A 126609-nucleotide genomic window follows, 5' to 3' on the forward strand; every position below is an offset into this window, starting at 1 on the left:
AAAAACAGACTGGTAGGTTCTTATAGCTAAAAATACTCTATTCCATTCCCTTTCAGGGATAACATTTTAGAAACTGATTGTCTGTTTTAATATGAATCCTCCTTGATTAGCAAGTTGTAAAAAATGTTAGATAAATTTGTTGCTTACAAATATTATGGTAGCCTTTAAAAACTTAGGAAGAGGTGGGCGTAGTTGATCCTTGCTATCAATCAATATCAACTGAGAGGAAGTGAAATTTTCCTATCATCTCTTTATTTGATCGCTACCATCAGAATCTTATTTTCTGACTAGTTTAAATGCTTTACAATTTCTTCTTGGGTTAAAAACCCAAGAGTTTCCCATAAAGAAGTAAATGCTACATTAACAGCTATACAAAGACGTGATGGGCTCAAGATGAAAAGGGGGATTTTGTCCTGGATTCTGGCCTCTGAGTCCAGTGTGATTTGCTTTTCACAGTGACCAGTGGGAAGGCACAGTGCCAGGGACAGGTAGATGGGGACAGCTGTCACCCATCATGTAAGCACCATAGAGAACAGTTGGATAGATTTCTTTCAGACTATGTCCATCTGAAGGAAATCAAATTTCTGCTACATTGACTTTTCTATATTTGAACCCTCAGCCTTTTCTTCTTTCAGAGGCAGAGCAGAGCGGGTCCCCTTCAGAAATTATGAGGAGCCTGGAAACCTAATGTTCTTCCAATGTACTCATTTAGAAAGAAATGCCAAAAATAGAGTTCTAGGCCAAGCACAGTGGCTCACACTTATAACTCTGGGAGTCCTAGGTGGGAGGATCACTTGAGCCCAGGAGTTTGAGACCAGCCTGGGCAACATAGTGAGACTCTGTCTCTAAAAGAAAATAGAAAATTTAGCTGGGTGTGGTGGCACATGCCTGTATTCCAGCTACATGGGAGGCTGAGGCAGGAGGATAGAGTCTGGTAGGTGGAGGCTGCAGTGAGTTATAAGTGTGCCACTGCACTCCACCCTGGGTGACAGATCAAGACCCTGTCTCAAAAAAAAAAAAAAAGTTCTAACTTTAAGGTTTCTTAAAGGGAAGGAAGCCATTAGTTCCTGATGTTCTGCTATCAGATCACAAAATAATGCAATGTGCTAAAACTGTGAACACAGATCATAGCAGATGAAAAATTAATGGACTGAGATAGAACACATTTCTTTTGCCTATAGTTTGGGAATGCTTTTCTTTTGTTGAGAGTAGGGGGATGGAGCAGGGTGGTGAAACAGTACTCAAACTAACGTTTGTTTTGCCGTTTTAGAAAGGATTTCCTAGAGGTTTAAGAGGAATCAGCAAGCCAACCCATTAGGCCGAACTTGACCAAACTTCACAGTGCTGAGAGGGAATTCCTGCGAGGGAATTTGTTTCATTCCTTGCTTAAAATATAGTACAAGTTTACGTATTTATCTTTTGTCATTACTTCCCCATTCTCCTCTACTCTCTCCCCCATAAAATCTTAAAATCCAGTGCAGTATAATTTGCATAAAGTTCAACAATGTTTCACAGTACTCCACAAGGTTCTTCAGTATGAAAACCCTAAGGGGGCTACTCTCTTTGGAGTCTCAAAGGCTACTGCTTTTCTATTCCACCAGTAACAGGGAGCCTTCAGCAAATTTTCTAAGGCATAAGAGGCATTTTCTCTGACACTGCAGCACTTACATGCTAAGCAAACACCCAGGCCTTAGTGCTACTTTAATGAAATTTCAGACTGATGCTAATTCAGCCCTCTGCACTAACCAACTTTCTCCTTGACCTACTTTTTCTCTTTGCACATATTACCTACTGAAGTTCAAATTACCAATTACTTGTAGGCAATATATAAGTGAAACTTTCCGTGGTATCCAGAATACTCTCAGAAGAGAGACTACTACATTTGAACTTGCTCTTAAATACAAATTTTCTTCATGAGTTAGAAGTCTCTTGGTAGCTAGTTAGTTTGAACAGTGGTTCTCACTTTTTTAGGGTAATAAAACAATTCTCCCCTCTCTATTACCATGTGTGAGGTTGCCATGGGCAAGTAACAAACCCATTGAAACACCTTTACTACCCTGGATGAGAAGAATGAATCTGGAACCTCATTTGGGAAGTACTTGGTTAGGTCTTTGACATTCCAGAACAAAGATCCTAAAATGACTCATTTCATATTTCATATATTATTCAGAAATACTTAAGCCTTAGCTAGTTCATTTCATTCACAAAAAAACAAGCCAAGAAAAGTGAAGTGAACTGACACTGAAATCCCACTTAGAAGACAGGCTAAGAGACAAATAATCAAACATATTACCATCACCCCAAGCAGGATCCTTCCTTTTCCCCGTTAACAATGCTACCTGTTTATTTTACAAATAGAAATTGCTGTAAGCAGTTTGGGATCTTTTAATAAATTCAAGTTCTCCATTTCAGCTAGTTGAGAAATCTCCACTGAAATTACATATGGAAAGGAACAAGAATTCTAGAGAAGGATCTTTGAAAATTTGTTTTGCTTACTTATGTGTACTTTGTATTTGGTATAGAGAGGAAACTGGACGGATGACAGTATCTCCCTCCAGAATTACTCTGAGGACAAATGGATGATCCATTTTACTACCTAAGCCTTGGCCCACTGTACACTTTGAATTGAGAGCCTTGCATGGAATATCAATAAAGATATTTTCAGGTCAAAGAGAACTGCATTGATGTTATCCTGCTAAAGACCATTAGGGATTTCATACGGAGCGATTCTCAACCTTGGCTGCATATTAGAATCATCTAAAGCCCAGGTAGCACAACAGACCAATAAAATGTAAATGTCTAGAGGGGGTCCTATACAATTCTAATGTGCAACCAATATGAAGAACTGGGTCAACTAGTCCTGTAATAGAAAGCATAAGGCCGTTGTTCATCCAAGCCAGACAGAGAAAAGGTAAGACTTCATGGCTTCTGTCCAGATTTATGGGTTTAGCATGCTGCAATCAAACTACCTAGGCATTTTTTCACTTTCTTTCTAAATAAATAACTGGCAGCAACACCAATAGTAAAGTATTGATTTAGGAAAGAAGACTGCACCTTAAGTATGTGTTATAGCAAAACATCAGGGGACAGGCCTAGGACAAAACTCTGGGCACAAACAAAAGATAAGTCAGAAGAAAAAATTTTCCTAAGCAGGAATTAATTCCTGGGTCTAGGATATTCGCATGGCTTTATAGGCAGAGAACTATGCTACAGTTAGGAAAAAAAAAAAATAGTCATGGTAAAAAGATTCATGTAATTTTACCACTTTATCTCCCTACAAGATTCTTACTGCATTTGGGCAGAAATTACTGCATCAGTTGTCATTTGTGAGTAATGCTGGTCTTATTATCTGGAATTTCACATTCTCTGTATCTCCACTTGCCCTATCCAAAGTCACCAGGAAACTAAATACTTATCAGCTAGTACCTAAAATATGGGAGCCAACCTCTAAAAATCTGAAAATGGATCACTCTCTCATTTCAGTTCTAACCAGAGAATCCCTGTTTAGACATTTAGACAATATAATCCGTGTATTAAGGTGAAAAGCATTTCCACAAGGTAGAAAGCATTCTAGGATATCAAAGGACCAACAGTTCCTCCTTAGCTGTAAGAAATATTAGAAAGGTGGGCAAGTTGACTTGGCTCAGTGCACTAGTGCCGCAAACAGAAAGTAAATTGAGTGCTACAACTGGATTTAAAGATTAGGTGGTCTGCCTAGTGGCATATTACTACTGAAACAATTTCTGACACCTACAACATTCAGGTGATTCTTGTTTTTAATATTGACATTAAAAACAAGAATCTCTCTCTTTGGAGAGACTAAAAGCAAAAGAGGTCATCTGAAAATCCATCATGGGCCAGGAGTGGTGACTGGCGCCTGTAATCCCAGCACTTTGGGAGGCTGAGGTGGTAGGATTCCTTGAGCCCAGACTTTCTTTTTTTTTGAGACGGAGTCTTGCTCTTGTTGCTCAGGCTGGAGTGCAATGGTGCGATCTTGGCTCACTTACAACCTCCACCTTCTGAGTTCAAGCGATTCTCCTGCCTCAGTTTCCCTAGTAGCTGGGATTACAGGTGCCGCCACCATACCCAGCTAATTTTTTGTATTTTTAGTAGAGACAGGGTTTCACAATGGTGGCCAGGTTGGTCTCAAACTCCTGACATCAGGTGATCCGTCTGCCTCGGCCTCCCAAAGTGCTGGGATTACAGGTATGAGCCATTGCACCCAGCCAAGCCCAGATGTTTAAGACAAGACTGGGTAACACAGGGAGACTCCATCTCTACAAAAAAAAAAAAAAAAAAAAAAAAAGAAAAAAAAAAAGTTGGGGATTCAAACAAATGTTACATATCATTTTTTTTTTTTTTTTTTTTTTGAGACGGAGTCTTGCTCTGTCACCCAGGCTGGAGTGCAGTGGCCAGATCTCAGCTCACTGCAAGCTCCGCCTCCCAGGTTTACGCCGTTCTCCTGCCTCAGCCTCCCGAGTAGCTGGGACTACAGGCGCCCGCCACCTCGCCCGGCTAGTTTTTTTGTATTTTTTTTTAGTAGAGACGGGGTTTCACCGTGTTAGCCGGGATCGTCTCTCGATCTCCTGGCCTCGTGATCCGCCCGTCTCGGCCTCCCAAAGTGCTGGGATTACAGGCTTGAGCCACCGCGCCCGGCCATGTTACATATCATTAAAAGGAATTAGGTGTTTTAGTCTTTAAAAACAGACTTGACCTCCACTGGCTACTCCTGCCAAACAGAAGCCAGTGGATAAAAGCACTAAACTAGAAGTTTGTGGGAGAGAGAAAAAAAAAAAAGCACTAAACCCAAGTGTTCTGACATTGTTTGATTTGGGCAACAAAATCAAATATTATCTGAACATGATAAGAATTTCAGATACTGCAGCCTCTATATTTTGGGTCTGGCTTTCCTTTGCTTGCTACAGAAAGCTATACTCTTTCTTCAGCCAAGTGCTCAGAGGTAGAGGAGCTGAAGTGAGTATAGAGAAGAAGGGGGTAGACAGTGGCTAAGGAATCCAGCTTCCTGCCCAAGGGACTACACAGCAATCTTGAATATGCTGTCTCTAGTAGGAGGTAGGATATTCTACACTGACTTTTATGCCTTCATGAAATACCTTTTTCTCACATACACACATAAACTTACAGACACATAGCTGGCAACTCACAGCAATATTGCGATTCACAGCAACAGTATACCTATCCCAACAGCTACTTTTAACCTAAGTTTTATATTAATCCCCAACCCTACTCAGGTAGATGGCAAGTGAAATTTATTTTTTTGAGGTCCCTCCTTTTGCCAGGTTTTAAAACATACATTTCACTTTTACACCTACATCTTTTTTCTCTAAAGAAAAGCTACACTAAGTGGGTGCATTGTATTATAACATCTTTATAAATAGAAAGTGCAAGAAATAATTTTCTTAGCCAAAATACAAAGTAACAAAAAGCTCTCATAGCCTACTATGCCAAGAATTTGATTTTTAGAATTAATGATACAGCTAACAAAATGCTTCTGTGCTACCAAGGTCACAGTGGATGACTAAATATATTTATAAACATATATTTATGAAAAAATAGCCAAACTTCCCATAAGTTATTTGCATGAACTATCTTTAGTATACCCACTCTGGGTTCAATGCACATGCATATACAATTGAATTATATTAGTGTTATTTTTTTGGTGCCAGTTTTCCAAAAAGAAAACAGACTTAAAAAAAAAGATTCAAGTTACATGATTTAAAATTATTTTTGTAAAAATATTAGAAATGCCATATACATTCTAAATACTTCTGCTATCTGATAGCCATTCTAGAGGTGGACTTCAGTCACACTTTAGTGACCCCTTTTTTAGCATCTTGGCTTCCAGAGGAAACACATTTTAAGCTTTGTTCCCTGCACTGCAATTCTGTTTTTTCAGTGGTTCTTAAAGAACCACTATAGCTAGGATTCTATTACTTTATAGGAAACTCAGTGGATCATCTTCAAATAAGTCATAAACATCCGCTTCAAGATGTGACTAAAAGCAGAAATCTAAACCTTAAGGAATTTCTACTCACTCAGGTTGTTGTATTAGCTTGAAATGGTTTAGATTTGTGATGCTGAAAATAAAGAATAAATATTTGGTCAATCTACAAGGTTCCCTTTTTTCTAGCTTTGTTCTCTCTTGCAATTTAAGACCACATTTAAGAATTATTTAAATGAATAGTAAGAATTATTTTTCATGCAAACACCAAATGATTTCAAACTTAGATTCACAGAGAATCTACAGGAGGGCCCAAAGGGCTATAATAAAGAATGAGAGACATTTCCATAGATGATCATAAGATTTTTCATTCTCTGGGACAATATTTTCAAAGGCTTTCTCTGTCATAAAAGGCAGACTACACCAGAGTGGATTATACCAGAGTGGAAATGTGAATCCAAAAGAAAGTTTTAAGGCCTTTAAATTTTTATTCATTAAAATTTGCCCCTTAACATGTTAAGAATGAACTAGAAAAAAATAAATTAATTTGCCCTAATCTTTATATGATAAAATCTAATTAACATTTATGCCTAAAAGCCTCAAACATTCCATCTCTGGTTATTCAACTACAAATGCCAAGGTCTTCTTTTTCCCTTCCCAGGATTTTGTAGGTACCCTAAATTAAGTCTTCAGCATTGAGTACCCCTTTATTTCCTGTATTTGCAATTGCTGAGGCCTGACCTAGGAACAGAGATCTCTTTACTGTGATAACTGCAGATGATCAGTAGGAAGCCCATACAGCCAATGCTCCCAGAATTCACTGTACATGGATTGGATAATCTCAAACCTTTCTTAAGAAGTGTATTGATTTGGGGTTCATCAATATGGACAGTGAAATTCATTCTCTGTCCATATTTCTTCTCAGAGCAGAACAGTTTAGTAAGTCAGCACGAGTTTAAATCAGGCATCCTAAATCTGACACATCTAACCAAATATCAAAAGACTTCAATGATCTGTTAAACGAGAGAGGCTGGTAACAACTGCCAATTTTAAAAGATTAACAACATATAAAATTGGGCAATGCATTTTCCTGTGTGAAAGGTAACAAGAATGAAAGGAACTGATTTATCTTCTAGCACAAAATCATACTGGAGGAAGTATGACAGAGGTAGAGATGGGATTAAGTAGGTAAAACTTTTCACTATCTCAAGAATATGATCCATGTAGCCACCAAATAGAAACTCCTGTTGAAAGAGATTCAGTAGCCATGTAATGTTCCCATACCGCAAGAGTATTTACCTATTTGTACACTTAAAATACAACTGACATCTCTAATAAATCAAATTATTTAATAGTAAGCTTTTGGGGCCAGGCACATTGGCTCATGCCTGTAATCCCAGCACTTTGGGAGGTCGAGGAAGGTGGATCTCTTGAGTCCAGGAGTTCAAGACCAGCCCAGGCAACATGGTGAGATCCTGTCTCTAAAAGTATACAAAAATTAGCCAGGTATAGTGGCACACGTCTGGAGTCCCTGCTACTGGAGTCCCTCCTGAGGTGGGAGGATTACTTGAGTCCAGGAGGTTGAGGCTGCAGTGAGCTGTGATTGCACCACTGCACTCCAGCCTGGGTGACAGAGTGAAACTCTGTCCTTAAAAAAAAAAAAAAAAAAAAATTAGCTTTTTACTCCCTCTAGAGTATTTCTGGGTCCGCATGTAGTTATAGTGGCTTCAGAGCAACAACAGGCAAATGTTCGCAACTTGGAACACAGTACAAAATGAAAATTTTGCTGTAAGATAAATGAAACTTGAGAGGGCAGGGAATGAAATATGCTCCAGGTATTTGTCTCATTCTCCTTCTAGCTCCTTTAGTGACCCATGGTAGACATAATAAATGGTTTCTACAGCACAAACAACTGACGAATAAACACCAAACAGTCAAGACAAAAAATAAAATAAATAAAAAATAAAATAAAATAAAAAAACATTAACACATTAAAAATAGCCCCAAGTCCTGGACATGCCTTCCATAAAGTTGCAGGGTATTTCTTCTCTCCTTAGATTTGGGCTGACCATTGAGTTCTTTTTTCCCCCCTCATTCTTGCTGTCATCTTACCATTAAGTTCTTTGACCAAGAGTACAGTGGTGACTATATGATAGTTCTAGGCCTGGCCGTTAAGTTGACTAGCATCTTCTGCCCAGCCTTTCAGAGGCCTTAGTTATCCTTGTAATAAGTCTGACTACCTTGATGAAGAGAACACATGGAGAGTCCTTGGACTTCATGGAGAGAAAGAGGAGCCCTGCTGAGCCCATCCTTTTAGTCCCCCCACCAAAGTGTCAGGTATGTAAGTAAGGTCATCTTGGACACTCCTTCCAGACTTGTCTAACCACCTGCTGAATACCATTAGGTGACCTGAGTCATTGCACAGGGAGCAGAATTGCCCAGACAAGCCCTTCCTGAATTTTCTGATTCACAAAATCATGAGATACAGGAAATAGTTGATTTTAAGTAATTAAAATTACTTAATTTTAATTAAGTTTGTTACACAGCAATAGGTAACTGGAACTCTATCTTCAATTTTTGCCTTGATAGTACCTCACTCACTATTAGACCTAACCACACGGGTGACTCCTCTGAATCAGTGGGCAACATCCACTGAAAATATTCACTATTCAACTCTGCTCAGAGATGAACTGCATCAGCTTTTGAAGAACCTTCTAATCACTTTCTCTTCAATTATACATTCACTAAAAGCAGTACTGCTCCTGGCTACTGTATATTCCAGTCAACCTCAACTCTTAATAAGCAAATGGAGTCAATATGATATCATGCAGATAGTCTGGGCTTTGGAATCAGATTGGTAAATACTGGCTCTGTAATTTACCAGTTATGTAACCTGGGTTTCATCAGTTTCCTCATCTATAAAATGTGACATAATTACACCTACTAGAGGCAACTCTAGTGTCAGACTGCCTGAGTCATCTGTGTCTGTTTCTTCCCCTCTAAAATGAGGATAATATGTTATCCACCCTCATGGGATTGTCATAAGGATTAGATGAGTTAATCAATGTGAAGCACATAGAACTGTGCCTGGTACATAGTAAGCATTCAAAAAAAAGTTATTTTTAACATTACTCTTATTACCTCATAGTATTATTATATTAACTGCAGTTATGACAATAAAGCACTTAATACAGCTAATTCTGTCCCCTTTTTGATCTTTTATCTCTACAGTAAAAAGTGGAGGCTTTTCAAAAGCAATACATCCCAGACGCCAACCAAGTGGGCTTAGGACTCTCAAGTATAGGAAGACACATTATATCTAAACTACGTCTAAAGCCAGTTTTATTATACAAATTCCAAGCATGTTGTCTGGTATCAAAAAGTACTTAATATTTACTTAATGAAACAGATTCTCCTATACATTACCTATCACTGCAGACAGGTGATTTCATAGAAGAGGAAACATGTTCCCATGAAATACTTTAACTCCTGGCATTATGGATTAACTGAAATCCTAAGATTTGCAGTATATTAAATCATGGTGTAGTCCATATGAGATGCTGAACATAAATCTCTCTTAACTGAGGCTGGGTGCAGTGGTTCATGCCTGTTAAGTCCAGTACTTTGGGAGGCCGAGGCGGGAGGATCAATTGAGGCCAGGAGTTCAAGACCAGCCTGGCCAACATGGTGAAATCCCATCTCTACTAAAAATACAAAAATTAGCTGGGCATGGTGGCACACACCTGTAATCCCCGCTACTCAGGAGGCTGAGGCACGAGAATTGCTTGAACCAAGGAGGTGGAGACTGCAGTGAGCCAAGATTGAGCCACTGCACTCCAGCCTGGATGACAGACCAAGACTCTGTCTCAAACAAAACAAAACAACCCCTTTCTTAACTGGATGGTGTATTCTAGCATCCTCAACAGGACCTACTGAGTAGACATGAAAGAAGCAGGCAATAGACAAAGTCTTTTTCATTAACTGCTTTGCTTTTGTAACTTACTTTGCTGTTTGAAGCTTCCAGTATTTGAGCTAATGGGCTTCTTCTATGTTAAGATGCGAGCTACTGATACATTGATAATGGGAAAAATGTCAGGTAGGAAATTTATTTATATACGTACCCTCTATAAAGATAATGTGGGTTTCAAGTAATATTTGCCTTCTCAAGTCACTGCTGTGTGTCACAATTGAGGAGAAAGATAGTCTGCCTACACAACTAAACTGAATAATCTGTACCACTATCTTTCAGGTTTTGATAATACTATCGTTATCAGTAATTACATACTTTGGAATGTAACATATTCAGATGTTTCAAAGTATTCATAATATCTAACTCTGGCTTATCCTGAACAAAAAAGCCTGCTTGCTTAGAAACTAAAAAGACTGGCCCTGGGAAAAGCACCATGTAAGAGGAAGAAGACTAAAGACAGGGAAAGAGACTAGAAAATAAGAAAAAAGATAAGACTGAGACTTATCAAGGATGTCATAATGCTTGGAAAACTTCATTGCTTTCAATAGATTCATATTTAAATTGACATCTATTATTAAGACCTCAAATAGAGTGGGATGCAGATGATTCATTAGGCTAACAAAATCCAATTCTTTCATAAATCCTACATTCCAGCTTAATCAGAATCCTAGGTTAATCAGAAAAGTAATACTCCAAAATCTCAAAAACCTACTGTTACTATAGGTATAACTGCTCTAAGCCAGGGCAGATCTAACCTAGGCAAATATTCCGAATTTTATAGATGAGGAGTATCTATTACTCAGGGGGTATATCATATAAAACTTACTAATATCCAATTAGAAAGAGGCAACTTTAAAATACCTAGTGAAGAGAGTCCTTATTATAGAAAGCTAGTTACTCACCTGAACTTTGTCTATGTTGACAGAGCTCACAACAAAGAATCAAACTCCCTATACTGTTATCAGCACAGCCTAGACGACTTTGTCAAGACAGATCTAATTCAAAAGTCCCTATATCACTTCCAAATGGGAAGCAATTATTCTCTCCTCTTGCAAGGATTTGTTTTTTTGTCTTAGAGATGAGGTCTATGTTGCCAGGCTGGTCCTTCAACTCCTGGCCTCAAGTGGGACTCTCAGTCTCCCGAGTAGCTGGGATTATAGGTGCCTGCTGTCACACTCGGCTTCCTGCAACGATTTCTGTTTATTAAACCCCTAACATTTCCCATTTTCCCCACATTGAATATAAGTAGGCTATTTGAACACTAAGAGTGAACATTCACAAAGCAAACAAGTTCCAATACATATTTGGAAGAATTATACACAATAACAGAAATGGGAAGATATGTCTAAAAAGAATTTGAAATCCTCAGATGTTTCATTATGTTTCAAAACATCCAGGAAAAAAGGGAGAAAAACTTGGCTTTTTACTGCTCTACATGGAACAGAGTGAGTTTAAAGAAGTTAAAATTAAGAGGGAAAAGGTAGGGGTTCTAATCTAGAAAAACAGTACTTTGGATATGAATCAAAATACTTCTTCATAATGAAATTAGTTTTTAATCCACTTGGGAAAAAATTTATTCTTGTCACCATTATGCAAACCAGTTCAAGTTAACTCAGAGGAATGGCAACACTTACTTATAACTAAACTTTAAAATACCTGCACCATTAAGGCAAGGACAAACCACAAGGCCAATTCTAAATGATTTTAAAGCAATGGGAATCATGAAGGAGCACAAAAAGAGTTATGAGAAGAGGATGTAGAAAATGTTGGCAAACTCTTTCAAGAAACATGCGTATGTGCCAACATGAATTTAAAACTTCAACTAAACTATTGTAAAGGCAAAATGTGAGGAGTAACAACTTTAGGAGGTAATTCTTTCTTGGAGTTGGCAAATTTTTTCTAACAGATACCAGACAGTAAATATTTTCAAGCTTTGCAGCCACGTGATCTTTGTCACAAGTACTCAATTTTGCCAGTATAGTAGAAAGAAGCCATAAACAATACTTAAGTAAGTGCAGCCCTATTCCATTATAATTTTCTTTACACAAGCAAGTAGCCTCAGCATTTGGCCTGCAAACTATTGTTTGCTGAACCCTGATCTAATTCAGTAAGTCCTAGGGGTATATTTTGCTGAGGACATCTTCTCAAACCTAGGGATTTGCCTGACAATTGCTTGTTCCTTTTCTAAATCTGCTTAGCAACCAAAGTATTTCAATAAACTCTTTCACATATAGCCTAAATAAAGAGCTCAATTTCCAAAGACTAAGTTCAACTAAGACTCATTTGTTACTCCTTGAACTAATAAGTACACAGATAAGGGGAAGAACATTTTAGGAAGAGAAAAAAAATGCCTGTTGTACCTGAAAAAAGAAAAACTTCCAGGATTCCAACTTCTTCCTGATTAAATGCCTTTCCACTATGATGAACAAGACTTTTGTCTTTGTTCAATTTCCTTTCCATTATCCACTGCTTTCATTTACATTAATTAGATCGTCTAGTCAAACAAAATATAGTTTTCACCAGTTAAAAGAAACACAATTAATGTCAAGTAACAGCTAAAACTCTGGAAAAGTTACTTCTTGACCAAAGATTATTCAGCTATTAAGAATGACATTTACAGCCAGGTGTGGTCACGCGCCGTCCCAGCTCCTTGGGAGGCTGAGGAAAGAGGACCGCTTGAGCCCAGTAGTTTGAGACCAGGCTGGGCAACATAGTGAGACCCTGTCTTTAAGAAAAAAAAAGAAGTTCCCTATTTCACTCTGCCACCAGACCAATTCCAACCAATGCCAGATGTCAACTATGAAGCTAGGGGGGAAAAGTTTTTTTCTATCTTCAAACCATCTTTGGAAAACCGTTTCACTGACGTAGAGGGAACTGGAAACATTTAAAAAATGACAAAAAATAAAATTTTCCTTAACTGCTCTCTTCTTTCCCAATTTTTATCCTTTATGAACTAATTTACCTTTATGTATCTGAGGTTAGATTTAACCCTTTAGTATAATAAAAATGGCATGGGGTAGTTTGCAACTTGAATAAAATAAAATTCAACTTGGTTCAGAGGTAAATACGGTTCTGAGTAAAGAGAGAACAAGTCATTAGAAAGAGCCTTTCTGCCTAAGTACAGCGTTAACTGTTCATGCCAATGCTATATTTTATACTGGTATTAGAGTTCAGAGAGAATAAAGGAACATCTTAGAATGAAAATAGATTAATATACTTCCGTCTCTCTTCTTTGCTGAGAATACTGGATAGCTCCTTTGCTACTAAGTGCCACTCAATAAATGAAAACAGTCCCAGTGTTTGCAATCTCATGGCATTAAAGTACTTCATGATGATTTAGCTCTCATTGCTAATGCAGTTCCCTTCACAAGGTAACATGTGCAAGTTAAGATTTGGTAATGAATTTCCAGCATCAGCCAAAGTCCATTTAGTACATCCTTAAGAGGTATCCTCTGTGCACACACCAATAGGCGTTCATTAATGTAGATAGAACATCAGTAACTCCTATGACCAACACATCAGTGTTGTTAGCTAAGAACTAGGACAATGTCACAGTGTACCTGGGTAAGAATCTTGGACAGTTTTTTAGAATAATGATATCTCTTCTAACTAAAAGGCTGAAATTGTTTTCAGAAGTTTTAATTTGTTTAAAAGCTAGCCTGCCTTAAATTTTCATGAATTTCATGGCTCTGGCTAGGCCAATTGAGAGAACCAGCAAACATGATTGTGCTAAAGTGGTCCTAGATGACCAGGAAGCACCCTATTCACAGTATCAATATAGGAAAAAGCTATTTAAAGTCAAAGAAAAGAAAAGGGAGGGGAAACCCACCAAACATTCATAGCATTTCCACATGAATGAGATAGTCCCTACCTCATTTGTTTGTTGCTAACCCTGGATGGAGAACTGACAAATGCTGTAAAGTTTCTCTTTATAGAAATTACTGCACTTCACCTTTAAAATTTGGTAATAGTTTAAAAAGCTCCATTTTCTCACATACAATCTAAAAAACTAACAAAGCAACAAAGAATTTTCCAGGCCACGTTCACTGGCTTATGCCTGTAATCCTAGCACTTTGGGAGGTCAAGGTGGGAGGATTACTTGAGGCCATGAGTTCAAGACCAGCCTAGGCAAATTTTGTAGAGACACTGTCTCCACAAAAAAAATTTAAAAATTAGCTAGACATGGTGGTGCATGCCTATAGTCCTAGCTACCTGGAGGCTGAGGCAGGTGAATCGCTTGAGCCCAGGAGTTCAGGATTACAGTGAGCTATGATTGCACCACTGCACTCTGGTTTGGGTGACAAGTGCGAGACACCATCTCTAAAAAATACAAAAAAGAAGAAAAAGAAACAACTTTCTAGCATACTATTTTCAAAAGTAGGATGGACTTAACGTTTTTTGGTAGGCTTAAAAGCTCCATCCAAAGCAGCATAATCTGTACTTCTCACCTCACAGTAATGGCAAAATCTGTCCACTGAAAACCTTATTACCAGTTGTTTCCCTAAGGATTTTAGTGTAATTCAACTTTACCTTTTCTATGCCACAGACCATAGCCAGTCCCTAAAGACGGCTTTAGAAGACAGTTTTTTTCCCTATCATGCTGTTGCCCAACTAAAAAGGAGGATGCACCAGTCTATGTCTTCTAAAGACAAAATAGTTTCAATGCTGCCTTTAAGGGTAGGCTCTTATTAAATGGTAGCAACATTATCTTCCCATAAAAGATGCATTTCTATGCTTTTTCAGAAGAGAAAATAACCTTTCTCTTGTGAGAGGGTGCAACTTTATGCACATGTACAATTTTCAGATTGCTTAGGATCTACCCTTTGCATTCTAATTTCTTATCTCAAAGAAATTTCATTCTTTTCTACCCACCTTTTCACATACCACAAAGCAATCTCAGGAAAGGAGCACATGACTAACATTCTCACAAATGGTTCACCAGTACAGGTACAACCTGCCCCTCTCCCAAATCTCTTTTACAATCATCTATGCCTCTGCACTGAAACAATTTCTTAAACCATTACATACTTAAATACTTAAAAGAACCCCAACAACTAGTGCTCCATCAAGAGAAGCTAGGGATTTTTCAACTTGCACTGTAAGTTATAAGTATCTATTTGCCCACAACCCTTAATATTCCTCCTTCTCTCACTGCATGAAAAGACAGGGTATCTAAATCTCTACATGTTTGGTAAGTTCTTTCTCTCAGTGCTGGATCAAGAATCTTAGAAATACCCAGAACTACTAAAAGGGTCCCTTGAAGTTTTAAAAATCTTAGGAATGACTAAGTAACCAAACCTGATCAAAACTGATCCTTTGATCATTTATTGCAACATGATTCTGCATGATGTTTTCTGATAAGTGCCCTGTAGTATATTATTAAAAAGCAAAGCTCTTGGAGTCACCAGCTAGTTGCTGATGGTTGGTTTATGAATTACCAGGTTTGCAGACCCGAGACATAGGTTTAAGTGAGGTTCTTCTATATGCCTGAAAATATAAACTATTACATATGTATAAGGAAATGAAATTGTGGTTGCAGTAAGAACCATAGTGTTGAATTTCTTCAACCACAATACTGCAGAAAAAACATGTTTAAAACTTCATATAAAAGTTATCAAATATGACCTGTGGATTTAAAAATACAATCCAGGCTCATTTCACTGGAAAGTGACATTTCTGATGTACAATATTGCTGAATGTGGAAACAGGAGCCAAAGAGACTGGATGAAACTTTGGTAGTCAGCCTAACACATTAATTCACCTGAACGAGAGCCATTACCCAAGGATGTGTAGCACTATGGTTTACAAATACCAGTCAGGAAGTTGCAGTACGGCTCTGTGCTGTTTGATATTTGCAAAACATAAAAACACTTCCCTCCCTGCTCTTCTCTTCCTCAGCACAACACTCAAGCCCCCAAATGTAGCAGTACCTATTGCATACACTTTGCTGCTCATTTTACTTCCAGTTGCCAAGTGCTTCAGGTGATGCTGTCTACTAGAATACTGCTTCAAGATGGCTGATTATATGAAATAATCAGGCAAAGTATTAGATGCCTAGCCAGGGGAAAGATAAAGTCTAACCTTTCAAAATAAGAACCACCAGTATTCATTTGTTTTTTCTTGAAACACAAAAATGCATGTTATGGCAGGGAAGGAAGAGGAGAAATTTCTCCTTTTCATCACCATCATGACTACCTCCTTCTGTCTTGTGGCTGGCTGCTTCGGATGGTCAAGGCTCCTGCTGCATTTTTTAGATCTGGGCAATTATAGCCACCAAGATGATATAGACCAAAGTACAGTGTTCAAACATGACTGGTGGACAAATGACCACGTATCATCATTTTGTTAAAAAACCTTTTTTCTTATAAAGTTAACAAACCAAGGCTGTTGATCCCTGAATTAGAAAGTTGATTTGCTTGATTATTTTCCAAAGTGTGAGGCGGGCAATAAGAAGGGAAGAGCCTTTAGTGCTTTTGTGTATGTTGCTGATCCTCCAGTTTGGCAACATCTTGGGAGCGTCTTCTGGCCTAGTGATGTGGCATTTTGTGAATCTAAATATCAGCCCATGGCTCTGATGCTGGCTGCTTATGGCTCAAAGGGGAAGAGGGTCAGCCCCCTCCCCCGGATGTTTCAATCTGGCCCAGTGGTGGACACAGAGCCCTGGGCAGCTTCCCCAGGAGCAAGTGTCTCTTCCTGTGAAGGTGACTCTTCCTCGGCTTGTCCTCGAGATGTGACAGTTGTTTCCGGGGAGATGCTGTGAGGCCCCTCCAGAGGTATACAGCCAGGGTGGTTTTTGCGAAAGTGCTGATTCAAGATGGCCTGGAAGGGGAAACTTTTGCCACAAACATGACAGTGAAAGGGCTTGTTGCCTGTGTGCTTGCGGATATGATACTCCAGCTGATCTTTCCGGGTATACTTCTTGCCACACATGCGGCAGACGAAAGGTGTGATCCCCATGTGTAGGCGCATGTGGCGGTCCAGGCTTCCCTTCTGGTTGAAAGATTTGGCGCAATAGATGCAGGTGAGACGAGGGTTGTACCGGAACCACCGCTCAGATACTTCCTGCTCTCGGAGATACTCCACATAGCCACTTACTCCCATCATTGCTGATTCTTCTACCTGTACCAGGTAAGGAAAATAACCAAGAAAGAACAAATATTATTAAGCATACATATTAAAAGCAATCAAATCTATTTTTACTTGTTACTAAGATATATGTATATTTTCAGTGGAGAACTAAACAGAAAATTATTACCAAAAAGTAAAGATATTACCATAATAATTTTTTAAAAATTGAGAATACTCTATTCCATTACTATAAAAGAACAACACAGTAAAGTTAATGTCTGGCTAACAAACTGGATGCTTATTAAACCCCTGCTGAATGTACTACTTTATAGTAATCTGAGGAGAAACTGAGCCCACTTACACCACACCCTGGATCCTAATCTTACAATTATATTCCAGACAATCAAGTACTTAGGCAGTGCTGGTCTAAAAGAACTATGTTTTTGTTTTGTTTTGAGACAAGGTCTCTCACTCAGGCTGGAGTGCAGTGGTGTGATCACGGCTCACTATAGCCTAGACCTCCCCAGGCTGAGATGATACTCCCATCTCAGTCTCCTGAGTAGCTGGGACCACAGGCACGCACCACCACTCCGAGATAATTTTTGTACTTTTTGCAGAGATGGGGCTTTGCCATGTTGCCCAGGTTGGTTCTGAATTCCTGGACTCAAGCAATCTACCCACCTCAGTCTCCCAAAGTGCCGAGATTACAGGTGTAAGCCATGACGCCCAGCCAGAACTATCTAGGATGATGAAAATGCTCTATAACCTACCCCATTCATTACAGTAGCCACTAGCCACCTGTGGCTATTGAGTATTTGTAATATGGCTAATACAACTGAGTAACTTTTACAATTTTAAGTGCTTTCAATTAATTACAATTTACATTTAAATAGCCACATGTGACAAGTGGCTAACGGCTACCATTTACTATATCAGATAGTACAGAATATATAATGGCAACATATTATAAATTATGACGTTCTCATTAATACCACATTTTAATCTAGCAGTAGGTAGCTTTATAAAAATGTATACAATTTGTAAGTGACAGTATTCCTTTTTATGTAAAATATTTCAGTATCATATGAACATATTATTTTCACTCTGAAGACTACTGAAAGTTTAACTGACTTTAGAGTAAACTGTTTGAGGGCATGGGTGTCTTTTATCTGAAAACTGGGAGGCAGTATGAACATATTCCTTTCAATAAATTACTTAAAAATCTTGGATTTAAGGCCAGGTGTGGTGGCTCATGCCTATAATCCCAGCACTTTGGGAGGCTGAGGTGGGAGAATAACCTGAGCCTAGGAGTTTGAGACCAGCCTGGGCAATATAGCAAGACCCCATCTGTACAAAAAATAAAAATAAAAAAATTAGCTGGGTGTGATGGTGCGCACCTGTAGTCCCAGATCCTTGGGAAGGCTGAGGTGTGAGCATCACTTGAGCCTGGGAAGTCATGGCTGCAGTGAGCTGTAATCATGCCACTGCATTCCAGGCTGGGTGACAAAGCGAGACCCCATCTCAAAAAAACCAACAAAAAAATCTTTGGCTTTAGAAATGCTTTTTGTTCAAAATTCTATATTTTAAAAAATCAATTGGAAATTGTTTTTTTACCCTGACTTAATAATGACTGACTTCTGAAGTCATTATATTAGGGGGATAAAAACCTTTTTAAATATGTAGGAGGGAATTACACGTTTAACAAAAGATCAAGTCCCGGAGAGAAGAAAATGTCAAAGTTGACTCTGGAGTAACTGGAGCAAGATTCATCTAGTTAGCAATTAATTTTGTTGCCTGTGCTTTTCCCCCTAAGATAGACACTATAGAAGATCTTTTGCTCTTTTAATTTCTAAAGATGTTTTGTCCCCTCCTATGCTGACGGTGCTATTCAGCATTTCCAATACAGGCAGTTCTCAACAGGTTTGGGAGGCAGTATGTAAAGTCAAGTGCTGAATACTAAGACTGAGGTTTTAAGACTATTTTATTTGTTTTATATCAATATTTCTTTCTGCTTCATTTCCCTGGATAATAAAAACTGAATTCAAATAAAGAATGAGGAATCTTCCCACTAAAGGTCTTGGGTGACCAAGGACAAAACATCTAAGGCTGTCTTCTCATCCATAAGGTACAAAGGTTATCATATGATTTGCCAGCTTTAGAGGATTCTCATGAGAAATGAACATGATAACAGTATCCTTTTTTTTTTTTTTTGAGACGGAGTCTCGCTCTGCCGCCCAGGCTGGAGTGCAGTGGCCGGATCTCAGCTCACTGCAAGCTCCGCCTCCTGGGTTTACGCCATTCTCCTGCCTCAGCCTCCCAGCCTCCCGAGTAGCTGGGACTACAGGCACCCGCCACGTTGCCCGGCTAGTTTTTTGTATTTTTTAGTAGAGACGGGGTTTCACCGTGTTAGCCAGGATGGTCTCGATCTCCTGACCTCGTGATCCGCCTGTCTCGGCCTCCCAAAGTGCTGGGATTACAGGCTTGAGCCACCGCGCCCGGCCAAACAGTACTCTTTTTTCTAAACACAATGGTAACTTTTAGGACCTTCAATGGTCCTAAAATATTATGCAATGAATGCATAATATTACATAGCAATTAAGGATGCTGGAACCTGTGTTCAAATGTGAGTTCCATTTATTGTGTGACTTGGAGCAAGTTAGTTAACACTTCTATTCCTCAGTTTCCTCACCTGTAAAGTGAATATAGTAACAGAATTTCCCTCACTAGTTGCTCTGAGCATTGAATGAGTTAATACACTAAAGTGCTGAATAAATGTTAGCTATTATTAAACATTACAAACTCATATTATTTATAACCTTGAGGGTAAAAATACCCTAAGAAATCCCCCCAACTCTGAAAGGATTGCCTATTTAATAAGTGGGGCTGAGAAAACTGGCTAGCCATATGTAGAAAGCTGAAACTGGATCCCTTCCTTACACCTTATACAAAAATTAATTCAAGATGGATTAAAGACTTAAATATTAGACCTAATACCATAAAAATCCTAGAAGAAAACCTAGGTAATACCATTCAGGACATAGGCATGGGCAAGGACTTCATGACCAAAACACCAAAAGCAATGGCAACAAAAGCCAAAATAGACAAATGGGATCTAATTAAACTAAAGAGCTTCTGCACAGCAAAAGAAACTACCATCAGAGTAAACAGGCAACCTATAGAATGGGAAAAATTTTTACAATTTACCCATCTGACAAAGGGCTAATATCCAGAACCTACAAAGAACTTAAACAAATTTACAAGAAAAAATCAAACAACCCCATCAAAAAGTGGATGAAGGATATGAACAGACACTTCTCAAAAGAAGACATTTATGCAGCCAAAAGACACATGAAAAAAATGCTCATCATCACTGGTCATCAGAGAAATGCAAATCAAAACCACAATGAGATACCATCTCACACTAGTTAGAATGGCAATTATTAAAAAGTCAGGAACAACAGGTGCTGGAGAGGATGTGGAGAAATAGGAACACTTTTACACTGTTGGTGGGACTGCAAACTAGTTCAACCATTGTGGAAAACAGTGTGGCGATTCCTCAAGGATCTATAACTAGAAATACCATTTGACCCAGCCATTCCATTATTGGGTATATATCCAAAGGATTATAAATCATGCTGCTATAAAAACACATGCACACGTATGTTTACTGCAGCACTATTCATAATAGCAAAGACTTGGAACCAACCCAAATGTCCATCAATGATAGACTGGATTAAGAAAATGTGGCGGCCGGGCGCGGTGGCTCAAGCCTGTAATCCCAGCACTTTGGGAGGCCGAGACGGGCGGATCACAAGGTCAGGAGATCGAGACCAGCCTGGCTAATACGGTGAAACCCCGTCTCTACTAAAAAAATACAAAAAAACTAGCCGGGTGAGGTGGCGGGCGCCTGTAGTCCCAGCTACTCGGGAGGCTGAGGCAGGAGAATGGCGTAGACCCGGGAGGCGGAGCTTGCAGTGAGCTGAGATGTGGCCACTGCACTCCAGCCTGGGCGACAGAGCGACACTCCGTCTCAAAAAAAAAAAAAAAAAAAAAAAAAAAAAAAAAAAAAAAAAAAAAAAAAAAAGAAAATGTGGCACACATACACCATGGAATACTATGCAGCCATAAAAAATGATGAGTTCACGTCTGTTGTAGAGACATAGATGAAGCTGAAAACCATCATTCTGACCAAACTATCACAAAGACAGAAAACCAAACACCGCGTGTTCTCACTCATAGGTGGGAATTGAACAATGAGAACACTTGGACACAGGGTGGGGAACATCACACACCGGGGCCTGTCGTGGGGTGGGAGGATGGGGGAGGGATAGCATTAGGAGATATACCTAATGTAAATGACGAGTTAACGGGTGCAGCACACCAACATGGCACATGTATACATATGCAACAAACCTGTACGTTGTACATATGTACCCTAGAACTTAAAGTATAATTAAAAAAAAAAAAGAAAAAAAAGAAAAAATATCTCCCCAACTCTAAGGAAGGTAATGTTGTATCAGTATTGTCCACATGCAGAAAGTAAATGCATTTTAGTAATCAGTGATAAACTGTAAGCACAAACATCACATATTATGACCAGCCTCATCCAAAAAATTATTACAGTGAAGTTCCAATAGAAGAATGAACACCACAAAATGTAGATTGGGTCCTTGTTAATGGCAGCAATATACTTTTTGTAGTTTTATTGTTTTAAACTTTAAAAAGAAGCAAAGGCAAAAGTCGCTTCCTCCTGGTTCTCTCTGTTGCCAAGAGGTGGATTATTTCATTCCTCTCACTTGGCAATTACCTATTCGATTGTAAACTCTGCTGTAAGCACAGGGACATTCTGCACTGCCGAATATCTAGGAATTTGATCAGTGCCTGGCTCAATAGCTATTTCTTAATGAATTATTCCATACAATTTATATGAAACCTCCATATACACGGAAGGTTTCCAAATTTTCTAAAACAAACATCAGTCTAGATTGCTTACATGGACTTCAAAGCCTTCTACCATTCTAATTTTCAGTTACTAACCACATACCCAAAGTTAACTGAAGGGCCTTAAAAAGTCATCTGATGTGGTGTATTAGTATTTTTGAAGGATCTCCAAAATTAAGGATTTTACAAGTAACTAAATAACTCCCTATTTAGTAGGTGCCTATTTATTGGGCAACTACTAAGTAAACTTAGTTACTTAGGATTACTTAGAGATAGCCGGGCACGGTGGCTCAAGCCTGTAATCCCAGCACTTTGGGAGGCCGAGACGGGCGGATCACGAGGTCAGGAGATCGAGACCATCCTGGCTAACATGGTGAAACCCCGTCTCCACTAAAAAATACAAAACACTAGCCGGGCGAGGTGGCGGGCGCCTGTAGTCCCAGCTACTGGGGAGGCTGAGGCAGGAGAATGGTGTAAACCCGGGAGGCAGAGCTTGCAGTGAGCTGAGATCCAGCCACTGCACTCCAGCCTGGGCGACACAGCGAGACTCCGTCTCAAAAAAAAAAAAAAAAAAAAAAAAGAATTACTTAGAGATAAAACTCCTATTAATTAGGCACCTAAGAAGATAATGTCAGAGATACAAAGAAGGTAAGAAAACATGGTCTCTCAAATGCAATAAAACGCACTTGGGTTGTGTGTGTCTGATCCCGTGTTCTTGTTTCCCCTAAATGCTTTCCCCTACACCCCGTTAGTCATTGTATTTGTCTGGGCTTTGGAGGACGTCACTGAGTTGGTCATTGCTAAGTGGCCTAGTTTGTGTAAATATAATGTGCTGGTCTTTCTTCATGTTCTTTTTTGAGACAGTCTCGCTTTGTCGCCCAGGCTGGAGTACAGTGGCATGATCTCGGCTCACTGCAACCTCTGCCTCCCAGGTTCAAGTGATTCTCCTGCTGCAGCCTCCCGAGTAGCTGAGATTACAGGTGCCCACCACCATGCCCGGCTAATGTTTTACTTTTAGTAGAGATGGGGTTTCACCATGTTTGCCAGGTTGGTCTCGAACTCCTGACCTCAGGTGATCCACTGACCTGGGCCTCCCAAAGTGCTGGGATTACAAGTGTGAGCCACCTCACCCAGCCGATAGTTGGAAATTATTTCTCCATGTTCTTTTGGGGTCTACAAACTTCTTCTTGTATTGAGAGAAAAACTGGCAAAGCATCTTTGACAGAAGCTTCTGTACCTGGTAAAAAATCTGAAACATTAGATTGGGGAGCTCTCTTCTTAAAAGTGGGGATCTTGAACCATCCTTTCTCTTGTGTTCTCCTTTCCCTATTACCTATTGGGCCAGATCTTCTGTCCTAAAAACTTGTCCCCTACCCTTCTCCCTCTATTCCATTGACCCCCAAAAGAAAACCTACACACCCATGCATATACATATTTAATTTTTAGGGCATCTCCACAACTCTGAAATGATTTATGCAAAAATCCTGAAGAAGCTAGGAACTTTCCATCCCTTGTTTGCAATCTCCTGAGTCAAGACCACTTTTCTTGATGTGATTCATGCTAAACCTTTAAGACACTGTGGATTTTGGATGCATTAAACCTACTTAATCTTTAATCCTAAAGTACAGAGAAGCAATGGGGGGCTTTTCATGTAGAAAGTGGGGTCAGGAAGCCAAGAAAGAGAAAAAGTGCTGAATTTTTTTTTTGAGATGAAGTTTTGCTCTTCCTGCCCAGGCTGGAGGGCAATGGCATGATCTTGGCTCACAGAAACCTCCGCCTCCCAGGTTCAAGCGATTCTCCTGTCTCAGCTCCCAAGTATCTGGGATTACAGGCACCTGCCACCATGCCTGGCTAATGTTTTTGTACTTTTACTAGGGAAGGGGTTTCACCATGTTGGCCAGGCTGGTCTTGAACTCCTGATGTCAAGCAATCAGCCCGTCTCAGCCTCCCAAAGTGTTGGGATTACAGTTGTGAGCCACTGCACCTGGCCTAAATGGTGAATTTATATCCAAGTAACTCAAGAACTTTTATACAGGCACAAGAAATTTATGTCAAAGTGGCCACAAGATTGCTTAATAGGAGATGAACAAATGTAACTTCATGTTTACCACTAGAAACTAAAGCTTTATGTGAAATCTTGAATTTATGAGAGGGAGGGAAGGTAGGAAAGTCTGTACCTGTCTGTTCTTTTCCTGGTCCCTTCCCCTCATTCCTGCACTGCAGGAGACAGAGCCTCTTTGGGCATTGGTGACCCCATCACTGGGGTGTGTTTATTTGATGGTTGATTTTGCTGTACTGGGTACTTCCTTGCCCATTTTCTAATCATTCTGTAACACATGCTGACTCTTTCCCCTTCCCTTCTCCTTTCCCTGGGAAAATACAATGAATAAACACTTATTGGTACTAAAACTGTCAAAAGACAAAAACAAAAAGAGGAAAGAAAATGTGGTCTCTGCTCTCAAGGAGATTTCAGTTTAATAGGAAACACAAAACTAATGCAAATAAAAAAGGAACAATATATATGAATCTAGAGAATCAGGAAAAATTGTACTGTACCATGCTATAATAGTATCATAAAAAGGAAAAATCAAAGAGGACTGGAGCAGTTAGGACAGATAAAACTAGGAGTTGGGCCTTGGCCGAACCCAGACACCTGAAAACAATGAGGCATTCAGAATTTAGATGCAGAGAGGGAAATAAGTTTAATGTGGTTCTGACACAGGGAGAGTCTGGTTGTTTGAGACAGTGAATGCTGATGAGCAGTGGGAAAAGTTGGGTTAAAAAGACTGTAAGTCACTTGGAAAATTAGACCAAGTATATTAACCTTCATGTCACAGAAAAAGTTACAGAATGTTTTTAAGTAAAGGAGTAACTTTATTAGTGTGTTCCAGTTTAATCAACCCCATAATCAGGAAGTTCTTCAAGTCTATCAATATTCATTCTTACTGTAAGTCCTTGCCCTGTTTTAGTTCCCTGTAGTAGCGGAAAAAAACGGGTGAGTAGACTTACCATATTAAACTTTCATATCCATTAAGGCATATATATTACCCTTAATATCATCTCCACCTAATCTTACTTATCTCCTATTTCATTATAGCCGGTCTGTACCTTTTGCTTCAAGAAGGTAAATATTCTTACAGAATTCTAATTCTTACCCCTATTCTATCTATAAATGGAATAAATTATCCCTTCCTAACTTATTTAAAAACTGCATTTAAAATATCCTTGAGGCTGGACGTGGTGGCTCACATCTGTGAGGACTGCACCTTGGTCTTCTAAGTGCTGGGATTACAGGTGTGAGTCACCATTGGAACTCAGGAATTTGAGATCAGCCTGAGCAATACAGTGAAACCCTGTGTCTATAAAAAACAAAAAAATTAACTGGGTGTGGTGGCACATGCCTGTGGTCCCCACTACTCAGGAGCTGAGGTGAGAGGACTGTTTGAGCCAGGGAGGGCAAGGCTGCAGTGAGCCATGATCGTACCACTGCACTCCATCCTGGGGGACAAAGCAAGATCCCGTCTCCAAAAAAAAAAAAAGAAAGAAAATCTTGGCCGGGCGCGGTGGCTCACGCCTGTAATCCCAGCACTTTGGGAGGCCGAGGCAGGCGGATCACAAGGTCAGGAGATCGAGATCACGGTGAAACCCCGTCTCTACTAAAAATACAAAAAATTAGCCGGGCGCGGTTGTGGGCGCCTGTAGTCCCAGCTACTCGGGAGGCTGAGGCAGGAGAATGGCGTGAACCCGGGAGGCGGAGCTTGCAGTGAGCCGAGATCGCGCCACTGCACTCCAGCCTGGGCTGGGTGACAGAGCGAGACTCCGTCTCAAAAAAAAAAAAAAAAAAAAAAAAAAAAAGAAAGAAAATCTTGATAACACTTTCCTTAAGTGGACACTGATTCCATTGCCTTTTAAGCAATCCTAGTCCCACAACACTGTCACTGAAGTTTATACTGTATAGTCTTACATTTTTTTGTGTGTATTTGTTAGTCTGTCTTATGCCCCCATTGAGTTGTAATGTCTGTCTCATTACTGAATTTACAGTTATGTACCACATAACATCATTCTGGTCAATGATGGACCACATATGTAACTGTGCTTCCATAAGACTATAATGCAATATTTTTACACTATCGTTTCTATGTTTAGATACACAAATATTTTACTATGACTTTATAACTGCCTACAGAATTCAGTACAGTAACATGCTATACAGGTTTGTAGCCTAAGAGGCACAGGATATATCATATAACCTAGGTGTGTAGTAGGTTATACCATCTAGATTTGTGTAAGTAAACTCTATGTTTGCACAATGACAAAATGGTCTAGCATTTCTCAGAACATACTGTCAATTAGTGACACATGTCTGTATCTGCATAACAGCCTCCTCTGCATTGTTATCATATCATATTTGAGAGACGAGGAGAAAAAGGGCCCTAATAATATGAGTGAAATTACTTTTCCTCCAAGCTCCTAATATTTTATCTAACATCTTATCAAAACTAAAAAACACAGTTTGTAACAATGTCTTACTGCTATTACTACACCATGCACACAATAAATATTCAGTGGTTTAGGCTGGGCGTGGTGGCTCATGACTGTAATCTCAGCACTTTGGGAGGCCGAGGCAGTTGGATTACCTGAGGTCAGGAGTTCGAGACCAACCTGACCAATATGGTGAAACCCCGTCTCTACTAAAAATACAAAAATTAGCTGGGTGTGGTGGCATGCGCCTGTAGTCCCAGCTGCTTGGGAAACGGACACAAGAGAATTGCTTGAACCAGGGAGGTGGAGGTTGCAGTAAGCCAAGATTATGCCACTGCACTCCAGCCTGGGGGACACAGCGAGACTCTGTCTAAAAAAAAAAAAAAAAAAATCAGTGGTTTAGTTGAAAATTAGACCAGATACTATCAGTGTAATGCAGAGGCTAAAAACATGAGCTATGTAGTCTTAATTCAACAGTGTTTATTTTTTAAAGACAAAAATGTTCACAATTTATTGTCTTCTACTTTGTGAGTTCACGAGCTTTAAAAAAAATCATTCAATCAGACCTGTGAGAAAAAAACAAAAATATCAACCAACTACTCATACTAGCTGCTAAGGAGAGTTGTAAAGAAAATATTCATCATTCTTATCCTTTCTAGAATGTGCTAGTCTAACAAAATATTCAGGAAGAAAATAAATGACAAGATACAGTACATGAAATAGCAAACACAAATAAAAATGTGTAAGCAAGTGGGCACAGTGGCTCACGCCTGTAATCCCAGCAAACTGGGAGGCTGAGGCGGGCAGATTGCTTGAGTCCACGAGTTTGAGACCAGCCTGGACAAACTGGTGAAATGCCATTTCCACTAAAAATACAAAAAAAAAAATTAGCGGGGCATGGTAGTGTGCACCTGTAGTTCCAGCTACTCAGAAGGCTGAGGTGGAGAATCACCTGAACCTAGGAGGTTGAGGCTCAAGTGAGCTAAGATTGTACCAGTGCAATGCAGCCTGGCCAACCAGAGTGAGACCCTGTCTCAAAATAGAAAAAAAAAAAAAAAAAGCATAAGCAATAAGCAATTTGTTTACAAATATATAATGCAGGCTGGGCGCGATGGCTCACATCTGTAATCCCAGCACTTTGGGAGGCCGAGGCGGGCAGATGGCAAGGTCAGGCATTCAAAACCAGCCTGGCCCACATGGTGAAACCCTGTCTCTACTAAAAATACAAAAATTAGCTAGGTGTGGTGGCGGGCGCCTGTAATCCCAGCTACTCAGGAGGCTGAGGCAGGAGAATCGTTTGAACCCAGGAGGCAGAGGTTGCAGTGAGCCGAGATCGCACCACTGCACTCCAGCCTGGGTGACAGAGTGAGACTCTGTCTCAAAAAAAAAAAAAGAATATATATACACACACATAAATAAAATGCTATAAATTAGTAACTTGGCAAATGTGTGTGTGTATACTACACATAGTATATGTAGTGTGTGTATACTATAGTATACATAGTGTGTGTATACTACATATACATAGTACACATGCGCGTGCACACACACACACACACGTATAAAATCAGACTTTCCATTCCAGGTCCTAAATTACCTGCAAATTACCTGCATGTAGTTTTCTGGGGTTATTTTTTATTATTATCAGTTGTACAGTGTGGTTATTATAATCAGGAAAGGGTTCCACAATCTTATTTTTTTATACTTCCCAAACTCTGCTGACACCAAAAGTGTATTTTCCTGCACGCCCATAAGCAAGAAAAAAAAAAATAATCAAATACAGTATTCCACTTTGCATTTTTTACATAACAAGTCAGGCTGTCTACTAATAACAAAAGTTCTATTTCTTTCTTTGTTATCCTTATGCTATAAATTTGTATTTCTTGCTTTATTGCACTGATTAGGACTACAAATAAAAAGCTGGGTAGAAGTAGTGGTAGCAGACATTCTGTCTCATTCCCAATCACACAAGGGAAGCTTTCAATAACTTACTATTAAAATATTTTCTCTAGATTTTTTAGACAGATACTTTCAATCAGATTAGGAAAGTTCCCTTGTATTTCTTTTTTTTTTTTTGCCACGGAGTTTTGCTCTTGCTGCCTAGGCTGGAGTGCAGTGGCGCGATCTTGGGTCACAGCAACCTCCGCCTCCTGGGTTCAAGCTATTCTCCTGCCTCAGCCTCCGGAGTAGCTGGGATTACAGGCATGCGCCACCACGCTCGGCTAATTTTCTATTTTTAGTAGAGATGGAGTTTCTCCATGTTGGTCAGGCTGGTCTTGAACTCCAGACCTCAGGTGATCCGCCTGCCTTGGCCTCCCAAAGTGCTGGGATTACAGGCATGAGCCACCGTGCCTGGCCAGTTCCCTTGTATTTCTTGTTTGCTAGGAGTTTTAGCCAATTGCTCTTTTCTGAATTGCTCTTTTCTGTATCTATCAAAATTGCCATATGTAATTTATCACTTTTTCCTTATTAATGAAACAGATTACAATGATTAATTTTAAAATGTTAAACCAGCTATCACTGTTAATTTGTTAATGTTCTTTTCAAGATATTTGCATCTACGCTTGGGAGAAATACCAGTCTGCAATTTTCCTTTCTGGTGATGTCTCTGTATAATTTTAATATTAAACTTCTGCTACCCTCAGGGAAAAAAAAATACAGTATTTCTTTAACAGGGCCACTGTTACCTCTCCTACATCTTTCCTTTTTCATTATTTTCTATTCATACACAGTAGCAATTCCTTCAACACCACAGCAATTCTAAATCCACAACTCCATACCTGGGAGCTGGGTTGCTTAGGCTCATCCATTCTCCCAGGAGACTCACTTCTGGCTCTGTGTCTCTCTGTCAAGGGAACAACACTGCCGGAGGGGCTAAATCTGTTGGAAGAGGAACATAAAGGGGACTAATAGAAAAGCAGCATCAAAGAACCTGAAAAATGGTGATGTCGCCCCTCTTTATTCTATGGCTAAAGAAGGGGGAACAAACCATGCAACAAATAACTGAGAAATACTTTCATGGAGTTAATACATAATCTGATTTGAAATAATAGGTTAGCCCTAGTAAATTTAATGAACACAAAATGACATAACAGACCATATGAGCTGGTGAAGCTAAAGCTAAATATAAGCTTTCTTCCTTAAATAAATACTGGGAGACCATAAAGGAATAAATTAAAACAGGGCCTATAATTTTGTTTCTTCTATGTAATTGCCAGGTTTTTGGCTGTTTCTTCTCCAAGGTCCCATAATAACCTGTATTTTAGACTACTGATACAGATCATGGAGATTAAAAAATCTTTGCATTTAAAGTTGATATTACTTTTTTTTTTTTTGGAGACAGAGTCTCGCTCTGTTGCCCAGGCTGGAGTACAGTGGTGCAATCTCAGCTAACTGCAACCTCCACCTCCTGGGTTCAAGCGATTCACCTGCCTCAGCTGCCCAAATAGCTGAGATTACAGGCGCGTGGCCACCACGCTCAGCTAATTTTTGTATTTTTAGTAGAGATGGAGTTTCACCATGTTGGCCAGGATGGTCTCGAACTCCTGGCCTCAAGTAATCCACTCGCCTCAGCCTCCCAAAGTGCTGGGATCACAGGTGTGAGCCACCACACCTGGTTCTGATATTACTTCTGATAGTTTTGTTTTTTTAATTTTTTTTATTTCCGTAAGTTATCAGGGAACAGGTGGTATCTCGTTACATAAGTGAGTTCTTCCGTGATTTGTGAGATTTTGGTGCACCCATCACCCAAGAACTTCTGATACAGTTCTAACATAGGAGGACAAGTTCTATGCTCAAGATTATTTTAATAAGGACACAGGAAGACAATACTCAAATCAAGATCACCTGAGGCCAGGCACAGTGGCAGGAGAATCACCTGAACCCTGGAGGTGGAGGCTGCAGTGAGCCGAGATCACACTACTGCACTCCAACCTGGGCAACAGAGTGAGACTTCGTCTCAAAAATAACATAACATAACATAACATAACATAACATAACATAAAAAGACCACCTGAAATGGATACAGTATACACTAACTGAATCTCTGTGATATATTTGTTTCTCAAGACCAAACCAAAATAACAGTTCTTTAGTTTTCTCTGCTCATACAATTTAAATTTATTTTTAAGAGAGAAAAAGAACAAATATTACCAATCTAAATTAGTAATATTTCTTTCTTTCAATTGAGACTTTCTCTTAGTTGACTGAAACTCATGGTATTTCTACCAAAAAGAAATGTTCTAATAAATACAACATATTAAAAGAGAAAAGTGAGGTGAAAAAAGGGAGATTGTCAGGCCTGTGGTAGCAGCAGTCATCCATGAAAGACAACAGGGAAGATACCATCACATAACAAAGGAAAAAAAGAGATGAGAAACATCAGTAATGCTTTTCTTCAGAATTACTATTTTACTAATTTGAAAAGAACAATTACTGCTGGTACCATACTTCCTCTAATTTGGTAGTTGGGGGCAAAGAAAAGGAAGCAGTGCCACAAAGGAAAGTGAGGCTTCCGGAGGCCACCTACCTGTGTGATAACACACCAAGGAAGGGCAATGCTGCCAGGTTCCCAGCTGATGATCGGCTCCCTGCCTGGAATCCCGAGGAAGCCCTGGCAATTACTGATTCTATCCTAGTGTGGCTGCAGATGCTATTATGATTCATGGAAGTGTCTAACTTTACCACAGTTCTCACAACACTGTGAATACTTCAGGAATGCAGCTTCCTGCTTTAAAAAAACAAGAATGCAAGTCTTTTGGCACACCTCCAGTTTCCCCAACATCAACTTATTTTGACCAAGAAAATCAGGTAAGGAAAATGCTCTCTGTACTACACAGGACCTATTTTAGTGATGTCTACACAATAGCCATTACATGGGAAAACAAAATCAAACCAAACCTACCTGTCAACTTCACTGCTTGTTGGCCGAGCCACCTTGGCTCCTGAAGATCCTAAAGTGTAATTTTCCTGTCCTACAGAACCATGGCCTGTGGTATCAATTATCATGGCTGTTACTTCCTCTGCACTACTCCCATCTTCTCCAGAAGGCTGATTCTCAGGCCCAAGCCACTCCTCCAGATTTTCAGTTTTGATGTGTACTGCTCCAAGAACTCTAACTTCATCATCACTCCGACCCCCACGGTCTGCCACTCCTGTCTCCACATACCACTGTCCTGCTCGGTTGATCCGAAGAATGGGCTCCCGGCTCTCTACATCAGAACTTGGTTCAATGATCTGAGGGCTGGTGGACTCCTCAGGAGGACTTAGCTCTCTGATATCCAGCACAGCACTAACCTGACCTCGCCGGTTTCCCTTTGGGGTATTATGTCGTGGGCTAAGGGAGCGGTTGAGATTTGGTGTAACCCTGTGAGACTCTGGAGGTCTCTCTTGATGCTTTGTCCTTGTTTGACTTAATTCTGCTTCAACCTCAGATACATTAATTTTGAAATGAATGCCCTCCAGGATCTGTGTACATTTGTCTATAATATGCTGCATCTGCAGAAAACTGGCAGCTGTTAGGTAGCTGATGATATCTGCCAGTTGCAGGCATATCCGCCCTGTGTAACAGAAAGAAAGGAGCTGTTCAAAAACAGTAGGGTTCTTGATGACTGAAATGGAGACTGTACTCATCTCATTCAAGGACATGTGATCCCGGAAATAGGGGGAGCTGGCAGCCAGCACCACTTTGTGAGCCCGAAAAGCTTGTCCTTGCACATTGACCACAATATCACAGAGACGGCCCTGCATGCGCAACTGGTTTAGATGGCTCAAGACAGAGTTGCTGAAGTCAGGAATCTCCAATTGTATGTTCCCACCTTTCTCCATGATCGTGCCTGAGGGTACATTCAACCCTGCTGGAAAAAACCATATTCTCATTAATAATTACAATTTTACTTCCGGGACGTTTTCAATTTCAAAAGTATTTAAACATAGTTATCTGATAAAATTTCAAAATTTTCAGGTAAAAGAAATACCTTCCTTATGTTTAGATGTGGAAACAGAACTACCAACAGGTTTTTAGTTTAAGTTTCACAGGATTATACAGTTAAAACTAAAAAGTGATCTGCAGACTCCTAAAAATTCATGTTATGACCATGCTTTCCTTACTAATAAGGTATATAACATCAAAATAAAGTTCAACACAAGGTAGTGGGAAGGACTAAGTGTTAACTATAAGGTACTTGCAGACTGAACATAAAATCTCATAACAACTTTACAACTTTTCTCTGGAGGAGGAAAGCTTTCTGAATAAATGCAATTCTACAGAGATGGCTTGATATCCCTCTTGGTATTCTACTACCTGCTGCAAGAATTACTATTTTATAGAGGGACTAATATTACACATGAATGTAGGCTAATATAAGCTTAAGAGTCAGAGCCCGCCACAAAAAGACTTTGGTTATAGGGCTGTGAGGCAAACTCTAGGTTAGAAAAAATCCCACAGTTGTGCCAGGATTCAACCACGATGCAGAGAATGTGAAGTTCGGTTGTCAAAATTAGCAAAGCTGGGTATCTGCCAAAATCGAAGTTGGCAATTTCAAGGTGGTGGTGATACTTCCATCCTGAAACTTAGTTCTCCAGATCCGATGAAAAAATACAGCATTTACCAAGTATGCCCAACATTTTTCCATTATTTTTTAAGAATGGTTGAAACACTAAACCTGAAGCTGTATACAAGAGAGCTGAAAGTACAGTTTCAACTACTGAAAGTAGTTTGTATAAATCCGAACAGGAAGACATTTACTTGAGCCCAATGTGCATCCACTTATCTATATATTACATAGTTACACCACACCTGAAACTTCAGGAACTTATTCTGCCAAGTTCACAGTACTGCCCCGCATTAACAACACACTTATTAAATAGGGAAGTGTATACACTGTTTTCAACAATCAACTTTAGCCAATCTGACCTTTTTCCAAAGCGTTATTGTTTGTTTTGAAACTTTTAATCCAATAAGAGCCTCTGTCGATGCCATCATGAATTCAGATGTGTTTATTTTGGAGCCTACACCAGCGCCTTTTTTGTTTGCTCTTTCCGGCAATTCCCCAGTGAGGAAGCCCCTGGAGTAAAGTCTTTCGCTACCGTCGGCACTGGAGGGGTGAGAGCTGTAAGAGGGAGAATTGGGAACGGCATGGGGTTGGCCACTCCAGCACTTGAGCAGTTTTCTTCTGCGTTAGGAAGCATGAGGAGAGGGGAACTAACTAAAGGGTAAAATGTCACTGAGGAACTTTGGAGAAGAGGGGGACAAGACGTCGGGCGGGGGAGCCAGCGCTCAGGTGAGAACTAAGAAGGGGGCGGCGCCCGGGGACCGGCTCCAGGCGGCGGCGGGCGGGGAGCCGCCGCGAGGTGGGTGTGCGTATCTGGGTGTGTCCCGTCTGCGGTGGGGGAGGGGGCCACCCATCCCGGGGTCCTGAGGGAGGGGCCCCGCGAGGGGGCGGGTCCGGCAAATCAGCCCGGCCGGGGGCCAAGGGGGTGGAAGGTCGCCCGGTTCCTGGAGGCGGGATGAAGGAAAGTAGCTGAGCGCCCCAGGAGCGCGCTGCGGCGGAGGGCGGGCGAGGTGACCCCGGTGCAGGGAAGTGGCACTGGGGTGTGGGGCCCGAGTCCAGTCAAGGAGCAGCACCTACCTCCGGGGGTGGAAATGGGCCGGAATGGGCCGGAACACCGTCCCGGAAGTGAAACCCCCCACCCCCTCCCACGGAGCGGGCGACGTGCCGGAAGGAAATCACTCAGCCTTACACCGCCCCCCTTCCCCCACCCCCAGAGCTTTCCTTGCCTCGCGCCCCCTCCCCTCTCTGCTCTTCCTCCTCAGTCGGGAGGAGGACGGGAGCACGGCGTCACGTGGGCGGTCATGTCTCCGCCCAAAATGGCGAGGAAGGGCGGGGAAAAGGGGCGGGCTTAGGGGGCGGGAAGAAGGTGGTGCTGGAGGAGGGAAAGATTGAGGGGGGTTAGGGGGAGGAGCCGAAGCGGACGCCGCCGGGAGCGTGCGTCGTGACGTCATCACAAGAACTCTTATATGCGGGAGCCCAGGCACCATATTGTCTTTTCGAGGTGGGAGCCGACTCTTGTCAGGTATGTTTTATCTTTGCGAATGTTGCGGGTTTTGGGGCCCTCCATCCTTTGTCAGCTAAGGTCACCCTGGACTGACTGGGCCTTCTAAGCCAGTCGTGCGCCTTTGCAGGGCGTACAAGTTGAGGATGGTGGGGGATTGCACATTTGGTGCATCCGTGACCTAAGCTGCGACTATGTTGTTCGGGTAGAACTGCGGAGAAGCCTCGGCTCTCGTGCCCTGCCTGTGATGAAGCCTGTGTTGGTAGGGACATCTGAGAGTAATGATGAATGCCAACCGCTCTGATGGTGGCACATGCCGAGTCACCCTAGTAAGCTATTGTTAAGGGCCGTGACCCGAGCCTCCATCAGCCGCCCGCCCTCAGGAAAGGCTGGCGGTGGGAGTCCACGTGCTTCTCTAAGTGCCTGCATTCCGCGCTGCCACCAATATTTCCATTAGTGTTTCTTTTTCCTTTTTTTTTTTTTTTTTTGAGACCGAGCCTCATTCTGTCACCCAGGCGGGAATGCAGTGGCGCCATCTCGGTTCATAACAACCTCGGCGTCCTAGTTCAAGTAGTTCTGCCCCACCCTCCCAAGTAACTGGGACTACAGGCGCGCGCCCCCAGGCTAGGCTTTTATATTTCTAGTAGGTCTCATCATGTTGGCCAGACTGGTCTTGAACTCCTGACTTGGAGTGATCCACCAGCCATGGTCTCCCAAAGTGCTGGAATTACTAGGCGTGAGCCACTGCGCCTGGCCGTTAGTGGTTCTTAACTGCGGGTGCAGTGCTCCTTTGTAACATTAAGTGTATTCTATACCTGTCGCTAGATAATGATATGTTACCTGTGTCATTGATTTAAAAACGACATAAAGAAGCGTGGAACAATGAATGAAAATCTGTACCCGATCTCTTTAGGTATGGTGCTGGGTGTAGATGCAATGTGGCTCTCGATAGCACCTTATGGACAGGTAAGAATCGGGGAAAGTACGGTGGGAGAATGAAATCTAAGAGATGGTTTTAGCCTGTGATGCTTTAAGAGTAGTGGACAGAAGGGATTTCTGAAATTCTATTCTGAGGCTTTAATATTAACAGCATTGATATTTAGCGTGACTGCAGTAAGGTTCATTCTCACTGTTCTGCTTGCATCTTTTTGTTTTCTAGTTGTGTCCCAAAGGAGGGATGACAATAGCTACTGAAGTAAGTTGAAAATTCCTTCAAAAAGATTTAAAGTCACTGGATGTGCCACAATGATGACAGTTTATTTGCTACTCTTGACTGCTAGAATGATGAGGAGCTTAACCACCATTATCTTAACTGAGGCACCCAAAATGGTGATTTGGGGAACATAGAGAGTACACCTAAGTTCACATGAAGTTTCTTCCCAGGTCCTAAAGAGCAAGCCTAACTCAAGCCATTGGCATACAGGTGAGAAACCTCTATATTGTACTTCTCACTTTTTGAGGGATTAGAAAATAGCCAAATGAATGATTTTATATATATTAGTGTTTTTCTCCCCACTTTTCAAATGAGAGTTTTGCTCTCATATTGATACTAAATTTAATACTGAGGAAAACGTGAAACCAGATACTATGATGGTTGCATAGTTCAGCAGATTGAATCATGAAGAAATGTACTGTGTGTCTGATGTGTCTGGGGTGGTTGCGGTTTGCTGTTACTAGTTAAGCAGTGTACCACCAATCTACCATTAAAATATTCTTTACTGACAATTTTGTATTAAAATTACAGGCATTAGACAGAAAATTAGAAGTTGAAATGGTAAGTAAAATTATATCCAAGTAAACAGGTAACTGGGCAAACTGCCTACGGCACAAATGGCTTTTTAGAGTTACCTCCTACCAGTGCTAAATGCATTAAATAAATGGCGGGTTCTTGTCCTGTTAATGATTAATAAGAAAGTTTGTAAATGCAGCCTAGATGATGATAAGCAAATACTGACTGAACATGAAGGTCTTAATTAGCTCTAACTGATTAAAGGCATTTGTTAGTTTTGGCAGGTGGGGGGAAACTCATCTGTGGCTATTCTAAGACCACTTTTAATTTTTAGGTGGAGTCCAACTTGTCTGGACCAGCTTTATTTTTCTGGTAAGTATTAATGAAAATGCTGATAGTGATATGCTTACTGCTGAGCTAATGGTTTAAGGCTTGGCTGATGAATACTGACTGTTTTCCTTGAACATGTTTGGAACAGTGTATTTTCCTTGAGCATGTTTGGAACGGGGTTTGTGTAATGATGTTGATCAAATGTCTGACCTGAAATGAGCGTGTAGACAGAAGGTAACACTGAAGAACCCTGTGACAGACAACTTTGAAAAGAGTTTAATGATGTTTAGCATTTTAATAGAAGGCCTCATTTGTATTCCACCTCCCGGTAACATTTTTATCTGTGGATGGCTTGCTTGGGTAAGGACATGAAGATAGTTCCTCTAGCTTGTTTGTTTCTGAAATGTGGTCTTACTAATTGATGACTGTTACACAGAGTCGTTTTGTTAGAAAATTTTGAAAAGTAGGCAGTATGAAAGTACTGTATTAAAGCAGTTATTTAAAAGCATTAGATAAGATATTTGAAAGTAAATATTTGAATATTGTTTACTTTGAAAAGTAAATGATATTCAGTGTAGGAAATGGTGTGAAACTTTTTCAGGTGCCGATGTTTGGAGACCTTTTAAAGGTATGTTTTATTGATGTTAACATGTTTATTGAGTGAGCTACTGTTAGTGATGATTTTAAAATTAAAGCAGATGGGAATCTCTCTGAAAGAAAATGGAGATTAATCTTAAACTGAAACAGTAGTTGGGAAATCTTTTAGAAATCCACCTATTACTTCTACCTGTTGGTAAAGGAGATTAAATTTCTGCAGGTATGGAGAGTCGACTTGACTACACCGTGTGGAGCAAGTTTTAAAGAAGCAAAGGTACAGCAGTCCCAAGTTGTTGTTGTTTTTTTTTTAATTGAGGCCAGAGTCTAGCTCTTGCCCGGAATGGAGTGCAGTGGCACTATCAGCTCACTGCAACCTCTGCCTCCCGGGTTCTAGGGATTCTCCTGCCTCATCCTCCTGAGTAGCTGGGATTACAGCCATGTGCCACCACGCCTGGCTAATTTTTGTACCGCCATGTTGTTCAGGCTGGTCTCCAACTCTTGACCTCAAGTGATATGTGCGCATTGACCTCCCAAAGTGCTGGGATTACAGGCGTGAGCCACCGGGTCCCACCTCAAGTCTGGTTTTTAAAGTGTTGTAAAGCCGATACAATGATGATAACATAGTTCAGCAGACTAACGCTGATGAGCAATATTAAGTCTTTCGCTCCTATCTGATGTATCTGGCTGTAACATTCTAGTTTATGCCCTGAAAAGGGGAATATAGTCATTCTACAGTGTTTGGAGATTTTGGGTTACCCTTAATTGTATGCAAGTTGTCTTACTGTGTATTGTCCCTTAATTTCAGGACTCAGAATTCATGCTTGAAGAAATGCAGGTTAGTTTAAACTTTTAAGGAAATTTTTAAGGTGGCAAAAGGTTTTAGTGGCATATACACCTTAATCTGTAGATGGGAGTGATTAGCTGTTTGAAAGTTGAAATGTGACTGAAAAGGAAATTGAGTAGGGAAATTTTAAATGGGATTATTTTTCATCTTCAAACAGGCAGACCTGTTATCCTAAACTAGGTGAGTCAGCTTTTGGTACATGTGATAATTTTCAACGTAACCAATGATGTAATGATTCTGCCAAATGAAATATAATGATATCACTATAAAACCGTTCCATTTTGATTCTGAGGTTACTCTACTAACAAGCATCACACGTTTGTTTTTTGCCGTGATTAATATGTTGTCTTTGCTTTCAGGGTTTTTAATGACCACAGCAAGCAAGCATGTAGCTTTACCGCTTGAAAGGTGAGGATTGGAAATATTGGGACTATTATAATTGCAGAATACATGATGATCTCAGTCCAGCTTGAACTCTCTCACTGATTACCTGATGACAATAAAAGATCTGATATTCTGCATTCCCATGTAGCATTTTAATTGAAGTCTGGAAATGTGGCTAAAAGTCTGTCTTATTTTTTGAGACAGGGTCTTGCCTCATCCAAGCTGGAGTGCAGTGGCCCTTTGAGGCTTACTACAGCCTCAGACTTCTGGGCTCAAGTGATCCTCAGCCTCCCAATGGTCTTTGTAGACAGCCTGATGGAGTCTCATGGCACAAGAAGATTAAAACAGTGTCTCCAATTTTAATAAATTTTTGCAATCCATTTGGAGTGTATAGTATTTACTTTAAAAAGCACAGTGCTTTTCATCTGTTCATTCGTTGTAAGCATAAATCACATTCAAAGGCTATTATAACTCCATGGCATTTAACACTGCAGCCAGTTAAAATTTTATGGGTGTGGGGAAAAGAGATCAGACTGTTACTGTGTCTATGTAGAAAGAAGTGGACAGAGACTCCATTTTGTTTTGTTCTAAGAAAAATTCTTCTGCCTTGAGATGCTGTTAATCTGTAACCGTACCCCCAACCCTGTCCTTGCGGAGACTTGCTGTGTCAACTCAAGGTTTAATGGATTTGGGGCTGTGCAGGATGTGCTTTGTGAAACAAGTGCCTGAAGGCAGTATGCTTGCTACAGTCATCACCATACTCTAATCTCAAGTACCCAGGGACACAAACACTACAGAAGACTGCAGGGACCTCTGCCTAGGCAAGCTAGGTATTGTCCAAGGTTTCTCCCCATGTGATAGTCTGAAATATGGCCTCGTTAGGAAGGGAAAGACCTGATCATCCCCCAGCCCAACACCCATAAAGGGTCTGTGCCTGTGCTGAGGAGGATTAGTGAAAGGAAGGCAGGCCTCTGTCTCCTGCCCGTCCCTGGGCAATGGAATGTAAAACCCAATCGTATGTTGAGGTGGGACGTGCTAGCAGCAATGCTGCTCTTTATGCACTGAAAATGTTTATGGAGGTGTTTGTATATATGCACATCAAAGCACAGCACTTTTCCTTACTCATGACACAGATCTTTATTCATACGTCTTGCTGATCTCCCTACTATGACCCTATTGTCCTGCCACTTCCCGCTCTCTGAGATGGTAAAGATAATGATCAATAAATACTGAGGGGTCCCCGCGGGTCCTCCATATGCTGAGTGCTGGTCCCCTAGGCCCACTTTTCTTTATACTTTGTCTCTGTGCCTCTCTTCTCAAGTCTCTTGTTCCACCTGATGAGAAACGCCCACGGGTGTGGAGGGGCAGGCTACCCCTTCATATGGATATTTTACAAGGTGTCTTATGCGTTAAAGTGCAGTATTTCCTAATTCCCCATATGAGCAAATTGTCAGGTTTCATAGGCCTCTGTGCTAATTGGTTTTCAGCTTAAAGTATTGATGGAGCTACTTTTGAGAAAGTCATGGTGAGTCTGAGGCTGGGAAAATAAGCTATAGAAATGCCCAACTAGTGATAGGAATTAATGGAATTGGGAAAATCTACAATCCATAGCCATGGTGATAGGTTTTTGGCAAGCAAGTGTTTAGGGATGCCAAAAGTGGGTATAAGGGGCACAACTGGTGTTTAAAGCAATCTGCCTCAGGGAAATGTAGGACCAAGGGGCCAAAATTCCAAGGTAGGTGGATTTTTGAGTGTCAGTACAGCTGTGGTTATAATGATGTTAGCAGTAATGGTTTTACAAATCTGAGTTTCTGGACTAAAGCGCTTTAGTCCCATTAATGATAATAAAACTTGTTTCCACTTACCCTCTGAATTCCTTTTTTTTGAGACTGAATCCCTGTTGTCCAGGCTGGAGTGCAATGGCGTGATCTCAACCACTGCTCACTGCAACCTCCACCTCCTTGGGTTCAAGCGATTCTCCTCAGCCTCTGCCATTGCAACAGGCTCATTTTGGTATTTTTAGTAGAGACGAAACCCCGTCCTCCCAAAGTGCTGGGATTGCAGGCCTGAGCCAGTGTGCCTGGCCTCTTCTGGCTTTTTATACTTGATATTTTCTTCAGGACTCTCCCCATTGTGGTCATTTCACAATCTCATTGAAATGTCAGCTTATGCACTAAATGCATATAATTTTTGTAGATGGGGAATACATGTAAATTTTGTCTAAGAAAAAAGGCCTCCCCCTTCCCCAAATAAACATTCTTTCATTTCCTGGGGCCCACCCAAATGTTTCACACAGGTTGTAAAAAAACTTAACACCTGGCTGGGTGCTGAGGTGAGCGGATCACCTGAGGTCAGGATTTCAGGACCAACCTGGCCAACGTGGTGAAACCCCATCTCTCCAAAAAAAAATTACAAAAAATCTAGCCGGGTGTAGTGGTGGCCTCCTGTAATCCCAGCTACTCCGGAGGCTGAGGTTGCAGTGACCCGAGATCGTGTCACTGCACTCCAGCCTGGGTGACAGGGTGAGACTCCGTCTCAAAAAAGAAAAGAAAAAGGCTGGGCGTGGTGGCTTATGCTTATAATCCCAGCACTTTGGGAGGCCGAGGCGGGTGGATCACATGGTCAGGAGTTTGAGACCAGCCTGACCAACATGGTGAAAGCCCCATCTCTACTAAAAATACAAAAATTAGCCAGGTGTGGTGGTGTGCACCTGTGATCCCAGCTACTCGGGAGGCTGAGGCAGGAGAATCGCTTGAACCTGGGAGGTGGAGGTTGCGGTGAGCTGAGATCATGCCACTGCTCCAGCCTAGGTGACAGAGCAAGACTGTCTCAAAATAAAACAAAAAACTAGCACCACCTACCGCAAATGGTTACCCTTTACTCTTCATGCGACCACCATTATCTGTGTTTTTTTCTTATTTCCCCCACAAGAATGTAAGCGCTTCAAGTTTATTCCTTAATGTTGAAAAAGATGAATGAAACTGCAAATGTGGTAGATCAGTTTTTGGGGAGGTACCAAAGACTGAAATTGGTAAAATACCTTGATTTAGAAGTGAAAAACGATGTTACATTTCAAAGTATCTTTTCACCAGGTGTGATGGCTCAGGCTTCGATACCAGCCTGGCCAACATGGCAAAACCCAGTCTCTACTGGAAAAAAATGAAAATTAGCCGGGTGTGGTGGTGTGGGCCTGTAGTCCCAGCTACTCTGAACCCTGGAGGTGGAGGTTGCAGTGAACCAAGATCGTGCCACCTCACTCCAGCCTGGGCCTCCTAGGCTCAAGTGATTCTCGTGCCTCAGCTACCTGAGTAGCTGGGATGACAGGTATGTGCCACCACACCTAGCTTTTTTTTTTTTTTTTTTTTTTGTATTTTTAGTAGAGATGGGGTTTCACCACGTCAGCCAGGCTCGTCTTGAACTCCTGGCCTCAAGTGATCCAACCACCCCACCATCCCAAAGTGCTGGGGTTACAGGTATGAGCCATTGCGTCCAGCCAAGTTCTATTTTTGTTCCCTCTTTTTTTTTTTTGAGATGGAGTTTCGCTCTTGTTGCCCAGGCTGAAATGTAGTGGCACAATCTTGGCTCACTGCAACCTCCGCCACCCAGGTTCAAGCGATTCTCCTGCCTCAGCCTCCCGAGTAGCTGGGGATTACAGGCGTGCGCCACCATGCCTGGTTATTTTTGTATTTTTAGCGGAGAGGGGGTTTCACCATGTTGGCCAGGCTGGTCTCGAACTCCTGACCTTGTGATCTGCCCACCTAGCCTCCCAAAGTGCTGGGATTACAGGCGTGAGCCACCACATCCAGACTCTTGTTCTCCCTTTTATATATAAGTGTGATTTTCTGAATCAGAAAACTTTGACAGGCATATTAAAGGATTTAAGTTGTATGTAGTGGCTCACGTCTGTAATCCCAGCGCTTTGGGAAACCAAGGCGGGGGGGATTGCTTGAGTCCAGGAGTTCAAGACCAGCCTGGGCAACATAATGAAGCTCTGTCTCTACAAAAAAAAAAAAAAAAAAAAAAAAAGTGAGCCGGGCATGATGGTGCATGCCTGTAGTCCCAGCCACTCATGAGACTGAGGTGAGACGATCGCTTGAGCCCAGGAGGTTGAGGCTGCAGTGAGCTGTGTTCACACCACTGGACTCCAGCCTGACAGGGTGAGATGTTGTCTCAAATAAAATAAAATATTTAAAAATTGGATTACCTTATTCAGTTGTTTAGCAGTTTTGGAATTTTAGTTGTTAGTAGACCTTGAGTACATGTTATTTTGATATGCTGTGTGACAAAATGGGAAGTATGCATGAAGCACGTCTGCCACAAAGTATGGATTTCTAGATATTTTTTCCCCTAGAAAAAGTAGTTACAATTGTTTGAGATACAAGCTGAACTAGCTGCTTTTTTCACAGAACATTTTTAGTTGAAAAAAATCTGACAAATTACTCATATTTTAGGGGTAATTTTGGCAGAGACTTGCTCAAAAAAGAACAAGTAAGCTTGGAAAAAACTGATGGTATTTGTTGCCAATGATAAAACTCAAGCTTCCAAATGAAACTTAAAATTTTGGAAGGCTTGTATACACCTCTGTGCCCTTATAGCTTCCTCAGACCTAAAAGATTTTTGTAATGAGATTGATGATAATATTAATTAATGGTATTTTATTTTAGACATTGTATATCCAAATGTGTCAACATTTGGAAGATTTGCATAACTCAGTGAACCAATTATTTTCCAAATGATCAATGACTGGACTGGTGTTACAAATATCACACATAGGTAAAAATTATATTTAAATATAAGGTACACCAATGGGCTTTAGAAAAGCTCATCAATATGATTTCAGAATCCACATTGCAACTAACCTTTAAGGAACTCTACTACTTGTCATATTTTGGTGTGGTATCAAAGAGAATATCCATAATTATCAGAGAAAGCTATTAAAATACTCCTCCCTTTTCCAACTTTATATTTGAGTGGGGCGAGATTTTCTTCATATACTTCAACCAAAACAGCATATAACAGATGGGATACAGAAGCAGATATCAGAATCTAGTGTCTTCTATTAAGCCAGAAAAAAAATATTTGCAGAAATACAAAACAACGTTACTCTTCTATTTTTTTTTTTTTTGGAAAATACTTATTTTTAAAACAAAAACATGGCTGAGTATGGTGGCTCACGCCTTTGTAATCCCAGCACTTTGGGAGGCTGAGGCAGGCAGATCACCTGAGGCCAGGAGCTTGAGACCAGCCTGGCCAACATGGCAAAACCCCATCTCTACTAAAAATACAAAAATTAGCCAGGCGTGGTGGTGGCCACCTGTGGTCCCAACTACTCAGGAGGCTGAGGCAGGAAAACTGCCTGAACCTGGGAGGTGGAGGTTGAAGTGAGCCGAGATCGCAACACCGCACTCCAGCCTGGGGAACAGAGTGAGACTCTGTCTCAAAATAAAGTAAAAACTTGCTATTTGTGTTAACATGTAATGGGTTATTTTAAAATGAATTAAACTTTTTAAAATCATTAAATCAATAATTAATTAAATAGGCTGAGGCAGGAGAATCACTTGAACCCAGGAGGCGGAGGTTGCAGTGAGCCAAGATGGCGCCACTGCACTCTAACCTGGGCAACAGAGTGAGACTCCGTCTCAAAAAAAAAGAAAAAAGTTATAAATCAAAAGAATTTCAAGGCAGAAGTGAAGACTGAGTAGAAGAAAACAATTTCAAAATCACTGATCAAGACCTTGTTCTCATTTTATATATTTTTTTGAAATGGAGTCTTATTCTGTCGCCAGCCTGGAGTGCAGTGGCGTGACCTCGGCTCACTGCAACCTCTGCCTCCTGGGTTCAAATGAGTCTCCTGCCTCAGCCTCCTGAGTAGCTGGGACTACAGGCATGCGCCACCATGCCTGGCTAATTTTTGTATTTTTAGTAGAGATGGGTTTCACCATGTTGGCCAGGATAGTCTCGATCTCTTGACCTTGTGATCCATGCGCCTCAGTCTCCCAAAGTGCTGGGATTACAGGCATGAGCCACTGCACTCAGCCTCATTTTATAATTATTATTAAAACTTTTACGTGTATGATTAGAACTTAAAATCACAATGAGTTTTGGTGTTCACTTTTTTGCACATTTGAGGTTAATCTAAGGTGGATTAGAATTTTCAATTACTTATAATTGAGATAAAATAGTGTTCAGTGATTAATAATATCTTTGTTATCTTTTTTTTTGAGATGGAGTCTTGCTCTGTCACCCAGGCTGGAGTGCAATGGCACCATCTTGGCTCATTGCAACCTCCATCTCCCAGGTTCAAACAAACCTCACGCCTCAGCCTCCCGAGTAGCTGGGATTACAGGCATGCGCCACCATGCCCTGCTAATTTTTGTGTTTTTAGTAGAGACAGGGTTTCACTATGTTGGCCAGGCTGGTGTTGAACTCCTGACCTCAAGTGATCCACCCACCTCGGTCTCCCAAAGTGCTGGGATTACAGGTTTGAGCCACCACTCCCGGCCAATAATATCTTTAAAACTAAAAATGTAAACAGAAAATTGGTAAGTAAAATGACTTTTACTATTGATGTCAGTTTTGTTTAATCTGAAACTAAATATATAGAGATATATCTACCTATTTATGGATGGATAAGATCATCTCACATTTCTGGAATGCTTTATAGTTTTTCAGAGTACTTTTATTCACTTATCTTCCATATATGTTATATCCTCTGATTCCAGCAATAAAAGCCCTGTGAGGTAGCCAGGGCAAGTATGTATTTTACACATTAGCAGGAAGAGAGGCTAAGAGAGGTTTATGTAACTTGCTCAGGCTGAAAAAAAATTTGTGACTCTCATTTCAGTGATGTTTTCTGCATTATTATAAAATATGCTACTCATTACATTATGTTGATGGTTGAAATGTCATTATAAAGCTTAATTTATATGATTCTCTTGATGAGGATTATGAAGCAAACTATCAACTCACTAGTTTACAGGGGCAAGCATTTTCCCACATTTCACACATGATCTGATTACCTCTGTCGTAAGTGAATAATCTACTATCTGGGTATGAAAAACATGATTTGAAAACACTAAACCACTATATTATTCCAACAAAGAACCATCTTTCACACCTAAGTAAAAAGGAACTTCAAAAAAAAGTCCTAACCAAAAAAAAATCCGAATGATGCATGAGATCGAGTCAAAATTGGGTATCTTCTGTTTCTTCATTGTGGCGAAGAATGTTGCCTGGATTCCTTCCATCTAAAGACTTGATTGTCAGACCTGTGGCAGAACTCTAGATCTGATTTTAGCCTTGGGGAAGCAAAGAGGACAAAACCTAAAAGCTCAACTTCCTGCATGGTATACAAAACCTAAAAGCTCAACTTTTTGGATGGTATGCATGACTCAATGAGCTCTTTCTGCTTTGGAGTCTGTTGGCCAGGAGACTCGGATATGATAGGGCTTCAGTTCCTCAGAAGGGATAGAATCTGGGGCATTACTCATGAGGTCATGTCCCCGAAAGGACTTTGGGAAGGCTATGACATCTCTGATGCTTGGAGATCCAGTGACAAGGCATATCAGTCTGTCTAACCCTGTAAGTAAAATACAAAGATAACAGATGAGAAATGTAATCTAATGTTGGAAATAACTTAGTTTTCTGTAAAAGTTGTAGAGAACTTTTAAATAAGAATATTTAACAAACTGTAGTCAACCATAGTTCCCTACCTTTTTGGAGACCTTTTGTTTGTTTGAGAGGTTCTTTTCTATCTCATTCTGGAAAAGTATTCAGGACTAATGTTCACATGCTACTTGGATTGTCACAGCGATTAGCGTTCCTAGCAAAGGCTTACTAAGGGCCCTAAAACAGATTCAACAATATATTTGGTGCTTGGCAGGGAACTCCATAAACACAGAAGGAAGTCCCTATTGTTGGGGCCTACAATCTAGGTGAGCTTTCTAGAATTTCTTACTCTTCCTTGCTTTGACAAAACAAGCAAAGTGAGTAACCGTGGCAATCAGAAGGACACTGGCATATTCCTGTTTTCATACAAGCTGAACATTACGGAGCAGTGCTTTCCAGACTCGAATGAGTGCGTCTGTGAGGCCATGGGATTTGAACAATATTGACTTAAGATCTGCAGTTTTAAGCTATTAATGATCTTTCAAATGCAAATTATCACTTAAATTATATCTTTATAACTGTTAAGATATATTTTAAAAATATATTACTGAAATTTCAACAGAAACTTACATTCTCATAGAACTCTTGGACTCATCCCTCCACCTCTACCAACACAAACTGAGAACCTGAATTTGAGACAGTGCAATGGAATTCAGTTTAGCTTATAAGAGGAAAAGTTGTTTACCTAAGGCAATTCCTCCATGAGGGGGTGCCCCATAATCTAAAGCCTGGAGCAGATGGGAGAGCATTTTCACATCCTCCTGAAAGTCAGAAGATAATTCAGTGTAAATATATTTTGAAGGTCCACTAAGTGCCACCATGTAGGCTTAGATGATAAAGGGGAAACAAAGTTGAGTTTTAAAACACCTAAACCTGACTTAACCAGTAATAAAAACTTACTGGAAAAGTGTAAAGAAAAAAATTACCTTAAGTGATTTACAGGTTAGCAAGGGAAAAAGACAAGTCATAGATGATTATAACATGTACAAAAATGCCTGGTGTTCAGTAAATGCAGCTTTTACTGTATTCACAATGCGAACAGAGTGAGACCAAACGAGGACATGGAGATGAAAAGCAGGAAACTCTCCTGTCACAGAGACCAAGGGAAGAGAGCATTACTAAGTGGGCAACATTGTCAAATGCTGCTGGGAGGAAGGAGAGCTTAAGGGCCAAGAACAGGACACTGGATTTGGTGATTTTGTGAGTAACTTTTGTGGGGCAGTATGTGTAGAAATGTTGAAAGTGTGTTTGGAAATGGTTCTCCAACCAGGCTACAAATCAGGATCAAGTGGGAAGCTTCAAACAGAGGCCAAAGCCTCATGCTTAGAACTTTTTTATTCAGTTGGTCTGATGTGTAGCCAAGGCACCAGTGGTTTTTTTTAATGCTTTCCAGGTGATTTGATTGTAAGGTGCAGCAGGGTTGAGAACCACTGTTTAGGGAAGCAACAGAAGTAATGTATTCTAGGCCAGGTGCAGTGGCTCACACCTGCAATCTCAGCACTTTGGGAGGCCGATGCAGGCAGATCACCTGAGATTGGGGGTTCAAGACTAGCCTGGCCAACATGCAAAACTCTGTCTCTACTAAAAATACCAAAAAAAAAAAAAAAAAAAAAAAAAAAAAAAAAGCTGGGCATGATGGTGCGTGCTTGTAGTCCCAGCCACTCGGGAGGCTAAGGCAAGAGAATCACTTGAACCTGGGAGGCGGAGGTTGCAGTGAATCAAGATCACGCCACTGCACTCCAGTCTGGGTGACAAAGTGAGACCGTCTCAAAAAAGTAATCTTACTGACTCTTGAAAAGTTTGACAATGAGAGGAATGAAAAAGATAGGCTGAAAACTGCTGACTGGAAGCTGGGCTGGGCAGGAGGAACGCTTGATCCCAGGAGTTTGAGGCTGCACTGAGTTATGATCATGCCATTGCACTCTAGCCTGGGTGACAGAGTGAGACTCCATCTTTTTAAAAACAAACAAACACACAAAACCCAACGGGTGATCGGAGGCTTTGACTTGGCAGGAGAAAAGTTAACAGATTTCGGCTGGGTGAGGTGGCTCACACCTGTAATCCCAGCACTTTGGGAGGTCAAGGCGGGTGGATCTCTTGAGGTCAGGAGTTCGAGACCAGCCTGGCCAACATAGTGAAACCCCGTCTCTACTAAAAATACAAAATAGCCGGGCATGGTAGTGCGCACCTGTAATCTTAGCTACTCAGGAGGCTGAAGCAGAAGAATCGCTTGAACCCAGGAGGCGGAGGTTGCAGTGAGCCAAGATTGCGCCACTGCACTCCAGCCTGGGTGACAGAGCAAGACTCTGTCTCAAAAAAAAAAAAAAAAGTAACGGATTTCACAATGCACATCAACTTTAAGGACACTGAAGGCTTAAAGCTAAAGGAGTCATCTCATGGTCTGAGTTCCCCAATCCTGCTCTTACATGTGAAGTTCTATCCTACCTCACACTTGTCAGTTAATCCCACAAAATCATCTTTCAGGACCAGACTCTCTCAGACCTTTCCCTTTCTGAAACCTACCCAAGCCGCCTACAGCATCACCAACAAACTTCAAATTCTTAGGTCTTCCCCTGTACAGACTCCTCTTTTTCTTTTAAAAATCCTGATTACTCCATTATCACTAAAATATATCCCTGCCTTAAATATAGCTAAAGTAGTATCTAATTAAGTGATATAAAATCTTTTCAAACGTCTCTTTCTCTAACATTATCAACATTTTTAGTTACTTCAGACTGCATGGTTTTCATTTGATTTGATTTTTATTTTTTTTAAGCTGCATGGTTTTTTTAAAGCAGGGTAGTGGTTAGGAACATGGGCTTAAGAGCCACCCCGCCTGGATTCAAATCCTGACTCTGCTTACTTTTGTACTGTCGCTTTGGCAAGTTAAGTAAGTTGCCTCAGTAAATCTCATCTTTAGAGTGGGCAGAAGAAAGATATTTATGTGTTCTATTATAATAAGGGTATTTAATATGCACTATTAATTAGTACTTAAATAGTGCTGTTTAATAGTGCTATGTGCCAGATACTATTTAAGCATTTAATATTATTATTTACTTTTAATATTATTTACTTTTCCAAGTCCTACATTTACGGTAGAGAGAGCTGATGCTTTTTGTATCTTGTGAATCCTCCATTCATAACAAATGTTTAATAAAATAGGCCGATTTAAGTCAGATGCAGTGGTTCATGCCTATAATCCCAGCACTTTGGGAGGCCGAGCTAGGAGGACTGCTTGAGGGCAGGAGTTTGACAGCAGTGTGAGCAACATAGGGAAAACTTATCTCTTCAAAAAATTAAAAAAATCAGCCAGGCATGGTGGCATGTGCCTGTAGTCACAGCTACTTGGGAGGCTGAGGTGGGAGGATGGCTTAAGCGCAGGAGATTGAGATTGCAGTGAGCTATGAATGCACCAGTGGACACCTGCCTGGGTGACAGAATGTCTCAAAAACAAAAACAAACAAGCAAACAACAACAACAACTCAAAACTGAAAAATATTCTGGTAAAAAAAGAAGCCCAGGACAGCAGATGATGTTTGTTACCTTTAGTAAAGTTGCCAGGATATAACGCTGTAGCTCTGCATTGTGAATTCGAATCGAACCACCTCCTATTTCATTGCCATTTAAAACCAAGTCATAGTGTTGGCTACGGGCCTAGAAGATTCACAGAGACTTTATGTTAGAGAAAATGTCTGGTTTTTTGTTGTACAGGTTAAAGACCCTGTAGATTCTTAAAGACAATGTATTAACTACTAACTCAACTCCACAATTTCTTCTGGGGCTTCCAAAACTAGGTCCTATCTTTCATCAGACCTTGAAGACTGAAGATCTTTGCCTTTATATACACATTTCCTTTTAATTTGGAAGTATAGATATACCTTTTTGGGCTCAGTGTACAGGAGGTGTATGTCACTGGGGTGGGGAGCAGTAAATGGGTGGTGGGCCGATTCCAGCTCTCTGGGATTTTCCTCCTTGGGGAGGAAGAGTGGGAAATCTACCACCCAAAGAAAAGAGAACAGAGTGGGGTCACGGAGCACCATTCCTCTTGTTTCTAGAAGGTCAGCACATTCCAGTCGTAATTTTCCCAACAAAGAGCACTGCAAACAGAAGACATAAACATTGAGTTAACTTCTTTACAGAGCAGGCAGGAAAAGACACAGCCTGGATTCTGAAGCCAGGCCATTCTCTAGGAAAGGATTAGCCAATTAACAGGATGCCCTTTGCCTCTCAGGACACAATGATCTGAGGATGAGTCTGATTGCAACAAGGTTGAGAACAATCATCAGACGCAACTAATTGGGTGAGTACCGAATAACTCGGTGATTAAGAGCACAGGGAACAGCACTTCATAGACCTGGGTCTGAATCTCAGTGTGGCTGATTACGAACTTCTCTGTACCCTTTTTCATTGTAAAATGGGGATAAAAATATCAACTCCAAATGACTGCTGTGAAGCTTAAGTGAGATAATGTACATAAGGTGCAGGACCTGACAAAGTATGTGAGTGGTAGTCATTCTGATTATTCCTCACTTCTCTTGAAGGAGTTGGTAAGTGTCTGGCACACTGTTAATGTTCAGTGAAGGCTGGCTATCACTACAGGTAATGCGGATTAGAGGTCCATTTAAGAGTGTGGCTGGGTGCAGTGGCTGACACCTGTAGTCCCAGCACTTTGGGAGGCCGAGGTGGGCGGATCACAAGGTCAGGAGTTCGAGATCAGCCTGATCAACATGGTGAAACCCCGTCTCTACTAAAAATACAAAAATTAGCCAGGCGTGGTGGTGTGCACCTGTAATGCCAGCTACTCGGGAGGCTGAGGCAGGAAAATCGCTTGAACCTGGGAGGAGGCGGAGGTTGCAGTGAGCCTAGATTGTGCCACTGTATTCATGGGTTAGAAATCTGACTCCTCCACTTCCTAGCTATGTGACTGAGCAAAATTTTAAGCTCTGTGCTTTACTTTTCTTATTTTTAAAATAGCAACAGTATCAGAACTTCTTTCATAGGGTTGGCATGAGGATTAAATGAGTTAATATATACAAAGTGCTTAGAACAGGGCTTGGCAAATACTAAGTGCTTAATAAGTGCTACCTATGTGGTGCAGGACTTCCCTGAGAAAGGACAGCTGGTTAGAACAGTGACATATGCCTAGAGACATGATAGGGTGTTATCTTGCAGCCCATTCTATCTTACATTTATGTCTACATAAGGGACCCTCATTGTGACATTTTCAGAATGTTAATGTTATTCCTCAAAAGTCTGGTTTCTAGCTCTCTTTCAAGGAGGGCCTTGTAGGAATCAGACCTATAACTTCCTGAGAATGAAACACCAGCTTGTTTAGTTCATACCAAGAGAATGTTTAATAATCAAATCAGTTTAGAACAAAATCTCATGTTCTTTTTTAAGAAATGCATTCATGGCCGGGCGCGGTGGCTCAAGCCTGTAATCCCAGCACTTTGGGAGGCCGAGACGGGCGGATCACGAGGTCAAGAGATCGTGACCATCCTGGCTAACGCGGTGAAACCCCGTCTCTACTAAAAAAAATACAAAAAAAAAACTAGCCGGGCGAAGTGGCGGGCGCCTGTAGTCCCAGCTACTCGAGAGGCTGAGGCAGGAGAACGGCGCAAACCCGGGAGGTGGAGCTTGCAGTGAGCTGAGATCCGGCCACTGCACTCCAGCCTGGGCGACAGAGCGAGACTCCGTCTCAAAAAAAAAAAAAAAAAAAAAAAAAAAAAAAAAAAAAAAAAAAAAAAAAAAAAAAAGAAATGCATTCATAATAAAATTTGGAAATAAATAGCTTTCTTCATTTTACTATTGTAGGGGAAGGGGAGACGGGGATTACATTTAGCTTTGAAGATGAACTCTGAAACTTTTTCTTTGCAAGAAACAATGATAAATGAAAATATAGATTAGAAGAAAGAACTTGATGAAGTACTAGTTAGACACACTATCATTTGGAAAAAACTATATACTAAAGTGAAAAAATAAATTTATATCATGCTTGATCTTTACAGTACTTTTTTAATATTCACGTTTGACTTTGTGCTATACTTTTCTATATTTTACAAAGATTCCTAAAGCTAATTCAGTCTTCCATATCCCCTGAAGACTCATGACTCAGCCAGTGCATGATAGCACTCACCACCTACAGCTGCTGTTCTTGAGGAAAAAGGGGCCCACTTTGACCAAGTTGGTCCGGGGTGTCTGCCAGCCCACCAGCTCTCCAGTGGTCTGATCTGTCCTTCCACAATTTAGGAATGTATTATGTATAAAAGTTTGAGACTCCTAATTTTCTTCATTTGTGAAATCTTGACTCTGAAAATATCTTTTCATGATTATATGACTAATTTCACTACCCCTTAATCTAAGTGGCTTTTCTAATTAGAGTCAGGTCTAATCTATTTAATAAAGTAATGCCAATGGAGGCTGGCAGCTAATGAAAAAAATCCTTAGTTTTTTTTTTTTTTTTTGAGACAGAGTCTGGCTCTGTCAGCCAGGCTGGAGTGCAGTGGCACGATCTCAGCTCACTGCAACCTCCGCCTCCCAGGTTCAGGTCATTCTCCTGCCTCAGTCTCCCGAGTAGCTGGGACTACAAAATACAAAAATTAGCCCACCACCATTCCTGGCTAATTTTTGTATTTTTAGTAGAGATGAGGTTTCACCACGTTGACCAGGCTGGTCTCGACCTCCTGACTTCAGGTGATCAGCCCACCTCAGTCTCCCAAAGTGCTGGGATCATAGGTGTGAGCCACCATGCCCAGCCAACCCTTAGTTTTTATACAGCGCATTATAAAGTACTATAAGATTTATGCAGGCTGGGCGCGGTGGCTCACGCCTGTAATCCTAGCACTTTGGGAGGCTAAGGCGGGTGGATTGCCTAAGCTGAGGAGTTCGAGACCAGTCTGGGCAACACAGTGAAACCCCGTCTCTACCAAAATACAAAAAATTAGGTGTGGCAGTGTGCGCCTGTAATCCCAGCTACTCAGGAGGCTGAAGCAGGAGAATCTCTAGAACCTGGGAGATGGAGGTTGCGGTAAGCCAAGATCCCACCACTGCACTCCAGCCTGGACAACAGAGCAAACCTCTGTGTCTTAAAAAAAAAAAAAAAAAAAAAAAAAAAGATTTATGCAGAGCAGCTTCATTTTATGAATTAACAGTCTATAGTTCAAACATATACTATATACATAGGAGAGTAAGGCATTGTTCAGCATCAACAGCACTGATGGTTGGAAGTAATTTTTCTTACTGCTTTATTGTGCTCTCCAGCAGTTAGTAGGACCACATCTTCCTCTTGGGTGTCCATTAGTCTTATTAATTCCAATCTTTGCGATTCCATTATGAAGCTAGCAACTGGAGAATTCCAGTTTCTATTGGCGTTAAGGAATACAGGTAAGATTTCCTGTGTAAAAGAAAAAGACATATTTGTGTTTGTTTTTTTTTTCTTTAAACAGTAGGATTAATTTATCTTCTTATAGTACAAAGATTTCTGGTTCCCAATAGAAGAGAATTTAAAAGAGATTATCTCCCTGAACCCATTCAAAATGATACTAAGGGAATTTTATAAAGTGCACAGTGGCTGATGCCTGCAATCTCAGCACTTTGGGAGGCTGAGGTGGGTGGATCACTTGAGGCCAGGAGTTCAACACCAGCTTGGCCAACATGGTGAAACCCTGTCTCTACTAAAAATACAAAAATTAGCTGTGCCAGTTGTATGCGTCTGTAATCTTATCTACTCAGGAGGCTGAGGCATGAGAATCACTTGAGCCTGGAAGGTAGAGGCTGCAGTGAGCTGAGATTGGGCCATTGCACTCCAGCCTGGGTGACAGAGTGAGACTCAAAAAAAAAAAAAAAGTCATTTCAACATAATGAAAAAATGGGGGAGGGGATGAAGAATGGAGAGTAATAGCACATGATGGATTTCTGCGAATTTTTGGCAGATTGCAAGTGAACTGAGTAGGAATGATTAAAGAAGCAAGGTGCAGGAAGGTCTCGCATAAAGAACAATGGAGGTGGCCTCAGCACAAGAAGGAACTGATTTTACCCTGCAGAATTCTGGAGAGGCTCAGGACTCTTAAGCCTTGAGTGCCTAGGATAACAGACAGCGGCCTTGCTGCTCATGCTAAACTAAACCTAACCATTTACAAAGTCTCTGTAAGGATCTCGTGCTTCCAACCAGCTTTTTATTCTTTTTGAGATGGAGTCTCGCTCTGTCACCCATGCTGGAGCGCAGTGGCCTGATCTTGGCTCACTGCAGTCTGCCTCCCAGGTTCAAGCAATTCTCCTGCCTCAGCCTCCCTAGTTGCTGGGATTACAGATGTGTGCCACCATGCGCGGCTAATTTTTGCATTTTTAGTAGAGACGGGGTTTCACTATGTTGGCTAGGCTGGTCTCAAACTCCTGACTTCAAGCGATCTGCCTGCCTTGGCCTCCCAAAGTGCTGGGATTACAGGCGTGAGTCACTGCACATGGCCCCAACCAGCTTTTAAAATGCCCCATTCTTGAATATGTACAGATAACCAACAATCACTGCACATTGAAGAAACTCTGCAGCATTAAAAAAAAAAAAAAAAAGACCAAGATAAACCCAAAAAATTAGTCCCAGAGAAAACATAAGTTAGGGACCAAAAGAGAACTTGAATCCTCAAAGGTACTCAAAAAGATATTTTATGAATAAAACCAGAATAAGATGCAGTGAAAAAAGCTCCTGGGGGGAAAAAAAAAATTCAACAGAAGAGTTGAAGAAATCTCCAGGAAAATAGAACAAGACAAAGAAAATGGTGAAACATGACATGCCAAAGAAAAGAGGTTAAATTGGTTCAACATACAACTAGGAGAAATTCCAAAAAGAGGCTAGAAAAAATGATGAGGTCAAAATAGTTAGATAATAAAAGAATTTTCTACACATAATAAAAGAATTTTCTACACATAAAAAGACATAAACCTTCATACTGAAAGGGCTCTTCAAGTGTATAACACATTGAATGAAAAATGATCAAAAGGCAAATGAACTCTGAAATTTCAGAACATAAAGAATCAGAAGGCAAAATCTTCCAAAGAGAAAAAATCAGGTCTGCTATAATGGAGTAAATTCACACAAGCATCAGAGCATCAGACTTCTCATCAGTAGCAATACACGGGAGAAGAGAGTAAAGCAATGCCTTAAATGTTCTAAAGCTGTGCTGTCTAGTGATGCACTGTGGCTATGTACATTTAAATTAATTAAAATGAAATAAAGTAAAAAGTTCAGCCCTTTAGTTGTACTATCCTATTTCAAGTGCTCACTAGCTACATTGGCTAGCAACGACTATACTGAACAATGCAGACATAAAATGTTTCCATCATTACAGAAAGTTTTATTGGACAGCACTCTTCTAAGATGATATGGCTGTCAATTCAAAATTTTGTACTAAGCCAAATTATTATTAATCAAGTGTGAGGTTTTAAACATAAAGACATTTTGTAAGAACTCAGTAAGCTGATCTCTCACATGCTTTCTTAGGAAGTTACTTGACTACATACTCCAACACAAAAAAGAAAGAGGAAAACCTGGGATCCAGGATGAGTTACTTCAACTCAAAAGAATGAAGAAAAGGTTCAGAAAGACAGCTGAGCAGAAGGTACAGAGTAACTAGGTGAAGTCTGTTTATGTGAGCCTTATCTCTCATCACAGGAAGTTAACAAGGTTTAAATGAATTAAGTAAAAAGAAGAAAGTATGTAGAGATATTTCCAAAAACAGAGATACTCTGGCAGAATACTAGGATGGATGTCGCAGGCTAGAGCAAATGATTATTGCATTTCATCATTAATGCTTCTTTATTTTTTGAACCATGTCTATGCCATATGTTGCTAAAAACACGTAAGATCTTCTAAAAGCAATCAGAAGCCAAATCAAGTTAAAACATTAATAAAAATAGTGGTAGTAGTACCCATTTCTTACATAAAAGTTCAGGGAATTAGGAAGGAAAAAGAAGAAAGAGAACAATGAAAGAAGAAAATGTAATAATAGTCCCATCAACTGAAGGCTGCCAAAGTTAACCTTCAGGCTTATTTCCTGGTCCTATGGTTCTTAGATGCAGATTTTATACACTAATAAAATAAAAATTGGAAGATAAAGGGTTGCCAATTTTTAATTTTATAAAGAAACGGCATATTTCATCCCCCCACTCCCCCCATCACCAACAGAGAGATAAAGGATAGTTCTTTAAATTTGTTTAACTTTATGAAGCTTTATAAAGCTTGTTATATTGCCCTGACTTTTCTGATTTTGTCTCAACCCATTTTGGAAACCACTATCCCAATCTTTTTTTCTTATATAAAAATCTACTTATTGTTCTTTGTGCTTGAAGTATGAGGCTTGGGAAATGGTGGTAGAGGTAGGTAGTCCATTTTCAATATACAAATATAATGTTTTTACATGGTTATAATCAGTATAAATATAATTCTATAGCCTCCTTTTCTTACATATCATTATAAGAGCATTTTTCCTCTATTAAGTCTTAGAAAACAAGATTTTAAAAAGGAACTTTAATATTAATTCCTTTGATTATATCATACTTTATTTAATTACTCCCATATGGTTTCATTTTATTCCTGTTATCATACCTAAGATTCTTTCCTTTTTTTTTGAGACAGGGTCTCACTGTGTCACCCAGGCTGGAGTGCAGTGGAATGAACACAGCTTACTGCAGCCTCCGTCTCCTGGGCTCAAGTGATGGGCTCAAATCCTCCCACCTCAGCCTCTCAAGTAGTTGGGATGATAGGTGTGTGCCACCATGCCCAGCTAATTTTTTTTCTGTTTTTTGTAGAGACGAGGTCTCACTATGTTGCCCAGGCTGGTCTCAGACTTCTGGGCTCCAGTGATACTCCCACTTTGGGCTCCCAAAGTGCTGGGATTACAGGTATGTGCTCCCATGCATGGCCGGATCCTTTCTTTCTTTTTTTTTTTTTTAAGAGACAGGGTCTCACTCTGTCACCCAGGCTAGAATGCAGTGGCATGATCATAGCTCACTGCAACCTTGAACTCCTGGGCTTGTGAGTCTCCTGCCTCAGTCTCCCAAGTAGCTGGGACTACAGACAGACATGTGCTACTATGCCCAGCTAATATTTAATTTATTTATTTAGAGACTGTGGCCCAGGCTGGAGTACAGTGGTGTGACCTCAGCTCACTGCAACCTCCACCTCCTGTGTTCAAGCGATTCTCCTGCATCAGCTTCTCAAAGTAGCTGGGATTACAAGTGTGCACCACCACACCTGGCTAATTTTTTGCTTTTTTTTTTTTTTTTTTTTTTTTTTTTTTGAGACAGAGTCTTGCTCTGTTGCCCAGGCTGGAGTGCAGTGGCCCAATCTCAGCTCACTGTAAACTCTGCCTCCCGGGTTCACGCCATTCTCCTGCCTCAGCCTCCTAAGTAGCTGGGACTATAGGCCCCTGCCACCATGCCTGGCTAATTGTTTTGTATTTTTGGTAGAGATGGGGTTTCACCGTGTTAGCCAGGATGGTCTCGATCTCCTGACCTTCTGGTCTGTCTGCTTCGGCCTCCCAAAGTGCTGGGATTACAGGCATGAGCCACTGCGCCTGGCCAATTTTTTTTTTCCAAGATGGAATCTTGCTCTGATGCCCAGGTTAGAGTGCAGTGGCACAATCTTAGCTCACTGTAGCCTCAAACACCAGGCTCAGGTGATTCTCCCACCTCAGCCTCCTAAGTAGCTGGTACTAGGGGTGCAACAGGGCAGCATGGTGGCCTGAGCCTGTAGTCCTAGCTGCTTGAGAGAGAGGCAGGAGCATTGCTTGAGCCTAAGAAATCAAGGCAGCAGTGAGCTATTATGGCACCACTGCACTCCAGCCTGGGCAACAGAATAAGACCACATCTCCAAAATAAATATATAAATAAAATAAAAAATAAATAAAGGCAGAAGAATGATCTGAAATAACAAGATGCTCAAAACTAATGATAATGATAGTTTAGTTAACAATAGTTAAAAATATTGAATCTCTATGAGGAAAAAAACCGCTCTAATTAACTCCTTACCTGATTAAAATGGTCAGCTGCAAATTTTCTGATGGATTCAATGTCTTTCCTTTTTAAGTATTTCTGATGAAAGAAAAATCAAAGTAAACTTGTCATTATGACACTTAGCTTCATAAACATGGTTATGCGATCAAATGACAAACAAATATATTTTGTGTCTTCCTATTACAATAGTAAGATTTAATAAAAATTCAATGTCTGGGCTGGGCACGGTGGCTCATGCCTGTAATCCCAGCACTTTGGGAGGCCAAGATGGGTGGATTGCTTGAAAGTTGGGAGTTCAAAACCAGCCTGACCAACATGGTGAAACCCCATCTCTACTAAAAATACCAAAATTAGTTAGGTGTGGTGGCAGATGCCTGTAATCCCAGCTACTCGGGAGGTTGAGGCAGGAGAATCACTTGAATGCAGAAGGCAGAGGCTGCAGTGAGCCGAGACTGTGCCACTGCACTCCAGCCTGGGTAACAAAGTGAGATTCTGCCTCAAAAAAAAAAAAAAAAAAAATCAATTTCTGCTACCAAATGACACATTTTTAAAGCTTGTTACAGTGCTTATTTTTTCCAGTTACGCAACTTTTTTTTTTTTTTTTTTTGTGATAGAGTCTAGCTCTGTCACCCAGGCTGGAGTACAGTGGCGTGATCTCAGCTCACCGAAAACTTCACCTCCCAGGTTCAAGTGATTCTTCTGCCTCAGCCTCCCAAGTAGCTGGGATTACAGGTGCCCACCACCACGCCCAGCTAATTTTTGTATTTTTAGTAGAGATGGGGTTTCACCATGTTGACCAGGCTGGTCTTGAACTCCTGACATCATGTGATCTGCCCGCCTTGGCCTCCCAAAGTGCTGGGATTACAGGTGTGAGCCACTGCCCTGGGCATGCAGCTCTTATTGCAAATAGCTGTGAATGTATTCCACAGAAGACCCTTTATATCTAATATGCAGGATAAATGTTCAACATGAATGTCTACAACTGAATTGTGAAAGAAAACTTTCAGATCAATAAAAGGATTCAGAATTTGATTATTTGAGGTTTCTTAAAATTCTATCTTTTTTGAAATTATCTCAATGTCTTTCAAATGAGACATTATGGTTATCATGTTACATAACTTGGAAGCGATCCAAACACTTACACAGTTTGATGTTTTGGGGTGTATTCCCCCTCCCTTCGAGAGCATGATGTCTTATCAGATCCCCTATGTGAGAACTTGGAGTCAACTCCCTCTTCCCCCCAGGAATGTTACCTCAAACCTTATCATAATACCCATGTGTGAATTACTGACCTCAACTACTGGACTTCAAAAATACATATAAACTTAAGAGTTCCACAGACACTTTGATAGCACATGCTGTGATGGGATATACTCTGTCAACTGCTTCTCCTACAGCCAAGAGATGGGTGACACCGTTAGCCTTGGAGGTAATCTCTGAAGCCTCGCCCACCCACACTGGCACTGCCCTCTAGCATCGAGGGACCTTAGGTGTAGTCTATACTGTGGTGGTCAAACCAGCTTCTCCCAAGAACTGCTCATATAAGAGTACACCTCAAACTTTAATTAGACTTTACTTTCCCCAGAGGACTACTTCCATCCTAATAGAGCAAGTGGACTTTAATAATTTTGGAACTCACTCGCTATGTGATTAATGCCCCTCAGCTACTGTTTTCCCTGTGAGGATTGTTCATGTTATTCTCTTTTTTTTTTTTTTGAGACGGAGTCTCACTCTGTCGCCAGGCTGGAGTGCAGTGGCGTGATCTCGGATCACTGCAACCTCTGCCTCCAGGGGTCAAGTGATTCTCCTGCCTCAGCATCCCGAGTAGCTGGGACTACAGGTGCCCGCCACCACACCTGGCTGTTTTTATATTTTTAGTACAGAGGGGGTTTCATAGTATTGGCCAGGCTGCTCTTGATCTCCCGACCTCGTGATCCACCTGTCTCGGCTTCCCAAAGTGCTAGGATTACAGGCGTGAGCCACTGCGCCTGGCTCTTATTTTCTCTCTTTTAAGTATTGTGAACCTAAGAAAATATTTTCTTTGTATGGCAATAAACCATGTGATTTGTGAAATCATATTTTAATCGTCTTATTTCTACCATAAGCCATGCATCATTAACTATATTCATGCGGCATTTAACTAGGTATGGGAGGTATAAAAAGATGAAAACATGATCCACACTCCTGCAGTTCTTATATGTACTTGAGAAAGAACAAACTTGAAATGGTATACATAATAATAGGCAAAATATACTGAGCTTACCTGAACATATTTCTTATGCTTGGACTATAGTATGCACAATAAATTACTCTCTTTTTTTTTGAGACAGAGTCTTGCTCTGTCACCCAGGCTGGAGTGCAGTGGTGTGATCTCGTGCTCACTGCAACCTCTGCCTACTGGGCTCAAGTGATTCTACTGCCTCAGCCTCCCAGGTAGCTGAGATTACAGGCACCCACCACAATGCCCAGCTAATTTTTTTATTTTTAGTAGAGACAGGGTTTTGCCTTGGCCTCCCAAAGTGCTGGGATTACAGGCGTGGGCCACCGTGCCCAGCATGACAATAAATTACATTTTACTGGATATGTGAAGTAAATAAAAAGTAATGAGAGGCCAGGCATGGTGGCTTACACCTGTAATCCCAGCACTTTGGGAGTCTGAGGCGGGTGGATTACCTCAGGTCAGGAGTTCGAGACCGTCCTGGCTAACATGGTGAAACTCCATCTCTACTAAAAATACAAAGAAAACTTAGCCAGGTGTGGTGGCATGTGCCTGTAGTCCCAGCTACTCAGGAGGCTAAGGCAGGAGAATCGCTTGAACCCGGGAGGCGGAGGTTGCAGTGAGCCAAGATCGCAGCGCTGCACTCCAGCCTGGGCGACAGAGCAAGACTCCGTCTAAAAAAAAAAAAAAAAGAAAGTAATGAGACTGAGTTCTTACTCCGTTCTGAATATACTGCTTACGTATCCAAATGAGTATAGACTTTCAAAATCACAATCTTATTTAAAATATAACTGGAATGCTTCTTATGAAATTACTTTTAAAGCAGATGTACTACCTACAGAAAAGAGGTGTGTACCATTGCTTTAGTCAATGCTTGCTCAGCCCAACCATTCTCTCTCTCCCTTCTACCCCCTCTTCCCCTTCCTTTTTGCTTTTTTAGCTCCATCTCCTTTTATTTCCCTGTTATTAATGCAATTGAGATGAGAACTCTCAGAAGATCAAGAATCAACATGGAATGGCCATGCTGGCACTGATACAGGGCTAAGAGATAGACAGACAACTGAGGCTGCAGACAGAATACTACGTATTATTTTATGCTCACACAGTATCCACAATGAAGTACAGGAGTACTACATAGCATCGTTTATTACTTATTTTAATTTTTTTTTTTGAGACGGAGTCTCTGTCGCCCAGGCTGGAGTGCAGTGGCGCGATCTCCACTCACTGCAAGCTCCACCTCCGGGTTCACGCCATTCTCCTGCCTCAGCCTCCCGAATAGCTGGGACTACAGGTGCCCGCCACTGCCCCCAGCTATTTTTGGTATTTTTACTAGAGCGGGGTTTCACCGTGTTAGCCAGGGTGGTCTCGATCTCCTGACCTCGTGATCCGCCCGTCTCGGCCTCCCAAAGTGCTGGGATTACAGGCGTGAGCCACCACGCCCGGCCTATTACTTATTTTTGAGACAGGGTCTTGCTCTGTTATCCAGGTTAGAATGCAGTGGCACAATCATGGCTCACTGCACCCTTGAACTGTTTGCCTCAAGTGATCCTTCAACCTCAGCCTCCCGAATAGCTGGGACTACAGGTGTGAGCCACCATGCCAGGTAATTTTTGTAGAGACGAGGTCTATGTTCCCCAGTGCAGGGGCCTTTGAAAACAGTATGCTGAGAATAGATAGGGCTCAAGGACAGTATCTCCAATTGAACTTTTAATGAACTCCCGTAGGCGCCAAGAAGGCGGGCAGATAAGGAAGAGCATAGAAACAAGGAACTGAGTAGAAGGTTACATCTGGGAAAAGAAAGTTTGTTTTGCATTGCATTCTTTCTGCTGACGTGGGGTTTACGGGGTATAAATAAAGTGAGGCGGAGGCTCTGAGTGCGGCCGCCATGTTCTCTGTGTGTCTTTGTCTTTTGTGTGTTCTTTCATTCTCCACCACCCCCGGCACGGACCCCAACAAGTGGCGCAGCGAGCAGGGTCAGCACGGGTGAGTAGGGGAGAACAAGAAGGGGAACCCCCTAGGGGCGGGTAAGGCTTGGATATTGTTAAGGGGAACCTTCTTAAGCTTTCATTATGGGAATTCCATCTCTCTGGCCTCAGAATATTTACGCCTGTTTTAAGGACTGTTGCTGTCTATAGGAGTAGAAGTGAAAGAAAAAGACTTTGAAGTGATTGTTTGCCCATGTTGAACAACATTGTTACTGGTTTCAGTATCAGACTAAAGTGCAGCTGAATCGGAGAGAATGGTTACAGGTAGTAAAAGCTCTGCTTAGAGCTCTCCAGTTAGGGGATATTATGCCTCTAAAATTGTGGACCTTGTGTAACTCTATCACTCAGACATTTGAGTTACTTGAGACTGATTCAGAGTGTGGTAATGTAGCCACAGGAGGAAAGGTATCTGAGGATTTGGGAAAAAATAAATCTGAAATGGAGCCCATTTGTGCCAGGGTAACAGAGGATGGGGGGGGTAGCAAAAGGGGGAGAAGAGAAAAAGCCAGTTCTTCCTTCTTCTAAGGGAAATTCTGACATGCAGTGTATTATGGAAATGCTTCAACAAATATTACAGATACATTCTTCTAATTCACCTTTGCGAGCTTTCCCTGTTTCTTTTCCTTCTGCCCTGTTAAAAGAGGATTTTCCAGTGCCTCCAACCCCCCGGCTTCCTTACCTTTACCTTTGTCTGGCAAAGTTTTCTCAGTCCCTTGCCCGCCATTGGGGGACGGAGAAGAGGAAAAGATAAAAAAATTTAAGGAGCTGGATCTGTTTCCAATTATTTGTGCTTCTTTTGCTCCTAATGCTCAGTTTTTAAATGGTGGCAATAATGTCCAATTTAATCCCTTACAAATTAAATTTTTAAAAGAAATGAAAGCTGCCATTTCTAACTATGGATCTCAATCTCCTTTTATCCTTGGTCTTCTTGATGTGTTTCATCAGAAAATTTGATGATTCCTATAGACTGGAAGACTTTGGGGAAGGCTTTTCTTGATCGTTCTCAGTGGTTATAATTGCACAGCTGGTAAATGGACAAGGCGCATGTACAGGCTAGAAAAAATGTTATGTGTGATCCCCCAGGACCTACTGAGGAACAATTCACAGGCACGGGCCAATATGCTACTCTTAATGCTCAGGCTGGTTTAGATGATGTTGCCCTTACTCAAATCAAGACTTTGTTTTTAAGGGCCTGAAATAAGGTAGAGATAACAGGAAAATCTTCCCTTTCCTCTGTGAAGATTTTACAGGGCACAAATGAACCATATCCAGATTTTGTAGCCCGTCTTCAGGATGCCGTATTGAAAATTGTGAGTACTGACCTTGCTTTAAAAATTTTGTTACAAACATTGTCTTTTAAAAATGCTTATGCTGACTGTCAAAAATTGTTAAAATCGTTAAAGGCCAATGGGGCCAATTTAGATAAATATATTAAAACTTGTGTTAGTGTTGGAGGGGCTATTTATAATGCTCAATTATTTGCTGGAGCTTTGTCTAAAGCCTTAAAAGGAAATAACAAACAAGGTGTTTGTTTGCAGTGTGGTAAACCTAGACATTTCAAAAAAAGAATGTCATAAAAATTGAACACTTTTATCCCTCAAGGCAGAAAGCTGCCTTCAGAGGTGTACAAATGTTGTGGTAAAGGTCGACATTGGACAAATAAATGTCGTTCCAAAACTGATAAAAGTGGAAATTTACTGTCTCCTCTCCTGGGAAACGGGAGTTGGGGCCCACAGGCTTGGGGCCCCAACAATTACAATATAAGTCTACTACAATACCCAGTGAGCAATGACCTACAACATCAAGGAATAAATTCAAGTCCTCCTTAAGGATCCTACACCTTACCCCCGTTTCTCAGCTTTATGCGGCAACTAAGCAGAGCGCCGCTGCTGACTTAGCTATTACTCAGCCTTATACTTTGTCTCCTAATAGAGGAGTATATAAATTAGCTATTCGAGTGTGTGGCCCTTTGCCAAAAGGACATGATGTTACTAATAAAATTCTTATTATGGTACAAGTCTCACAATTTATACGCCTAGAGGCAGGGGAACGTATTCTCAATAGGGAGGGTTTGATAGCACAGGAAAAACTGTTTTTTGGGAAACTTTAGTTTCTAATCAAAAGCCCTTATGTTCATTGCATATTAATGGAATAGTTTTTAAAGGGTTAATTGATATGGGGGTGAATATATCTATTATTTGTTTAAATTAGTGACCTATACAATGGGAAAAAAGACAAGTTTCAGTTATACTCACTGGCTTGGGTGCTGCTTCTATGGTTTATCAAGACGTAGAACCTTTAACCTGTGTCGGTCCTAAAGGTCAACAAGGTCAAGTTTTTTTTTAATATTATTCCTATCAATATTAATCTTTGGGGACAAAATCTTTCATAACAATTTGGTGCTTTTTAAAACGTTCTTCATATTTCCTCAGCTGCCAAAAATATGATGTTCAAAATGGGCTACAATCCTTTAAACTCACAGCCACTGTTCACCAGCCTCAAGTTTTATAATTAAAGTGTAAAACGACCACTCCTCTTTAGGTGAAACAGTGGCCATTATCTAAAGAAATACTTAGGACTTTAAAAGAGTAAGTGAAAAAACAAATGGCCGAGAGGAATCTAAAGCCACGTACTTCTGCATGGAATTCCCGTCTTTGTCTTGTTCTTAAAACTATAAATGTTTACATTCAACCTAGGGAAAGTTTACAGCCTGGTCTTCCTAATCCTGCCCTTATCCCACAGAGTTAAAAATTAATGGTCATAGATCTCAAAAATTGTTTTTTCTCTATTCCATTACAACCTCAAGATTGTAAAAAGTTTGCCTTTATTATTCCTAAATATAATAATGGACAACCTATTCAGAAATATCAGCAGAAGCTTCTTCCCCAGGGTATACTTAATAGCCCTACTATATGTCAAAAATTCGTACATAGGACTTTAAATCCTGTAAACAATCAGTTTCCAACTGTGTTAATTTATCATTGTATGGATCGTCTCTGTCCCTGTTTTTAATAATTTTCAGCCACTTTTTCGATATCAATGGAAAGTTTTACTTCAAGGTATGTTAAATAGCCCTACCTTGTGTCAAGAATTTGTCCATAGAGCCTTGGATCCTGTTCGAAAGCGTCATCCTTCTGTTCTTTTATATCATTATATGGATGACATTCTTCTTGCTGCACCCACCAGAGAAAAGCAGCAAGATGCTTTTGTATCATCACAAACTCAGCTTTTCTTTTACTCACTTAATATTGCTCCAGAAAAAATTCAACTGGATTTTCCTATTCAATATTTAGGTTATACCTTAAGAACACAAAATATTCGACCCCCAAAAAACTCAAATTCGATGTGATCATTTAAAAACATTAAATGGTTTTCAAAAGCTTCTAGGAGACATTAATTGAATGCGTCCTGTTTTAGGAATACCAACATATCAGTTACAACATCTTTTTTCTATTCTAGAAGGAGACAGTCACTTGGACAGCTCACGCCATTTAACTCCTTTGGCTTTACAGGAACTCCAGCTTGTAGAAGAGCAACTTCAAAAGGCCCATTTACATTATCTCCTTCCCGATGTTCCCCTTTCCCTTTGTTTATTTCATACTTTACATTCTCTTACAGGAATGATTCATCAGACCAATCGGCTGCTAGAATGGATCTTTTTGTCTAATAAAATATCTAAACGCTTGGCTACTTATATCGATCGTTTAGCTGAGCTGATCATCAAAGGACGACATCGTTGTCGACAACTTTAGGGAGGAGATCCTTCCTTAATTATTTCTCAATTCACTCATAATCGGATCACTTATCTTCTTGCGACTTCTGATTCTTGGCAAGTTGCTTGTGCTTCCTTTGTTGGACAATTTTCTACCAAATATCCTAAGTCTCCGATCTTTTCATTTTTTAGACAACATTTTGTGTTGCCTTTCTCACTAATTTCTGTATTTCCTGTTCAAGGTCCTACCTTTTTTACCGATGCTAGTAGCAATGGTAAGGCTGGATATTGGAGTGTTCATCAATCTCGAGTTACAGTTTATCCTTATCCCTCGGTGCAACAGGGAGAACTGTTTGCTATTCTCATGGTCTTACTTGATTTCCCTACTACTAGTTGTAATATTGTTAGTGATTCTCAATATGCCGTTTATGTTACTTCTTATATTTCTCAGGCCACTTTACCTCTTTGTGCTACTACTTCTCTTCAAAAACTCTTTTCCTTATTATCTTCTACTTTGAGCCAACGTCAAGCTCCTTTATTCATCACTCATCTTCGTTCTCATTCTCAACTTCCTGGACCATTAGTTCATGGTAATACTCAGATTGATTCGCTTTTAATCGGCCACCTACATGCTGCAGAACAAAACAAGCTCGTTCTCTTATTCGAGCTTGTCTTTCCTGTGCTCCTTTGAGCATTCCATCCTTCCATCCTGGGCTTAATCCATGAGATGTCCCTTCTTTTGGACGATTAAAGTATGTTCATCATACCATTGATACCTTTTCTCATTTTCAATGGGCCACTCAGTTGCCATCTGAGAAAGCTGATTCTGTTATTACACATCTCTTAGCTTGTTTCGCCATCATGGGCATTCCTCTTATACTTAAAACTAATAATGCCCCTGCCTATGTCTCTCATAAATTACAAGTTTTCTTACAGCAATACAATATTCAACATATCACCGGTATCCTGGGCAACAGTCAAGGTCAAGCCATCATTGAGCGTGCAAATTTAACTTTAAAAACTCAACTACTAAAACAAAAAGGGGGAAATGAGCCCCCCAGAAACCAGATTTTGAAGGTTCTTTTTACCTTAATTTTTTTGAATCAATGGAGACAATGGCAAGACTCTGCTGTCGTAACCCATCTTTCCTCACCTCCCTCGGTGATAGTCCCCACTGACAATTTAAAGGTTTGGTATCCTAATGAAGAAGGTAAGTATGTTCAAGGGCAAGTTCTAAAACAGGGACGGGGCTATGCTCTTGTCCTTACAGGGAGCGGACCTGAGTGGTTTCCTATAAGATGATTGAAACCCTGTTGAAAAGAAAACTGGATTCAGCATGCATTTCTTCCTTTGTTAGATGTGCCTCGGCGGGGGACTTATTTCTCTTAGTGAGGCTTTGTATGAATATTGGACTTATATTCCCTTTCCGCCCTTGTATCAGGGAGTCGCCTGGGGGGAGGCGGAAATTAAGGTTTTCACCAATGACATTACTTGGATGCCGTCCCCTTATATAGACAAGGACAATATAGAACGGGAAACAGGAATTATAATCAGCACATACCAATTTGGAGTGGAAGGACTTCCAATATGTATGGGAAATAGTCCTCATTGTCTCCGAAAATCGCATGAAGCTTGGGCTGTTCGCTATAATCATAGTCATGTGGCTGCTAATACTGTTATTATTGTAACTAGAAGCTTTCAGTATAATCATACTGTATATAGTAATGAAACTATTCCTAGTTCTTTACCTTTTTGTCCTATTCCAGAGGTTTCTCCTAATATTGAGGTCCAATATTTCTCCAATATTGCTAGAGTGGCAACAATGTCGGGGAACTAAACCCTGGATTTTATTAGAATATAATGGGATGCAAATAACTGATTGGAGTGTGCACGGTGATTTTCAAATAAAATTTAGTCATATACCTTTGAAATGGCACCGGGTAAATAAAAGTATTGCCGCTAATAGTAATGAAACCTTGGTATGGTGTGAAGGAGGCCTGAAGTACAGAGTCATCTTTGGAAGTTGTTAGCTGCAGGCGATGCCATTAGCACTTTTGTGGGGAATATGTCCCTTAATCTTTCTAACCCAAATAACTCCTTTCATATTCAGTTATATCGGAATACCTCCTGATATATTATTGCTTGTGTCCGTAAGCCCTACCTATTATTAGCGGGGAATTTGACATGTGATAATAATACGGGAATTGTTAATTGTACAGATACGTGTACATTTTTGTCTTGCCTCAATCATTCTTGGTGGCACAACTTTACTGGGGATATTTATATCCTCAGGGCTCGTAAGGAAATTTGGCTACCTGTTAACCTTACACGACCATGGGGGGCATCACCTCTTGAAACTTATATTTGGACTTCTCTCCAGCAAACCCACCGTGCCCTTGGACTTATAATTGCCTCGGTGATGAGCCCTGTCACCATCGTCTCCACTGCGGCCATAGCAGGGCTCGCTCTACATCAAAGTATACAAAATGCTGAATTTGTGCAGCAATGGCACGAGCAATCTCACCGGTTATGGCTTCAACAACAAAACATTGACTCTCAACTTGCTGAAAAATTGAACAACATGGAGCAAGCATTGACATGGCTTGGAGATCAGCTCACTGTACTCAGTACTCGGATGACATTACAATGTGATTGGAACTCCACTCAATTTTGTATAACGCCTGTGCCTTTTAACATCTCTCAAAATTGGACTGTAATCCGAAAATTATTAGTAGGCCATAAAAATATTAGTTTGGACATCCAAGAGCTCACTCAGAACATTTCCGAAGCATTTCGACAACAATTACATGTGTTGTCTGGAACCGTAACCCTGCAGAAGCTGGGTCAGCGCCTTGCTGCCTTTAACCCATGGACCCAGATGAAAACATGGATTTCTACAATCTCTGGAAGTATATTGCTTTGGGCACTTGGATTGGGTCTACTTCTTTTGGTGATTCGATGCTCCCTCCGTCGCCTCCAAAAACAAAAGAAAACACAGGAACAAATATGGGCTACCTTTTTAGGATTGAGGCAAAACAAAAACAAAAAGGGGGAAATGCGGCCGGGCGCGGTGGCTCAAGCCTGTAATCTCAGCACTTTGGGAGGCCGAGACGGGCGGATCACGAGGTCAGGAGATCGAGACCATCCTGGCGAACACGGGAAACCCCGTCTCTACTAAAAAATAAAAAAAAAAAAAAACTAGCCGGGCGAGGTGGCGGGCGCCTGTAGTCCCAGCTACTCGGGAGGCTGAGGCAGGAGAATGGCGTAAACCCGGGAGGCGGAGCTTGCAGTGAGCTGAGATCCGGCCACTGCACTCCAGCCTGGGCGACAGAGCCAGACTCCATCTCAAAAAAAAAAAAAAAAAAAAAAAGGTGGGGGGAAATGCAGGGGCCTTTGAAAACAGTATGCTGAGAATAGATAGGGCTCAAGGACAGTATCTCCAATTGAACTTTTAATGAACTCCCGTAGGCGCCAAGAAGGCGGGCAGATAAGGAAGAGCATAGAAACAAGGAACTGAGTAGAAGGTTACATCTGGGAAAAGAAAGTTTGTTTTGCATTGTATTCTTTCTGCTGACGTGGGGTTTATGGGGTATAAATAAAGTGAGGCGGAGGCTCTGAGTGCGGCCGCCATGTTCTTTGTGTGTCTTTGTCTTTTGTGTGTTCTTTCGTTCTCCACCACCCCCGGCACGGACCCCAACACCCCAGGCTGGTCTTGAACTCCTGAGCTTAAGCAATTCTCCTGCCTTGGCCTCCCACAGTGTTGGCATTATAGGCATGAGCTACTATGCCTGGCTGATAGCACCGTTTAAAAGGGGGGAGGGGGAGAAAAACACCCTGGGATCTGGAATGTAAACTCACATTCATAAGATTTTATTGTTCTCTACTTATAATTTTAGAAACGCTTTTTGACTCTGTATAAAAATACCAATTTTTTTTTTCCCAGAGTTTTGCTCTTGTTGCCCAGGCTGGAGTGCAATGGTGTGATCTCAGCTCACTGCAACCTCCGACTCCCAGGTTCAAGCAATTCTCCTGCCTCAGCCTCCCAAGTAGCTGGGATTACAGGCACCTGCCACCACGCCTGACTAATTTTTTAGTAGAGATGGGGTTTCACCATGTTGGCCAGGCTGGTCTTGAACTCCTGACCTCAAGTGATCCACCCACCTCGGCCTCCCAAAGTGCTAGGATTACAGGCGTGAGTCACCACGCCCAGCAAAAATACCTATTTTTATTTAAAAAGAATTGTTCTTTCTGAAGTTTAAATATGACAGTATTGAGCAAAGTTACTTCCAAAGCATACATTCTAGAGAAACACAGAACTTCACTTACTGCTCCTTCAGGGATACATATGGCTTTCACAGTTCCATGGGGCTTACTAAGTGCATCTTGAAGAAATCCAATCTCTGTGTTTCTGAACACATCACTGATATCTATAATCTGGAAAATGGGTAACAAAAAGAGATAACTAAATATGAAGTAATTTTTATCTGAAAACATTTTACAAACAAGATTTTAAAGAAGAGAATAGATCTTGATAATTTAACATTTATAGACTACATTCAAAGAGTGTTTACCATGGGTTAAGCAATATGACAGTGTTTTACATATACTCATTCATTTAATCTGCATAAAACTATGAGGTTAGCACTCTTTATTATCCCTATTTCATAGATGAAACCAAGACACAGAAATAAGGAACTTGCCCAAGATGGCATAGCTAGTAAGTGGCAGAGTCAGAATTTAACCCAAGCAGTCTGATTTAAGAACCAGATTAAGATTCCAGGCTTGGTGCAGAGGCTCACGCTATAATCTCAGCACTTTGGGAGGCTGAGGTGGGCAGATCACCTGAGGTCAGGAGGTCAGTCTGGCCAACATGGCAAAACCCCATCTCTACTAAAAATGCAAAAATTAGCCAGTGTGGTGGTACGCACCTGTAGTCCCAGCTACTTGGGAGGCTGAGGCAGGAGAATCACTTGAACCCAGGAGGTGGAAGTTGCAGTGAGCCAAGATCTCACCACTGCACTCCAGCCTGGGCAACAGCGCGAGACTCCATCTCAAAAAAAATAAAAAAAGAACCACTATTCCATATTACAAACAAAGGAACAAGAAGTAGTTGAGTTGGCAGCTATAAGTTGGTAGTTATGACTTTTTGTGTATTGTATTTTTTTCATTCTAAGAATTGAGCACTGACTATTCACAGACCAGGCAGGACTCAATTTCTAAAGAACGTGCACTGAGAACTGAGATATAGAAATGTCACCGGCATTATGAGGATCAAGGGATATTGCTCTTTAAGAGCAAACAAGTAGAGGTCTGGTAATGAAACTGTTCTATATAAATTCTACCCCTGCCTTAAATACTTACAGATATTAATAATTTGAATAAACATTGTCATATGTTTGAGATTTTTATGGACCAAGGAAACTTAGTAACTCCTTGGCTTTAAAAAAAAACTGAAAAGGAAAGAATAGTTATTTTTTCTTTCAAGTTACCATTCATATCCATATAATCAGTAACTTGCAAGTAATAAAAACTTTATAGCAAGAATGTTGCTCTTGGAAATGGATCTTGGAACATGATAGATAGAAAGCACTGTATTGCTAACATGCTATTATTCTCTCTTGCTCTAGCTCTGTAACAACAAAGGTAACAAGGTCACAAAAATATCCTCTAACAGTGTGTAACACTTGTCAATTTCAAAGTGGTTTAAAAAGACTGCAGGATTATTTGGGGACAGAGTCCTAGAAAAGTGAAGATAAGTACCTTCATTCCAAAGCGAGTGTCGGGTTTATCAGTTCCATAGGTGGCCAGCGCCTCAGTAAAAGTCACAGTGGGAAAAGGAACAACCACAGGATCTTTGTCATTGGGCCAGGAATATTGGAGCAAACCCTCAATTAAACTCTGGATCCCAGTCTGGTCTACAAAAGACATCTCTATGTCAATCTGAAACCAAAGTAACATATGGAAACTAATTTAGCCACAGTATATACACGTTTATGTATTTTTCTGCTTTCAAGTTACTATAGAATTTTGCACATAAATAATACATGCGGAGAGTATAAATATTATTGTACATCTCTTTTATGTCAGACACTGTGCTAATGGCCTTACATACATTAACTTGTTTAGTTCTCACAACTATTGCATGGCTGAAGGCTCAGAGAACTAAGTTACTTATTTGCGTATGTGCAATTAGTAAGCAGCAAAGCTACATCTGATCCCAGGTCTGTCCAACTCCAAAGCTCATAATTTTCTCACTTCAACACATGATTAAAATGCTATTGGCCAGGTATGGTGGCTCACACCTGTAAACCCAGCACTTTGGGAGGCCGAGGCAGGCGGATCACGAGGTCAGGAGATCGAGACCATCCTGGCCAACATGGTGAAACCCTGTCTCTAATAAAAACACAAAAAATTAGCCGGACATGGTGGCACACACCTGTAGTCCCAGCTACTTGGGGGGCTGAGGCAGTTGAATTGCTTGAACCCGGGAGGTAGAGGCTGAAGTGAGCCAAGATTGTGCCACTGCACTCCAGCCTGGGAGACAGAGCAAGACTCTGTCTCAAAAAAAAAAAAATAAAATAAAATAAAATAAAATAAAATAAAATAAAATAAAATAAAATGCTATTATACAGAAAGCCAATCATAATAGCTTTGGTAAGTCCACATATTAGATTAAAATATCAATATATAAAATTATTCGTTCTTAATATATAAGAGATTTGTTTTAAGGATTTTATCATGAACACTAGAACATGACTTAAGGACTTTATCATGAACATTAGAACACTTTAGGAATTTCTGGCATTCCTTAGTTGCTGACCACATTCTTTATGAAAAGGACATATGCTCGCTTTGGCAGCACATATACTAAAATTGGAATGACAGTGTGGCCCCTGTGCTATCCAAGGAAAGAAAAAAAATTTTAAAAAGGACACATGCAATGGATAAAAAAACTGAATAGTTTCTCAACTGCAGGTGAGTTTAATTAACTATCTGATGGATAAAATGTAATGAGAAGTAAAGTATTAATACTGCACTGGTCTTGAAAATATTATTTTAGGCTGGGCGCGGTGGCTCACGCCTGTAATTCCAGCACTTTGGGAGGCCAAGGCGGGTGGATCACAAGGTCAGGAGATAGACACCATCCTGGTGAATATGGTGAAACCCCGTCTCTACTAAAAATATAAAAAATTAGCCAGGCATGGCGGTGTGCGCCTGTAATCCCAGCTACTCAGGAGGCTGAGGCAGGAGGATGGTGTGAACCCAGGAGGCAGAGCTTGCAGTGGGCTGAGATTATGCAACTGCACTCCAGCCTAGGTGACAGAGCAAGACTCTGTCTCAAAACAAACAAACAAAACAACAAAAAAAACTATTTTCAAAATAGTAAGCCTGAATTTTAAGAAACAAGTGAATATAACTTTGTACCTGAGTAAATTCAGGCTGTCTGTCTGGTCTTGAACCTTCATCTCGATAACATCGGGCAACCTGAAAATATCTACAATTAAGAAATAGCATTAATTGAGTCATGATTCTAGGAAGACATATACACTTTTTCCCAAAAGTTTAAGGCAATGCAAGTTATAAAACAATGATACTTAAAAAATGTAAGAAGGGCCGGCCATGGTGGCTCATGCCTGTAATCCCAGCACTTTGGGAGGCCGAGGCGGGCAGACTGCAATGTCAGGCATTCACAACCAGCCTGGCCAACATGGTGAAACACTGTCTCTACTAAAAATACAAAAATTAGCCGGGCGCGGTGGTGTGCACCTGTAATCTTAGATACTCGGGAGGCGAAGGCAGGAGAATCACTTCAACCTGGGAGGCAGAGGTTGCAGTGAGCCAAGATCGTGCCATTGCGCTCCAGCTTGGGTGACAGAGCAAGACTCTGTCTCAAAAAAAAAAAAAAAAGTAAGAAATACTTTTATTTTTATGACACTTTAATAGAATTAGATATACAGCTGACCTATGAGAAGTTGTTCTATATATTGTTTTCAAAATAAACACTGGCATCTCTGGATGTTCGTACATTAGACTGGCATGCAAATCAGTCCATGCCAGTTCTTTTTATTAAAACATTTTTTTTAGTCCATGCTTCTTCATATATACTCTTTTGCTTTGACCAAAGTGAAATACTTACTGTACCATGGATACACATGAGACTTTCTGTGCTATGCCATTCCAACTCTCATCTTCAACTGCTGAAATGTAGCTCTGTCCTCAAAGGTCTAGCTCACAAAGTTTTCTAAATTTCCTCAAACAATATAATTTTAAAGCTCTTAATACCTAATTTGCAAATCTCAATACATTTATATTTGGTTTATATCACAGTTGGTTTTATTCATTATCCTATTCTGGCTTACTAGCCTTAACGCCTTGAGAGCAGAACCTATTTTTTTTGTTGTTGTTGTTTAAATCCCCTCTCACATCTACTAGCACAGAGCTTTGTATGTGGTAGCCACCCAATAAACCTTTAATAAAGGATTATTACGAATTATGAGGGTATTTTATAAGTATTCTCCAAACTCTCAAAAATTTTCTATCCTTCTCTTGAGAACAGAGAGGATTTTGTGTTTCCTTTTTTCCCTTTGTTTTTCTCTTTTCCTTCTCTGACAACTGCTACTATAAAAAAAAGCTCACCTGTCTAAACCGCCAACCATCAAAAGTTGCTTAAACTGTTGAGGACTCTGAGGGAGAGAATAAAACTTTCCAGGTTCCCTGGATGGTACTAAAAACTCTTTGGCACCCTTTCAAAGAGAGAGAGAGAAGACAGATTATTAAAAAACAAAAACAAACCCAAGGTATAACTGACTAGTAGAAGCTGTTACTTCAGTTTATCATTGAATGACTAAAGAACAAAGTTCCTACAATGACAGAGATAATTTCCCACTTATCTTTGAGTCCCTAAAAAGACTTGCACATAATAGGCTTTAAACACCATTATATATTGTAGGTGTTAAGTTTATACTTGTGGAATTGAATTTCCAATTCTGTTACTAGATGAATGAATTTTGTGTATCATTTCCTATCCAAGTAATTCCTAATTGCATTTCCAAATTAAACTGTAGTTTTATAATTTCATAGACTGTATAAATCGAGTAAATATTAATGTTTAGAAATGTCATTTTTTTTGAGACAGTCTTGCTCTTGTCGCCCAGGCTGGAGTGCAATGGCACAATCTTGGCTCGCTGCGACCTCCGCCTCCCGGGTTGAAGTGATTCTCCTGCCTCAGCCTCCCAAATAGCTGTGATTACAGGCATCTGCCACCACCACACCCCGCTAATTTTTGTATTTTTAGTAGAGACAGGGTTTTGCCATGTTGGCCAGACTGGTCTTGAACTCCTGACCTCATGATCTGCCCACCTTGGCCTCCCAAAGTGCTGGGATTACAGGTGTGAGCCACTGCCCCTGGCCAGAAATGTCCATTTTTATTTATTAAAAAGAATTTCTTTTTGAGAGAGAGTCTTGGTCTGTCACCTAGGTTGGAGTGCAGTGGTACAATCTGGGCTCACTGCAAACTCCGCCTTCTGGATTCAAGTGATTCTCCTGCCTCGGCCTCTCGAGTAGCTGGGATTACAGGTTCCTGCCACTGCACCTGGCTTTTTTTTTTTTTTTTGAATTGTTGTCTCACTCTGTCTCCCAGGCTGGAGTGCAATGGCATGATCTTGGCTCATTGCAACCTCCACTTCCTGGGTTCAAGCGATTCTCCTATCTCGGCCTCCTAAGTATTTGGGACTACAGGTGCCTGCCACCATGCCTGGCTAAATTTTTTTTTGTACTTTCAGTAGAGACGGGGTTTCACCATGTTGGTCAGGCGGGTCTTGAACTCCTGATCTCAGGTGATCCACCCACTTCGGCCTCCCAAAGTACTGGGATTACAGGCATGAGCCACAGTGCCCGGCCTAATTTTTGTACTTTTAGTAGAGACGAGGTTTCACCATGTTGGCCATGGTTGGCCAGGCTGGTCTCTAACTCCTGACCTCAGGATCTGCCCGCCTCGGCCTCCCAGAGTGCTGAGATTATAGGTGTGAGCCACTGCGCCTGGCCGAAAAATGTCAATTTTTAATATATGAGAGACTTATTCTTTAATTTTTTTTCCTCTTCCATTTTTTTTTTTCTTTAAAGAGAAAGGGTCTTGTTGCCCAAGCTGGTCTTGGACTCCTAGAATCAAGTCATCCTCCTTGCTTCAGCCTCCCAAAGTACTAAGACTACATGTATGAGCCACTGCGTCTGGCCAAGAGATTTGTTCTTAAAGAACCAATTCATTGGCTGGGTGTGGTGGCACACACCTGTAATCCCAGCACTTTGGGAGGCCGAGGCAGGTGGATCACCTGAGGTCAGGATTTTGAGACCAGCCTGGCCAACATGGCGAAACCCCGTCTCTACTAAAAAAATACAAAAATTGGCCAGGCACGATGGCTCATGCCTGTAATCTCAGCATTTTGGGAGGCCGAGGCGGATGGATCATGAGGTCAGGAGATCGAAACCATCCTGGCTAACATGGTGAAACCCCATCTCTATTAAAAAATACAAAAAATTAGCCGGGCATGGTGGTGGGCGCCTGTAGTCCCAGCTATGCAGGAGGCTGAGGCAAGAGAATGGCATGAACCTGGGAGGCACAGCTTGCAGTGAGCTGAGATCGCGCCACTGCACTCCAGCCTGGGCAACAGAGCGAGACTCTGTCTAAAAAAAAAAAAAAAAAAAAAAAAAAAAAAAGAAAAAATACAAAAATTAACAGGGCATGGTGGCACACACCTGTAGTCCCAGCTCCTTGGGAGGCTGAGGCAGGAGAATCGCTTGAATCTAGTAGGTGGATTCAAGTGACAGAATGCTTTTTTTTTTTTTTTTTTTGGGGGGAGGGGGGACGGAGTCTCGCTCTGTCACCCAGACTGGAGTGCAGAGGCGCAGTCTCGGCTCACTGCAAGCTCCGCCTCCTGGGTTCACGCCATTCTCCTGCCTCAGCCTCCCGAGTAGCTGGGACTACAAGCGCCCGCCACCACACCCAGCTAATTTTTTGTATTTTTTAGTAGAGACAGGGTTTCACCGTGTTAGCCAGGGTGGTCTTGATCTCCTGACCTCGTGATCCTCCCACCTCGGCCTCCCAAAGTGCTGGGATTACAGGCGTGAGCCACTGCACCCGGCCTGACAGAATGCTGACAGAACGAGACTCTGTCTTAAAACAAACAAATAAACAATTTATTAATGATTTACATCTTTAAACCTCAAACAAGACCGGGCAAGGTGGCTCACACCTGTAAACCCAGCACTTTGGGAGGCCGAGGTGGGTGGATCATTTCAGGTCAGGTGTTCGAGACCAGCCTGGCCAACATGGTGAAACTCTGTCTCTACTAAAAACACAAAAGTTAGCCGGGCATGGTGGTGCCTGCCTGTAATCCCAGCTACTAAGGAGGCTGAGCCATGAGAATCGCTTGAATCCAGTAGGCAGAGGTTGCAGTGAGCTGAGATCATGCCACTGCACTCCAGCCTCATGATGGAGTGAGACTCTGTCTCAAAAAAAAAACCAAAAAAACAAACCCCAAAACAAACCAAAAAACAAACAAAAAAATTCAAAGGAAAGAATACTTATGTGGAATAAAATGATTCTGACTCAAAATACCCAAATAATTTTCTCAATTCTTCAGAAAAACCTAGTTAATATGACCATCCTGAGGCAGTAAATAAAATAAAAGTGGACCAAGTGAATATAAAGGCAAAGTGGTCTAGCTTTATAACTAATAGGACATATTTAATAGACTGATTGAAGGAATATACATACCCCTGGGGTCCTCTTAAACAATGTGGGGGTTTCTATATCCACAAACCCTAAAAAGAGAGAAACATTATCACTTAGTAGATAGGAATGTGAAATTTGTCATATATGATGTCCACAATATAGTACAACAAATCTGAGGCTTCCCTTTAATTAAGAATTTTAGCTGAAATAAGCTACCAAGTCTACTGGTGCTGGTTTCTACAAATCTAAGAAGGAAGCTGAAGATTTTCATAAATACTATTCTGTTCATAAAGCATACTGTCCACATAAAATAATTCTAAATATTTAATGGATTCTTGTCTACTGAACTATTCTGATTTTTAAAATGTTCTATTAGTGTAGAAATAATACAAATGTAGCAGAAAAAGTCCAGGACTGAATGAGATGTCTAGTTTAACTCACATGACATTTTGAGCTCCCAATAAATGATGTATGCACATGATAAAGAATTAAGAAAACTGGCTGGGTATCGTGATTCATGCCTGTAATCCCAGCACTTTGGGATGGCTAGTGGGAGGATTGCTTAAACCCAGAAGTTTGAGACCAGCCTGGGCAACATAATGAGATCCTGTCTCTACAAAAAATTTTTAAAAGTTGGCTGGAGGCCGAGTGCGGTGGCTCACACCTGTAATTCCAGCACTTTGGGAGGTGGATCACGAGGTCAGGAGATGGAGACCCTCCTGGCTAACAGGGTGAAACCCCATCTCTACTAAAAATATAAAAAATTAGCCAGGCATGGTGGCAGGTGCCTGTAGTCCCAGCTACTTGGGAGGCTGAGGCAGGAGAATGGCGTGAACGTGGGAGGCGGAGCTTGCAGTGAGCCGAGACCATGCGACTGCACTCCAGCCTGGGTGACAGACCAATACTCCGTCTCAAAAAAAAAAAAAAAAAAATTGGCTGGGTATGGTGATGCTTGTCTGTGGTCCTAGCTACTTGGGAAGGTGTGGCGGGAGGATCACTTGAGCCTAAAAGGTTGAGGCTGCAGTGAGTTGTGGTCATGCCACTGCCCTTTAGACAGAGCAAAACTCTGTCTCAAAAGAAAAAAAGAGAATAAATATTATAGAAAAAGCCAAAGGGCTGTCCTGCCTTTGATAATGATGGGAAATACTATCATACATTAATCAATGTAATAGCCACTATCATCTTTAAAATAATGTTAACTTTTCTTCAAAAACTATATGACACATTGAGTGAATTCCAGACTTCTGGCAACATCTGACCTGATGCTAAGGAAAATATACAACAAAACTGCTGAATAAAATAGAAGAGATGCTAAAAAGCTCCAAAGAGCATCCAGGCATTTCTCTTACCATGCAGATTACAGAGATATTCCCGCATCTTCATGACCATCTGGGACCTCAGTCGCAGGTTATATTGCATTTGGAAACTACGCAAATCTAAGTAGCGATACTGCAACCGAAGAGCCTCTGTTTTCTAAAGAAATTGGAAGATTTTTATATTTAAATATTTTTCAATATTAGAAAGGTATTATCTTTAGAAATAGAGTTTGAATTTTCAAAAACTTTAGCTCTGTCTTTAGTTTCTATCATCAAGTAGCCCACTGTATGCTGTTAATTCCTACAACTTCTAAGTTTGTCAGTAGTGCAGATTTTACATTTTTTTACTATTCATTATTATTAATATCACTCTTCACTGACTGGAATTTGCCTACTTGACTAAAAAGTAGCTCCATCAACCCCTTAAACTTTGGCAAAGAACATTCTAAATTATAGTAATCCTACTTATATTTATATGCTTGGGAAGTCAAGAGTTGCTCTAAGCACACATTTTATCACTTAATAGGTACAGGATCCCCTGTCCCATTTGGCCATTTCTAAGCTAGACATAATTTCCTTTCAAATGTTAAACAATAGCAACAAAAAAACCTGAATAATATAACACCTCAAGTTTTAAAGAGAGAATCACATTTTAATCTGTCGGAAAAAAACAGTCTAGGTATTTAGGGACTGCAACAGTTTATTGAACTGTCACTATTTCAGAACAGTTTGTCAAGAGGTTGTACAACTAAGTGAACACTTCATGATGTGTCTACAATGAAATGTTTAATTTTGTAGAAGTTCAAGTTTTCTTTAAAAAAAACTCTGAAAATACTTGACTAGTCATCAACATTTTCTAGATACTCTATTTTATTAATAACAGAGGATGGTACCTTCATGAAGTCCTTAATTTCAAAGGGCAGCTTCTTGCAGGCATTCAGAAGTTCAGCTGTTTTAACTTTGATTTCAATCTCACCTGTTGGCATTTTCTTGGAGAGTGAGAAAGGAAGTGTTTTAAAAATTACTCATTAGGATATATACAAAATACACATTTGTAGAACATATGCATTTATTTACATATGGAAAATGTGCAAAGTCCTTCTAGTGTATAGTGTATAGTATGAAGCATACGTGTCTGTGCATGATTTTGACATTCTTATGCATATCTGTGGCTGATGTATTCAGACATCAACAAATGTCATGGCATATCCTTGCAGTTTGATACTTGGGAGGCTGAGACAGGAGGATCACTTAAGCCCAGGAGTTCAAGAGCAGCCTGGGCAATACTGCAAGACCCCTGTCTCCAAAGAAAAACAGGGTGGGGCACGATGGCTCACGCCTGTAATCCTGGCACTTTGGGAGGCTGAGATGGGCAGATCATGAGGTCAAGAGATGGAGACCATCCTGGCCAACATGGTGAAAGCCTCTCTTTACTAAAAATACAAAAATTAGCTGGGCGTGGTGGCACGCACCTGTAGTCCCAGCTACTGGGGAGGCTGAGGCAGGAGAATCACTTGAACCCAGGAGGCAGAGGTTGCAGTGAGCCGAGACTGTGCCACTGTACTCCAGTCTGGCGACAGAGCAAGACAGCATGCATATTTACATAGATGTGTGTGTTTATAGTCAAGATTTTGAAATTTGTCAGTTCATTTGTAGAATTTATTCAACTTTAGTGCCCAACATCCAGTCATGTGTTGCCAGAATGTGTACACAGACAGTGCAAATGCATACAACAAAAATTACACAGTTATCTTCGAAACTACTTACTGGATTCTCCTGTCCTGCAGGACGGGGAATGACTGTACCAGACACTTGCACCACAGATTCCACAGGGGCTTCACATAAAATCTTCCTCACAGAGGCTGCCGACTACAGAACAAGGGGGAAAAGAGTTCTGAGAAACAAATGAACTTACAGGAATCTTCAGTAATTGTAAGTCCTTGGTTTTTTTTTTTTTTTTTGAGACGGAGTCTCGCTCTCTCACCCAGGCTGGAGTACAGTGGCCGGATCTCAGCTCACTGCAAGCTCCGCCTCCCGGGTTTACGCCATTCTCCTGCCTCAGCCTCCCGAGTAGCTGGGACTACAGGCGCCTGCCACCTCGCCCGGCTAGTTTTTTTGTATTTTTTTTAGTAGAGACGAGGTTTCACCGTGTTAACCAGGATGGTCTCGATCTTCTGACCTCGTGATCCGCCCGTCTCGGCCTCCCAAAGTGCTGGGATTACAGGCTTGAGCCACCGCACCCGGCCTAGTCCTTGGTTTTAAAAACGTTAGTAGTCACAGCTTAATTACCATACAGGCTGGGACTGCTCCTTAATGACTTTATTACCAAATTTAGTAAAAATTGCATCCCCATTTTGACTCTATATAATACAGCAAGTAAAGCTACTAGTTAAGAGCTTTAAAAACTTTCCTTAAAGGAAAATAAGGATAAGAGTGACTGTTATTAGTGTAAACAAGTCCCAGATACTTGAAAAGCAATTGTCTCCAGGGTTAGTCTTAGGGACAGTGAAATCCAATAGCAATAATGAGTCAAAGTCAGAGGAGTTCTCCAGGGTTAGCTATACTCATCTCTGGATGTTGATCCCTAAAAGATAATTCACTGCTCTTTATTTATTTCAAAACTTAAGAGCTGAATAATTAATATTTTTCTTAGGCATACAAGCATTAGTAAAAATTACAATAGAAACCAACTTTGCCCAGTAAGTGTGATGGAAGTTCCTTATTTTATCTAATTCTTTAATTTTAATTTTTTTTTTTTTTGACACAGGGTATCACTGTGGTTGCTGAGGCTGGAGTGCAGTGGTGTGATTTTGGCTCACTTCAGCCTCAACCTCCTGGGCTCAGGAGATTCTCCCAATTCAGCCTCCCAAGTAGCTGGGATTATAGGCGCACACCACCATGCCCAGCTAATTTTTTGTATTATTATTATTGTTTTTGAGATGGAGTCTTGCTTTGTCGCCCACGCTGGAGTAGAGTGGTGCAATCTTGGCCCACTGCAACCTCTGCCTCCTGGGTTCAAGTAATTCTCCTGCCTCAGCCTCCTGAGTAGCTGGGGTTACAGGCGTCCACAACCACACCTGGCTAAATTTTTGTATTTTTAGTAGAGACAGGGTTTCACCATGTTGGTCAGGCTGGTCTTGAACTCCTGACTTTGACATACACCCGCCTCAGCCTCCCAAAAGTGCTGGGATTACAGGCGTGAGCCACCGCCGGGGCCAATTTTTTGTATTTTTAGTAGAGATGAGGTTTTACTCTGTTGCCCAGGCTGGTCTCAACTCCTATACTCAATCTGCTGGCCTCGGCCTCCCAGAGCGCTGAGATTACAGGTGTGAGCCACCATGCCTGGCCTTGAATTTTTTAACTAAAAAAATTGTTTTTTCATAATATCACTCTGTCATATTGTATCTAATTTCAATGATAATTAAATTAAATACTTTTTGAGCAGTTAGTACCTTCACATGGCTTCAAATTCAAAGGGTACAAAAAGATACAGTGAAAAGTTTCCCCCCATCCTTGTTTTCAAGGCCCTCAGTTCCTTCCCCCAGTAGCACCCAGTGTTACCAGATACTTAGGTATCCTTCCAGAGACATTTCATAACATATATACAAGCAAATGCACACACACACACACACACACACACAAACTGAGTATATATTCTGCCTCCTTCCCCTAGTTTTTATACAGAAGACAGCACTAGAGTGCTGGAGTTTAATAGCTGCTCTTCTGTATACTCAAGAATACCGGTTCTTCACTTAACAGTATTCCTTGAATTTTTTTTTGCTATTAGAATAGAACTTCTTCATTCTTTTTTGTATGGCTGAGCAGAGTATCTTATTGTAAGAATATACATTATTTTTTAAGCCGGTCTCTTATTGGAGGACATCTGGGTGGTTCCCAATTTTTTCTATTAAAAAGAATCCTGAAATGAATATCCTTGTACATATGCCATTTTGCATCTGTATAAGTCTAGATATAAGATAATTTACCAGAAGTGAAATTAATGGCTCAAAGGATATATGCATTTATAGTTTTGATATTGCCAAATTGCTCTCCCTTCAGCTAGTGCCAATTTGTATTCCCTCCAGGAATTGAGCACCTGCTTTCCCAAACACAGTGTGTTGTCAATCTAATGTGTTAAAAATGACAATTACATGCAGTTTTAATTCACATTTCTCTACCTATGAGTGAGGCTGGGCATATCATTATGTCTACAAGCCATTTATATATTTTTTTCCTCTAAAGTTTTTGTTCATATCCTAGGTTCATAATTCTACTGGGTCACTGGTCTTTTTGCCATGTCTTAACATTGCTTATGATATTTTTCAGTTTTCATTAACAATAAACTTCTGAATTTAAAACCTCTAACATATTCATCTAACTACTTAGCTTACTCTAGGCACAGCATCAAAGAGGCTTTTAGATAATAACAGGAAATTTTATATTACCTCATCCTGGGGAATGACAACTTGAACAAGCCCATGGAAATCTCTTAGGACCAAGAATGTGTTTTGCCTGATTAATGGGAGGGGGAAGAAAAAGGAACATTTTAAGATAAAATCTCTAAGTCCAAAGTTTAAGCAGACAAAATAAAAAACAAAAATCCATGCAATTTTTCATGTTTCTTTTTTATGATAATTACAATTTTTCATGTTTCTTTTTTATGATAATTATGTATTTTCTTTACATTCATGCAGTTGTTATCTATGTAGCTCATTGATGAAAAAATATTGTTTTTTATTTCAGTTTCAATTTTTATTGTTTACTTATCTGAAAATTAATCTTATACAGATGGCTTATTAATGAAAAATTATTATAGATGAACAATTAAAAAAATTTTTATTGGCTTAAGTCCTTATAAGAAAATTTTATTAAATTTGGAAACTTTGCACATAGTAAAATCCAAAGATAATATTTTAGCATAATGGAAACATCTGATGGATCATTTTTGAAATACAGCAATATAAAGTCTTTTTCTAAAAAAAGATACAATCTAAAATTTTCTGGAAGAGTTCCAACTACTAATTTAATACCTTTATGAATCATCAAAAGGTCCTAGAAATGCCAACCTCTATTTCTCATAGTGTCCTCAGCACCAGGAACAGGTACAGAAACCCTCTTCAGATTTGGGTTCAGGAAACAAAGTCACTACACTTACGGGAAAACTATCCACCTACTTGGGACAAACTCCTTTTTTTTTTTTTTTTTTTTTTTTTTTTTAACCTGAGACGGAGTCTTGTTCTGTCGCCCAGGCTGGAGTGCAGTGGCACGATCTCAGCTCACTGCAACCTCTGCTTCCTGGGTTCAAGCAATTCTCCTGCCTCAGCCTCCTGAGTAGCTAGGATTACAGACGTGCGCCACCCCGCCTGGCTAATTTTTTTGTGTTTTTAGTAGAGATGGGGTTTCATCATGTTGGCCGGGCTGGTCTCGAACTCCTAGCCTCGTGATCCGCCCGCCTCGGCCTCCCAAAGTGCTGGGATTACAGGCTTAAGCGCCAGGCTGGGACATACTCTTTAAGAAGGTCATTGGCCGGGCGCGGTGTCTCAAGCCTGTAATCCCAGCACTTTGGGAGGCCGAGACGGGCAGATCACGAGGTCAGGAAATCGAGACCATCCTGGCTAACACGGTGAAACCCCGTCTCTACTAAAAAATACAAAAAACTAGCCGGGCGAGCTGGCGGGCGCCTGTAGTCCCAGCTACTCGGGAGGCTGAGGCAGGAGAATGGCGTAAACCCGGGAGGCGGAGCTTGCAGTGAGCTGAGATCCGGCCACTGCACTCCAGCCTGGGCGACAGAGCTAGACTCCATCTCAAAAAAAAAAAAAAAAAAAAAAAAAAAAAAGAAGGTCATATAACCTATGTATTTTGGATCTCTTCCATGTGAATTAATGTACTATTCAGGAATGTTCTGGAATAGAGAGATGAACAACAACAACAACAAAAAATGGGCTCTGATCTTAAAGAATCACTGTTTCTGGGCTTGTTCTCTACCTAAATGGAATAAAACGAGCTTTCTCCCCCATGCTATTGGAGTTTGACAGCTGGTTTATAGGAGACTGGCCCATTTTTAATTACTGGTCATAGGAACTCTTCAGTCTTAGTAAGCCCAGTATCATTTCAGTCCATTTGGTGGATCAAGCTTCATTGTTATACCCTTCAACAGATGTTACTGGTACCTACTGAGAATGACACTTGGGCCTTTCAAAACAAAGTTGAAAATTCAGTAAATTCTTAAACCTGCAGGAGTTGCAAAACGTTTTATTCTTCGGACTGGTTGTAAATTAGTAAAGGTTTAGAATTGCCCTGGGAAAACCACCACCATGCATTCTTAGACTGTCTTCCTCAATTTACCTTCGGTACTGAATCCATCCACACAAGGTGACTTCTTGGCCTAAGTGAGACGAACGCAACTCTCCACATGTGTTGGTCCGGACAGCAAAGCTACTGAATTCTTTTTTTTTTTTTTTTTTTTAAAAAAGAAAAGAAACTTTAAAAGGCAAGATTAAAAATAACATCACTTGCAGGTTGCTTAACAATAAAAATTCTCAAAATACATCTTAGTTATGTCAGGGAAACAGGTCATTCACTATTAAATTTACCTGCAAATGTGTCAAAAGCCAAGTGAATAACCGTAAATTTCTGTCTTGTGTTAGGAAATCAAAATTTTTTTGATCTTCTAGTATTTGCATTTACCTAAAATCCTAATTACCCAATTCTTAATACTGCACATTTCTTCCCCAAATGAAATAGGATTTTAGAAACTGTAGAAATGGATGGTGCAGGAACTATTTAGTTTTAATATGAATCTACTGTTTAACAGCCACTTGTACACTAGAAAACACTATTATATTCTGTGAAAAATGATTTTTTTTTTCTTTTTTTTTGAGACGGAGTCTCGCTTTGTCGCCCAGGCTGGAGTGCAGTGGCGCGATCTCAGTTCACTGCAAGCTCCGCCTCCCGGGTTCACGCCATTCTCCTGCCTCTGCCTCCCCAGTAGCTGGGACTACAGGCGCCCGCCACCACGCCCGGCTAATGGTTTGTTTGTTTGTTTGTTTTTTTGGTATTATTAGTAGAGACGGGTTTCACTGTGTTAGCCAGGATGGTCTCGATCTCCTGACCTCATGATCCGCCCGCCTCGGCCTCCCAAAGTGCTGGGATTACAGGCGTGAGCCACTGCGCCCGGCCGAAAAAGGATTTTTTAAGGTATCAACCAAAAGCAGAGTATTCTATATATTACGTGGTTACCTTTTTGTGGTCTTTCTAAAAACTCAGGGAAAAAATCTGCCTTATAATGAATGAAAAGAGTGAATGATCTGCTTCTACACATAAGGCTATCCAGTTAAGAATGGGGGAAAATATGGAATAAAAGCTCTCTGGTCGTAGATAACAGGTTGAAGTACTGTTCACAGGACAGATCTCTTCGCTATTTTCACCTGGATTTCTCCTCTGTGAACTCTGCACCAGACTTCTGTAGAGAGAACCCCAGATCGGTTGGGTGGTTCTTCGGATGGGTCTGGATAAACCCCTGCACAGCTGACTTAACCAAGAAGGGAAGGTCATGTTGGAGCCACACGATGGCGAAAAACAATCACGAATCCCACGCTGCCGGTAGTTAAAAGTCAGCTTTGGAAATACACAGAAATCTCTTAAAATTCCAGGAGTTCTCACTCTCTTCTCGAATATTTAAGTCCTCCGCACAACATTCGAGCACACGTGTCTAGAAACAAGACAAATCTCTAAGGTCTCTGGGGTGCTTGATGGGGTGGAGATAAGGGAAAGACCTTTCCCCGAGTCTTAAAGCATCAGTCTGCACTTCTACTCAACAAGTCTGCAACCAAAAGTGACGAAAAGAGAGCGACTCCACGTAGCGGCGCCAGCCGCGAGCCCGACAACCAGAGGCGGTCACTAGGCATACGCCCTACCCTTCTTTCCACGCTTCCCGAGAGGCTCCCGCGGCCAGAACCGGAAAACAAGGAGTAACAGTCGCGTTTCAAATCTCGCAGACCTGCTGGCCGATCTCGAGTCTTCTGAAAGAGGAAGGCGAGCAAAGCCAAAATCCTCCTAGAGTCCGAACCCAAACACAGATCGACGTGGGGGTCCAAGCGCCCTTCAACTCCGCCCTCTAGTGCCCAAGATTACGAGGAAGGAATTCAACGAATCAGTGGTGAGGTGCCGCCGCCATGCTTACTACGGGCGGAAATTTGAGAGAAAGCTTCCCACCGGTAGGGAAACGGACGAGCAACCGAGCACGGTTGGAAAGGTTGATGATAGCGGTTAAGTGGCTCGGCCTTGCCCTCAGTTAAAATGGCAATTTTAGTTGCTTCACTGATACGGAATCGGCGAGGCGCTAAGGAGGCTTCCTGCGTGGAGCCGCAGAGCGAGTCGGGAAACGATTTTAAACTGAAGAGGCGGCGGAGGACCGAATTGCCTTTTCACAGCGGCGTGATTTCAGAGCTGGGCTGGTCTCTGACAGGCTCAGCTGAAGAGGGACGGGTTGGGACGCACTGTCCTTTTGCCCTTCCCCCTTCGCCAGCAGAAGCTGACTCGGCAGGAGCGAGGGTCGCAGAGCTGGGTGAGCGGAAATGTCCCTCCCAGAGTGAAGTCGCAGGGCCCGCCCCGCGTCTGAGGGAGTGGAGGTCTTCCTGGGTGCGTTTGTGTCTCTTGTGAACCCACTTGTGGTGGAGCGAGAGGGAATTTGGGAGGGCCAGGGGTTAGTCTGACCTCTCTCTCAGCTGTCATTTTGGCGGGTTTTTTTTTTCTTTCTTTGTTTCTTCAGGGGATTTCAGTCTCGACATAGTTTTGGAGCCGGACTTTTGAAGAATGATTGATGAATCCGGAATGGGTGACAGCGTCATCACGGCATTTTATTGGTAAAAATGCTTTGTATTGGTTCCGGACCTGCTTTAACTTTGTATTTGCCCTGCTCTGTGGTCATTATCTTCACAATACTTGTGTGTTGAGGTGTGTTTAAGCACTACGTGCATAGTACCCGACTAAGTATTGGCATTAGGGCGGTTGGATTTAGGTATTGGTGGCAATGTAGAAAAGTGATCAAGTCAGAGCCCCTTCACGGACTAACCACTAGAGAAACAACAAAGCTTTACTTGTGTGCTGTGAACTACAACTGCAAGTGGAATTGTCAAGAGAACTAGCTCTGCCAAGCTCTGGAAAACTTCTGAGGAGATGGCACATGGAAAATGGATAAGATTTGCTCAGACAAACGGGAGTAGAGAAGTATTTTTAATTGTCGATAAGGTGAATAAAAAGGCAGGGAGAATAGTAGAGTGATCATCTCTCTAGAGTAGGGGGTGCATGTGTGGCTATACGGCTGTGATTTAACCTTTTAAAGAATTGTCTACTGGAACTTTCTTCACTCCCACCTCCCCTCATCCCCCAATGTTGTATACAAAACCTTAGAGGAAGTGTATGTAGAATGTTGGATTTTGGAAAGGCTACTTAGGGTAAGAACTGAAGTAGTAGAAAATGAACCTGGATAGGATCAGATAATAAGATCAAATACAGTAGTGCCTTGAAAACCAGACAGGAATTCTGATTCGACTTCATATAGCTGTATGGGAACTGTTATGGGATCTCAAGCAAGGTAATGATAAAAGTGGTGACAATGAAAGACATGATGGATTAGGGAAAGGGGCTAAGATTGGGAACAAGATAAGTACCTATAATTGAGAATGAGAGTGAAGCCCACATCTAAGAGGACAAGTGTATATCTTTTTAAGAAATATGTCAGAGGCCAAGTGTGGTGGCTTATGCCTGTAATCCCAGCGCTTTGGGAGGCCAAGGCAGGCAGATCATCTGAGGTCAGGAGTTCAAGACCAGCCTGGCTAACATGGTGAAACCCCATCTCTACCAAAAAATACAAAAATTAGCCAGGCATGGTGGTGCACGCCTGTAGTCCCAGCTACTTGGAGGCTGAGGCAGGAGAATCACTTGAACCTGGGAGTTGGAGGTTGCAGTGAGCCAAGATCGCACCACTGCACTGCAGCCTGGGAGACAGAGTGAGACTCTGTCTTAAAAAAAAAAAAAAGAAATATGTCAGAATTTGATGATAAAGTTAACAAAGTAACAAAGTTAACTTTTTAGATGTAAAGGTGATGTTGAAGGAAGAGTAAAAGATGATGAAAGTATTTTTTTAGTGGGGAAAGAAAGCGGAAGAATGGAATTATTACTGAGCAAAACAGAGTACAGTAGTTGGCAAAGAAAGATTGAATGAGATGTGAAGAGATGATTAGTTTTGAACTTAATGAGTCTGACAACATGAAAGTTTAACATCTTATAGGAAGTTGGAAATGCAGGACTGGGTTGCAGCTGTAATGGTCTGAAGGTAGAGATTTAGGAGTCATAGAGAATGATTATTTTCCTATGTAGAATGAATGATTTTCAGAGTCTGGGGCCACCCAGACTCTGAAATATTGGAACATGAGGGGAAAAAAGAATCAGTAAAGAAATTGGAACTATAAAAAGTAAGGAGGAGGAAAGCCCCTAAAAAATGGAGTGTCAGGAAACAAGGTCCCAGAAAGTTTAGAGGAGGAAGGATGAACAAACTTGATGAACAAAGTATTTGGCCATGGTTTTGGCAAAAATAATAATCTTCAAAAGTGCAGTTTCTTTATAGTGATAGATGGGAAAAAGAGATTGCTGAAGATTTCTAGTAAAATATTTATTAGTAACTGGAGGCAATAGGTGTAGACCACATTTCCAGGAGATTGGTCTCAGAAGGAATGAGAGGAATTGGATTTAAACACAAATTTTTAATGTTAGAAATACTAGAATATGCTTGGCAATGAAAGAAAAGGATCCTGTATAGGAGTGATTAAAGATAATAGAGAAGTGAAGTACAGCCTGGTGTGGCAGTGTATGCCTGTAGTCCCAGCTACTCAAGAGGCTGAGGTAGGAGGATCGCTTGAGCCCAGGAGGTTGAGGCTGCAGTGGTATCGGGCCACTGCACTCCAGCCTGGACAACAGAGTGAGACCCTGTCTCAAAAAAAAAAAAAAAAAAAAAAAATTGAAGTACACAAAGGAGATGGTGTCTAGGGGAGATACAAGTAAGAGGACCTTTTTGCTTCTGATTGGAAGGAAGAGTATTGGGACAGTAATATATTGATTCAAGGTATATTTATAACATCTTGATTATTGTGCTGGGCAAAATTACACATTCTTGAGTGTGAGATGAGAAGGTAAAGTAAATATAACTCATTTGCTAATCTTTAATTCATGGATTGGGCTATTTTATTTTACTTTAACATTAAATACTCAACGGACATATTTTTTCAAAACCATCCCTCTTAGTGCTGATAGTGTTTTTCTCATCTCATTTATTGCTAGACTTTTTAAAGTCACCTAGACTTTAAAATCTTTTTGGAATTCATAGCATTTCTCTTTTAAGGAGTCAAATTCAGCAGGGCTTATATTGCCTCATAATTGATCCCTGTTTAAAAGGCAACGTGAAAGAAGTAGCTAAGTGCACTCATTGCAGAGTTAGACTGTCTGGATTCAAATCCTAACTCTTCCACTCTAACTGGCTGACTTTGGTAATTTACTTAACTTGTCTGATTTCCTGTTTGTCAGCTGGGAGCATGATCTACTTCATGGGGTTGTTTGAAGATTAAATGAGAAAATATAAAGGGCTTAGAAGAGTACCTGAAACGTGATGAATGCTCAATAAGTGTTAGCAATTATTGCACCAAGTAACAAATTTGAAGGAAACATTCTGTGTAAGTAGTACTGATTAAAATTCCCTTTGAAATAGGTAATTCAATGTGCATGTAAAGCTAGGATGCTTTAGAGTAGCTGCTATTTAAATTGTGTGGTGTCTAATGTAGACTCCTGTATTCACCACAGTGAAGATACAGTTCCATCACCACAAGGAATTCTTGTGTTGCCTCTTTATAGTCACATTTATGTCCCTCCCTCCCTCTTCCCTTTCCCTAATCTCTGTCAGCCATTCATCTGTTCTTCATTCCTTTAATTTGTCATTTAAAAAATGTTAAATGTATGAAATTTTATATGTGACCTTTTTGGATTGGCTTTAACATCCAAGTTGTTGCATGTATCAATAATTTGTTTCTTTTCATTGCAGAGTACTATTACATGGTGTGGATGTACCACAGTTTATTTAATCATTCACCCACTGAGTCATTTTCAATTTTTGGCTATTATGAATAAAGCTAATATGAACATTTGTAAAAATAAATAAATTGTGTGGTATATGAACTTGCTCTGGACATTATTTGAGCTTTAAGGACAAATAATGCTACATGTTTAGTTTATGTATTTATTTATTAATTAGAGAGGATCTCACTCTGTTGCCCAGGCTAAAGTGCAGTGGTGCGATCATTGCTCATTACAGCCTTAAACTCCTGGACTCAAGCAGTCCTCCTGCCTCAGCCTCTCAAGTGGCTAGGACTACCACCATGCTGGGCTAATTTTTTTCTTTTTTTTTTTGAGAGATGGGGTCTTGCTATGTTGTCCATGCTAGGACTACATGTTTAATTTATGGAGTTTTGTGCAAGATATAAATTGTGTCCTAGTCTAACATATTGAAATTGAAGATACAGGTTGAGCATCCCTAATTAGAAAATCTGAAGTCTGAAATGTCCCATAATGTGAATCTTTTTGAGTACTGACATGATGTTGGAAGGAAATGTTCACTGGAGCATTTTGGATTTCAGATTTTTGGATTAAGGATGCTTGACCAGTGTGATATTCCCAAATTTGACAAAATCTGAAATCCAAAAACACTTTTGGTCCTAAGCATTTCGGATAAGGGATGCTCAACCTGTACTATTTTAAATATAATACTATTTAAATATGGACCGAGTGCGGTGGCTAACGCCTGTCATCCCAACACTTTGGGAGGCTGGTGGATCACCTGAGGTCAGGAGTTCAAGACCAGCCTGGCCAATGTGGTGAAACCCTGTCTCTACTAAAAATACAAAAAAAAAAAAAAAAATGAGTGAGGCGTGGTGGTGGGCGCCTGTAATCTCAGCTGCTTGGGAGGCTGAGGCAAGAGAATTGCTGGAGCTTGGGAGGCAGAGGTTGCAGTGAGCCGGGATCGTGCAGTTGCACTCCAGCCCAGAAAACAGTTAGACTCCATCTCAAAAAATAAAATAAAATGAGTAAATATAGTAATATAACTTTTTATTCATAAAAAACTTTTCAAACGGGTAATTGTGTAGTAGTTGAGACTAATCATAACTTTGTTGTTGTTGTTGTTGCTGAGATGGAGTCTTGCTCTGTCTCACCTAGGCTGGAGTACAGTGGCGTGATCTCGGCTCAATGAAGCCTCCACCTCCCAAGTTCAAGAGATTCTCCTGTCTCAGCCTCCTGACTAGCTGGGACTACAGGTGTGTGCCACCATACCCAGCTAATTTTTGTATTTTTAGTAGAGACAGGGTTTCACCATGTTGGCCAGGCTGGTCTCAAACTTCTGACCACAGGTGATCCACTTTTCCTTGGCCTCCCAAAGTGCTGGAATTACAGGCGTGAGCCACTACGCCCGGCCGAGACTAATCATAACTTTGAAATGATAATTCCTTTTAATGAAAATTGTATTTTAATTTTGTGTGTCTTTTTTTTCTTGAGAGGGTCTTGCTCTGTCACCCAGGCTGGAATTCAGTGGCATGATCACATCTCACTGTAGCCTTGACCTCCTGGGCTCATGCAGTCCTACTTCAGCCTCCTGATTAGCTGGGACCACAGGCCTGCACCACCACACCTGGCTAGTTATTTTTCATTTTTTGTAGAGATGGAGTCTCACAGTGTTGCCCAGGCTTGTCTCAGACATCTGGGCTCAAGTGATCCACCTGCTTCAGCCTCTCAAAATGTTGGGATTACAGTCATGAGCTACCATGCCTGGCCCTAATTTGAAAGTTCTATGAAATACTTCCATTTAATTGAACCAATACTTGTTTAACAATTAAAGGACACTCAGCATTGTATTTGGGTAATTATACATACATCGGGAAATATAAAGCATGGTTTCAGTGACAGTAGCTTAGTATTACTGGGGATACAAGAAATACACACTAAAAAATGGTATAAGGAAGTATATGAACAGGGGCTAAAATGAGTGGTACAGACTGGGTGATTGAGGAAAGTTGTGTGTGCTGATATATCTCCAAGGATGTTGTAGAACATTCTTGAGGGATTTTTTCAGACTTAGAGATGAGAGCTCATATAGCATACACGCACATGCATACTCTGCTTCCAGGAATGAGCCACTGATAACAGATAACAGATAAAAGTCTATGTCATAGGTATTTCAGGACCGAAAGGTTAAAAACACCCTATTTTGAAAGGGGATCAAATTTCTAGCATGGTCTTGAGGTGAGATGGGAAAAGGATGCTTAAGGTAGGGAATATAGTTGAGAAGCAACCACATGAAGATAAGAATATGTTTATGTCCCAGGTTGGAGAGGAGAATTAGGAAGATAAGGAGAAGCTGAATCAGAAAGACCTTAAACCTAGCAGAAGAGTTTAGGATTTGTCTTGTTACTGTAAAGGTTGTTGCACAGATAAAAATCAAGTCTATTTCTGGAAGAATGGATTACTCTTAGATACGGAGAACTCTTAGTTGTGGCTAAGGAATTAGCTTTGTGAAGGGATGACAGATTCTTTTTTTTTTTTTAACATTTTTTTAAAATTTATTTTTTTGTTATACTTTAAGTTCTAGGGTACATGTGCACAATGTGCAGGTTTGTTACATAGGTATACATGTGCCATGTTGGTTTGCTGCAGCCATCAACTTGTCATTTACATCAGATATATCTCCTAATGCTATCCCTCCCCCAGCCCCCGACCCCCTGACAGGCCCTGGTGTGTGATGTTCCCGCCCTGTGTCCAAGTGTTTTCATTGATCAGTTCCCACCTATGAGTGAGAACATGCAGTGTTTGGTTGTCTGTCCTTGTGAGAGTTTGCTGAGAATGGTGGTTTCCAGCTTCATCCATGTCCCTGCAAAGGACATGAACTCACCCTTTTTTATGGCTGCATAGCTTTCCATGGTGTATATATGCCACATTTTCTTAATCCAGTCTATTATTGATGGACATTTGGGTTGGTTCCAAGTCTTTGCTATTGTGAATAGTGCTGCAATAAACATACGTATGCATGTGTCTTTATAATAACATGATTTATAATCCTTTGGGTATATACCAAGTAACGGGATTGCTGGGTCAAATGGTATTTCTAGTTCTAGATCCTTGAGGAATCGCCACACTGTTTTCCACAAAAGTTGAACTAATTTACACTCCCACCAACAGTGTAAAAGCATTCCTATTTCTCCACATCCTCTCCAGCATCTGTTGTTTCCTGTTGTTTTAATGATCGCCATTCTAACTGGGATAAGATGGTATCTCATTGTGGTTTTGATTTCCATTTCTCTGATGACCAGTGATGATGAGCATTTTTTCATGTGTCTTTTGGCTTCATAAATGTCTTCTTTTGAGAAGTGTCTGTTCATATCCTTTGCCCACTTTTTGATGGGGTTGTTTGTTTTTTTCTTGTAAATTTGTTTAAGTTCTTTGCAGATTCTGGATATTAGCCCTTTGTCAGATGAGTAGATTGCAAAAATTTTCTCCCATTCTGTAGGTTGCCTGTTCACTCTGATGGTAGTTTCTTTTGCCGTGCAGAAGGTCTTTAGTTTTGTTTTGTTTTGTTTTGTTTTTTCAAGACGGAGTCTTGCTCTGTCACCCAGGCTGGAGTGCAATGGCACAATTTCGGCTCCCTGCAACCTCCACCTCCCTGGGTTCAGCGATTCTCTTGCCTCAGCCTCCCAAGTGGCTGGGATTACAGGCACACGTCACCATGCCCGGCTAATTTTTGTATTTTTAGTAGAAACGGGGTTTCACCATATTGGCAAGGTTGGTCTTGAGCTCCTGACCTTGTGATCCGCCTGCCTCGGCCTCCCAGAATGCTGGGATTACAGGCATGAGCCACTGCGCCCAGCCTGGTCTTTAGTTTAATTAGATCCCATTTGTCTATTTTGGCTTTTTTTGCCATTGCTTTTGGTGTTTTAGTCATGAAGTCCTTGCCCATGCCTATGTCCTGATTGGTATTGCCTCGGTTTTCTTCTAGGGTTTTTATGGTTTTAGGTCTAACAATTACATCTTTAATCCATCTTGAATTAATTTTTGTGTAAGATATAAGGAAGGGATCCAGTTTCAGCTTTCTACATATAGCTAGCCAGTTTTCCCAGCAGCATTTATTAAACAGGGAATCTTTTTCCCATTTCTTGTTTTTGTCAGTTTTGTCAAAGACTGTCAAAACAGCATGGTACTGGTACCAAAACAGATATATAGATGGTTGTAGATGTGTGGTGTTATTTCTGAGGCCTCTGTTCTTTTCCCTTGGTCTATATATCTGTTTTGGTACCAGTACTATGCTGTTTTGGTTACTGTGGCCTTGTAGTATAGTTTGAAGTGAGGTGGCATGATGCCTCCAGCTTTGTTCTTTTTGCTTAGGATTATCTTGGCATTGTGGGCTCTTTTTTTCCATGTGAACTATAAAGTTTTTTCCAATTCTGTGAAGAAAGTCATTGGTAACTTGATGGGCATGGCATTGAATCTATAAATTACCTTGGGCAGTATGGCCATTTCACAATATTGATTCTTCCTGTCCATGAGCATGGAATGTTCTTCCATTTGTTTGTGTCCTCTTTTGTTTTGTTGAGCAGTGGTTTGTAGTTCTCCTTGAAGAGGTCCTTCACATCCCTTGTAAGTTGGATTCCTCAGTATTTTATTCTCTTCATAACAATTGTGAATGGGAGTTCACTCATGATTTTGCTCTGTTTCTCTGTTATTGGTGTATAAGAATGCTTGTGATTTTTGTGCATTGATTTTGTATCCTGAGACTTTGCTGAAGTTGCTTATCAGCTCAAGGAGATTTTGGGCTGAGATGATGGTTTTTCTAAATATACAATCATGTCATTTGACTTCTTCTGTTCCTAATTGAATACCCTTTATTTCTCTCTCTTGCCTGATTGCCCTGGCCAGAACTTCCAACACTATGTTGAATAGGAGTGGTGAGAGAGGGCATCCTTGTCTTGTGCCGGTTTTCAAAGGGAACGCTTCCAGTTTTTGCCCATTCTGTATGATATTGGCTGTGGGTTTGTCATAAATAGCTGTTATTATTTTGACATACGTTCCATCAATATCTAGTTTATTGAGAGTTTTTAGCATGAAGGGCTGTTGAATTTTGTCAAATGCCTTTTTTGCATCTATTGAGATAATCATGTGGTTTTTGTTGTTTCTGTTTATGTGATGAATTACATTTATTGATTTGCATATGTTGAACCAGGCTTGCATCCCAGGGATGAAGCTGACTTGATCGTGGTGGATAAGCTTTTTGATGTGCTGCTGGATTCAGTTTGCCAGGATTTTATTGAGGATTTTCGCATTGATGTTCTTCAGGGATATTGGTCTAAAATTCTCTTTTTTTGTTGTTTCTGTGCCAGGTTTTGCTATCAGGATGATGCTGGTGTCATAAAATGAGTTAGGGAGGATTCCCTCTTTTTCTGTTGATTGGAATAGTTTCAGAAGGAATGGTACCAGCTCCCCTTTGTACATCTGGTAGAATTCGGCTGTGAATCCATTTGGTCCTAGACTTTTTTGGTTGGTAGGCTATTAATTATTGCCTCTATTTCAGAGCCTGTTATTGGTCTATTCAGAGTTTTGACTTCTCCCTGGTTTAGTCTTGGGAGGGTGTATGTGTCCAGGAATTTATCCATTTCTTCTAGATTTTCTAGTTTATTTACGTAGAAGTATTTATAGTATTCTCTGATGGTAGTTTGTATTTCTGTGGGATTGGTGGTGATTTCCCCTTTCTCATTTTTTATTGCATCTTTTTGAGTCTTCTCTCTTTTCTTCTTTTTTAGTCTTGCTAGCAGTCTATTAATTTTGTTGATCTTTTCAAAAAACCAACTCCTGGATTCACTGATTTTTTTGAACGGTGTTTTTGTGTGTCTATCTCCTTCGGTTCTGCTCTGTTCTTAGTTATTTCTTGCCTTCTGCTAGCTTTTGAATGTATTTGCTCTTGCTTCTCTATTTCTTTTAATTGTGATGTTAGGGTGTTGATTTTAGATCTTTCCTGCTTTCTTTTGTGGGCATTTAGTGCTATAAATTTCCCTCTACACCCTGCTTTAAATGTGTCCCAGAGATGCTGGTACATTGCATCTTTGTTCTCATTGGTTTCAAAGAACATCTTTATTTTTGCCTTCATTTTGTTATTTAACCAGTAGTCATTCAGGAGCAGGTTGTTCAGTTTCCATGTAGTTGTGTGGTTTTGAATGAGTTTTTTAATCCTGAGTTCTAATTTTGATTGCACTGTGGTCTGAGAGACAGTTTGTTGTGATTTCTGTTCTTTTACATTTGCTGAGGAGTGCTTTACTTCCAATTATGTGGTCAATTTTAGAATAAGTGTGAAATGGTGCTGAGAAGAATGTATATTCTGTTGATTTGGGGTGGAGAGTTCTGTAGATGTCTGTTAGGTCTGCTTGGTGCAGAACTGAGTTCAAGTCCTGGATATCCTTGTTAACCTTCTGTCTCATTGATCTGTCTAATATTGATGTTGGGGTATTAAAGTCTTCCAGTATTATTGTGTGGGATTCTAAGTCTCTTTGTAGGTCTCTAAGGACTTGCTTTATGAATCTGGGTACTTCTGTATTGGGTGCATATGTATTTAAAGTTAGTTAGCTCTTCTTGTTAAATTGATCCCTTTACCATTATGTAATGACCTTCCTTGTCTCTTTTGATCTTTCTTGGTTTAAAGTCTGTTTTATCAGAGACTAGGATTGCAACCCCTCCCTTTTTTTTGCTTTCCATTTGCTTGGTGGATCTTCCTCTATCTCTTTATTTTGAGCCTATGTGTGTCTTTGCATTTGAGATGGGTCTCCTGAATACAGCACATTGATGGGTCTTATCTCTTTATCCAATTTGCCAGGCTGTGTCTTTTAATTGGGGCATTTAGCCCAGTTACATTTCAAGTTAATATTGTTATGTGTGAATTTGATCCTGACATTATGATGTTAGCTGGTTATTTTGCCCGTTAGTTGATGCAGTTTCTTCTTAGCATCGATGGTCTTTACAATTTGGCATGTTTTTGCAGTGGCTGGTACCGATCGTTCCTTTCCATGTTTAGCTCTTCCTTCAGGAGCTCTTGTAAGGCAGGCCTCGTGGTGACAAAATCTCTCAGCATTTGCTTGTCTGTAAAGGATTTTATTTCTGCTTCACTTATGAAGCTTAGTTTGGCTGGATATGAAATTCTGGGTTGAAATTTCTTTCTTTAAGAATGTTGAATATTGGCCCCCACTGTCTTCTGGCTTGTAGAGTTTCTGCCAGGAGATCTGCTGTTAACCTGATAGGCTTCCTTTTGTGGGTAACCCAACCCTTCTCTCTGGCTGTGTTTAACATTTTTTCCTTCATTTCAACCTTGGTGAATCTGACAATTATGTATCTTGGGGTTGCTCTTCTCGAGGAGTATCTTTGTGGTGTTCTGTGTATTTCCTGAATTTGAATGTTGGCCTGCCTTGCTAGGTTGGGGAAGTTCTCCTGGATAATATCGTAGAGAGTGTTTTCCAGTTTGGTTCCATTCTCACCGTCACTTTCAGGTACACCAATCAAACATAGATTTGGTCTTTTCACATAGTCCGTTATTTCTTGGAGGCTTTGTTTGTTTCTTTTTACTCTTTTTTCTCTAATTTTGTCTTCTCGCTTTATTTCATTAATTTCATCTTCAGTCACTGATATCCTTTCTTCCACTTGATTGAATTGGCTATTGAAGCTTGTGCATGCATCATGAAGTTCTTATGCCATGGTTTTCAGCTCCATTAGGTCATTTAAGGTCTTCTCTACACTGTTTATTCTAGTTAGCCACTCGTCTAACCTTTTTTCAAGGTTTTTAGCTTCCTTGCGATGGGTGAGAACATGCTCCTTTAGCTCAGAGAAGTTTGTTATTACCGACCTTCTGAAGCCTACTTCTGTCAACTTGTCAAAGCCATTCTCCGTCCAGCTTTGTTCCGTTGCTGGCGAGGGGGTGTGATCCTTTGGAGAAGGGGTGCTCTGGTTTTTAGAATTATCAGCTTTTGCACTCTGGTTTCTCCCCATCTTTGTGGTTTTATCTACCTTTGGTGTTTGATGTTGGTGACCTACAGATGGGGTTTTGGTGTGGATGTCTTTTTTGTTGATGTAGATGCTATTCCTTTATTTTTGTTAGTTTTTCTTTTACCAGTCAGGTCCCTCAGCTGCAGTCTGTTGGAGTTTGCTGGAGGTCCACTCCAGACCCTGTTTGCCTGGATATCACCAGTGGAGGCTGCAGAACAGCATTTTGCAGAACAGCAAATACTGTTGCCTGATCCTTCCTCTGGAAGCTTCATCCCAGAGGGACACTTGCCTGTATGAGGTGTCAGTTGGCCCCTACTGGGAGGTGTCTCCCAGTTAGAGTACACGGGGGTCAGGGACCCACTTGAGGAGGCAGTCTGTCTGTTCTCAGTGCTCAAACGCCATACTGGGAGAATGCTGTCTTCAGAGCTGTCAGACAGGGACATTTAAGTCTGCAGACGTTTCTGCTGCCTTTTTTTCAGCTATGCCCTGCCCACAGAGGTGGAGTCTATAGAGGCAGTAGGCGTTGCTGAGCTGTGGTGGGCTCCACCCAGTTTGAATTGCCTGGCCACTTTGTTTACCTACTCAAGCCTCAGCAATGGTGTATGCACCTCTCTGCCACCAGGCTGCTGCCTGGCAGGTCAATCTCAGACTGCTGGGCTAGCAGTGAGCAAGGCTCCGTGGGTGTGGGACCTGCTGAGCCAGGCACGGGAGAGAATCTCCTAGTCTGCTGGTTGCCAGGACCATAGGAAAAGCGCAATATTTGAGTGGGAGTGTCCCGGTTTTCCAGGTACAGTCTGTCACGCCTTCCCTTGGCTAGGAAAGGGAAATCCCTGGACCCCTTGCATTTCCTGGGTGAGGCAATGCCCCGCCCTGCTTCGGCTCACCCTCCATGGGCTGTACCCACTGTCCAACCAGTCCCAGTGAGATGAATCAGGTACCTCAGTTGGAAATGCAGAAATCACCCGTCTTCTGGGTCGATCACTCTGGGAGCTGCAGACCAGAGCTGTTCCTATTCAGCCATCTTGGACAGTGAGAATTTGACAGATTCTTGAAAGAAAAACTGAGTAGAATGTGCTTAATGACTGTATGTTAAAGAATGAAGGTGGGAGACTACATGAATTTAAGTTAACTTAGCAAATTGACAGGAATTTGAAAATGGATCAGTTAGCTTTTTGAAGCAGGAAAAGAAGTTGAATTTAGTTTTGAACATACACTGTGTTTGAGGTGTCTGTAAGATATACATAAAAGTGGGCTATAGCCAATAAGGAATATAGGACTTGGTTTAAAACTGGGAATAGGGAGGGGAAAAGAAAGAAAGAGAAAGGATTCCTTTAGAGTGAGGAGAGGAATCAGTGAAACTGAGCATCAGTTAACTTTTTAGTGCTTAGAATTCTGGTTTTATTTCTTCTTTTGTAGACAGACCATGGATTCTTATGATGTACCAGAGTCAACTCCTAGTGCATCCTCAAGACCTGAAGATTACTTTGTAGGTGCCACTCCTCTGCAAAAACGATTAGAATCAATCAGGAAACAGACTTCATTTATCCCGACTCCACCTCGGAGGAAAGTTCCCCAGTGTTCACAGTTGCAGGTATGCTTTTTGTATCCCTTTGTGTTAGTCAATAATCGAGAATATCTGTGAACAAAACATTTCAATTTTTGTAACTATAGTATTCTTAGTATCTTCTTAACCCATCAACTAATAAAATAAATGAGAAACAAAGAAACAATTTCATAATGACCAGTGCTACCTCTTTTATGTCTTTTATTTGTTTTTTATATTTGTATTTATTTATTTATTTAGAGACAGAGTCTCGCTCTGTCGCCCAGGCTGGAGTGCAGTGGCGCAATCTCTGCTCACTGCAAGCTCCGCCTCCTGGGTTCATGCCATTCTTCTGCCTCAGCCTCCCCAGTAGCTGGGACTATAGGCACCCGCCACCACGCCTGGCTAATTTTTTGTATTTTTTAGTAGAGACGGGGTTTCACCATGTTAGCCAGGATGGCCTCGATCTCCTGACCTTGTGATCCGCCTGCCTCGGCCTCCTAAAGTGCTGGGATTACAGGCGTGAGCCACCACGCCTGTTTATGTTGTTTATTTATTTTTAAAGTAATTTTCAAACATACAACCCATATATATACCAGGAATTTTTATGTGTTCTGACCTCCTTTAATCTGAATCATGTCCACGGTATTTTTTTTAACTTTTATTTTAAGTTTAGGGGTATATGTGCAGGATGTGCAGGTTTGTTACATAGGTAAACGTGCGTCATGGGGGTTGGTTATACAGATTATTTAATCGCCCAGGTGTTAAGCCTAATACCCATTAGTTATTTTTCCTGCTTCTCTCCCTCCTCCCACCTTCCACTCCCTGATAGGCCTCAGTGTGTGTTGTTCCCCTCTATGCATCCATGTGTTCTCATTGTTTAGCTCCCACTTATAAGTGAGAACATGTGGTATTTGGTTTTCTGTTCCTTTGCTAGTTGGCTAAGGATAATGGCCTCCAGCTCCATCCATGTCCCTGCAAAGGATATGATCTTGTTCATTTTTATGGCTGCATAGTGTTCCATGGTGTATATGTACCACATTTTCTTTATCCAGCCTGTCATTGATGGGCATTTAGGTTGATTCCATGTCTTTGCTATTGTGAATAGTGCTGCAGTGAGTATAGCATGCATGTGTCTTTATGGTAGACCGATTTATATTCCTTTGGGTATGTACCCCAGTAAGGGGATTGGTGGGTCAAATAATATTTCTGTCTCTAGGTCTTTGAGGAATTGCCACACAGTCTTCCACAGTGGTTGAACTAATTCACACTCCCACCAACAATGTATAAGCATTCCTTTTTCTCCACAACCTCACCAGCATCTGTTATTTTTTGACTTTTTATTTTTCTCCACAACCTCGCCAGCATCTGTTGTTTTTTGACCTTTTAATAATAGCCATTCTGACTGATACGAAATATCTCATTGTGGTTTTGATTTGCATTTCTCTAACGATCAGTGATGTTGAACTTTCCTTCATATGATTGTTGGCCTCATGTATGTCTTCTTTTGAGAAGTATCTGCTTATGTCCTTTGCTGACTTTTTAATGGGGTTGTTTTTTCCTTTTTTTTTTTTTTTGAGAGAGAGTCTCGCTCTGTCACCCAGGCTGGAGTGCAGTGGCATGATCTTGGCTGAGTCCACCTCCCAGATTGAAGCGATTCTTCTGCCTCAGCCTCCCGAGTAACTGGGATTACAGACATCCACCACCATGCTCGGCTAATTTTTTTGTATTTTTAGTAGAGACGGGGGTTCACCATGTTGTCCAGGCTGGTCTGGAACTCTTGACCTCAGGTGATCCACCCTCCCTGACCTCTCAAAGTGCTGGGAGTCTTGCTCTATCAGCCAGGCTGGAGTGCCATGGTATGATCTTGGCTCACTGCAACCTCCGCCTCCTGGGTTCAAGCGATTCTCCTGCCTCAGCCTCCCAAGTAGCTGGCACTACAGGTGCCCGCCACCACACCCAGCTACTTTTCTTGTATTGTTAGTAGAGACAGGATTTCACCATTTTGGCCAAATGGTCTTGAACTCCTAACCTTGTGATCTGCCCGCCTCGGCCTCCCAAAGTGCTGGGATTACAGGCATTAGCCGCCACGCCCGGCCTGGCCCATTTTTTTCTTGTAAATTTGTTTAAGTTCCTTACTGGTGCTGGATAGTAGACCTTTGTCAGATGCATGGTTTGCAAAATTTTTCTCCCATTCTGTGGGTTTTCTGTTTACTCTGTTGATAGTTTCTTTTGGTATGCAGAAGCCCTTTAGTTTAGTTAGATCCCATTTGTCAATTTTTGCTTTCATTGCTATTGCTTTTGGCGTCATTGTCATGAAATCTTTGTCTGTACCTATGTCCTGAATGGTATTGCCTATGTTGTCTTCCAAGGTTTTTATAGTTTTGCGTTTTACATTTAAGTCTTTAATCCACATTGAGTTAATTTTTGTATATGGTATAAGGAAGGGGTCCAGTTTCAGTTTTCTGCGTATGGCTAGCCAGTTATCCCAGTACCATTTATTGAATAGGGAGTCCTTTCCCCATTGCTTTTTTTTTCAGGTTTGTCCATAGTATTTATTTGTCTTTAATGACATTGACATTTTTAAAGAATACAGTACAGCCTTCTTTTCCTCTTTAAAGTAGAATATTCCTCATTTTACATCTGTCTGGCGTTTTCTCATGATTAGATTGAAATTAGTATTTTTGGCTAGAATATTGCATAGGTGCTGTTGTGTCCTTGTGAATCACATCTTGAGGCACACAGGCGACATTAATTTTGATCATCCTGTCAAGGAGTTCTCCAGTTTCTTTACTTTGTTGATGTACTGTTTTTTCCCTCTCTGCAACTAGTAAGCAGTTTGTGGAAAGACAACTTTAAGGCAGATATTCTGTTAATTGTCAAAATTTCTTCTTAGACTTTGTTTACACTAGTAATTTTTTCCTGTTCCCATCTTTATGGTTTTTCCTGTTCCCATCTTAATGGTTTTTTTTCTGTTCCCATCTTTTCATTTTTTCCTGTTCCCATCTTAATGGTTTTCCAACTCCAGCACTCCTTTCATGTTTACCAACCAGCCTTTGATATTCTATTGTAACCCTTCTCCTTTTTTCTTCATTTATTTATCTATTTATTATTGGTATAGGCTCATAAATTCCTTTTTTTAAGGATTTTTAATTTATTGCTAAATTATTTTGGTATTTAAATTGTCCCAGATTTGTCTGGTGGCAGCATGCTCTGTTTTGATCATTTACAAACAACCCTGAAGGTATATAGCATTAATAATTTCTAATTTTACTGAAGCAGGAAATAAAATCCTATTCAATAAAAGTTTGGTGTGTGGTTTTGAATCACTTAGCTAGAGGCCTGGCTGATCAGTCACTCTCATTGTAGCTTTTTCTCTGGTCAGTAGTCTCATATCCCAAGATATGGTTGTATATGTAGTACTGGGGATATGAAACAAGTTTTATTTCTTTGTGACAATTTTCTTTTTTAAAAAATTTCTTCTTAGAGACAGGGTCTTGCTTAGTACAGGGCCTCACTCTGTCACCAAGGCTGGAGTGCAGTGGCACAATCATAGCTCACAGCAGCTTCTAACTCTGGGGCTTAAGTGATCCTCCGAAGTATAGCTGGGAATAACAGGCACGTGCCACCATGCCTGGCTAAGTTTTTAAAGGTGTTTTTTTTTTTTTTTTAAATAGAGATGAAGGTCTCACTATGTTGACCAGGCTATTCTTGAACTCCTGGGCTCAAGCAATCCTCCTGCCTCTGCCTCCCAAAGTGGTGGGATTACAGGTGTGAGCCACCATGCCTGGCTTTCTTTGTGACAATTTTCTTAAAGAAAAATTTCAATTGCTGGTAATGAAAGTGTTGATTCTTAACCAGAAAACATAAATTTTATATAAATTGAATATTGGAATGTTCACTTCATTGCTTCCTCATCTCTATGTATTTTAGTCATAATAATAAAACAACTTATAACATTTCAATGAATGCTTTAGTCAGAACAAACGTTTTTGTCAAGTAGACAACTGTAGTGAAAGTTCTAAAAGGTTGTTGGAGCTGTGAGACTATGTTGGGAAGTATGGACTCTATAAAAAAATTTGGTTTGGAAGGAAACTAGGAGCCTATATGGCGGCATATATGAAGGCCCTGAACGATGCCATGGGGCCAATACAAATGAAGTGTTTTTGTTTTTAATGGTACCTGTGGTTCTAATAGAGCATAGCAAAAAATATTCCCAAATATCTTTTTTTTTTTTTTTTCCAGGCTAGTCTAGCACAGTAGTGAGAAGGGGGAAGTGGGGAAGAGTAGAACAAGGAGTTGGAAACAAGGAGTTTGATCTATAACTGATTGTGTACAATCAACTGAGATAACTCATTACCTTTGGACAAGCCCCCAAGTATCTTTTTATTTAATCTGTTGAATTGGGCATGGTGTCATAGAGTAGATTTGCTGCCAAACAATTTTTTTTTTTTTTTTTAAAAGACAGAGTCTCGCTCTGCCATCCAGGCTGGAGTGCAGTTGCATGATCTCAGCTCACTGCAACCTTTGCCCTCCAGATTCAAGGAATTCTCCTGCCTCAACCTCCTGAGTAGCTGGGATCACAGGTCCACACCACCATGCCCGGCTTATTTATTTTTGTATTTTTAGTAGAGATGGTGTTTTACCGTGTTGGCTAGGCTGGTCTCGAACTCCTGACCTTGTGATCCACCTGCCTCAGCCTCCCAAAGTGCTGGGATTACAGGCATGAGCCATCGCGCCTGGCCCAAACAATTTTTTTAAATTAGGGCTAATCAAATTAGATACTTTAGGAATGGTTACTATTTTTGAAATCTATAATTTGAAGTTTCTAAAAGTGAAACATAAATTTTATGTTAAATATTTATTGGACACTTGTTCTAGATAGCTTTGTTCTAGAGAGAACTAAATAGACAAAATCACTGCTGTCATCAAGCTTATACACCAGTAGACAGATAATAAAAATACAAAAAAATTGCAGACAAGAATATAATGTTGAGTAGTAATAAGTGCTGTGAAGAAAAATAAATCTGGGTGAGGTGATAAAAACTTGGAGTGCGTGCAGGTGCTACTTTAGATCGAGTGGCTTCTTGGATTACATCTGGGTAGAGAACTGAATGAAGTGAAGGAACTTGCCGTGTGAACACTTGGGAGAAGAGCATTCTAAAGAGAAGTTACAGAAAGGTAAAAGTCTGTTCAAGGATCTGCAAAAATGAGTCCTGCAAACTCACTTGGTTGGAGTGCAAAAATCAGGTACCCTAAAATATATTTGTATTAGATGTTTTAAATACTGTGATTAAATTCTTATTAATGTTTCCTCATTCTTAAACTTCTTTTGTCTTGATTTTTTTTTTTTTTTGTAGGAAGATGTTGACCCTCAAAAGGTTGCATTCCTTCTGCATAAACAGTGGACTTTATATAGTTTAACTCCCTTATATAAATTCTCCTATAGTAATCTCAAAGAATATTCTAGACTTCTGAATGCTTTTATTGTTGCTGAAAAGCAAAAAGGACTTGCTGTGGAAGTGGGAGAAGACTTCAACATCAAAGTGATTTTTTCTACTCTCCTAGGAATGAAAGGAACACAAAGGGATCCAGAAGCATTTCTTGTCCAGGTATAGTACATAAACAATACTTGCTTCCTAGGGGAAAAGAATCTGCATTTTCTTTGTTTGGAAATTGTTGTGATATTTTCTTAACTGTTTTAAAAATTTCTAAGTTTGTGATTCATAATGTATTTTATGTCTTGTTTGACTAAACTATAATAATTAGATGTAATCAACTTAAAAATTTTTTTCCTGCGTATGTAGGTAGTTTGTGTACAAAATCATATTTATTTTTGAAAACTGAGGAAATACATGAAAGTACAAAAAAAGTTAAAAATTATAGTTTTAACATTTTGGTATATATGTTTGGTTATCTGTATTTATATAGTCTTGAAATTGGGATCATATTGCCCATACTTGTACATTATATTTTTACTAATATTGTAGATAATTACTCATGTCATTAGGAATTCTATATTTTTGTGAGTTTTTCTGGGATTAAATTTCTATAAGTAGAATTTTAGTATAAAAATATGTATCATTAAATATTGTGATACTTCATGCCAGGTTACTTTCAGAAATGTAACATTTTAAAGCCGGGTACAGTGGCTCACGCCTGTAATCCCAGCACTTTGGGAGGCTACGATGGGCAGATCACCTGAGCCTAGGAGTTCGAGACCATCCTGGGCAACATGACAAAATGCCATCTCTACAAAAAATACAATAAATAAATAAATCTGGTTTCTTAATCAATCAAGATAGTTCTATTGCTCTTATATACTACTTACAGGAAGGAATATAAAATGTTGCATTTCTTTTTTTTTTTTTTGAGATAGGGTCTCATTTTGTCACCCAGGCTGGAGTGCAGTGGCACGATCTTGGCTTACTGCAACCTCTGCCTCCTGGGCTCAAGTGATCCTTCCACCTTAGCCTTCCAAGTAGCTGGGACTACAGGTGCATGCCACCACACTCGGGTAAATTTTGTATTTTTTGTAGACAGGGTCTTGCCATATTGCCCAGGTTGGTCTCGAACTCCTGGGCTCAAGTGATCCACCCACCTTGGCTTCCCAAAGTGCTGGGATTACAGGCATGAACCACCACACTCAGCCTCAGATTTATTTTGTTTATTATTCATGCCTGCTGCTTCTGTTTCTTTTGAGTTAACTAATCTTAATAATGGATAAGGAAATTAAGTTCTCAAGCAGTTGAAAAGGACTGACTTTTTGTTTGTATGGATTAGGGGTCAGTAAATCATAGGCCAAATCTGACCTGCTGCTTGTTTTTGTAAATAAGGTTTTATTGGAACATAGCCCCTTTTATTTGCTTATATATTGTCTGTGGCTGCTTTTGTGCTGCAACAGCAGAGTTGAGAAGTTGCAACAGAGACTATATTGCCAGCAAAGTCTGAAATGCTTACTAATTGGCCCTTTACAGAAAAACATTGGTGACCCCAGATATAGGTCGTGGTATTGGCAAAGATCTCAAGATGTTCTAGGATTAGCGTTAGCCTAAAAAATAGTGAATTAAACAAGATAGTGGTATACTGTCTTCTTTTTTTTTTTTTTTTTTTTTTTTTTTAAAGTGCATGGATGTAAGCTGTCCAAGGCTGGTATGATGCTTGATGAAATAATTAATAATCTAAGCTCTTCCTTTTCCTTAGTGCATGACTTTCATCCTAAAAGTTACCTTATGGTCTAACATAAGATGTCTCCAGCAGCTCTAAACCTTATATTTAAGTTCCAGGCAGGAAGTAGGAAGAAGATGGGAAGGACAAACAGAACCTGATGCAGAGTAAATCTTGCTGAGACCCAACAACTTCTGTTTACATCTTAGTTGGAAGGGAGACTAGAAAAGAATGTTTTTTCAGTGAGTACTCTGCCAACTTAACTAAAGAGACTTTTTTTTTTTTTGAGACAGGTTCTCACTCTGTCACCCAGGTTGAGTGCAGTGGCACTGTCTCGGCTCACTGCAACCTCTACCTCCTGGGCTCAAGTAGTCCTCCCGCCTCAGCCCCCCAAGTAGCTGGGACTATAGGCATGTGCTGCCATGCCAGGCTAATTTTATATTTTTGTAGAGACAGGGTTTCACCATGTTGCCCAGGCTGGTCTCAAACTCCTGGGCTCAAGTGATCCACCCGCCTCGGCCTCCTTAAGTTCTGGGATTGCAGGCATGAGCCATCTCGCCCGGCCATAAAGGGACTATTTTATTGTGGAAGGAAAAATGGATACTCAAGAGACAACTAGCAGTTTTTGTCAAGTGAAGCACCTGATGCACAGAGAAGTTTTGTGACTTGCATATTATGAGGCAAGCATCTACCCTTGTGAGGATTAGAAATGACCTCTTGAATTCCTGGTATAGTGTTCTAATAGTTTTCAAATTAAATCTCATTTCTTGATAGGATTACAGGACTCTTAGGTCATGAAAGTGTGATAAACTTAATATATCTAAGCTTCCAGGTATTTGAGGGTGTTTCAAAATTTCTTGAATAAGAAGGAGAAATATGTTAAAAGGACTGTGTAAATGATCATTTCTGAAAGGGTGTGATACAAAGCTGTGATCTTAACCTTGGTCTGCTTAATGCTTTAACAGAGTTCTTTGAGTATCTGGAAGGCATGTTTGTCATGTAACTTAAAATTTAAAGTTTGAGGGGTTAGGCAATCAGCTAAAAATATAATAAAAGATCCTAAATTATCTGAATGGATTGTCCAATGAGCCAAATTAGAAGAGATTAAAATTTTAGTAGGAATAAATTTACAGCCTCAGTATAAGTTGGGAGAGATTTACCTATAAAGCAAACATGAATATACAGGGCTAGTTTATATAAAGCTGTCAACTAAAAACCAGAAAACTGCAATCTGAGATTACATTAATAGTATAATCTAGGTTAAAGGTGGTGGTTAGTCTTGCAGTCAGATGTTTTTCCCCCCTCCTTCCCCGAATCAGACCTTTTTAAAGTAATTATGTTCACTTATGAATGATTCCTATGCAGAATAATTTCAGGGAAGAGTGACTAGAATAGTGAGAGAATGTGAATGTATGTCTTAGGTGAATGGCTGAAGAAACTGGAAATGTTGAACTTAGTACTATGTATGATGGGAATCATCAAATATCTGAAGGACTTTTCCTGTAGAAGAGAGATTAGATATGATTATATTCTACATGCCCAAAAGGAAGAAAGCATGACCAGTGGGTAGAAAATGTAGGGTCTAACATATAAAAGAACATTTTTTTTTTTTTTTTTTGAGACGGAGTCTTGCTGTGTCGCCCAGGCTGGAGTGCAGTGGCCGATGTCGACTCACTGCAAGCTCCGCCTCCCGGGTTCACGCCATTCTCCTGCCTCAGCCTCCCGTGTAGCTGGGACTACAGGCGCCCGCCACCGCGCCCGGCTAATTTTTTGTATTTTTAGTAGAGACGGGGTTTCACCGTGTTAGCCAGGATGGTCTCGATCTCCTGACCTCGTGATCTGCCCGTCTTGGCCTCCCAAAGTACTGGGATTCCAGGCGTAAGCTACCGTGCCTGGCCATAAAAGAACATTTTAAGTTGATAGTGCTGCCTTAGGAAATATTGAAGTCTTCCTTAATGAAAGAATTCAAACATGTTGGATTTTTTGATCTTTCACAATTCTTTCTAAAGTTGAGGGGTTTTTTTGTTTGTTTGTTTGTTTCAGGGTACTACACCTAGTTATGCCATATTGGTAGCTCTTATTTTGCATTTTGGTTACACCAAGGTCTTGCCATACATCGTGTTTCCACTGTATAAGAATATTGGGGGCCGGGCATGGTAGCTCACGCCTATAATCCTAGTACTTTGGGAGGCCAAGGTGGGCAGATCACCTGAGGTCAGAGGTACGAGACCAGCCTAGCCAATATGGTGAAACCCCATCCCTACTGAAAATACAAAAATTAGCCAGGCATGGTGGTGCATGCCTATAATCCCAGCTACTTGGGAGGCTGAGGCTGGAGAATCACTTGAACCCAGGAGGTGGAGGTTACAGTGAGCTGAGATCGCGCCACTGCACTCCAGCCTGGGCAACAGAGTGAGACTCTGTCTCAAAAAAAAAAAAAAAAAAAAAAAGGCCAATTATTTTTATACGTCCTGTTAATCATTAGGGAGACTATTCCCTCTATGTTTTTTTGCAGGTATTACATTGGCTCGTCTTATTTTTAATGAACTAATTTTGAGAAGATGGAATTTAGAAGTAAATGTACTTTTGAATTTAAGGGACCTGTTTACTTTCTTTGTAGATTCTGTCAAAATCTCAATTGCCATCTGAGAATAGAGAAGGTAAAGTGTTGTGGACTGGCTGGTTCTGCTGTATTTTTGGAGACAGTCTTCTGGAGACTGTTTCAGAAGATTTCACCTGTCTGCCCTTATTCCTTGCAAATGGAGCAGAGTCTAACACAGCCATAATTGGAACTTGGTTTCAGAAAACCTTTGACTGTTATTTCAGTCCTTTAACAATCAATGCATTTAATCTTTCCTGGATGGCTGCCATGTGGACTGCATGCAAAGTGGACCATTATGTGGCTACTACTGAATTTCTTTGGTCTGTACCCTGTAGCCCTCAAAGTCTGGACATTTCTTATGCAATACATCCAGAGGATGCAAAAGCTCTATGGGACAGCATCCACAAAACACCTGGGGAGGTTACCCAGGAAGAAGTTGACCTATTCATGGACTGCCTTTATTCACATTTCCATAGACATTTCAAGATTCATTTATCAGCCACAAGATTGGTTCGTGTTTCAACATCTGTAGCTTCAGCACATACTGATGGAAAAATAAAGGTTAGTTTGAACAATCTAGTTAAGTAATTTTTCCTCATTTTATGGTTTTAAAAATGTATGATGATTGTATTGTCCACATTGAAGAAACATACTTGAATGTATTCAAGACAACAGAGAGCTTTTATGTTATGGTTTATGGTTTACTAAAGTCTTTAGCCTTCTAGATATAGCCTTATAATGGAAGGACACTATATGCTGTGTGCTTCAGCCTTTGGTAATAATATGAATTATTATTTCGTAGTAACTTTGAAACTTTGAAAATTGTTTCTTGTGAAATTTTGAATTAATTATCAGAGTAATAGAGAATTTTGTATGTTAGACAAAATTATAGCCAGAAACACAGGACTAAGATGTCATCTTTATATTCTAGGCTTTTCTATCCTTATTGGGAAAGAAATAATACAGACATTGTTTTATTCTCTGCAGAGTGATTTCTGATAAGAAGTATCAGAAATAGGGCAGGCACGGTGGCTCATGCCTGTAATCCCAGCACTTTGGGAGGCTGAGGCGGGCGGATCACGAGGTCAGGAGATCGAGACCATCCTGGCTAACACAGTGAAACCCCGTCTCTACTAAAAATACAAAAAATTAGCCAGGCGTGGTGGCAGGCGCCTGTAGTCCCAGCTACGTGGGAGGCTGAGGCAGGAGAATGGTGTGAACCCGGGAGGCAGAGCTTGCAGTGAACCGAGATTGCGCCACTGCACTCCAGCCTGGGCAACAGAGTGAGACTCTGTCTCAAAAAAAAAAAAAAAAAAAAAAAAAAGTATCAGAAATAAACTGAGAATTGGCTCCCAAAATGTGTTAAAATATACAGCCACAATATACATTCAGTAAATGTTTCCTGTGATCTTGTTACCGTGCCAAGAGTTTAACAGACCTTAAATTCTAATCTTTAGAGCAACCCTGTAGTTAGGTGTTTTTTGTGTGTTTACTTTTTGTTTTTTTTGAGACAGAATCTTACTCCATCACCCAGGCTGGAGTGCAGTGGTGCGATCTCGGCTAACTACAACCTCTGCCTTCTGGGCTCAAACGGTTCTTGTGCCTCAGCCTCCTGAGTAGCTGGGACTACATGTGCCTGCCACCATGCCCAGCTAATTTTTGTATTTTTAGTAGAGTTGGGGTTTCACCATGTTGGCCAGGCTGGTCTTGAACTCCTGACCTCAAATGATCCACTTGCCTTGGCCTCCTGAAGTGTTGGGATTACAGGTGTGAGCCACTGTGCCCGGCTAGTTAGGTTTTATTATTATTATTATTATTATTATTTTTCCTTTGAGATGGAATCTTGCTCTGTCTCCTAGGCTAGTGTGCAGTGGTGTGATCTTGGCTTACTGCAGTCTCCACCTCCTCGGTTCAAGCAATTCTCCTGCCTCAGCCTCCCGAGTAGCTGGGATTACAGGCGCCCACCGCCATGCCTGGCTAATTTTTGTATTTTTAGTAGAGATGGGGTTTCGCCATGTTGGCCAGGCTGACCTCGTGATCCAACCGCCTCAGCCTCCCAAAGTGCTGGGATTATAGGCGTGAGCCACCGTGCCCGGACAGTTAGGTGTTTTTATCCATATTTTATTTTAAAACAAGGAAACTGAGACTAAGACAGGTTTAAATGACAAGCAAGATAGCTTATCAAGAGGAAGAATCAAGATTTGAACTCTTATCTCTTAGATCCAAGAAGTCAATACTCTGTAAGCACTATATTCATGCTTTTCAAACTGGAGGTCACAGTGCAACAGTAGGTTGGGAAATAATTTTGATGAGAAGAGACCAGCATTAAGAAATAAAAAAGGAAAGAAATAGAAAATATAAAAATGAGAGGTTTGTTTTTTGTTTTAGAGACAGAGTCTCACTTTTTCACCCAGGCTGGAATGCAGTAGCGTGATTATAGCTCACTATAACCTTTAACTCCTGGGCTCAAGTGATCCTCCTCCCTCAGCCTTGTGAGCAGCTGGGACTATAGGTGTATACCACCACACCTGGCTGTTTTTTACATTTTACACTTTTTTGTAGCGATGAGGTCTCCCTTTGTTGCCCAGGCTGGTCTTGAACTCCTAGGCTCAAGTGATCCTCCTGCCTCAGCCTCTCAAAATGCTGGGATTATAGGGATAAACCACTGTGCCTGGCCAAAAATGAGTGTATTGCATTTGTTAAACTTCATGAATTAAATCCAAAAGTTAGACCAGTATAACATTGATTAGTCAAATATCAATCTGCTTTGTTATAATTAATACTATTCTAATTATAAATGTCTTCTTCTTTTTCTTTTTGCAGATTCTGTGTCATAAATATCTTATCGGAGTGTTAGCATACTTGACAGAACTGGCAGTTTTTCAAATTGAGTGAAGCCTTATGTGGACTCTAAGTTATAGATTATATACTCTTTTTCTTATTGATGACTTGCCTAATTGCTATGCTGAAAGAGCCTGCAGGAGACATAGGCATCTATCTCTGCATCTGTTTTCCCCACCATGCCTTTGGAGTTGCCAAGATGGAAGCCAAGAAGGATCTAGAAGTACAAAGAATATGGTAGTAGATGAGCCACAGCCAGGTGCCCATGTACTAATCATGATAACCTGGCATGCCAGTCTCAAAATGCTGAGTTGTTAATTTCTTGTCATCTTTAAAAATATATATATATATATATAGGCTGGGCTTGGTGACTCACACCTGTAATTCTAGCACTTTTGGAGGCTGAGGTGGGTGGATCATTTGAGGCCAGGAATTCTAGACCAGCCTGGCCAACATGGTGAAACCGCTGCTCTACTGAAAATACAAAAATTAGCTGGGTGTGGTGGCGCATGCCTATAATCCCAGCTACTGGGGAGGCTGAGGCAGGAGAATCGTTTGAACCCAGAAGACAGGCTGCAGTGAGCCAAGATTGCACCACTGCACTCCAGCCTGGGCAACAAAGTGAGACTCTGCCTCAAAAAATAAAAAAAATAAAGTAAATAAATATAGTGTTTATTGTGTTTAAACTCTTAGGATTCAAATGAGATATATCTAATGGATATTTCTGATTTGAGTCTTTAAAACCTTTAATCTCTTTTAAGCATTTTAGACTTGCATTCAGAAAGAATTCTGTCTTCTAAAGACATTTTCCTAGCATTTCACTGCAGAGAACTGGCAATCAAAATCCCCTCAAAAGGGAACTAAGGATTAATGTACACATTTTTTTTAGTCACTAATATGCTTCTGTTTTAAATACAGTTCAACTCCTGTTGCAATGTTGAATTAAATGTTCGTTTTAAAGTGAACCAATGTGTTTATCAATGTCTTGACATCTTTTAATTAACATCTCAGTAGTGGAAATTGGTAGGCTTTTTCTATTAACACAGAGGGTGCGGACTAACAATTATATAGAATCATGCAAATTATAGAGTTGAAAGGCACCTGTGAGCCCTTTTTGAGGTCAGAAATTATCTTATTTAACCTTCATGTCCCAGTTTAGCATAATGCTTGATAAATATCTGTAGATTAAATCAATTTTTATCGACCCTTTCTTTTTACAGATGAAAACTGAGATCGAGCAACTTAAGAGTCTTGCCCATGATGTTTTATCCAAATCTCTTCTTTTTACTTACTGAGCGTAAGATTTTCTTTTACTTTAAGAATAATTTTTGGCTGGGCGCGGTGGCTCAAGCCTGTAATCCCAGCACTTTGGGAGGCCGAGACGGGCGGATCATGAGGTCAGGAGATCGAGACCATCCCGGCTAACATGGTGAAACCCCGTCTCTACTAAAATACAAAAAAAATTAGCCGGGCGAGGTGGCGGGCGCCTGTACTCCCAGCTACTCGGGAGGGTGAGGCAGGAGAATGGCGTGAACCTGGGAGGCGGGGCTTGCAGTGAGCTGAGATCCGGCCACTGCACTCCAGCCTAGGCAACAGAGCAAGACTCCGTCTCAAAAAAAAAAAAAAAATAATAATAATAATAAATAATAATTTTTTTTAAATCTTGATTGGAAGAAAATTAATAGGCTATCATTCTCAAAAAAACAAAGATTAGCTACTGGAATGGGATATTATTTCAGATATACTAGGAGCAGCAGATGTAATGGGAAAAGCATGGGCTTTGGAGTGAGACATTCATCCATTCAGCTAATATTAAACTCCTACCATATGCTTAGAATTGTATTGTGTAATAGGAATATAGCAGTGAAGAAGTGAAAAAAAGGTCTTTGTTCTGAGGAAATTATATTCTAGTGAAATAAAGCAAAAAGTAAATAATTTCAGAGACAAATGCCATGAAGAAAATAAGGCAGTGCAATATGAAAAAGGGTGACTGGGGTGGGGCCTACCTTTCATACAGTAGTCAAAGATCTATCTGAGGAAGTGACCTTTTGAACTGAGTCCTGAATGATGAGATGGAACAAGCCATGTGAAGATCTGAGGAAGGGTGTGCTAGGCAGGAGAAACCTTGAGATAGGTAAGAGTTTGGCAGCTTTGAAGAACAAAGGAAGTTTTTTGGCTAGAGCATAGTGAATAAAGGGTGTATGGCCTATTATGAGCTGAAACTGAACAGGTTGTGCAGCAGAGCCTTCTTCCATGGCATAATATCTCCCAATTTTTGGCTGGGGCACCTGGCTGCCCAGAATAAAGATGATATTTTCCATCCTTCCTCGTAGGTAGGTATAGTCATATGAATATGTTCTGATTTGAGATACAAACTGAAGTGTCATGTAGAGCTTCCAGGAATCTTACCTATAATAAAAAACAGCTGGCATCCCCCTTTTCTTACTTTTCCCTTCTTCCCACTTTGCTGCCTGGAACATTGAAATTATGACTAGTACTATAGCTATTCTCTTAGGTCATGGGGATGAGGAACAAGTCCTAGGGATGACAGAGCATGGCCTGGGAGGAGCTTGTGCCCTGAGGTTTTCTTGAAGGTGAACTCCAGTGCCGGCCTTGGGCAGTCTTCCTCTAGATTTTCTTGTCAGAGAAGTAAACTTCTGTCTTGTTTTAGCTGTTGTCATTTTGGGTCTTTCTTGCTGATAGATCTAATTCTAACTTGATACAGAGGGAGGAGCTATATCACCTAAGTTTTTATAGTGTCAAGAGATTGGATTTTATTATAAATGCAATGGGAAGCCACTGAAAGATTTTAAGTAAGACAGTAATATGATTGAATTAGTATTTTATAAGATAGGAGGGAGAATGGGTGTAGGTAGACAAGAGTGGAAGAAGGGAAACAGTTAAAATGTTATTGCAAATGATATAACCCTAATGGAGAAGAAGTTAGCAACATTGAACAAAAGTATATGTGCAGTCATCCTTTGATTAGCAATTCCACTTCTAGGATTCTGTCCCAAAAATTCACTGGCAAAAAATTACGAAATGAAGCATGTACACGGTTACTTATTACAATAGTATTTGTAATAGCAGGACTAAAAACAACTCAGACGCTCATCAGGCCTGGTACAGCTGCAAAATGAATTACTACTATGCAACTATAAAAAGGAATGGGGAAGATATCTCTTTACTCCCATGGAGTGATCTCCAGGATATATTGTTATGTGAAAGAGCAATGTATGTGGACAGAATGTAGAGTATTGTACTTTTTATGTAAGGAATGAGGGAGATATGAGTGTGTATTTCCTTATGCTTTCAAAAAACAATGGAAGGATAAACCACAAACTTATAAATGTATTTACTTATAGAGAGAAGGAAGGAACAGAGTAGAGGGGACAGGAATGAGAGTTAAGATTTACCTGAATGTTCCTTTTTTATAGTTTAGAACCATGTAAATGTTTTGTATAATTGGGAGACAAAATTAGAATCAAAGGAAAAAACAAAGCAATCCTTAGCAATTAAAAATAAATGAGCCTAACTATATTAAGTTCATGGCATAATCACACAAGTTTTTTTGTTCTTTTTTGAGACACGGTCTTGCTCTGGAGTGCAGTGGCACAATCACAGTTCACTGCAACCTTGACCTCCCTTGCCCAAGCAATCCTCCAACTTCAGCCTTCCAAGTAGCTGAGACTACAGTCATACTGCCACCACGCCTGGATAATTTTTTAATTTTTGTAGAGGTGGGGTCTCCCTATGTTGTTCAGGCTGGTCTTAAACTCCTGGGCTCAAGCGATCCTCCTGCAATGGCCTCCCAAAAGTGCTGGTATTACAGGCAAGAGCCACTGTGCCCAGCTCACACAAATTTTTTTCAGTATCTATTTTTATTTTATTTTGTTTATTTCATTTCATTTTACTTTATTTTATTTTATTTTTTATTTTAGAGACAGGGTCTGGCTGTGTTGCCCAGGATGGAGTGCAGTGGCACGATCTCAGCTCACTGCAGCCTCTGCCTCCTGGGCTCAAACCATCTTCCCTCCTCAGCCTCCCAAGTAGCTTGGACTACGGGTGCATGCAATAAAGCCCAGCTAATTTTTTGTATTTTTGGTAGGAATGGGGTTTCACTGTATTGCCCAGGCTGGTCTTGAACGCTTCCCACCTCAGCCGAGGCTCAAACAATCCTTCCTTGGCCTCCCCAAATGCTAGGATTATGGGCAGGAGCTACCACACCTGTTCTTTATATTTTTATTTTATAGATGGGATCTTGCTATATTGCTCAGGCTGGGCTCAAACTCTTGGGCTCAAGTGATCCTCTCGCCTCAGCTTCCTGAGTAGCTGGGGACTACAGGTGTGTGCCACTATGTCTGGCCTTTTTTCTTTTTTTTTTGATTTTTTTTTTTTTTTTTTTTTTTTTTTTAGAGTTGAGGTCTTGCTGTGTTGCCCAGGCTAGTCTTGAACTCCTGGGCTAAAGTAATCCTCCCCTCTTGGCCTCCCAAAGTGCTGGGATTGCAGGTATGAGCCACTGCACCCGGTCTGGAGTATCATTAAATTTGTGTATCTTTAAATTTTTAGTATCTTTAAATTTGTGGTATTCTGGTTGTATATTCTAGGAGGCTCCATCCTAGAAAAAGAAGAGCAGCAAATAAATTTTAAATCACATTCAGTTGTCTTGTTATTAATAATATGGCTATTATTATTTTGGCACTATTTATATTATGGTAACATGTATGTAATTATTCAGATTTTCAGTGTAGGCTGGGCATGGTGGCTCATGCCTGTAATTCCAGCACTTTGGGAGGCCGAGGTGGGTGGATCATCTGAGGTCGGAAGTTCAGACCAGCCTGGGCAACATGGCAAAACCACCGTCTCTACAAAAAACACAAAAAATTAGCCAGGCACGGTGGCATGTGTCTGTAGTACCAGCTACTCAGGAGGCTGGGTTGGGAGGATCACTTGAGCCTGGGAGATGGAGATTGCAGTGAACCAAGATTGTGCCACTGCAATCCAGCCTGGGTGACATTAAAAAAAGAAAAAAAAATTATCAGTGTAAAAGATACACAATTATAAAATCAAGTAAGTAAAAAATCGTATTACATTTAATTGGGAATATCAGAATTCTTATTTTTGAAGTGCAAAAGTTTTAAATTTTCATGAATTCTAATCGATCAATTTTTGTTCTTTTATTACTTGTACTTTGGTGTTTAATAAATCATTGATTAACCTCAGGTCCTAAAGGTTTACTTTTGTTTTCTTCTCAGGATTTTCTAATTAGAAAATTAGGTCTGTCATTTTGAGTTAAATTTTGTGTATGGTGTGAGGTAGGGTTCCAAATTCATCCTTTTGCATGTGGATATTCACTTGCTTCAGCACCATTTGTTGAAAGTACTTTTTTTCTTATTGAATTGTCTTGTCACCTTTTTCAAAAATCAGCATTTCATGGATGTTTGGGTTTATTTCTGGACTTCCTATTTCATTGTACTTGTCACTTCCTATGCCAGTATGACACTGTCTCAATTACTATAGCTTTGTAGTGAATTTTGAAATCAGGAAGTGTGAGAACTTCAACTTTGTTTTTTCCCAAGGTTATTTGGCTGAGTCTTTTGCATTTCCATAAGAATTTTAGGATCAACTTGTCAATCGTTGCCAAAAAAAAAAAAAAATTTGCTGGGATTTTGATAATTATTGTGTTGAATCTATAGAGCAGTTTGGGGAGTGTTGCCATAATGATAGTAAATCTTCTAATCTATGAGCAGGATGTTTTTCCATTTATTTAATCTTCTTCAAATATTTTATTCTTTTAGATCTATTGAGAATGGAATTGTTGTCTTAATTTCATTTTCAAATTGTTTGTTGCTAGCATATAGAAATACAAGTGATTTTGTATATTGCTCTTGTATCCTGTGACTTTGCTGAACTTAGTTTTTTTTCACTGAATTCTTTAGGAGTTTCTACATATAAGATTCATATCATCTGTGAATAAAGACAATTTTCTTAATTTTTAATCTTTTGTTTCTTTTTCTTGCTGAATTGCCTTGGCTAGAATCTCCAGTACAGTGGTGAATAGAACTGGTAAGAATGTACATTTTAGTCTTGTTTTTAGTAGGAAAGCATCATGTCTTTTACAATTAAATATGATGTTGGCTGTAGGTTTTTTCATAGATGTCTTTTATCAAGTTAAGAATGATCCTTTCTATTCCTAGTTTGTTCAGGGGTTTTATTATGAATAGGTGTTGCACTTTGTCACCATTTTTTTCCTGCATCTATTGAGGTTATTCTTGATTTGGTTTTCTTTTGCCAAAAAACACATAGCTTTGTTTACTGGAGAGGCCTGGAAGCAGTAAAAAGCTATTTACAATGAACATTACTAAGACACAGATTATGTTCTGTAAGTATTTCCCACTAAAAGGAGCTAGAACTTCTTGAGGAAGGGCTGATTTCAGGTTTGGGACAAGAAATGTATAAAAATATTTTTCATATATCAGAAAAGCAAGATAGCTATCAAAAGTTGTGTCAAAAGGATAGTCAAAATGAAGAGGGACCCTACTTGCCAAAGGTGAGACAATTCAGATATCAAAAGGAAAAAGTGCAACTGACTGAATATATAAAAATTTATTTACATCAGAATATTAAAGTAAAAAATAATTTATGAGCTCGTACTAATACTAAACAAAATTTTAGAAATTGGTGAGTTACTTTTGGAGGTTGCTGCAGAATCAAGTTCTGAAAATTGGTAAAGGGGAGAAGCAAACATTTTCTACTTTCTAGTATAAATTGTATTTCAAGATAATCAAATAGCTGATCAAGGCAAGTTTTTCAGATATATTTCAGCTGATAAATCCAAAGGAATGATAAGGCATCATTTATAACTCAGTGAAATAATAGATGTAAGCATCGATTATTAGTATCTGCTTAACCCCTTAGGTGAAAGATTGATGAAGTGTTTTATAATGGAGCTAGCCGAAAACACCCGAAGCCACTGCCCACTCTTAGATCTCTAAATATGGGCTAAGTATCACATATGTTACGACTGATGCTTTAGAGCACCTGTGAAGTATTTCTAACAGCCTCTTTTTTTTTTTTTTTATTTTTTGAGACGGAGTCTCCCTGTCTCGCCCAGGCTGGAGTGCAGTGAGACTACAGGCGCCCGCCACTCTGCCCAGCTAATTTTTTTTTTTTTTTTTTTTTGTATTTTTAGTAGAGACAGGATTTCACCATGTTAGCCAGGATGGATAACAGCCTCTTAATGTGAGTATCTTCGTAGAGAAATATGTTTAAATATATCTGTTGTAGTGCAGATACACACACACAAATAGAATAGAAACTATAGAAGAATTTCTAAAATTAAAGGGCAAAGGAACAAAATAGAAATTTGACCACGTGAGCAAATGAAGGGACAGGAAAAAAAGAAAACTTCAAAGTATAATAGTAAACAAATTAAGTGGTAACTAGGGGAATTTTAACATTGGGTATTAGATGATATTAAGGAATGTTAATTTTATCAAGTGTGATAATGTTGTTATAGTTAGACCTTATCTGTTAAATATTCAAATGTGGGTGAAATATAGTCATGCTTCACTTAACAACAGGGGTATGTTCTGAGAAATATGTCCTTAGGTGATTTCATCTTTGCATAAACATCACGGAGTATACTTACATAAATCTAGATGGTATAGCCTACTACATACCTAGGCTATGTGGGATAGCCTGTTGCTCCTAGCCTACAAACTTGTACAGCATATTACTTACTGTACTGAATACCGTAGGCAACACAGTGGTAAGGATTTGTATCTAAACATATCTAAATATCGAAAAGGTACTGTAAAAACAGTATTATAATCTTATGAGACCACTGTCATATATGTGATCTGTCAGTGGCGAAAACGTTGTTATGCATGAAGTGCATGACTTTAAGGTGATGCCTGGGATCTGCTTTAAAATACTTCAGTGGTGATGGAGAGGTGAAGTAAGAGTGAGAGGAGACAGATAAAACAAAATTTGCAAAATCTGTTAATTTTTGAAGCTGGGTGGTGGGTATATGGAGGTTCATGGGTTTCTTATATTTTTTTATGTATTTGCATTTCCCAGAGTGTGAGAGATGAGAGAAAAACACCCAAGACAAAAAGCTAGAGTCTTTTTAAGCCTAATTTTGGAAGTGACATACCATCCCCCTACACTTTTTTTAATAGAGTTTATTTTTTAGAGTAGTTTTAGGTTCACAACAAAATTCAGTGGATGTTTACAGAGATTTCCCATGTATCCTTTTTCTCTACTGATGCATAGCCTCACCCATTATTAACATTCCCCACCAGAGCTCCTAGCATCGCTATTAGGCACACAGACCAGACCAACCCTGGTGCATTTTGGGAGAGGATTACACAAGCATGTGAATACCAGAATGCAGGGATCACTGGGGCCTCTTAGAGCCTGACCACACCCTCACAGAACTTACTAGAATTAAGCATCAGAAAAGAAAGCTGAGAGAGAAAACTACTGGGATATGAGGCCCTTATGATGATACCTGGTTCTCCTGTCTTATTTCTGGACATAGGCTTTTTGTACTTTATTCTCCTGAAAGCAGACTGCTTTGATTTCCCTGAACAACCCATACTGTCTCACTGCCTTCCTTCTGTATAGCTTACATATGCTGCTCTGCCTGGACTGTCCTTTCGACTCTTGTCCACTTAGCAAAACTATTACTGTCTTTCAAACCTTTCTCAGGCATAACTTCTTTTCTAATCATTCTTACAGTCCACATCAGGGCAGAATATTGAATCGCTTCTGCTGGGTTATGTAAATAATTCAATCATTGCATGTTTTATACTGAGATGCATTATGTAAAACATTACCTGCCTTATTACTTGAAGTTTAGTGGTTTTGTTTGTTTGTTTTTAAAGAAAGGCAGACTGCCACATGCAGCAACTCATTCAGATGTGTCTGGAGTCTTGGAAGCTTGACTACCCTACGTTCTTTTACAAATGGACCTTGAGAGCTTGTTTGGAGGTTCTAGCAGGGGAGTGCAGCTACTTGTATACCCTTGACTGAAAATGGCATCCTCTTTCACCGAGTGCACAGCTTCAAGAGGGAAGCACATGGAGTGGTGAGGGAGGAAGGGGACTCCTGCCTAGCTAGCTAGATCAGCCGAATCAACCCTGGCGATCAATAGAGTGACAGAATTGAGTCACAGTCAGATCGCCCTCATATCTGGTTGACGTTTTTTGAGACAGCGCCTTGCTCTGTCAAGGAGGCTGTAGTGCAGTGGTGTGATCATGGCTCACTGCAGCCTGGACCTCCCTGGCCCAAGTAATCCACCTCAATCTCCCAAGTATCTGGGACCAGAGGCATGTGCCAACACACACAGCTAATATATATGTATATATAATATATAAAAACTATATATAATACATATAATTATATAAATTATATGTATTATATATATAAATTATATATATTTTTTTGTAAAGACGGTCTCTCTTATTTGCCTAAATTGGTCTTGAATTCCTGGGTTAAATCGATTCTCCCACCTTGCCCTCTCAAAGTGCTGGGGGATTTTATTAATAGGTATGAGCCACCGCTCTAGGCTGATGATATGAGTCTTAAATTCCTTTTACTCTGTCAGTTTCTCCCTCTCCACTTTCTTTTCTTGCAGTTCAATTTTTGGAGAAGCGAAGTTATTTGTCTTGTAAAGTTTCGCACTTTTGAACTTTGCTCATTGAATTGCTATGAAGTTAACACATTCCTCTGTTCCTTTGTATTTCCTGTAAACTGGAAGATTTAGAGCAGCAGTTCTCAAACATTTTTGCCTTGAGATCCCTTTAAAGCCTCAAAAACTTGAGGACACAAAGAGCTTCTGTTTACATGCATTATATCTAGTGATTTACCATATTAGAAATTAAAATAGAGAAATTAAAAAAAATAGTGCATCAAAAATAAACCTATTTACATGCTTTTTTTTTTTTTTTTTTGAGATGAAATCTTACTCTGTCACCCAGGTTGCAGTGCAGTGGCATGATTTCGGCCCATTGCAGCCTCTGTGTCTCAGGTTCGAGGGATTCTCCTGCCTCAGCCTCCCAAGGAGCTGAGATTACAGGCATGTACCACCATGCGCAGCTAATTTTTGTATATTTAGTAGAGACAGGGTTTTGCCATTTTTGCCTGGCTGGTCTCAAACTCCTGATCTTAAGTGTATCTGCCGCCTGGGCCTTCAAAGGTGCTGGGATTACAGTCATCAGCCACCATGCCTGGCCCAGGCTATCATTTTTAAAACAATTTTTTTTATTTCAAAAGCAAAAAAATTAGTGATGTTTTCTTTTACATTTTTGTATGACTCTTCAATTTCTGGCTTATTAGAACTCAATTGAGTTCTTACCTGCTTCTGCATTCAATCTTTTGCAATGTTATTTTGGTTGAAGTATGTCAAGAAAATATGGCTTACACAAATATGAAATTGGAAGGGGGAGGATTTTAAGAGCTTTTCTGATAATTATGGATACTCTTGATATTACATTAAAACTTGACAAGTGACTGCTGAAATCTAAAACCATATCAATAGACCTTTCATATTGTTCCCATAAGATCTGTTGGTCTGTCTTGTGCTTTGGATACATCTTAACCTGTGCATTAATCATTTAGAAAAACTGATTCCATGAGTTATACAGATCTTCCACATGTTGACACGCTTCACTATACAATTAAAAAGGCATTCATCGATGTCATCACCAGTTTCATCAGAAAAGTTTTTAAGTAGCTGTCAAGTTCATAGTTGACATAGCCTTCTCAAAATTGTAATTTTTCTCTTGAATATGGTTGACAATAAGTACTGTCAGTTGTGTTCCTTGAAATGATAGCCTCACTTTGTTCATTTGAGAGAAAATGCCTGCTCAACACCCAAGTCTAAATGACCTCAATTTGTGTGTCATTCTTTCAAAAAGTAGGTAGTTCAGCTTGCATCTTAAAACAATCTCAAAAGATTTTCTTGGGACAACCACTGTATTTTGGTTTGCAGCAGTGTTTTATGCATACTTCCCATTTTGTCATAAAATATTGAAAAAAGATGTATGTCCACAAGTTGAGATTTAGTACATTAATAATTTTTGTTGCTTCATCAAGGACATTTTTAAGCAAATTTTTAAAAATCCAGGCCACGCACAGTGGCTCATGCCTGTAATCCCAGCACTTTGGGAGGCTGAGGTGGGCGGATCGCTTGAGGTTATGAGTTCGAGACCAGCATGGCCAGCATGGCGAAACCTTGTCTCTACGAAAAATAAATAAAAAAACTAGCCGGGGGTGCTAGTGGGCGCCTGTATTCCCAGCTACTTGGGAGGCTGAGGTTGGAGAATTGCCTGAACCCAGGAGGTGGAGGCTGCAGTGAGCAGAGATCTCACCACTACACTCCAGCCTGGGTGACAGAGCGTGACTCTGTCTCAAATAAAAACATGTTTTAAAAAAAAAAAAAAAAGGTCCTACAAGTCTATGGTGGTGAATACTATGTCTAGTTGTACAGTTTGATTTATGCTTTGATTTATGCCTTGATTTATGCTAAGACACCAGCAGTTTTACCCACCATAGCTTTTGCACCATTAACACAAATGCCACTACAGTAAAAAAGGCAGAAAACTTAGTTTTACTAAGAAAATAGTTTCAGCCGGGCGCCGTGGCTCATTCCTGTAATCCCAGCACTTTGGGAGGCTGAGGTGGGCGGATCAAGAGGTCAGGAGATCGAGCCCATCCTGGCCAACACGGTGAAACCCCGTCTCTACTAAAAATATAAAAAAGTTAGTCTGGCATGGTGGCGGGCACCAGCTGCTCAGGAGGCTGAGGCAGGAGAATGGCGTGAACCTGGGAGGCAGAGCTTGCAGTGAGCCGAGATTGAGCCACTGCACTCCAGCCTGGGCGACAGAGCGAGACTCCCTCTCAAAAAAAAAAAAAAAAAAAAAAAAAAAAGTTTCGACTCATGGATACTTTGAAAGATATTGGGGACTTGGTTGGGTGCAGCGGCTCACGCCTGTAATCCCAGCACTTTGGTAGGCCAACGCGGGCGGATCACCAGAGGTCAGGAGTTTGAGACCAGCCTGAACAACATGGCAAAACCCCGTCTCTACTAAAAATACAAAAAAATTAGCTGGGCCTGGTGGCACATGCCTGTAATCCCAGCTACTCAGGAGGCTGAGGCAGGAGAATCGCTTGAATCTGGGAGGCAGAGGTTGCAGTGAGCCGAGATTGCAACATTGCACTCCAGCCTGGGCAACAAGAGGAAGAAAAAGAAAGATATGGGAGACCTCAGGGGTCCACAGACCATACTTGGAGAACCACTGATCGAGAGGCTTGATGAAACCAAGGCTTAAAACTAAGCTTTTTGAAAGCAGGGGCTGTTCCTGTTTAGGAGAAGTCCAAGGGTTCACTGATCTAAATTCACACTGAAGATATGTGTCCTCTTTTCCTAGGAATTCGGGCTTAAACAGTCTTTCTAGGATAGGGGTATTAGTAGGTTACTGTTACTGGAATAACCCCAAATATTTTATGATAGTTCAGTGAATAACCATCCTTTCTTTTTTACATTTAAAATAATCTAAGTTCCTAACCTTACACAGCTAAATAACTGAAAGATCAGTATAAAGGACATGTAAGACAACTTAGTTGAAGAGTTTTGGCATTTCTTGGGACCATTCTTTTCCATCACTTCCAGCAGGGCCCTCAAAGCAATTTACAGAGCCATTTCTCACAATTGGGCAGACACACTCAGGTTTAGTGGGTCATTTTTGCCTCCTGCTGCTGCTTTCTCTCCTCTTCTATATTTCTTTCCTTCTTGCATTTTTTCTTTGCCCATCTGTTTCCCCAGTTAACACAAAGTTTGAAAGGTTCGTCCCCTACTCCCTCACATCTTGTACGGGAAAGACCCCTTTTACACAGTAGTCAAGAAGTATTATCTGCAGTGTGAGTATCTAGAGGTAAAACATTATGGAAGAGAACTGGGAAGCAATCAAAAACAAGAATGTGGGAATGTGTATAGAGCACAAAGGATTTACAATCAGGGGCTACAGATTTAAGGTTCAGCTCCTACCATGTCATTTCAACTTTTCTAAGCTTCAGTAGACTTACTTATGAAATGAAAATGACTGCCAACCCAACCCCTATTCCAAACTTGAGTTGTGGAAAAAACTATGCACACAAATTAATAAACATTCTATTTTACAGCAACACCTTTAACAGAATACATTTCAATCAGTAATAAAAGTGGAGTGCCTTCACTGGAGGGGGAAAACAAACCCCTAACAGTCTCCAATGAAGACTCTGGCCAGTGCTGTTAATTCCTGGGTCTCTACTCTTGAATCAGTGCCGTATGAATTGCTCCCACTGGG

The 126609-nt window shown here is 40.5% G+C and overlaps 4 protein-coding genes, 2 long non-coding RNA genes and 10 other non-coding genes across 27 annotated transcripts; 14 read left to right on the forward strand and 2 right to left on the reverse strand.

The window, feature by feature from the left end:
• Positions 1-8950: 8950 nt before the first annotated feature.
• ZBTB37 (zinc finger and BTB domain containing 37) lies at positions 8951-34401 on the reverse strand. 4 transcript variants are annotated; one of them, XM_050767218.1, is made up of 4 exons: positions 34052-34401; positions 31327-32278; positions 29204-29303; positions 8951-17051 (listed from the first exon to the last, which is right to left on the reverse strand). In XM_050767218.1, exons 2-4 carry the CDS (start codon positions 32247-32249, stop codon positions 16563-16565), a joined length of 1512 nt encoding a protein of 503 aa, XP_050623175.1. In that variant the 5' UTR covers positions 32250-32278; positions 34052-34401; the 3' UTR covers positions 8951-16562. The 4 variants fall into 4 exon arrangements, with proteins under 4 accessions (XP_050623175.1, XP_050623163.1, XP_050623153.1 ...); XM_050767206.1 differs by having other exon boundaries at positions 31327-32275; positions 34052-34400; XM_050767196.1 differs by lacking the exon at positions 34052-34401 and adding an exon at positions 33337-33532.
• A 61-nt stretch (positions 34402-34462) lies between these two features.
• LOC126941195 (uncharacterized) lies at positions 34463-58662 on the forward strand. 7 transcript variants are annotated; one of them, XR_007721141.1, is made up of 13 exons: positions 34465-34496; positions 35389-35441; positions 35635-35670; positions 35859-35898; positions 36220-36249; positions 36539-36576; positions 37136-37162; positions 37352-37405; positions 37937-37966; positions 38133-38155; positions 38335-38383; positions 50259-50327; positions 58648-58662. It is a non-coding gene; the product is annotated as an uncharacterized LOC126941195 (long non-coding RNA). The 7 variants fall into 7 exon arrangements; XR_007721135.1 differs by lacking the exons at positions 50259-50327; positions 58648-58662 and adding an exon at positions 38564-38739 and having other exon boundaries at positions 34463-34496; XR_007721140.1 differs by lacking the exon at positions 58648-58662 and having other exon boundaries at positions 50259-51578.
• On the forward strand, positions 34709-34788 carry LOC126945287 (small nucleolar RNA SNORD74). The gene has a single exon (XR_007722393.1). It is a non-coding gene; the product is annotated as a small nucleolar RNA SNORD74 (small nucleolar RNA).
• On the forward strand, positions 35493-35552 carry LOC126945501 (small nucleolar RNA SNORD75). Its single transcript, XR_007722466.1, has one exon. It is a non-coding gene; the product is annotated as a small nucleolar RNA SNORD75 (small nucleolar RNA).
• On the forward strand, positions 35714-35795 carry LOC126945064 (small nucleolar RNA SNORD24). The gene has a single exon (XR_007722283.1). It is a non-coding gene; the product is annotated as a small nucleolar RNA SNORD24 (small nucleolar RNA).
• On the forward strand, positions 36058-36125 carry LOC126945457 (small nucleolar RNA SNORD77). Its single transcript, XR_007722455.1, has one exon. It is a non-coding gene; the product is annotated as a small nucleolar RNA SNORD77 (small nucleolar RNA).
• LOC126945295 (small nucleolar RNA SNORD44) lies at positions 36404-36464 on the forward strand. Its single transcript, XR_007722394.1, has one exon. It is a non-coding gene; the product is annotated as a small nucleolar RNA SNORD44 (small nucleolar RNA).
• LOC126945461 (small nucleolar RNA SNORD78) lies at positions 36717-36782 on the forward strand. Its single transcript, XR_007722456.1, has one exon. It is a non-coding gene; the product is annotated as a small nucleolar RNA SNORD78 (small nucleolar RNA).
• On the forward strand, positions 37201-37283 carry LOC126945108 (small nucleolar RNA SNORD79). Its single transcript, XR_007722295.1, has one exon. It is a non-coding gene; the product is annotated as a small nucleolar RNA SNORD79 (small nucleolar RNA).
• On the forward strand, positions 37733-37814 carry LOC126945298 (small nucleolar RNA snR60/Z15/Z230/Z193/J17). Its single transcript, XR_007722395.1, has one exon. It is a non-coding gene; the product is annotated as a small nucleolar RNA snR60/Z15/Z230/Z193/J17 (small nucleolar RNA).
• LOC126945276 (small nucleolar RNA SNORD47) lies at positions 38194-38270 on the forward strand. Its single transcript, XR_007722390.1, has one exon. It is a non-coding gene; the product is annotated as a small nucleolar RNA SNORD47 (small nucleolar RNA).
• LOC126945099 (small nucleolar RNA SNORD81) lies at positions 38418-38494 on the forward strand. The gene has a single exon (XR_007722293.1). It is a non-coding gene; the product is annotated as a small nucleolar RNA SNORD81 (small nucleolar RNA).
• On the reverse strand, positions 44903-86908 carry DARS2 (aspartyl-tRNA synthetase 2, mitochondrial). 2 transcript variants are annotated; one of them, XM_050767185.1, is made up of 17 exons: positions 86423-86908; positions 85341-85440; positions 83441-83507; positions 80763-80864; positions 79889-79984; positions 79029-79152; positions 77722-77768; positions 74586-74692; positions 73374-73443; positions 71709-71888; positions 70275-70382; positions 58049-58111; positions 53268-53420; positions 49906-50124; positions 49571-49681; positions 46713-46788; positions 44903-45938 (listed from the first exon to the last, which is right to left on the reverse strand). In XM_050767185.1, the coding sequence occupies exons 1-17, from the start codon at positions 86547-86549 to the stop codon at positions 45751-45753; spliced, it is 1938 nt and encodes a 645-aa protein (XP_050623142.1). In that variant the 5' UTR covers positions 86550-86908; the 3' UTR covers positions 44903-45750. The 2 variants fall into 2 exon arrangements, with proteins under 2 accessions (XP_050623142.1, XP_050623145.1); XM_050767188.1 differs by having other exon boundaries at positions 86235-86511.
• LOC126941235 (uncharacterized) lies at positions 60367-68996 on the forward strand. The gene is made up of 2 exons (XR_007721183.1): positions 60367-62234; positions 67219-68996. It is a non-coding gene; the product is annotated as an uncharacterized LOC126941235 (long non-coding RNA).
• Positions 86909-87285: 377 nt separating the features above from the next.
• Positions 87286-87857, forward strand: LOC126941162 (uncharacterized). Of its 2 annotated transcripts, none has more exons than XM_050767465.1 (2): positions 87286-87635; positions 87766-87857. In XM_050767465.1, exons 1-2 carry the CDS (start codon positions 87294-87296, stop codon positions 87784-87786), a joined length of 363 nt encoding a protein of 120 aa, XP_050623422.1. In that variant the 5' UTR covers positions 87286-87293; the 3' UTR covers positions 87787-87857. The 2 variants fall into 2 exon arrangements, with proteins under 2 accessions (XP_050623422.1, XP_050623432.1); XM_050767475.1 differs by having other exon boundaries at positions 87286-87561.
• Positions 87858-92101: 4244 nt separating this feature from the next.
• On the forward strand, positions 92102-114222 carry CENPL (centromere protein L). The gene is made up of 5 exons (XM_050767247.1): positions 92102-92353; positions 100521-100695; positions 106008-106259; positions 110435-110977; positions 113240-114222. Exons 1-5 carry the CDS (start codon positions 92286-92288, stop codon positions 113309-113311), a joined length of 1110 nt encoding a protein of 369 aa, XP_050623204.1. The 5' UTR covers positions 92102-92285; the 3' UTR covers positions 113312-114222.
• The last annotated feature ends 12387 nt before the right edge of the window (positions 114223-126609 follow it).

This window comes from Macaca thibetana, chromosome 1 (assembly GCF_024542745.1).
Source record: "Macaca thibetana thibetana isolate TM-01 chromosome 1, ASM2454274v1, whole genome shotgun sequence".
NCBI classification, from domain to species: Eukaryota; Metazoa; Chordata; class Mammalia; order Primates; family Cercopithecidae; genus Macaca; species Macaca thibetana.

What these genes read in the sequence shown, in the direction of transcription:
- ZBTB37 (XM_050767218.1), bottom strand. Translation starts at nt 32,249, where the DNA reads ATGGAGAAAGGTGGGAACATACAATTGGAGATTCCTGACTTCAGCAAC. An exon ending in ACAAGCAGTGAAGTTGACAG is followed by an intron (nt 29,304 to 31,326) that starts GTAGGTTTGGTT and finishes CTCTTCCAACAG; the next exon opens with ATTTAGCCCCTCCGGCAGTG. An exon ending in CTAAGCAACCCAGCTCCCAG is followed by an intron (nt 17,052 to 29,203) that starts GTATGGAGTTGT and finishes TACCTGGTACAG; the next exon opens with GTAGAAGAATCAGCAATGAT.
- DARS2 (XM_050767185.1), bottom strand. Translation starts at nt 86,549, where the DNA reads ATGACCTTCCCTTCTTGGTTAAGTCAGCTGTGCAGGGGTTTATCCAGA. An exon ending in CTGCAGGACAGGAGAATCCA is followed by an intron (nt 79,985 to 80,762) that starts GTAAGTAGTTTC and finishes TCACTCTCCAAG; the next exon opens with AAAATGCCAACAGGTGAGAT. An exon ending in ACACTCGCTTTGGAATGAAG is followed by an intron (nt 70,383 to 71,708) that starts GTACTTATCTTC and finishes CCCATTTTCCAG; the next exon opens with ATTATAGATATCAGTGATGT.
- LOC126941162 (XM_050767465.1), top strand. Translation starts at nt 87,294, where the DNA reads ATGGCAATTTTAGTTGCTTCACTGATACGGAATCGGCGAGGCGCTAAG. An exon ending in GGGAGTGGAGGTCTTCCTGG is followed by an intron (nt 87,636 to 87,765) that starts GTGCGTTTGTGT and finishes TTGTTTCTTCAG; the next exon opens with GGGATTTCAGTCTCGACATA.
- CENPL (XM_050767247.1), top strand. Translation starts at nt 92,286, where the DNA reads ATGAAGCCTCCACCTCCCAAGTTCAAGAGATTCTCCTGTCTCAGCCTC. An exon ending in CCCAGTGTTCACAGTTGCAG is followed by an intron (nt 100,696 to 106,007) that starts GTATGCTTTTTG and finishes TTTTTTTTGTAG; the next exon opens with GAAGATGTTGACCCTCAAAA. An exon ending in CAGAAGCATTTCTTGTCCAG is followed by an intron (nt 106,260 to 110,434) that starts GTATAGTACATA and finishes CTTTCTTTGTAG; the next exon opens with ATTCTGTCAAAATCTCAATT.